Below are 144,179 nucleotides of genomic sequence, written 5' to 3'. Positions count from 1 at the left end.
GCAAGTCCCATTACTGATCAACAGCACACACATGTTTTTCATTAAGCATAATTGATTTCTTACACCTGGTTGAAATCTTCGGTGGAAGACAGAAACCGCACACAATGGTAGTTTACTCCAAAAGAAGAGGAGCGAAATGGAGATAAGTAAGTAGGCTACATTTTTATGGTGAATGGGCTTTTTGTGTGTGTATTTTAGAACTATGTTGTAGTACAGAGCACAGTGTAGGCTTTCTCTAACTAATGTAGAGTTGCTGGCAAAGTGATTTTCTGGGAAAGCTGCAGATTAGTTTAGTGGTGGCTCACCTGGAAGAAAAGCACAGAAACTTCTTAAAAAGAGTATTTAAAATGAAATCTCTGGTATAATAATCATTGTACTTTGTTAGAGAGTGAGAAATCGTGCCTTGTAATAGAAAGGTTTTGTTAGTTGAGGTTCTACTTCACTGAGGTTGTAGCAGCTTTCTGAGACTGATTATTTATTTTTTCTTTTTGGTTATAGTAAGGCAGAAATCTGAAGTGTTCTTCTAAATGTTGGCCTACAGCAACAACAAGTTTCCAAAGTAAAGCATAGATTTAATAGCTCAAATTTGTAAATCTGACTCCTTCCCCCTCCCTCCCTGGTTGGGGTTTCTTTGTAACACAGTAGATTTTCTTAACTTCTGCTTAGTGTTTGTGTAATAAGACTTGTAATTATTCTCTATGATTTTATACATTAAAAATGGTCTCTAGATAGTGCCTATGTTATATTATTGAAGGACAATATGCCAATTAATCTTAAACTAAGATGAAACTGCAGGGAAAACAAAACATGCCCAGGCTCTGCTTGGTAAGAGATCAGCTGCAGGTGGGTAGGCATGGGGCTGCTTTTCTCTGTGGGCTGTAAGGGGCAGGAAAGAGGTGCTGGCTGAGTGCTCTACACTGTGGAGAGAGAGTTTGCCTCTTTTGTTCCTACGGCGTAGGTGGTATAAAAGAATCAAAGAAAGATGAGTCCAGGCTGTCCTTTGCAAGTAGCATCTAGTGTGCTTTATGTACAGCTGTTGAAGTCATGCCCCTGTCTAGGAAAGAATTCAATATTTAAGGTGCCAAAAATATAAGAGCAAGATTAGGAATAAATCTGCAGCCACCAAGTCAAATTGGTGTATGACTCAACAGACTTGATCTTTGTGTGTGTGTTGTAAAACTTCTCATTTTTGAAACTTTGTTATTCTTTCTCATGACTTTTACTCCTTTTTTTTTTTTTTTACATGACTCTTTGTACATGTGATGCTTCATTTTCTTAAAGCTTAAAAGGCTAAGATTAGTTGTTCGATATCGGTTGATACCCTTTCTTTTTTAAAAAGAAATATCTCCTTTTTGCATTGGAAGTTTAGAATTCCAAAGTGAATGCCTCTGAAATTGATACATTTTTGCAAATAGAAGATGAAAATTTAAAAATTATCTTCCTTTGGTTTTGAATTTTAAATAAATGAAGAAACATAGTTTGTTTGTTTGTTTGTTTTTTTAAACCAACTTTAATCATATCAGTAGTAGTAAATAATATTTAAGTTTACAGAAACTCCTAAACTATAAGAAGCACTACTTGAAATATTGTATACAGTAGCTGCTTGCCAACTCCATGACCAGAACAGTTATCCCTTAAGGTACTAGCGGTAATTATAATAGAATGTACAATATGCTCTTTAGGGTCACCACAAAACTGAAAATATTTTATGTGTAACCCTTCATTTCACTAGAAATTTAATTGGTATATTTTTTGTTCAAGCTCCCTTTCATTGGCTGGAGCTTTAACCTATAGCTTCAGGCCTGACGTTTAGTTAAGTACATTCTGACAGAAAAATAGACTGTTAATTAGATGTGAAGATATAAAGAAGTCTTTGGTTGTCCAAAGTCAGTACTAGGGTAGGCTGGAAACACTACATAAGTGCACAGTTTATCCTCTAACCAGGAGTTCTCAATACTTTATCATTCAAAACATCTGAAAAATAGGAAGGTCAACATGGAGTATTTCTGGTTTTATGCATCAAATGTGGCCATAGGTGGGTGCTGGATTCAAATATTAAGATTTAAAATGGGGTTGAGTAACCTTTAGCTGTGGAGAAAAGCATTAATTATGGCAGCAATGAAAATTTAACAATTAATGGAGAGAGAAGGATCTCATGTACCCAGCACAGGGTTCTTACTTTCTTCTAGAACTTGCAACTAGTCATGTAAGAGGACAAGGATCAAATGGTAGGAATGATAGAGAATCATTGTTTCTTTATAAATTCTTGGTCATTCCATCGGTAAAGTTCTAATGGATTCTGTACATCTTCATATTTCAGTATATAAAAAGCCTTCTTCAAAATATACTAGTTTGGATGAAAGAAAATAAAAAGTGTTCAATATTTATGTATTACAAAAACATGGGAGTGTTCAGTGGACTAACTCCTAGGTAATGAAAATCATTATAGTCTAAATACTAAATAAAAGTATACGATTGCCTACACGATCATGAGGGAGAAAATACCATGTGCTATTGGAGCTTTTTTAGTCCTTTGTAAAGAGAGAGTTGCTTGCCAGTAATTTTTTAGAAAATTGTAAGTTTTAATTCCCAGTTTAAGATTTTTCCACTTTAATTATGTTTCAAAAACATCCCCATCTCAGAATATTAATTCCTTCTGAGCACTGGAAAGCTTTTGGAGTAAATTCTCTTGCTCAGTGTGTTATGAAGCTTGTCATAGCCAAGTGTTCTTTGTTGTCCCAAGCCTAAACACTTCAAGAGTTTTTGTCTCTTTTTCACAGCAGTACATTCAATTCTTATGGTTAGCATAACACAAGGAGATGTGAACTATGACGCTGAGTAAAGTTCCTCAAAAAATATAAGCGAGTGGCTAAATAATTTAATTTATAAATAAGAAAAAAACTCTTAGCCTGTTAGCAATGAGTAAGCAGCATGCCTGTAGTTGAATAGCTAAGAGTAGGGATTGGATTTTGGTTTTATTCTGTTTATCAATCAAGTTGCTGCTTTTCTTTGTAGTTCAGCTTCTTGGGGCACTGTTTAAAAGCAGGAAACTTAACTACCCTGGTCGCTGAAAGCTTGCATCATTTTTAATAGTGTCCCCTTGCCTTTCATGATGATATTAATGATGAATTTAGTGAGAAGGCTATTCTTTGTAGTCTGGCAGTAGATGTAGTTAAAAGCAAAATAGCTGCTGTCCTGAAAGAGCTAAATACGCTATCTGACTGAGCAGAAACAATTGAATAAGTGTAGAGAGGCAATAGAGAAGCTGCAGATAGTTTAATAGATGTCATCAATCAGAGAAGCAAGCACGGTACACCAGAGGTGGCATGGTGTTTGTCATCTGCCCGCACCGAAAGAGGGATTAAGAGCTGGATCCAGTACACCAGCTTATTTGCAGCTTCAGGCAAAGACATAATCACCCTGGCTTTTTCCAAGTGTCTTCTTAAGAGGAAAGTCTGGCATCCAGTTTTTTTTAGCAAATTAATGTTGTTTTAAGATAAACTTGCTTGTTTAAAAATAGATTATAAGGGGATGAAATGGTGTTCACTCCTAGAGATTCATAAATGTGTGCTTTCAAATTCAATTCTGCCTGCTTCATGCATGTTTCTAATGGTACCGGCATGTTTGTAGCTTCATCCTCAGAATTTCCTCAGTGTGAGTAAATTCTGACAGTGTGATGGAAAATCAGCTTTTCAAAGCTTTATATTTTCAAGCATCAAGGTATCAAAGTGTTCTGTAAGAATTTTCATATATCCCATTAGTTATAATATAAAAGGAAATAAAAGTGAAATAAACTGGTGGGGTTGGTGATGGAAGACAAAAATGAAACAAATTTAAGTACTTGAGTGTTGCTAAAGGTTATTGGGAACACCATACTTTCATTTTATGACAAAACAGATGTTGCAGTGTGCTGTAATTTTAGCAAAAGTGCACAATAATTGTGAAATAGTGTTAAACTGGAAATTATGAAAAAAAAAGTTGAATTAAGTCTATTGCTTTATTAATTATGACAATCTCATCAAAGTGGCATTGTGAATTTTGGATTGTGTAAATTTCTAAATGGAATCTACCTGGTAAGGAGTAATTCTAACGTTTTGCATGTTGCCTAAACCAGGCATAGTTATGGATAAATTGGGATTTTTGTTCTTGTTGGGAGGAGTGTAGTAGGTCTTCAGGTTGGAAACATGTTTAATTCTGTTTTCATACCATACAGTGATGCTCTGGTGGACAGTTGGGATGAGCTACCATAGAGCCACCAGGAGCTTTCCAATTTGTTTTGATTTGGAACAGGCCACATAAACATACATTCTCATTACAAATGCAAACATCTGCAGTTTGAAACTGCAAGTTTCATTTACTTCATCAAACTCTTAATTCACTCTTTCTTTTCCATTTTAGATGTTTTATTTGTTGCATGAACTTTGTAGCTTTATCCATCATTGTGTAAAAATAGCAGTATCACTTTGTGTTTTCATCGTTAGCTTATAAATTAATTAGTTTATTTTATAATTGTTATGAAAATCTTGCTAAAGTGGTGTGACTGACCAATAAACCTCTAAAATGGAAGAAGGCTCAGAGATGGGCAAAGGTGATGTGCCCAGGAAACTCGAGGAATAATGAGCACGGTTGTTGCAAAGAAGCTGACTTTATGGCACCACAAAGGGGACTGGAGAGTGGTCTTTGGTTTGGGCAAACAGCTATCAACATTTGAATAGATCAAATGGTGTTGTAAATGACTCTCCCATTAAAAGTTCATTAAGAGAGTGTAAACCTCTCCCTAAATTACCCAGACCAACATAGGAGGAGGGAATACGTGTCTCAACCCAACATTAGGGTACAAAAACTTATACCCTTCATGCATGGAGTATCTAAAAGAATTGGTCAGAAAGTATTTGACTCTGACAAATGGGCAATTTGTGTAATCTTTAAAAACTTCCGTCTAACTTGTGATATGTATGATGCAAATAATGAAACTCATGGGTGGTCGGTGTAGCAGTTGCACATCCCCCAGATGAGATCCGGAGCCTTCAATAGGACTCTTGATGGCTCTTTAGTACCTCTTATGCACCTAGGATGGTGCTGACAGTCACGTCCTCCCCACACCTGGGGGCAGGGTGACTTCACGTCCACCCACCTTGGGGGCAGGAGGGGTGGGACCCAGTCGATTGACAGGGTCCTCAACAAAGGAGGTGCCCAGAGAAGCCGAGAAGCTTCTGGACCATATTGTAATTACCACAGCCAGATCTGACCAGGCTATAAACAGGGTCCCTGCCAAAGACCCCCTCTGAGTGGTCTTCTTGGAACAGTGGCTCTGTGAACTGGAGCCCTCCCCTTAGACTGGGATGCCATTTAAGGAGAATTCCCAGGATTTAGTGTGCCTCTCCTCCTCATCTGGTGAGTGGTTATTTTTCTCTACTGGATATATCCTTGAATGAGACCTTACCTAACCCAGGCAAGTGTGAGTCCTTGCCTAATCCAGGAAAGTGATTATTTCTTCTGGGTACCTTTGAGTGAGACGCCTCTGGTTTTGTTTCTTGTGAGTGAATGCATGCATACTGTGGATCCTCATTATTCTTATGTTGTTGTACCCCAATAATCTCCTCAACTGATATCCAAACATGTATTTTATGTTGTTGGAGTGCTAAATAATTGCATAAAACCTCCTTCTAGTCAGTTTGCTACACTTTTCCAGCTAGAATAAAGCCCATTTTGGAACTTGTTGTCTGGCTAAAATTGACTTTTGAGGAGCCTCTGTTACAGTTGGTATCATGAATAATCATTCAGGATATTACCAAGATAGGTATGTGATAACCAGAGTGTTCTTTTCAATGAATTTCTGGAAAAATCAGGATTTTTGAAAAACAGTATGTTTTCAACCTTAGGCTTCCTATTGAAGTCCAATAGAACGTAAGACTTCAGGATTCAGAAGTTACTAACTTAGAAAGTTGAGAGTTTCTGATGACTTTGTGACTTGATATAGCTAAAATTTACTTTGAACATAACATTTGATAGGTTAAACAGCAGCTGAATAGTAGGTGTTTAAAATGTTCTGTGACCTGTGAGTTTATTCCAGTTGGAAAGAGAGACTTGATTCATCGAGTTGGAGATTTCTACAGTGTTTTGCACTCCCTTTATATGTAGTGTTGCCACACAGGTGTAATTCCAAACTGATGTGTGAAAAGTGGCCTGGTTTACTTTTCTACAGAAAAGTTTATAAAGAATGAAGTTGGCTTCTGGCTAGATAGGAATACAGTTATCTTACAAAAGAAAAAGAACAGCACTGCTGCAGAGTTTAATTCTGCTTTATTTAAGAGCTTTGGGAATGGGAATTCAATATTAGGTGGTTTAGGCCCATGTTCAGTTATTCTGTACTTGAACAGTTCAGCCAGGGGAGGAGTTACTCCAAGATTCAGTAAGTGCTATTTGTTCATGATCCTAACAGTGTGGGAAAGGTTATCATCCTGCAGATTTCATTAATCTGCAGTGGATTTCATCTGATAGATAACCCAGTGACTGGTGGGTAGAATTATTTAAAACCTCTCAGTTATTTCTCAAGTGAAATATTTATTATAAACTATTTTTGCTTGCACATGTATAGCAATTCTGTCTTGTGTGTGTTGGAGATAATAGTTAATGCAATTTTTTTGCTATTAGCAAAGTTCACTTTGTTCTTTACTTCGATAGAAACTATTGGTAGTCGATGTAATGAAATACTGGTATTCATGAGTTTGATGAGTTAAAGACAGTTAAAGGGTTAAAAATACAGTGCCTCATGCTTGTATGTATTCTTACATTGAGCACTATGGCTTGCACTGAAAAGGCTAAAAGGACCAATTAAGATTCTTATCTGTCCTCTGGTTTAAAAGAAATTGTCTGCATCATCTTTTTTCCAAAGGGAATCTGAATTCAAAGGAAAAGTGAGAAATGCTTAGTTTTAAAGGGCCATTTTCTTCCCTGAAATGCAAATAAAAGTGCAACTGCAGCACCACAGTGTCCGACTCTAGGGCCGGCAAAGCTGTCCCTTTTCAGCCCTGAGAAGAGCTCTTCCTCTGTGCGTGATGGCAGAATATTTCCAAGCTGCCTCCTCATCTCAGCAGCCTGGTAACAGACTGGAAAATATCTGCCTCTGAGTCTGCGTGGCAGGACTTCAGTTTGGGTACACTCTGCACTCATATGGGAGCTGGAGCATGAGGACCACTCGTCATAAGAAGGACATGGAAATAGTAGAGAGAGAGCAGAGGAGTTGATGAAGGTGACGAGGGACCTGGAGCACAAGTCTGATGAGGAGCGTTTGAGGGAACTGGGACTGTTCAGCCTGGAGGAGAGGAGGCTGAGGGGAGACCTTATCACTGTCTACAACTACCTGAAAGGAGGTTGGAGCATGAAGGGGGTTGGTCTCTTCTCCCAAGTAGCAAGTGACAGGACAAGGGGAAATGGCCTCAAGTTGTGCCAGAGGAGGTTTAGATTGGATATTCGGAAAAAAATCTTCACTGAAAAGGTTGTCAGACACTGGAACAGGCTGCCCAGAGAAGTGGTGGAGTCACCATCCCTGAAGGGGTTTAAAAGGCATCTAGATGAGGTTCTTAGGGACATGGTTTAGTGCCAGAGTTAGGTTATGGTTGGACTTGATGATCCTGAGGGTCTTTTCCAACTGAAATGATTCTATAACTCATTGTAGGACCATGTAAAAACTGGTTGACACTGTCAGTCAGATCTATACATTTTGCAAGCAGGTGGAGGCCTTTTGGGGTACTGATAGTTTGCAGTAATCTCTAGCCCGAAAGGTAAGAATAGTCTAAGTAGAAAATATAGTGGCTAAGACGAAGTTGAATGTATATTGCTGTCCTCATTCTGTCTAAGGCTTTGTTGTCCAAACCTATTTCTATTTGATTAGCAGAAATATTTTTTGCAGGTAGAAGACTTACAAAGTGAGTGCATATATACATTCACCACTGGAAGAATTAGGGTCTCTAGTGGACAAATGGAGTGTAGTTGTGAATGGGACCTCTGGGAAGCTCTGCCTGGTACATGCGCTGATCTGGGAAGTAGGAGGCTTCCTACAGCCACTGGAAACAGAAGGGACAAGGGGTAATTGCTAGTAATATTTCTGTATTAATGAATTAGGAATCTAGGAAGATTTTATTGCTTTACAGCAGGTAGCCTACTTCTGTTTCTTTTTTTTTGCATAAAAGCTGGCCTTTCTATTGGGTAGTACTGTTTAGGTTTTTGTAATAACTGTAAGTCTGGGCATGAGTTTGTGCTAGTATTTTATTTTGACTTAATTAAAGACTTGCTAGCTTTTGTGCTATATTGGACTATAATTTCAAATGTCTACTCCAGTTAAAAAAAAAAAAACACACCTTAAAACTAGCTGGTTGAGGCTCATGAAATTAGATAACGCCTAGTTTGGCTGTCAGGGCAGTTGTCTGTTCTGCTCTGTGTAGAGGCAATAAACCTCTTATGCTTTGGTGATTTTATTTTTAATTGGTTCATATAACAATATCAAAGCCAGAAATGTAATTAATAACTTGTCCTATTGCAACGCGACACCCCAGATCTGAATATAATCCATATTTAATGTAGAGGATTCATTACTACAAAAAGCTAAGGCACTAAGGAGACACTTAAATTTAACAGGCAGAACTCACTAGGACACTGATATTGTTAGATGAGAGAAGTGAAGCAAAAATAGGACTGGAAGAGCTGACGCACACAAATGCTGAGGTCAGAATGAAAACTGGTTTGTCTGAAGATGGCATAAAGCTGAAGGAACTGAGACTTTACCTCCGGCAGTTTTTTTGAAGCTGTGGTTTCCTTCTGTGTGTTGCAGTGGCTGTGTTAGTTTTTTAATTTTCAGTTCGCTGTTTGTGGTGTTCTATTGAGAAGGAGAAAGAAAAGAGCACAGCCTCTAGATACGCACATAATCCAGAGGAATTGTTCTAATGTACTTTCTTACAGAACAGCTCTGTATTTATTCTCCCTGAATAATGAATTGTTCAACCTAGGGTCACAGATATATTCTTCTAGGGTTTTCTAGGTAAATGCATTTTCTTGGAGAGTCTATTTTAAATTTTATCTGCTTTCATCATGGCAACTTTGTTAATAGGAGATTTTTCTGGAAACTAGTAACATTTCAGGGATTGAGGTGAACCTTAGCCAGAATGATACAGTGCCTTTGAGATCCTCTTAAGCAAACACTCTTTTAATTGCAATGCTGGGATGAGAATTTCCTTTCGAAGACTTTCTGCACTTCTGAAGAGTAGTAATTTTAAGCTATGTTTTGAGCTACTGTGAATGTATGCCAGTGGGATAGATGAGGATGCGATTCCTGCTCGCCTAGGCATAGTAAAATACACAACTCATAATTCGCTCAGACAGATGGCACTTCTATTTAGCATCTAGTATCTATTGGTATAAATTATCTACAGATTGTCTAGTAGTTTTTGCAGACTTTTAAAGAGGCAAGTGGTTTTTTGTGTGGTTGCTGTTGGTTTTTGTTGGTTTTTGTTTCATTTTCAGTGCTTTCATATTTGAGGGGGTGGGATCAGGAGTATGACAGTGTTCTCACTAAAAATACAAACCCTCAGTAATGACATAGATTAAGATTGGCAGGTAGTATAATTCTTTACTTAAGGTAAAAAAAACAATAAATTTATGTAGCTGGACTCTGTACTTGACCTTGGCAATATTTAATATTAATAGCCTAGAGGAAACAAGAGAACAGATCAGCAGTGAGCAACAGGTTGCTTTTTTGACATCATTTGTTCAGATCTCCTAGGCTTTTTCAAATGTAAATAAAGAGAATGTAATCTCCCTTAATAAGTATATAAAACAAAACAAAAAATAACCTACCGTAAATAACCTACTGTAAATCTGGCTTTGTTTTATTGGTATTACCATGAATAAGCACCCAGGATGCTATTAAATTCACAGGTATTCACAGTTCTGTCTTTTTCATTCACTAAGTAATGGATTACTTTCATTCAAGCTCCGAAGTCTTTCTACGAAGTGAAAATCTGCTTTGATACCAACTTGAAGAGGCACTTCCATACCCAAAGATGAGTTGTCTATAAATAGATAGCAGTGACGCTATTGCAGTTGAGGAACCTTCATTCCATTAAAAACATCCGTGAAGAACTACAGTAATGCTTAATAATTAATGAATATGATTTAAGTACATTTTAAAGCGATGATACTTTTTAATGGTCCTGTAATATTTATAACAAACTCTTACCTCCTGTAATTCTAGTGAATGAATTTTCCTGACCATTACTGAAAGTTACACCTGTAAAACAGTTTTTTCCAACCTTGCCTTTCATGTTAACAGATTGATTGTGTGTATGCCAGATTTCCCAGTTAAGGGCATGTGGTATTTCCAGATTTAATGAAGAAAAATCTGGGTTTTGCAATTTCATACTGATTAAGGATTTCTGTGTGACTGATAGGGAGTGTCCTGAATATCCAGTGCTCTCTGGACTATAGAGATACTTAAATCATGGCTATTTACTAGCCTCTTGCAGCCACTAGGGATTCAGAGAGAATGCTTCTGAATGTGACTAAGTATTTAAAAAGAGTGGTTATATTTTTATACTCATATTAATTTAGGAGTAGACCTGGGTTCTTGGCCACCATCATACTGAGCCCATTCATGGCCAGAGGTCTTGCAACACAAGAATATTCCAATGTATTCCAGTGATCAGACCATAATTAGGTTGGTGTGGACCCAGACTTGGTGGCTTTAGTTGTATTGAGATTAACCACAAAAAATTGTGGTATGTGTGAAGGCCAAAGATGTGTGATGGAGTTCTGCACCATAATTTGTGCTTCCAGTGCTGTTAACTGGCAACCACTTGGCATAAATGCAGTTACTGTTCCTCTTTTGATGATAAGAATAAAAGGTCACTCATTTTGGGGGGATTGAAAGCATATAATTTTGTTCAATTTGCCTTTAGAGAATATCTGGAGTCAAGTTTTACTGTCTTAGAAAAAGCTTCTGTTACACCAATGGAGAGAATGGATTTTAAGGTTCAGTCTATGAAATGTGTTTCTGCTGAATTCCAGCCCATGAACCACTCATGCCCTCATAGCTGGACATTTAGCACCTTCATGAGTTTTTTAGGAAAAGGTAAGCTCAGGCATTTTGAAGCCTAGTATTCATCTGATGAGGTTTCTTACTGAAATATTTCTAAAATATTTGACTAAGTTATAAAACTAGCTTTTATGTCTTCCACTTAAACATTACCATCTGGGATGGGGTAGTTGCTTCTGGATGGTTAATTGTTCTCAATCTTGAACTGAATTGAAAATTGGTGTTACAGGAGATATGAGCAAGGAAGTGGAAAACACTGGTCAGGAAGAGAGGATTCAAAATTTGCCTGTGAAAAATATTCACAAAATAGGAAGCAGCGTAATGCTCTGGTAGGGTATGGTTGCAGTCTTGAGCCATGGCCTAAGTTGGGTTTCGAGCAATAACTGGACAAATTCCACACACCTTTTAAATAAAAGAAAACTGGTCAACATTTGCAACAGTGCTAGTCACTGTGGGTTTGAGTGTTAGACACTCTCTAAAGTTTTGTAAAGAAAAAAACAGGAAACAAACAACTGAAGGATAAAGTTCAAGGAGTCTAAACCATGGCAGATCAAAAGAGAAGCAAATGTCTGCATAAACCCCCACAGTATGACACTGCTTTGTTTTTAATGTTTTCATTCTTAACAGGTGTTTGAGATGAGCTGACCTTTTGCCAGGAATGTCATTATCACCTATTGCATTATCCAACTAATACCAGGCATTTGTTGTAAATTTCTTTTGCATACTTTTGCATAATCTTCAAACTATATTTTAGATGCTGCAATACCCAGCCTCTTTGGTCTGTTTCCATTTTTCCATTGTGAGTGATTACATGGAAATACTAGCCACAAGTAATTTGTGATTTTCAGATGGAGGTTTCATATGGTCTTTTTGGATGATATCAAATTCAGTGGTAGTCTAAAGTGTCCCACATTAAACATTTCAAAAAGCAAAACTTAACTGTAGAAAAGGATGGGGTTTTGTAATTTTTTTCTTTAGGACAGTAAAAAGGAATGACATGGGTCTTACTTTGGTATATTTTCAAGTTCTTCAAGTGTAGAAAACCTATCAGAGATGAGACCAACAAAATTAGTGCCTTTTACTAATGTTTTTAGCTGTTATTGGATTAAAATCTAAGGCTTGAATTTCACTATGATGTAAGTTTTTATTAAGATTTCTTATAAAACTAAGGCTTATGATAGGAATTGATTTAGAGAAGCACCTGAATGGTTGGCATCTGCTTTTTCTGACTGTTTTAAAAGTGTTTTGCTTATATATAAAGTAGCCTAAGTCTTGCAAAAACACCCCATTATCCCCTCCCAAAACAAAAACAAACAATAACAACAAAAAAAACCCCAAATAAAACAAAACCCCAAAAAAACGCAGAAGAAACCAAGTTTACTTTCAGGTTTCAAGAAAATATTTCTTAAACTCTAGAATGAATGTTTTATGTTTTTTTCAAAATGAGATACTGTTTGCACAATGTCAGGAAAAGTTATTCTATAGATAGTAGACACAAAGTCTGAATTCTTTCTTATCTCTTCTTTGGCATTGATGTCTATTTAATTTTGAATAAAATGAGCAAATGGGTATAACACGGTTATGCTGTGTGCTCTAGAAATTTCTGGAGATATTAAAAAACCAAGTGGACACAGGGCTGGACAACCTGCTGTAGCTGATTCTGCTTGAGCAGGGAGGTTGGGGGTCTCAAGAAATGCCTTCCAACCTAAATGGTTCTGTGATTCTTTATTTGCTTGATGATGGACTCTTAAATTTGCTTTTATATTTTCCATATTCTTTTGATTTGTCAGCACAAGTTAAAAACCAGCATGAAATCATGAAAAGGAAGCATTAGCAACATGTTCAGAAACAAAAGCCAACAAGTTCTCAAATTAATGTGTTATGTTAGAAACAGAGGAGCATAAAAGATGACTCAGCTCCTTTATCTTGATGTCAATGTATAATACAACCCAACCAGGGGTGGGAATGGAGTATTAAAAGTGCTATACCAGTAAATTCTTCTGGCTCTTGTATTATAAACCTTCTGTTATAGATCTTACGGTGCTTGTACCAATAGTTCTTTCGAAGGCATGCAATATATGCTGAAAACATTAGTCATCATAACAGAACACATTAATATTTATACTAAGTAACTCACCCTTAACACTAAGAGAATGTATGAGAGAATTTTTGATTATTTTGTTACAGATCTTTAGAACTGAATTTGAATTTTTACTTCTGCATTGAAAACCTGAAGTACTAAGCTAGCTGAACACATTTCAGTCAGATAAAAGTTTCTTGCACTTTTCTTATTCCAGCTGGAAGCAGTATAAGCAAAAGATAGAATAATAGAATTGTTTTGGTTGGAAAAGACCCTCAAAATCATCAAGTCCAACCATTAACCTGGCATTGCCAAGTCCACTTCTGAACCATGTCCCTAGGAACCTCATCCATGTGCCTTTTAAACTATCTTCAGGGATGGTGACTTGGCCACTTCCCTGGGCAGCCTGTTCCAATGCCTGACAACTCTTTCTGTGAAGTTTTTCCTAATATCCAATCTAAACCTCCCCTCGTGTAACTTAAGGCCATTTCTTCTCATCCTATCACTTACTATTTGAGAAAAAAAGCCTGACACTCTCCTTATTACAGCCTCCTTTCAGGTGGTTGTAGAGAGCAATGAGGTCTCCACTCAGCCTCCTTTTCTCCAGGCTAAACAGCCTTAGTTCCCTCAGCTACTTCTCCTAGACTCGTACTCTAGACCCTTCTGGATTCTGTTAGTGAAGATCTGGATCTTCAGTTCCTGGGGGTGGTTAGGCCACCCAAAATGTGATTATCTTACAGCAAAATGTCTGTCATTCTTGATCTTGCTCACCTGGTGAACTTCTGAATTATGCAACTCGTATGGCACATTCTATTTTATTCTTAGTTCAGTGTGGACCTGAAAACACAAGCATTTTCTATAAAGTTAGTAGGTACATGGATCCCAAGTTCTTTGAGATGTATTTGAGGGTAGTTGTACAGCTGAATATGAAGAGGAACTGTAGAAAGTAACCAGAGTCAACTATAAAGAAAGAACAAAAAGCTTGAATAGTTGGGAGAACACAAAAGGGAAGAAAGCTGAGCTAGAAATTACCCCAAATATTTCATCTGTGAAACTAAAATTTGATCCCACCTTTTTTATTAGGCATTTAAATTTGTGCTAATTGTTAAAAGCTGCAGATTCGAGCTCAAAGCATCTGGTAAGCTAGAAGGACACGTGATATTATTTCCCAAATCTGTGGATTTCAGCACCCTGGACAGGGCTTCGAGTCCAACCCGTGGCTGTTCACTGGGAGGACACTGAAGCAGCAGATTCAGGCTCTCTGGCACATAAGAATAACTGTATTTATCATGTGACACTACTGGGGGAGACAAGATTCCAGTCATTGTTTCCTCAACATAAAAGAGAAAAATTTTGGAAGTCTTAGTAAATTATTTCAGCTTCTTCTCAGGGCTGCCCACATCTTTGTGTACTTGCTGGTTTAGGCTGTGCTATCTGATAGAATTAAGGTGGCTAGGACTAAATAAATGAGTATGGAAAGACCGTTGCTATAAATTACCCCAGAGTCTGGGTCAAGTGCTTGGTGGTGCAGAAGAACGCATAGCCTAGCTCTGAACTATTTAATAGATTTACATTCTAAACTTTGAGGAATATTGCCTCCCTTGGCCTCTTTCTTAATTCTCTATCATAGAGATTCTCCTCTTATTCCTGACAAAACCTGTCTTAATCTAGTTGAGGAAATAAAAGAATTTTCAGTGGAAAATCCCATTACATGGAAGAGTCTCGTATAAAGGTGAACCGTCTAAACTTAATCAACCATGCAGAAAATCTCTTTCCATTCTGAAAATTGATGTTATATCAAATGAGGGAAGGAATAGTATAAGATTCATTGTAACAGACGACAAAATACTTTCAGTCTGAAAATGAAAGGATCTAAAATATTTTCTCCACTTCTTCTTGAAATGAAATCTCCTTTGCTAGAATTATAGCTCTCTCTACTTCCTTAGTGTGTTCTGTCCTTAGTAGACACCTTTCATTTCTCCGCTATAGAACTGGAATCTGATGTCATCAACTTCAGCTGGGTATTCATCATACAGCTCATATGGCAATAGAATTCATCATACAGCTAGCTAGTTCTGCATCAGGCAGGGCTTTGGACCAGATGACCTCCTGATGTCCCTTCCAATTGAGTTTATTCTATCACTCTGTTTTCACCATCTGTTTATCCAACTGTCTAGACAGATACTGGGCCCTCTTGAAGATGCTAACCTTCAGCCTTCTTTCATGGCCTTTCTAAGAGCCAGAAGGATAATGTGTCTAGTCACACTGTTATCCAAGCAAATAATTAAAAATGTTTTATGTTTCTTCCTGTATCCTGGTATATTTGACTGGTGCACATGCCTGCCTTGAATTAAGAATCTGCCTTAAACATTAAGTTTCTTTGAGCAGGAATGGACTTTTCTGTTTCTAAACTCATTGCTGCTGTTTCCAGATGCATATCAGCCCTCTTCTGGTGGGCTGAGAGAAAGGAAGTCTAGTTTCCATATAAAGGAGATCTGATAAGAAAATAATTAGTGTTTGGGAGAAAGACTGTGCAAAAGATGTGGGTTTCACATCAAAAAGAAATTTATTATCAAACTCAATATTTGAAAATGTTTAATGGCATAAGTGTTTCTTCAGCATGCTGATGATGGAAGGGAAGAGGAGGTGGAAGGGACGAAGGTGCGAATGATACGGAGTATGAAGTTTGAAGACTGATTGAGGAAGGCTTTGTCTGCTCTTTGATAGATTTTTGGCTGTAACCAACAGCCGAAAGTTAAACAAAACAAACCCAAACAACAACAGAAAACAAACGAAACCCACAAAACAAACAAATAAATACAAACAAACCAAACCAATCAAAACCCACAAAAAAAACCCACAAAACAAATGAACAAATAAAACCAAAACCAACCAACCCACCAAAACCTCCCAAAGGCCAAAAAGGGAAATTTCAAGGGAGTTATTTTGGTTGGTTTCTTCCGGTCACAGGGCTGAAATGACTAGGAGTTTTTCTATTAATTTCTGTGAGAGGAGGACTACGTTCTAAAGGACTCCTACAAGCATGTTTTAAAAGATTTGTGTTGAATGGTAAAATCAAGACATGAAACTCTACAAATAGTAACTGTTGACTCAGAAGACGGGATATATCCTCGCAAGACATCTCGTACCATGTGTGAAGCTGCCTATTTCTGGCAATTTTGTCATCACACCCAGACAAATGGTGGTAATAGCCAAATGTAAGAATAATGACTGATACAAAATCTGAAGTGAGCATCCTCTAGTTTTTCCATATGGCTATGAACAGGAATAGATTTCTTCCAGAAATCTCCAAGCTATATTAAATTTTCCTTGAACTATATCGGTGTACAAAGTGTTGTGTTGTACTGTACGATAAAAACTGCGGAAATATTATGTAAGGAATATTTTGGTTCCCTAATCATATATGATGCACAATTTTAAAAAATTGTGTTCCTGAAGGAACACATAATACAGTAACAAAAAAGTTACATCTTAATTCAAACTTCATTTCTTTTGTACTCCTAGAAAGAACATGTGATCTGGGAAGCCCCATGAATGTGTCTGGTGGTCAGGAGGATAGTAGAAAGAATAGCCCCACTTCTTGCTCTGTGCATATACACATTTCATTATGAATTACTATGATCAGAGTCACCATGCAAATCCTTTTTCAGACTCACTGCATTCATGTTTGTATTCTACACCAGGCTTGTCAAGGCTCGTCAGGTTTGAAGAACATGGCTAAGGAAGAAGGAACTTATGCAGTTATGTCCATTTTCTTATCTTTGACTAAATGAAGGGTTTTAAAGTATTAGTCTGTTGATTCAAAAACACCGTGCAGCACTAAATAGTTTTACCAGTGTTGTAATTTCATTTTACGAAACCTTTTTCATGGCTGTAGAGTTATGCAAAGAGTAGTTGCTTAATGTTCATTCTTTTTAACTCTTAGGTTACATGTGGATACTTTTGAAAGCTGAAATGTTTAAGAAACATGCTATCAAATATCTATAGTAAATCATAAGGTTTGGTAGCGGAAAACGTTAAATTGGCATTTATTTTTGAATGGCTCAGGTGTTTTATTCTAAGAGAATGTCAGGCAAATAAAAGGAAAGGTCAAAGGGAGATCTTTCCTTTTAATGGCTAAAGAAGAGTAAATATCTTAGTAAATCTTAATAGACTTATGGAACTCTTTGATGCTTCTTAAGCTAAGCCATTCGATGAAAGCCCCAAGGATATAACGTTTTCACTGCTTCCAACAGCTTTCCTCACAGCTCCTAGTCACATAGGTTGCATGTTGTTTGAATCATGTCGAATTATTCCAATAGTGCTTATTACAGACTTAGGTATGGGAGAGAGAAGAATCACTCTGCCACTTCTCATATCCTGGCCATTGTACGTAAACTAGGACCTTATTGTCTCGGCCACAACACTAGTGTGCCAGCTTTGCTACTATTGTACTCATAGAGTCCAAGATTAGCAGAAATAGGTACAGTAAGCAGTTACCATGTAAATCTGTCCCACTTGCACATCAGTCAAAAGAACAAAGTGGTCAATCAGGAAATAAGAGCTCTGTGTCCTGGCTGTTCTCACTTACTGAGAAACAATGTCCCCTGGGGCCAGTATGCCCAAGACATTAGTTCTTATGACTTCAGTTCTGAACTTTAACCTGAAGACAATTGAGCTTGCAGCTACATGTTCCTTTGTGACTTTGCTTGCTTCTGATTTACACTGAAGTGAAGTAACCCCTTCATCATCAGTGAAATTGTTATAACATGCAACACCACTTGCTACAGAAAGAAACACATATTTTTACTCTCATTATGTTGCTCAATAGTCTAATTCTAAGTCAAAACTGAGCAGTTATTTTATTCAGGTTAATATGGTTACATATCTGTCATTCTACTTGGGAAATTCACTTTGGCTTAAATAATGCAGACTTCCTCCCTCCTCTCCCAGCCCCAGTGGAGGGAGCACTGTGCTTTTAGGTGTTGTTGGGGTACCTCTCAGGTTGGCCCATAAAAACATCTTAAAGATATTATATAATTAGAAAGGGTATACAGATATCTAGGAAGAATGTAACCTGCTCAATACCAGCTGCTGTTTTCTTTATTCAGTTACCTCACACAAAGCAGTTTGAAATGTAAGTATTTTCATTTTTGTGTCCTATGGAAATGTTCTGAGATAAAGAACTAAAAGTAGTGGGAAATCACTGATCTAAGTGCAGTAACAAAACTTGCCTGTACCAACTGGTTGCTCCCATTTACTTATATCAAAGTGCTTTTATGAACCTGGGATTACAAATGGGATGCTCAAATTAGTCTGCTTTGAAAGACACAAAGGAGCAGCAGTGGTCACTGTTTGAACTTCTCCGAGAGGTGAAGGACACCTCTAACTGAGGAAAAAAAGTCAAGTTAGTAGTTACAAAAGGGTGTGAAAATAGCTGGATAAATACATTTCTCTTTGCTTTAGCCAGTAAGATACATTATCCGTGTCTATTCACAGCCTTTTCTAAATGAAGACCTTTTTGCAAAGTTTCAAAGACAATTTAAATTTTGACTTGCGTGATTAAAAGGGTGAAATGAAAGCTTTCTATTTGGTAATTTCTTCCACAAACCATTCATAGGTAGAAAAGGGAAAAATAAAACCAAGCATCTCTATATAATGCTTTAGCTATCTTTGTTTTCTTTAAAACTTTATATGCTCAATGTGTCTCTATTTTAAACTAAGAATGAATAATCCCAGCACTGTTAATATCTGTCCATTTCAGAGAGTTTTCTCTAGGTTGACAGCACATGATTGTCTATAAATTACATTTATAGGTAATTTACTTTATAGCTTTATAGAATATGTTTTGCTTCAGTTTCCCTCTCTATAAAATACAAACAAAAGTAGATCAGTGTAAATCTCCAATGAGGATTATTTTATAAAATGTATTAGGGATTTAAGAAAGTAATTGAAAACTGGTCTTGAAGATGTTTTCCAATTTATTCAAGATATGTAAAAGTATCTAGAGACAAAAGGACACACAAGGGAGTATAGAGATTAAGGCGCTCTGTGTAGTGGGAGGCCACAAGGGCTGGCTAAAGGAAGCTCAATGTCTCAGCTTCATCAATGAGGTGGGGAAATATTCATTCTTATTTTGCTGATAAAAATGAAGAAATAGAGATGACCTACTCTCCTGGGTACGTGGAAATTGTGAAAAACGTAGTAAAAACAGTAGTAAAGCTAGCATGATACAGAGTTTAGCTAGAAGATGAACAGCTTTGGTCCTGGTGCTGTAGAGTCCCATTAGTCCTTCATCTGTTGTACTGGGTTTGCTATGTTTTGGCATAGGTCTCATGATATGGCGACATGTCTTCTCGAGTTAACCCAGTACTGTGCTGCTCTGTTTGAATGTACGAGACTGGATCTCTGTAAGTCTTTGGAACGATCTCTAGTTCACAGTTCGTAAATTACCTGCTTGCAAAACAGTTAATTTTGTCAAGCTGAGAAATGAGCCACTCCCCTGCTCTTTATTACTCCTGTTAGATTAAATACAGTATAGAGGAATTTGGTAGATTCCATAGCAACAAAGCAAACGGTTGTACAGTAAACTGTCCATTAGACAGTGAGAGAACTAAAAGAAGAAAATCACATTCTTCAAATGTTTGGCTGCATGAATGACTGAGTTGCGCTTGTCCAAAGGAATACCTAAATGGGTTGTTTTGAAGTCATGACTTGTAAGCCGATAGAATGCAGGATGAGTTATAAGGATAAAGCATTTTAGTATGTGCAAGTAAATGTCTAAAATCTAAAACCTTTCAGACAGAGGGAAATGAATAAAAGTAGCTTATTAATAGGTTATTACATACTATCACCCTCTTTCTGCAATCATGTCTCTCTTCTGTTTAATTCTCCCTTTATAGCATTTTGGAAGCAGTTTATTTGGTGCATAAATGCTTTCAACGTTTACAGCTATTCAAGTTCAGTCTTAACACTCTGAGCAAGCCAAACAAAATTCAGACAAAGGTGTTATTGCCCATAATGAGCTAAATAAAACCTGTACAACTAGGTAAATAGAGAAAATTGGAAACTATTTTTTCTTCCTTCTTATTTTAGTATCTACCTACATCAGGAGTTCAGAAATTCTGCTATACTATGTTAGTATTATTCCAGCAGAAAGTTTTAGCATTCTAGTATATTGAAAACAAAATTTAGACTGCAATTTGGTTTTAGGTAAGAAGATCAATTTATATGCTGATTAATTTTCTGAGCTGGTTGTCTTCCTCTGCCTTTGTCATATGTATCACTTGTTAGTAATTGATCGTCTTTCACCTCTGTACACCAATTCTGATGGTACATGAATTCATTTGTTTGCTTTATGCCCTTCATTTGTAACACTAACTGATATCTATATTCTGTGACGGAACTTGATCCTAAAAGGTGCCTGAGTGCCCTTGGTTTTTGCTGTGTTATGAGTGCTCAGCACTTAGCACAACAAGGCAATTAGGAAATAAACATTCCTGTTTGAACTATTTCACTAAGTTAAATGTCATTAAACAAGAGCTTACTTTTTAAACAAAAGCCTACATATTCGTGCTGTTATCAGTCTACCTACTTTACTTGGAGGAGAAATGTATTTAGTAGCCTTGAAGTATGGATCTTTCCATGTGGATTTTTTTTCATTTTGCAAACAGTGTACTGTGTCTCATATACCTGGAAGATGAAAATACCACTACGACTATCATGATTCCCCTCCTTTCCATTAGTTTCCTGCAGTGAATCTAATTTAAAATAGCTAACAAGGATGTTAGACTTGGTTCTGTTCCCAGTCTAGCAAGTAGAATGAAGGAAAGACCTATGTGAACGGACATTGTTTGTCAAACTAAAAGAACCCCAAACTTTTAGGTCCTGCTGAGGCATGTACTTATCAAATAAGTTGTGTCATGCTACTATATGTGGGATTCTGTGAAAAGAGGTGGATATCAGCTGATTATCCTTTCTGAGGGACAGAAGGAAAAGAGAAGGGAAGGCTAATGGGTTACATTGCATTCCAGAAATTAATGTCTGGCTTAGTTTTCTTCTTTCTGCATGCCAGGAAATTCTCAAAGTACTTTTCTGAAGATAAACTAACATACTCATCATATCTTACTTATGCCTGTTAAGTCTTCGTGTGAAATGTTTAATGAGGAAGGGTGTAAATATTTTGACTAGTCGTGCTTTTATTTTTGGAGTGCATTGCAGATGACACATGAATGTATCAGGATGAAGCTGTGGCAGCAGAGGCATGGAAGAGCTTGTCAATGTTTTAAAAAATACTTTTTATTAATGGAGCCAGCAATAGTAAGAAATGCCGTTACACAAATGAGTTAAAGTGGAGTAACACATACCTACTATAGGCTGGCAGGACTGTGGTAGAGATATTTTTGAGATGTAATTCATAACATGAAGAGAGATATAAATGGTAACAACTTGTTCTCAAAACCGAAGGGACATTTTGTACTTTTATTTCTCCTTCTGGGCAGCAGATGTGGTGTTGGTTGGTTTGTTTGCTTGTTTTTAAATAACCACAAGGGCTAACAAACATGAGATACTTACCAAATGAGAATGGTTTGTATGGGATTGCATAGTTTTTAATCTAAGGTACTTTGAAAAACACAACGAAAAATGTGATTTAATCAAATTAGTGTGTGTGTTTGTAAATTGAAGGTATTACACAAAGAAATGCAAGTGGTAAAGTAGCAGATAATAAGTGTATGTAAGTGTGTTTAAAGATTTTAAATGTCCACAAGTCAGGTCTCATCCAGAAACAACAAAGAAACTGAAAGCCTTCTAACTGCTTTGTAAACATAAATGTTAGCCTTCAGTTTTTTGAACATAAAGTTGAAGTTCAATATATTGCGATGCAGTGTTTGCTCAAAGTTGCAGACCAAATGACTAGGGAAATAATTCCTGAAGAGGTGGTTAGGTCCTTTCTCATAGTCAATTGTAGATTTAGATTTAGTGTGATATATTTTGTTATACAAGCTATGAAGATTTAAGCAAGAGAAGCATCATGAAATCCTTAATTTTGTTTAATGTATGCTTCTTTTAGCATCACTATTAGAACTTTCAGCTGTAGAAAATGTCTCAGTTGTGTTTAGCCGGCCTGCTCTTTAGAATTATGCAGCTTATTTTTAATCTAAATATATCTACAATTGTCTTAGTATCTTTGGTTTATACCAATGGGGAGGGGGGAGAACAAAATTATAATGGTATCAAATCTCTCTGTATATATAGTTTGATGTGATACTATAACCATTCCATTACTTTTTTGGGTCTGAAATAAATGGACTTAACTTTTAATTTTATGTGGCACCACATTTTCTAGACTTAAGACTATTTTTATACCTTCTGAAACTTTCCAGTTTGTCAGAAACCTTTCTGAATCATGGAGAAATGAATCAGTAGAAGCCTTACTAATGCCAGATGTTGCCATTAAATCATTTCCCTACTCCTACTTGATGTTTGCTAGATTTTGCATCTGTTTATTTCCGTTGCATTCCTTGCGTTATTTTTGAAATTCTTGTTAGTGTTTTTCCCTTTTGTCTTTTAGATGTAGAATAGGAATAGTCCACTCAAAATGTTAGGCTGACTAATATAGAGCACTTAAGCATATGCTTAGTTTTCTGTTGACACAAGAGAGATTTGTGTGTACTGCATGCTCGCACATCGTTCTGAATACATAATAACTGCTGGGCTGAATTTTGAGGTCAACTGATTAGTATTATTATCATAACATTTGCATTGTGATATGGCAATGAGTTATTAATATAAGAAAGTTAAATATAATTTATAGTGTTTTTTTTTTCCCACCAACCACCAAATATTCTGGTGAATCTCGAAATACCCTTTTGAATTGCTTGCCTTTAAAACCTTATCCTTATTTAACTTCCTTACGTGTTAAAAGTATTAGTTATTTGGCAAAATTTTAACAAAGCAGCAGCAAAGAGCATTTGTCTCTGCAGCAGACAGCATGTGACATTTCTTCATTTAAAATTCTCCTCATGTGCTATCAGACAAATTCACACATCATATTATTAAGCATGACCTTAGTGAAAGTTCTTTACTTCTCAAAATTTTTTGCCTTTTTTTTTTGGTGTTTCCATATGCATCTGTAAAATAGCATGTGTTCATAAATATATTTTTCTCTATTTTGAGAAATACTATAGGAGTGCTTTAGTTTGCTGAGGCCACACTTGTTCAAGACTACTTGAATAGTCAATGATGTTCAGAACTGGTTTTAGTCCATACAGAAGGAAAGGAAAAGCCTTTTTACTGATGTCTCCTCTCTGTATGGAACCACATTGGCTGTTTTGAAAATCAATGTTTTATTATTGTTAGCTTAAACTAATATGTTAACTTCTTTTTTACTGAATAAAGGAGGAGAATTATAAGGAGGAGGTTATAAGAATAATTGAATGCTGTGGGAGAGGTTGGTGTGCAGCTTTGCCAGTGAGCAGGGCCAGGATTTGCTTAGAAATAAAATTTTAAAAAACCCCCTCGACCTTAATCTTGAAATGTAAGAAAGTGATACTGAGGTATGTCACAAGTCCTCATTGTGAATATCTACGTGTCTTTTGCAAAATGTCAAAGGTTGATGAGTCTACATTAGAAACATATAATTCAGATATTAGTGGGGTTTTTTTGCTCCTATTGAATCCCCTTGTTTACCTTTTCCTTGTTCTGCAGCCTGATCTGTTGCTCTTATCAGTTACATCTGTAGTGCACACAGGCACTTGACCTATTGTGTAGTTTTTCGTAGTGCTTAATAACCTCTAACAAACATTTTTCTTGCATGTTCTGTCTAAATTTCTCAACTAAGACATTTTTTCTTCAGTTTTATCTATTTAAGAGGAGAATATATAATAAAGGCCCTGAGCTTCTTTTACTCGTTCACTGGGATACTTTCCACAGAAAAAAAGTTACTTTTCTCCTTTGAGGAAATTTATTGTTTTTATCAGAAAACGTAATTTTGCCATGTTAGAGGCATCTTTTTAATTGTGAGTTTGTTCTTTATAGACTACCTTTTTCTTTAACAAGAGCACCAAATTGTGTTCTGGAATTAACTGCAAAGGAAGAAAAACAATAGCTTACTTTCTAAGTATAATTTAGCATGATTAATTCAGGAACTGCATGAGTTGTTGTACTATGTGCTTGTAATTTCTCAAGTGTGTGTTTTGCTACTCCCTACTCAAAATTGGTTTAGCAATGCATAGATTTAGGTGGAGAAAATCTGTCCTATATTTTTCTGAGTCTGCTGATGTGTACAGGTTTAGATGACTTTCCATTGAATAAGGGTTCTTGGTGGCTTAATCTTGACAAAACCAAGAGTTTTCTGTTCATTGTTGTCTGTAACTCAGTTCCCTGTCTGTAAATGTGATAACAATGCCGTTTTTTTGCTGACTCAGTGTTGCAATGGTGGTTTACAGCTTAGTTAACTATCTGTGCAATGACACTTAAAACTGAACTCGGGTCTGTTCTAGAGTTCTGTAATATCTGTCATACAAGGTTATTAAAACAGGATCTAGTAATGGATTATTAACAATCCTTTTAAAACGGGATTTCAGACTAAGTAAAGTGAATTTTTTGGTAGTTTACTGCATTCTCAACGTGAATGGTGTCCCAAAGTACTGTAAACAATACAATGAAACTCTTACATATGCTTGCGAGGCCTCGGTTATTTATATGAGGTTCTACAAGACTGAGCTGTGCTGTAGAAACTATACATGAAATGGAGATAATCCATCTTCATCCTTGTTATTATTCTTTATTTATTGATATTAAAAAAAGTATATAGAAAGACTATTTAATTCCCAAACAACTGATTTGTAGGCTGAAGGAGAAACCTTCACGCACTCCTGCTTGTACTGGGAGTAGAAAGATTGTTCTTGTGTTGTACAAGGAGAAAGTCTGGACAAGGGAGGCGCATCTGGTTTAGTGAATCCTGCCTTTGTGTGAGTTTCTCATATCACAGAAGATGCGCTATCTTAGCAAGATGAACGGGGATGAGAATAAGCTACCTTTTTGTGGTGAGCATGCTTTTCAACTCTTTATGGTTTAAGAGAAAGGGTTTATTTTCTTTATTTTCTTTTATTCCCTTTCTTTTGAAGATGCCAAGCAAGCACCCTGAAGTTTGTGTATACTCAAGTTAGATGCAGTTATTGTTTTCTTTTTGTTGACTATAGAAGTGTACTTTGGGTTTTACTATTTTTAATCACCATTGTTGAATTTGTTGCAGCTTTCATAACTAAATCTTGCAATGAGTGATCTGAGAGACATAGTGAAAATATTTTGTTGAGTCAGTCTTTTTTCTAAATGTAAGCTTAAGTTTTCTTTGTGGAAACAGAAGCTTTTTGGTTTTCTTTGATCCTTGCTGCAAAACGTGTGGTGTGTGTATATATAGGTGTAGATGCATCATATGGAATTTCTGAGATAGACAGAATAACACTGAAATGCTGTTGGAGGGCAAATATTATTAATAGGAACATGCTGTAGTGACTGCAGTGGGTGAAAATGTAAAAGTCTTAAGGAACAATCAGCAATTGCCTCTGAGATGCTTGCATTGGCAGCAATAAAGCCAAGTGGCAGACTCTATTGTCTCAAACCTGTTTTATTCCATTCTGGGATAAGCTAGAGGTAATATATACTAATTAATCTTTCTGTTGAAATATGGCCAGTAATTAGAGGACTGACCCTAGTCTTTGGAGTTTTCCACATAGTTAGCTGTACTAATGGTTAAAAATGTCAATTCTATATTTGTCTAGATCCATGTTCCCATTACTGGTCCTTGTTAAAAGAGATTGAAGAACTCCTTTTTATTACATTACTAATCCCCATGTAGCTACTTAACACGTTAGATCAAATCACCTCTTAACCTTTTCTTTGCTAAGATAAATAGATTTAAATCCTGGAACCTCTCTCTAAGGCATGTTTACCAATCTCCCAGTCAGTCTTGTGGCTCTTTTCCAAACCTCTACTCATTCCTCAGCAGCTTTCTTTTATTGGACTACTGAGGCAGGACATGATCTGTTTGATTGTACTCCTGTAGCTGTCATCAGATATTAGCTTTCCCCTCTTATTCAGAGTTCCAGTTTAGGCTCTTTGTTGGTCTTTTTTATTAACTGCTTCCTAAACCATTTTTTCGCCTCTGAGCTTTATCAGTCCTGTTCCTCCTCCCCTGCCCCCATCATCAATAAAAATACTAAAGACCACATGGACTTTTGCAGATATGTACCCATTTAACGGTAATTGTGCTTTAAAATTTGAGACTTCTCCACTTAAACACATTGTTAAAAAAAATCTTCTTATTTGTTATTCTAGTAGATAATAATGAAATTATAGAAGAAAAATATCTAACAAACACTAGTTAATATGCATTTCCATAAACTCTCACAGAAGTAGTCATACTAGGCTTTATTTGTTCTCTTTTTTTGTCCATGATCAGTGTCATGCTAACAGTCTAATAGATATATTATTCAACACTTCTTTTAATACCTATTAAAACTTAATGATTGATTTTTTTCCCCACTTCTAACTATCTTAATGCTTTGTCCAATTTAGTGTGTGAGGTAGCACATTGGTGGTTAAGAGAACATTTTTTGGTAAGTATTCTGTAGTAATGTTAGTACAGGAAAGAGTAATAATTCAAAATGATGTATCTTTTTTTTTTTTTTTAACAATACACAAATTTATATTAACCTTCTAAAATTTCTGGAAATAACGTCCAGTTAGAGAATTCCTGAGCTTTCAGCAGTCCCTTTCCTTTCTGTATTTAGTGTTCATTTGAGAGCAGTACAATGCAAATTAAATCCATCTTTCTCTTGACTATGCCTTCCATCTCTCCACTTCAGCGACTTCAAAAGTTTGCCACTTTCTTTCTAAGTGTTTGCACTGTTTAATAGCAGCCCTGACTAACAGACAGATCAATACAGTTGTAGTCAGAGTGCTACATCTTTCGTGTTTCTGTGTATAATAAAGCCAGATATGTTTCCATGTATATATCAATCCTTCTTTTCATTTTTTTTTTGTATGACAATTTCAACTTTAGTTAAGGCCCTGGAAGTATATTTGCAAGTCCCTTATGATCTTCTGGAAGTATATACCGCATGCTTCAGGAATAAATGTACAATTGAAAGCATATATCACAGGACTCTGACAATTACTGTATTTTCACAGAAATGTTACCCTGGTGACTTCAGCAGAATCAGTGGATTTCTTGCCATTAGGGAAATTTGGGGACTACGTTACTAAAAAGAAAGTAACAGAAGTAATAGGTGCTCCCAAAAAGTGTTTTATAATGGCACACTACTGTGTACTATTTGTTTTTAGAGGTCTATTCCAAATCCAGATTAAGCATAAAATATGGAGGGAAAAGAATCTGATAGTGCCAGTTCCCCTAACTAGGATTATTATCTTTTTACACACTTGTTTTAGTGCCCCCCTGCATCTCGGGCTTGTGGTTCTTTCTCGCTCTAATGCTGGATCTCACAAGTGTCTTTTTTTACAGACTCACATATCTGATGTCCATTTAGTTTTAAAATACAGAAGTCCCCAAGCTTTCAAAAGCAGCAGTCTTTAAGAGAGGTTTTACAAAATGCTCAGCCATCCCTTCTCATAAAAAATGAAATCTCACAGAAAATTTAATCATAGCAAAGGCTACAATACTCTGTGTGCATCCTTTAGCACAGGCTAATAACCTGCCAGTTAATTGTTTACTGCTGATTTATGTTGTTCCTCTCAAGAAGAGTTACAGCTGTACTCAAAATTAACATTCTTGTCAAATCTGCTCATTTGTGAAAATTATTTTGCCGTGAGGGAGTGTCCATCTGCACCTTTTATTCTTCTTTGCTCTCATTCTCCCTTCATTTAAAGCAAAAACTACTTTCCGCAGTGACAGTTGAGGAAAATAGCTAGTAACTTACATGTTACAATCTTGGAAAAGATCCAAGCACATGGTATTCGTGTGTTAAAAACCAATAAAAAAGCAATATGTATTTTGAAGATTATTCTGTAACTGTTAACAAAATAGTACATGCAAAATTTTGTTATGTAAGATGAGATAAACACGGTGCTTCTTGAATTAATGCTTTGCCTGCACACTAATATACCCACAGCATCACTTGAACAGACTTTTCTGTAATAATGGATTCCCTCCCCTCATATGCTTTAGACAGATAGAAACAATCATTCTGTTCTTTACCACAAAAGCAAATGAAACACCAGTTAAAATTCTACGTCTTGTTTATCTGTCAGGCTGTTGATCTTAGAATTTTCAAGGTTCCTTTTATTTTCAACCTGTCAACAAGTGAGAAACATACATAGAACCCACATTGCTTTTCATTTGTTGTTAAAAAAGAGTGTAAATATTAATTCTATTTGAATCCGAAAAGTCTTTCTCATGAGGCTTCAATTTAAAAAAGAAGCAATTATTTTGTAAAACGTGCATGCAAATGTAAATGATGTATCCCATATTTCTTCCTTGGTTATGTATAACATAACCACCAAGTTATAGTTCCAAATATATTTCTATATTTTGAATGTCTGCACCTTACCCTCAACATTGTTGCTTTTAAAGTCTTCCTGAATAGTCCAGCCAGCTGGTCTTTAGTATATATTTCTTCTATTTTTTTTTTTTTACAGGTACTAATAAATGGTAAATAGTCTGGTTTTATCTTGATTCAAGAATTTGTAAGTCTGTCTTGTTACACTTCACAGTCCTGAGAGTATGTAGGTTGACACAGAATATCCTTGTGAAGTTGCTCATAGTTTGAGTGCCACTGACCAGATATATTGCCTAGTTTCCCCAAATTGACTTATTATACAGAAGACAGATGTATAGGCAATACGTTGAAATAGACACAGAGACATCATTGTGACTTTGTATATAAGAAATTCTGTGACAGGTTGTATGCTATGGCATCAAGTACTCTGTACCAGATTCTTCATAAGTAAAGCAGAGACCATTTTAGAGAGTTTTTTGGTTGGTCTGGAAATGAAGGGGATAAGAACCTAAAATTGCTTTTAAGCTACAGAGATTTAACTATAGATATCCAAAATATGAAATATTGACAAATATACAGGGAAAATTCTGTAATGCAAGTAAGACTTTTGGTTATAGTTTTGTGAATCATTAATTGTGACTGCAAAACAAGATCCCTAACTTGTAATCCAGGCTGAAATCCATTTAAGCTGTCTGTCAGTAAGGAAAATATACGTCTTACATCTCATAGTCACGAATAATCCCATGGAATGTATTAATATCAAATTAATCAATGAAAGATTGATTTCTTTCTCAAAGTCATATTCTGAAGTTGAAAATATATATGCTTATTTCAAAATGTTGTAAGGTTTTGTTTGTTTGTTTTTAATTTCTGAATATTATCTACATAAAAAATATATGTGAAACTTGTATAATGGAAAGAGCAATATATCCTGAAAGAAAAATAAACCCCACGATATTTTAAGCTAATTGCAAAATAAATGTTGAGTGCTTTTCTTATTTTTCTTCTCTCACCTACTGGAGCTTAAGCTTTTGAATCCGGTTCAAGAGTGAGGCTGCTAGTCCATAATTTTACACAGAATACTAACAGAGGTGTAAAGTGAGAGAGGCTTAATGCTTTTATGTTTCCTCATGTATGATAACTGTCTGTCTTCATCTGAATTTATAAAAATTGCACTGTTTATGAAATAGGTGAGACTGCGTCTGTATATAAATATATATATATATGTATAATTGCAGTGTTACTTGAACAAGGCAAAAAGAGGGAATGTTTAGTTTGTGCTATTGTAGGTAGGGAATTGCATATTTAAACTTGCAGCTACCGGGAGTCTTAATGTGAACTCCAGAGGTAATTTCTAGGAATGCTATGTAATGTGCTCCAGACTAACTAAATGAAAAAAAAATGAATTGGTATATGTTGACTTGGCATGATTGAAGAGAGGTTTAATAATTTAGGATGTGTGTTTGTGATTTTCTAGGACTATTATGTAACGTTTCCCTAGCACCTGGAGAGCCTGGAGATGGGTGAAACCTCCAGCGTGTCAAATGAGGTAATGAAACACAAGGCCTCTTCTAGCAATACCGGGGGCTTTTTTACATTCCAACAAAGTGCACATTCAACAAACAACAGATGTAGGTTATATCCTCAAAAAGATGCTGATTGAGACTGAATGTTCATATAGCAGCTTATTGTTTTGGGGGCATTTTTCCTGGTCTGTTATGCATCTCCTTTTTTTAACTGATAATCAATGCCTGGAATTTTGTACCTTTTTGCAACATAATATTGCAATTAGATTTATGGCAACTTAAAATATTCTTTATTGTCTCCTGAAAGTTCACTTTTTCCCCCTGATAATTTCCTAAACCTCCTGATGTTAAAGAGCTTATGGAATGTGTAGGTGCTTTTCATTTGAGAAGCTGTCTTAAATTCCATGGTCAGAAAGTCTGCATGACATAATAGAATGTATTTAGAGAGGGTAAAAATTGGCATAGACACTTTAATTGTGTGGTAGCTGAAGTCCCGGTTCAAGTGTCTAAATAGAGAGAATTGTTTGAAAACACTGAAGAAAAGGTTTCATAGCTTTTTATTTCCATGGAAACTTTATCTGATGTTATCTTTCCTTTGCCTTTAATTACACGGTGTTTCTTTCTTCTTTCTTCCTGGTTTACATTATGATCCTGTGTAAGTCTGTAGCAACTTCTTATGCAATTAATAGTATAATAAACATCAGCAAATAAGTACAAATGCTCTTTTTGCCTTAAAGGTTAGTGTGACAAGCTATAGGTGGCAGTTGTCTAGCTGCACCAATACAGAATGTGTCAGCATTATTTTTATTTCTGTCTCAACAAAACCTCTCTTTGGAAGTAGAAGAGGTGGTACTTGACCACTGCTTCAACGTAACAACAAAAAAGGGCTGAGGGCACAAAAAGGACACCATTATAGTTAGACTCACAGAATTGAGGAAGAAATGTATTCTGGGGAGGGCATTCCCAAGAAAATTAAAAGCTTTTGCTGTAAAACAAAAACAAAGAACCTTTGAGTGGGTTTGATGTGAAGCTGCAAAAGAGCAATGTGGGATAAAAAGAGGAAACTGGGTGGTAGCTCTGATTGTACTGTAATAGAGGGGTCCAAGTAGCTGGTGGAGCATATGAAAGAGTAGCTCAGGCAATGAATTACTACCCAGGGCTGTATCTAGAAGTAGGATTGGTAGAAATGCTCCCTGGAGTAGCCAGAAAACTATCGATAAGACTGAAAACTCACCTAGTTGTGATATGTTGTAATTATGAACCAAAAAAGTGTTTCTAAGATGAGACCGAATGAGATCTCAAGTTAACTGTCAGCGTAGTGACATTGCAAAGCTTGGGCTAAAACACCTTCCTTGCTGTTAAAAGCAAAAATATCTAAAGGGTTTCCTTAAGAAAATAGTAATTAAAAAGAAGAGTGAGAAAGAGAAAGGGAGGAACAGGTTACTCACAGGTAAGGATTAGATGCTCCAAGGAGTTGTGTGTTTGTTAGAATGGTCTGACCTCTTGCCCCTCCAAAAGAATTAATTTATCATGGAGGTTAGTAATTGCTGAGTAAGTTGGAGATACACTTCAGAATTAGAAACTTTCTGGATAATGAATCTGATGGTGTGTGTTTCATTAAGAATCAAGCCATGTCTAGCTCAGACATTTGAGCCAAGAACACAAACACAAACACCCTGCGTTCCCAGGGCGCAGTGACTAATACTTCCAGTGAGATCTCAGCATTCCCTTTATAGATCAGGTGTTAATGTGCACTGACATTCCAACTTGCAGCACTGAAAGTTAATATCAATATGATAGGCTAACTAAAGAATAACTCTGGAGCTGCAAATACTTTTGGGATGAAGGGCAAGTGTTTCAAAGCTTTTCTACTGATGTTGAGACAAAGTCTTTGGTGCAAAAAATAATAGATTAAAAACCTTCATGAGATTGCAGATTGTTTATCCCTGTATAGATATGCTCATTGAACAGATCACTATAATAGAGCAGCTGAGTTACAAAAATGAACACATAAAACTAGATGGTGGTTAACAAGTTCTATTCCAATTTTTCTCATTTCTAAGACTTCCTCTGTAGTGTGTTGTAGCGTGTCTCTTAAACATTAATTATATTCTACATCTCCAAGTATCTTTCTAAAATGCAGTTGATGGCAGTATCTCTAAGTAGGCTGAATTTCATACCAGCTTCCATCTTTTCCTTTGGAAACTATTCCAAAATTTTCGTTTATTGTAGTAATGTAGAGACTTCCCCTCTTTTTTGTCTTCTACCTGTTTCACCCTCACTGCGTCCCTTGACACCTTCATATGTATGTGAATTACACGCTCAGGCTAGAATTTAATAGCTCACCTGAAGTTGTAGGGGAACTCTATAGTGAGATATTTGGTTTTCATTCATGGGGAATCACTCCTTTACAAATTCCCAAATCAAATTCTTTTTGAAATCAGCTTCTCTCCCTCTGCCTGGAATATCACGATGTCCAGCCACTTGTTTGCTCTTGCTTCCACGTTTCCTCATCTGTTGAAGATATGTACATCTTCTCCAGCTGTTGGCTTCCATTTTCATATGTTTGATAAATGTTAATATGTTTCAACAATTTTCTATTCATGTGTTACTATGATAACTTCTTTATGTCCCCTTTGTTTCTTTTATTCTCCTATTTATCTGAAGTTGGTGGGATTCTCCTTCTTACTGATACTTTCAAGGCAAGTGCAGTACTACCATGACAAGTCAGGAACCACTCTTACTTTACAGTTGCTTGTTTTGTTGCTTGTTATTTTCTTTCATTTTCTCTTAAGCTAGTCACAGAAAAGCTTAGCTACAAGTGCATCAGTGACCCATTTATTATTCACATATTTTCTTTTAATTCTTTTACCCTGATGTTCCTAAATATAGTCTTCATACATCCACATGTGTTAGTGTTCCTAACTCTGATATCTCTTAGACAGTTAATGTTTTGTTTCATATCTACTGTAAGATTATGTAAGTCATGTTTCCCATGATCAGACTGCTAGGAAACTGAGGTTTATGACTGTGGTAAATATACGAGAATTAAAAAATTGTGGAGCATGTTTGTTGTTTGTATATAAAAGTAGTTCAGTTCTAAGTAGTTGTTTTGGATATTTTACTTGGATTACAGCCTGTGTCTGGGTATCTTTACAGCAGATATATTTTTTTTACAATGCTATTTGACTATAGAACCCTAAACATTTTAGAAAAAATGTACAGAGAGGTGTTAAGAAATTTCACATGTAAACTAGCGTATATTTGTTTTGTACACTATATACTATAAACTCCTCCTGCTTTGTCAGATTTCATAGTTTCCATAAAAAATGAAAAGTGGCTGAATTTTGGCAGGTGTAAATGTGATGATTCACTGATTTCTTAAGCCAAATTATAGTAGCTGAAAACTTGGGCATTAGAACACCAAAAATAATGAAAAATATTTTCATAAATATTTCCTGTTTTTAATGTATTAAAGTTAATTACAGCCAATAGGGTTTTACTCTGGCAAATGAATGCAGAAATTGAAATACAAAATCTGACTGTGTTTGGCACAAATATTTTTAGCTTCTTTAAGCCTGGTTCCTAAACTGCAAGTGTTCTCATGTTCATGCTCATTGTCTTTCATATGGTTCACCAAACAGGTAGAAATACAAGTATCAAAGATTTTTATTGCTGTAGGATAGGTTGCCTGTAAATGCATCATGAGCTCTCGTGTATTTGTACACATGCCATTTGTGGCAGTGAAGCTGCTGAAAAACTATTAAACTTCAAGTATTATTGGCTTAATGTGATTTGGAAAGTCCATACTGATGGAGCTGGTATCTCAGTCTCTTTTTGATCCGTTTGCAATCTATTAAAATTTGCCATTTGTACATTTTTCCTCTGCCAGTTGAGAGTAAGGTGTTTCATTATCGTTGCTGTGATTCTCTCATTATAAAGGTCAAAGGGAGGAGGGATATAAAGCCAGCTCTGTTCATGTGTGAAGCCAACAGTACCCTTTTTATTTGCTAGTTACGTGTGAGATATGTGGTAGTGATGGACTCCACTTGCCTACTGACCTTACTTTTGTATGCAGATAGCTTATTCACAAAAATGTGAATGACAGTATTGGCTTTATACCCCATACTGGTGATACCAATGGATATGGTAATTAACTAACAGATTTATCTTCATTTTTGCTCTTCTTAATCTCAGAGTTTTTCCTCATATCTCTCTTTTTTATTTTCTTCTTAAATTCCTAAAGCTTTCTGTTTCTTCCTTTTTTTTTTTTTTTTTTTTTTTTGATGTGACAAGAGCTTCAGAATGAATATGTGTGGGAATTTATGTAATTATTTAATTTGGTGCACATTCTCCTTTAGATGCACCAACAGAAAGAAAAAAGCCTTCTTGCTAGTTCCTCTCCCTACACTCTGATATATGCCCTCTCAACAAGGAATTCCAACAAATATATCTTTTTTGGCATATACTCTATTTACTGCAACAAACCAGGAGACAAACAAAGAATGAATCATCAAGCAATTAGTGGCTGAAATGCCCCAAGGGTATGAAGTGGGCCAGAGTTCTCAGCCCAGCAAGATGCATAGGTAGCCTTTTAAACAATTGCTTGGTGGTGCAGACACAAGCCTCCATTTATGATGGAAGATCTCGATTTATTTTCTTACCGAAGTATTAACTTCCTTTACCTGAGCCTAGTTAGAACAATGTTTTGAGGACTGTTTGTTTGTTTGTTTTAATCCCAACAGGCTTAAAAATAAATCTGGTAAACCTGGCTCTGATTTCACTGACATGAATCAGTTTGTGCCAGTTAAAGGTGACAGACATTCTTCTCTCACTTCTGTTGATTTTAGGCAAGGGATGCCTGTTTGTCCAATTTCCCTCTCTTATAAATTTTAAAGAATTATACTGAGGGAAAAGAGGTCATTCAAGTTAGCAAAGCTTGAGAAAACCAAAAGGCTTCCTTGCACACATGCACAGACACTGTAATATTGCCGCTTTGTTTATAAATAGGTAATTGAAGAAAAGGCTACTGTGATATTTGAACAAATGTGGTATGTTCTGGCTGATCAAAACCACTATCTGTACTGGCAAATTTTCTTTACTTTTAAGAAAGGTAGAAAAAAACCACATTCTCTCTCTTATTAAGCATGGAATTACTTTTAGTCAACAGAATTTGATAATTTTCTAGACTTATTATGTACCTAATTCTAACAAATGAAGATCTAGCAACTTTCCTTGTGGGTTTGTCCTCCTATGTGTTTGTTTCTTACAAAATTTTCTAATAAAGAGACAGTCTGGAGCAAAAATGTAAAATAGTTTCACAAATGCCCTACTCAGCTCAACTTTATGTGTTTTTTCTTTCCTCCTAACTTGTTTCAAGGTGCCGACTTGCCTTTTTGCATTTGGAGCCAAGCTATTTGTGAGCACCTGGAACTTTCTAAATAAGTTTGTATGTCTATATTTGTTTGTACATTTACATTTTGCAAAGTTGCGTTAGATCCTGATGTTGCAAAAGAAAATATCTCTTTTATACCTGGCATCCTAACCTGAATGTCCTCTAACGATCTTAACATTCTCTCGCATGTCCTGTGGAAAAGACAAAACATTAACTAAAGTGCTCATCTGTAGAGCCTAGATACTCTTATTTTTATTCTTGAAGGAATTCGCATAATAGCAATTCCATGTACCTGTCAAAGTTCACAAGCATGTATAAAGTAATATTTGTGCTGCTGGCTGGCATTGTTACAGCCTGTGCAGTGGGTTACATGGGGACTTGCATTACGTTGTCTTCCCATGGCCATTATCTTTCTTTCTCCCAACAAATATCAGCTGATCCAGTGTTGTGTTCTGTGGGATGATGTCGAGGGGGGAGGAGCAGCAGAGTTCAGCAATTTGGTTTACACCTCTGTGCCTTTTTTGAGTAGCAGTCATCCACAAAGAGGGAGCAATAGCTGTGGAGGAGGATTCCAGATCTGGTTATGGAGGAAAGCAAGGTCCAGTATGAGAACAGAATGACTGGCTGGTGAATGCGGTTGAATCAGGAGTTTGGGGGGTATCTGTGTGAAGAATGGGGCCATCTGAAGGAAAAGCAAAAAAATAAAAGATTTGGAGCATGAGGATATGGTTTAAAAAAAACCAAAACAAAACGGTGTTTATTTAGCCAGAATAACATTTTAGAATAGTAGTGGCTAAACTGCAATGTCAAAATGATGTTTGTTTCCTTTGCATGTCTTGAAATTTCTTCTGCTTTCTTATACTGGAGGTGTTGTTGAGCACTTCTGCCAAAACATCAGTTTTAATGGAGTTCAAAGTTTCTGGTTTTTTTTCTGGGTGAAACTTGATCTACAAAGTCAGCAAGTCCACTAGGAGTTGAAATTAAGAAACAAATGCTGCTAATGAATTCAGGAATTTCTCAGTCAGGTTGGAAGTGTGAATATAATCCTCAAATTTTCTTTTGCTTTTCTCTTTCTTTCAGATCATTTACCTAAGCTTTGAAACCCTTTTTTTATTTGCAAGTAGTCAAATAAAGTTTGCTGTCTTCTTTCTTTACTACTTGTGAGAGAATGCATTCCATTTCCATAATAATCCAGGGAAAGCATTACTGTTGTTAACAGCTAACAACAATGGAAGAGATAGTAAGAAGGAAGATTTTTCTTGGCAAGTGGCCAAGCTGTTCTCTGTGCCAAAATGTGTGATCTCGTGAAGTACAGAGGCGGTACAAGGCTGATACCAAGCGTGTCAGCCTCACGCTCAAAGCGTGAGCCCTGACAAGTCTGGTGAATACATAAAAGGTCTACGTATTTAGCTCTATATAAATGATTATTTTGGTGGGTCTTACCTATGCAAACAGAATTCAGAATTAGGCAGTGCACAGCCTATTCAAACGAGAGACAAGGTTCTCCTGCATCAATGTGTGTCAGTCCCCCAGGGTTTAATGTAATTGTGGAAACAAGACTCTCTAGTAAGAAAGGGTCTCTGCTGTTTGAGTCGCTTACGCTTTATAATAACAGAACTGATACTGACAGATCAATCTATTTAAACAAAGTAAAACGGAGTATATTCAAAGCCTATTCCCTCTTTCCCAGACTGTTTAGTTGCATATAAATGACTTAAGCAGCTTATTCATTATTTCTAGATTTGTTATTTTTGGCAATGGTCTGTACTTTGTAGAGGTAATACATGTGCTTTAAATTGCATTGTTGTTTTTTCTTATAGTAGCTCTTGCTACCAGAACACTTCTCCCCCGGCTTTGCAAACACCAATTTGGTGCTCTGTAATGTAGACAAGTTTGTGTTATGACACTTTATCCAGCTTCCATTCATTTTCAGCAACGCTGCCATAATTTTTGTCTGCTTTCATAATAATATGGCTCTGCTCCTTTAAAACCTGCTTGCATGTTTTAGGCATGCATGCTTGCATGCCTAAAGCAGTATCCCAAGGAATTGTAAATAAGGTGTGCTCCATTTTCTGCCTACTATACTGTCTCATGGGAGAGAAGGCTGACTGCCTGGGACACCTCGGTGTACTGAACAAAAGTCTGGCCCCACAGCTTTGCAATGTGAAAACCTTGGGGATGAACATGCTGTTGAGCTGTCCTGAAGACATTGTTATCATACCTGCTTAGCCTGAATTCCTAATTTCTTGGCACTGCCTTTAATTACTCAAGCCACTAAGTTAGTGTCTCAAAAATCATCTGTGGATATTAACATAGCTGAAATGGAATGTAAGCGAAACTTTTGCAAAGTAATAGTGTCTACAGTAACAGATAACAGAACCTTAAACGTGAATGAAAAATAACGGTTGATATATTCTATATGAAACTTGTCCTGTTTACAACATTCTGACAATGACTGTACTCAGATAGTTTACCTAATCTATATTGTACTTTCCCAGAGAATATCTCTGCCTTAACTCCTTCAAGCATTTACAAGTCAGAGAGCATCCCAGAAAGACAAATGCCAACAGGCAACTGCAAAGAGGCATCTTTTCTTTCCCCTCAAACTACAACCTCACTTGTACCCCAAGGGAAATAGAACCTCCACCAGTCTGTGTGTGTGTAACGATGCCATCTAGCGAGTCCTGTCCTGACACTGAACAAAAATTCAGCAGATTTGGTTGAATTGCTATTCAACCCATTCACTATTCAGCTCTTCAGCTATTTGGAAACATCACTATGCTGTGTTTTTTGTATTCTCCAGGTACTACCTTTCTCCCAAATGTTTGTCTATGAGTATTATATGCGCTTTTTAGGGCTTGAATATGAGGTTGGGTTTTGTACTTTTTTAAGGCTGGTTTTGGCTCTTTGTCTTTGGAACAGTGTATGTTAGTTTTGCCTTACATTCACCAAATTTGCTCTTTTATTTGTTTTTGAAGTGCAGAGAGATGTAGTTTTGTCAATAGGTGCTGTTTTTCCAAAAGTTAAGCAAGTGCAGGTTTTAAGCAAGCATCTTTTTTGAAGTATATTTCTTATCTCATTCAAACAGAAAAAAGCAAATTACTTGAGTAAGGTGACTAACAGGTAGAAATGTGATTATCTACACAGCACATAATAAGAAAATTGTGAAGAAGTACATACGATCAATGCATATAAACATAACACCACCAGGAGGTTTGTCACAGGGCAGAACAGCCATCATAAATAAGGTGTTCTACATATGTATTTCATTCTCCTCAAAGATGTGGCTACTATTACATAAATAGGTAGAACAAGCACTACAGAGTCCAGTACTTCATGATACTCAAAAGAAAAAACAACAGAAACCTACAAACCGACAACAAACCAAAACCAAACAAACTAATCCTCAAATGAAAACAAATATATTTTAACTGTCACGAAACAACTTAATGTTAATTTTGATTGATACTTTCAGTTTACCTCAGCATATATTAGGTATTTTGTGAAATCACAGGGTTGCAGTTAAGATCAGTATTGATCTTATCAGGTGCTAAGTAATCTAGCGAGATAAATGGAAAACAAATTGGGAAACCCAGGAGTCTTGTTAGCCTGTGATTAATTCCATGTTCTCTCATAGTCTGTTATGTTATCAGTACTGAGATCATGCCAACAGACTCACACTGGTGGAAAGCTAAGTTTAGCTATTGTAGCAATATGTATTTTCTCAAAAGTCTGTATTTCAGAAGTATTTTGGATTCTCAATGTGTATTTGTAGCATAGAAAATATTATATTAGTTAATGGATCAGTTACTTCTGTACTGAACTTAACTTGTAAAAAAGTGTTTGGCGCCCACATTCCTGACAGTTTGTGAGAATTACAGCTACGAAAAATATGATGTATTTTATGATTCTGCATGGCAAATGCTAAAGTAAAAGCAGATAACGTGAAATTGGTGGAAAATGAGAGTATTCTTCAGATTGCCACTTAAATCTAAACAAGCTTAGAACAGTAATCAAAAGATGGTACCATGCAATGACTGTTTGCTAATGAGTGACGTAATTTGAGAGTTTTAGTTATCAGTTGGCTGTATAAACATCCTATTCACATAGCTCTACTGCAATCAGCTAACTGGAAGCTTTTTACAGTATTTAAATCTACTAATAACTGATGATGTTCAACAGTTGCACAATGAAGAAACTTTTGTCTAACAATTAAACCCCTTCAAGTGGTATATAAGAGCCATTTAAGAACTGGAGGTGCCTCCCTGCCAGGTTACAGAAACAAAACTGTAGCCCTCTGAAGTTTTCAAATGTTGTCTGTCTGTCTTAACTCTTCAGTGGTGAAAGTTCATTAGTAGGTGTGGTGTCTGTGTTTTTATTTCCCCTGCTTCAAAGACTACATAGTTGTGATTAAACTATACATAAATGTTTACTACAGTGCAGGCTCAACTAGTTTTGGTGGCTGCATGTCCAATATTATTGACACGGAGTGTCTCTATTTAAAAGCTGTAACATTGGACAAAATCCTTAATAAAATACCATAGATATACTGTTAGTCTAATTTTCAGCTTGTCTTAGAGTTAAGTTAAACTGACTTGCTTCAGAAAGTACAGGATAAATGACTGAACTAGCTCACTTTTTCCTAACAAGCTGTATCTTGCTATGACTCATTTACGCCATATTAAAAAGCTACTTTTGTTCTTAGCTCCAGGTTTTCCTTTCCTGTGTTTGAAGTACAGGAGAGTCACATCTTAAATTGCCTTTTATTTTGCATCGCTTCTGTCCACAGAGCCTGTGAAAGGGACTAGAGTAGAAAGGACGTTTGACAAGTCCCAGAACTATCCACACAGCTTTATCCACTTCATGCTTGTCAACTGCTCTATTCTACCAGCTCTACCTACTCCTTTTAAGTGTGAATTTCAGATTAACTATAGTATTTGATTGAACATAATTATATTTTCTTGGTGGGTGCTCTATAATGTAGTAGTATAATAGCTGGCTGGTTCATAGGCAGCGAGCTGATTGATTGTTTGAGTGAACCTGTCAAAGAAAATTAATGAGTTCTACCCTAGGGAACAAGTGAGTTTTTTCCAGTGCCTACTGTAGTCTACCAGAGTATATATTTAAGGACTGAAAACCCCCTTAATTTTACAAGAATAACCTGCCCTTTCCCCAGGGCTATTTGGGTATAACTACAGTGCTATGAACATTGTCTCTAGCTGTGTCACCTGTGCCTTACCGGATAGACTACACTTAGGTTAACCTACAGTCTTCTCACTTGAGACATTAGTTTTTTTACGCAAGGTATTTTTGATAATGAAGGCACTTGTCCCATTGTGATGGAAACACCATATGTGTTGTTACTACTTTGCTAAAGAAAAGGAAAATCTATTTCTGTAGCATCATATATGTATTAGAAAATGTACCTTCTGGTGATATGGCATCAAGACAATAGTACCATCTGAGATAGAAAACAAGTAGGGGAATTTAGTGTTCAGAATTATTGTCATGTTTTTATTTGCTCCCTCACCCCCCCTTTTTTTCTTTCTTTTACTTTTCTTAATTTTTGTTGCACTATTGGCAAAAATCGAGTGGGAAACCTGCAATGTCAATTATGTCAGGATTACCCTGCCATTGGCAGAAGTCAGAAAGTACACATCAGCCCATAGGAACTGTGCTTTGGAAAATAGTAACACCAGCAGCACGTTCTTTACATTCTCTGCTTATTCTGGGAAGCCTGAGGTCTGTTGATGACTGGTGTGAAATTTAAGAGCCTTCAGATTGCTCTAGCAAGTTGAAGTTCATTGCATAAGTAAACATAATGAGGGGAGTAAAATTGTGTTGGGCTTGGTTTCCTGTCAATGAGTTGTATGGTCTAGTCTTCAATCACATCCAAAAATCTGGGACTTGAATCCCATACAACTATAGGAATATTTCTCCCTTGATTCAAGGTGTTGGATTGTTTGATGAAAACACATTAAACTATGCCACAGATACATCTGAAAGACACTCCAGGTGACCTGTTCTTTTCTGCAAATTTTGTAAGACAGAACAAAAAAATGAAGATAGTTATATGTATTTTCTAACTTTGGGTGCTGCATATGTCCTATATTGCTGAATTGAAATTAATTTAATTACCATACTTAGTCACTTTTTTTGCTGAACTCTGCTCCTTCTGTGTCTGAGTGATGGAAGATAATGTAATTATTACTCCAATTTTCTTTCAGAAATTCTTAAGTGTTTAGATTTAAAAATCAAAAGTCGCCTTCCAACTGATAGACATGCAACTAAAAATAATGAACATTGATTAGTCAGTCACTAATAATCTTGAACTTGTCAGCCTGTGAAATCAAGGGAATCAAAAAATATTTATTATATTTTAAAGGCAAATAAGAAGAATGTCGAGCTCTTTGGAAATTGTAAGTTATTTGGGGTATTTTCATTGATAGTTTAAAAAAAAGGAAAAATAGAAACAATATTAGGTGAATGTACAGGTTCAAAGACGAAGCTGAAAAACAAAAATTTTAATTAAAAAAAACCCCAACCATCTTATTTTAGAGTGATCTTATGTCCATGCATTTTTTTTTTCCTGTTATGTAATAGGCCAGATTTTTGCTTTCCATGATCAGCCTTTTATTCATTTCAATGGAGTTTAATTTGATTTGATTTAAATTGAAATAAGTAAGAGGAAATTTAGGCTGTGAATCATTCATTTGCTGTATTTGATAATACGTTAATTCTATATGCTTACAGCTACTGTTCGTGCTGAAGTTCTTGAAGGAGTAAACACCATTTATAAGCATGAGGTGCATTTTATGTAACTTCAATTTTTATTTCCATTATTTCTATATTTTTTAAATTTCTTTCTATTATTTGAATAGAACAGTTAACTGCTTACTTTCCAGTCCTGCATTCAATTTTACAAAGGGAAAACTATCCCAGGTTTTGAGGACTAATTTGTACAGTTCTTGCAGCACGTCATTGCGAACAAAAGTTACCTTTGTAACTTCAATGTTTGAGTTTAAAATTGCACAGACTATGACTAAAATGCTTTAAACATCTAAAAATAATGTTCTGATTTTGAAAGGTCACACTTTTTGCCCTCGCTAGCCTTTCAAAAATTAATTTTCCCTGTGTGATGTTGCTTTGAGGCTCCACACGTGACAGTGAAAGAAAGAGAATCAGGATGTTAGTGTTTTCCTAACACAAGGTACTTGAAGTTACTTTTACAAGGCTTTATTTAAATGGTTTATTTAAAGGGTTTTTTGTTTCTTTCGAATGCTTTTGGAAAACCATGTTTAAATATTGACAAGAGAAACACACAACTCAATGATCGGGGAAAATTTGTGAGCATGAATGATCAGAATTGCTTTTAGTCAGAAAAATGTCTGTATTTGGCAGCTGAGAGTGGTCGAGAACCAAAGACTTCCTCAAAATAGATTTGAGTTTAACAGTCAACATGACATTTACAGTAAATTATATATTATGGAAATATAGAAGCATATATAGGAGATGTGCATATACATATAATTCAAAATAATTTTAATATATTCAAATAGCTAACAAACAAACTGTTGGAATACTTCACAGGTTGACCCTTCTCCTTTCTTGACCTCAGTTTACATCTTATTGAACTTATAATTCAAGTTAATATTATAACATCAATATTATTCTAGTTATAGATGAGACAAAATAAGAAACTATTGTAGAAAAGGGCAAGGATTGTTGGTGAACTATGTATGAGGATTCTCAGTGTACTGTCAGAAGTTCCCACAAAAATGCAACCACGCCAAAAGCAATGGTGTAACATTTGCATCATTTGATTGTTGTATCTCTTCTATCTGCTGTGATCTTCAGTTCCTCAGGAAAGTACATTGGACTAGGCAGGCTTAGAGTTAGTAAATTTGTTCATACATTCTGACAAGTTGATGATACAATATTCCAAATATTTTGGATTTCTAGTATCTGGCAAATGTTAATGTATTTCAGAGACTTCTACACCTGGTTTGAAAAGACTACAAATGGATACAGAAAAAAGATATTGTGGGATATATCTGTTTTAGTATTATTTTAAAACACAGATAGTGTTTCTTTACAATATTTTTCCTTTCTATTTTTGAAGAACCTAAACAAAAAAAAAAAAAAAAAGGGAAAATGAAAATAATGTGTTACTTTGTATTTCTGAATGTTTGCAATTATTTAGGTAAAATGCTACATCAGTGCAAAGTGAATAAACAGCGTCGGCCTTTCTATTTCCATTCACACTCTTCAGGTTTATTTTATTAGAGACATCTATGATTTGTTGATACCACTTGAATGTTTCATTTCTTAAAGGAAACATAGTTTTAGAGCAAAAAGCCTCTAGAGCCTGCAAGCAGGAGGTGGAAGTGAGTGGGCTGATATTGAGAAAAGCACTGTTGATTGGCATGATGTATTGGTTTGGAGTATATTAACTTAGCTCACACTTTAAAGAGTCAAAATTAACTCAGGAACGTGTTTAGAATCCAAACACCTCAACAGATGGAAAGCTCCCTTCCTTCCTCCTCTCCCAAAATCACCTGGCAAAGAGTGAGCCAAGGCTAAAAAGGTGTTTTAGAGAATTTTCTTTCATTCTGCAAATTACTTTTTTTTACACTTCTCAGAATAGTTTGAAGCTTTCCACAAACCAGAAAGTGCATCTTCATAGCTTTTCTTGTTTCCTCATGAAAAACAAAATTCTGGAGTAGAGTCTATTTTAATTACACTGCGTACAGTATGTCATGGACTAGTGCGTCAAGCATTGCTATTTTGTGTCTGTGCTTAATTCCAACTTTAGACGGACATACATCATAACTGTAAACACCTGCCTGGCTTCATTAAGGATAGTAAAAATATCCCATTGTGGGAGGATCATACGCTGTGTTTTAGGCAGTTTGTGTGTGATCTCTGACAAGAACATACCGTGCTACGTCTTTCTCACTGTCTGTATTCTCCTTTGGATGAGAAATATGCAATTCTCTCCCTGTCCTTGGCCCCAATGTGCGCACACAAATGCGTACACGCGGAGTATTGCAGCGGTATACGTAGTGTTCGAAAATAATTTTGCAACAGACTTATTATGGGAAAATGAAACTAAATTTAAAACACTATGAGATTAACTTAAGGCCCTAATATATACAGATAGCTTAAAGGTCAGTTATAATCTTTGTATCGCTGCCATATGTTTAAGGGAGATTAATTAAAAAGAAAAAAAAAAAAAAAAGAGGAAAAAAAGATGAGGTCAGTGCTTAAAAAAAAGATAGAAGTTTCTGCATAGGGATCCAAACATGAGTAACTTGCAAACAGTCCTATCATCTGTCAAACCAACTACTACATCAAATTCATAAATAGCAGTGCATAAAAAAGAAACTAGGAAAACCAAATTTCACTTCGGAGCATCGTAGAAATAGGAGCCGTTTAATTAAAGCTGAGCACTGCTAGTGACATTGTTAAAACTCTTTACATGATTTTTTTTTTGTATTATTTTCCAGAATGCTTCCTAACTATTGCAACGATTTGCAAACAGGTAAACTGAAGCAAAAATAGATCAGGGCTCCTGACTTCTTTTGTTTCCAAGAGAACATGAGCACACTTCATATACTGTAATGTAGGGACTAATGTACTAGTCTGGCTTTCTTCTGACACACACTTTTCTCCCCTTAAAGCTGAATTAAATGTGCACTACTTGATTTTGTTATCATTAGAGTTAGTCTAACAGGAAACAACTATCTACAGTAGAAAAAGCCCAGCGTTCCCAGATCTTTAATTACCAAACTATTGAGCTGCTGAAGCGTTAAGTTTAAAAATAAATAAAAAAATTGATCAAACACAAAATCCATCATTTGGATTTTGATCCGTTTTTCAGTCACGTGCAGTACCAAAGGGCACAAATCCAACTTGTTGTAAAGCTCCTATTGAAACTTGCTTTTCAGCTTTCTTGTGATCTTGGTCACGTAGGTCTTTGCTTCTAGCACACATCTCCTCCTACTCAGGACACTGTTCCCACTGCTAGAAATGTCATAACCCCTACTGATTTCTATAGAACGACACTGAACATTTGAAATAGAATGACGTGGATGCTTGTAAGAGGTGTATTGGCATAGCAGATGTGATAATTGGGATACGCAGACTCTCAGCATCTCTGTCTTCCACTTGTTCCTTTCTAGATGGGCATTAGTGTCTTTCGGAAGTCTTGTCCGTAAAGCAATCGTTTCCCCACAAAGCAGGAAGTACAGCAGCGGATATTTTCATTTCCTAAATTACACGGCAGTTATAATCTAAATGCTAAATCACTTTGAAATTTGCTCAACATCTTGCATTTACTGTGAATAACATGGAAAATAATTTCAATGACAGTAATATTTTTTTTTTAATTATTATTACTTTTTTCAATCTGCAGCATTACTGGGCTAGTATGCAGCTCTTGGAATTTTGCAGTTGGTTATATTAACTTCAGCATCACATATAATGTTTCTTGGCAAACGTCTCCTTGGTAAATGACCAATTAAAAGATAGATTTGAGTAGGGTGTGGGTTTTTTTGTTTTTGTTGTTATATTGCTTCTAAGTCTTTCTGTGTGTGTGTATAAGCTTTATATAAAAGTACATATATATATAAACCTAGATAATGAAAACAAATTAAAAATCTTTCACCCATGAGATGCCCTGTTCCAGCAATGCACACATTGAACCACCTCTTCTGCTCTTATAATGCATACAATATTTCTTATCCAGAAAGCTGACACCTGTCCTACTGACCTACACATTATTGATGCATTCAAATACTGTAGGGGAGGCGGATTGCTTGCAGATTTTTCAGGTATTTCTGGAGTGTACAGAATTTAGAAAATTCACTGGTAACTGAATCTGCTGGTAATGACTGCTCTACTATGGCTATGATGAGGTTATACATTTGTATCTTTAGAGATATGATACTTGGATATTAGTTACATAAATCAAATACGAGACTTGATTGTTTTAAAATAATGGTGATTTCTCAGGAGTGTGAAATGTGGTAGGTCTGAGTGGAAGACTTTTCAAATGGCCCATTTAACGTAGACAGCAGATTTTACTAGATGATTTGACTTTGCTGTTTTTCCAGTGAATTATAGATAGGTATAGTTCAATAGGGAATTATGTCAAGCGTATTTACACCAAGTAAATTCCTTGTACTTTGAAAAAGAACCTGAAGACCTTCTGAGAACTTTTCAGGTCTATCTGTAAATAACCAAAGGCTTTTTTTTTTTTTTCCCCACTATAATTTCACTGTTTCATCAAAAGATGCACAGGGGCTGCTATATAGTAGTGATTTTCAGTATATGCTTAATATTAAATTATTATGATCTGCGTGGCATGATTGTTTTGTCTTTTTGTTTCATTTTAATAATACAAGACAGCTTTTATGAAGAAGGGATTATTTTTTTTTTTACTGTTTTACATTTTTTCTAGTACTGCTTTGTTCTCTAGGTCCTAAAGACAGTTGACAGTCGTTTAGGGCTTAAGCCCCCTCAGTTCTTGTTGAAGTGAACCAGAGGTGAGAGCACTCACTTTTTTATAGGTCTTGGACTTTGCTCATTTTAATATTCTCTGCTCAGCCCCCATTCACTTAATAATGTGAGTTATACTCTTTAAAGTATTCTTATAACACCTTAGATTCTCAACCCAACCCACCCTTCTGGGCTGTCAGCTAAAAACTGGAAGGTAAATCAACTTTGTCTTTGGTGACCAGTCAGTAAATCTATAAAGTCAAAGAAATACAGAGGCAGCTCTAGGGAGATATTCTGTTTTCTAGGTATCTAATCCTAATTTTTCCTTGAGGGCTAAAAACACTGAAGTCCTATCAAAATGTGTTTATTTTCTGGCCTTTGTATATGGTTAAATGCCTTCTGGGGGCAGAGGGAATCATGAAGGCCTAAGAAATGGAGGTGGCTGTCATGTTTGATTCAGTTTGTGATTAGTGGTTTAGTGGACATGGGGAGTTGCAGCATTAAGGAACCACCATTTCAGACCACATCCTAACCAGCTCTTAAAAGCAAGATTTATTTTGTTTTTAAAGACAGATAGCTCTAAAAGTCAAAAGAAAGGAGAGGTCGTAATATGCTAAACATGCTTCAAACCTCCCTTATTCTTTCTGCCCCCTATTTGTTGGACTTTGTTTTTACTTCAAAGTATAGTTTCAGAGTAAGAACAGTATACGCAAAATAGGTATTTTTATTTCACCTGAATCTGTATAACTCTGGAATGTTATTCACTGTGTTCTTAATTTTTGCAGTCTTTCAGGAAAGAAAAAAAAAATTAAAAGGTTTTGTTGTCCTAATCTCTTTTTTCTTTCTATCTAATCCCATGCAGTCTCCTTGTAAAATTAGCATCGTGTTTTGTTTAACTTTTCATTTCATTAATTATAAGTCTAATTAAACTTGCCAAATGAAACCCACAGTATTATGGAGGTTTTTCTTGGAGTGATACTTTGAGACAAATTAAACTAGGCATGGATCTACTTCCTTTTGTCTATGGACAAAAGAAGTGCCCTGAGCCAAATGCTGCCTTGCAGCTGGTTGGGAGAGATGTTGGGGAGCGGAGGTTCTCCCTTCACTCTGGTGGGCGTTGTTGTCGGCATTTAGAAAAAGAAAGGTTTGCTAACAGATGATAGTTCTTGGTCTCTTACTGCTGAATGAGATATTCTTTAAGCAGCACGTTACACTTTAGGCTGCCTGCTGACAGCCCCTTTTCCTAAAAATCCTGTTTCGTGGGATGGGATGGTTTTTTAAAACGTTGCAGTATCAAATTTGTTTTGCACCAATTGTAATGAAACTGAAGGTCTTTCTGGATTTTGTGGTGCCCCATCTACAAATGAAGTGATGATACTGTAAAGGCACAAGCTAGAATCAAACCCTTGTTCATGGAAAACAAAACTCATGTCAGTGTCCTGGTTTTGTTAAAAACAAGACCGGTTCTCTTCTAGTGATTTTTCTTTCAGCCAACTTCTTCTAGGTGGCTGTACTTCTCTGAGTTTTAGCCTGCACATTTTTCCTAGGATGCTGTACTTGGAATGCTGAAGAAGCTCGTGTTTAGATTTATTACTACGGTAGCTAAGAAAGACTGATAAGTTTTCCCACGTTCCATTGTGAGAGGGGCGTGTTTGAGGAGCGGTGGATGGAACAGGTGACTAGAACTGACCAAAGGAAGTATTCCATCCCATAATCGTCATCCCCCCTGTATAAGAGGGTGATCATGAGGGTCACGCTCTTCTTCAACCATGGCCGGCATCTAGAGAGGCCCCTGTCTGTCTGTCTGCCTGTGATCTATGGGCCTCAGGCCTGGCATCCCTGCAACCAGTTTCTGGTTTGCTGGGGGGCCTGAGCTGCAGCTGCTGGAGCCGCCAGCTCCACACACCCAGCTCTGCTGCTGAGTGACGCCAACTCCACATCCAACCCTTGAGACTGGTTTGGTATATTTTGTATATATTCTCTATTTATTAGTAGTATTAGTAAAACACTTTAAAACTCCCCAACTTGAAGTCTAAGTCTCTCTTCCTTTCCCCTTATCTTTCTTATCATCTTTCCCATCTAAAGGAAGGGGTGGCGGGAAATAAGGGGATAAGAGGGAGCGTCTGCCGCGGTTTATTGCCGCCTTGCCTTAAACCTTGACAGTCAGTCACAGAGCTGAGAAAAATGGGCACCAAACTTGTAAACTGGTGGTCATGACTTGTGGCATCAATAGATTGTGTTCTGCAAACGCATAGTCCAGAGATCAAGTACTGCCTGCAATGAAAGCTGGTGGAAGTAGGAATGCTAATAGACTCTTATATTTTATATTAGGTCTTATTGAAATACAAGTTTTATACTGTATAAGTTATGTTTCATGATGCTTTAGCCTAGTTTAGGACAAATTAAATCTATCAAACACTGAAGAATAAAAAGAAGCAATCATAGAAAAGAACTTGGAGAAGCAGTTAACTTTTCAACTCTGAGGGAGAATTTACAAGAGGTTATAGACACTTTTAGTAACCTTTAAGGTAACAAAATCAGGGGAAAAGCTGTGCGCCGTATTTTTATTAATAGAGATTTATATGAGTAATTAGATGATGAAAGATAGGCTCTTCCCAAAGATAACATGCAACTGCTGTTAACCTCATGCTTGTATGAGGTTCATGCTCACTGATGCAAGATGATTTTTGTTTCTTTCTGATTTAATATCTAGGCCTTGAATAAGATTTATTCCTTGTAAGGTAGCTACCTGCGAATCTTGAGATGTTAAGCAGAACTAATAAAATGTCAGTATTAAGATTCCTTTCTTAAGGCTATTAAAGTTGTCCAGCAAGTAATTTCTTTTTAATATTGAATTATTTCAATGCTTGTATTACACCGTTTAGTATTTCAACACCAGTCCTTTGAGACTATTGATTTCTGTAAAGCAAATTCCTTTAATTGTTGTTTTCCAGTTCATATACAGAAGCCAGCAATACAGAAATTCACTGCAAGAATGTCATATAGCTTTTATTTTCTCTTTAAAGATTATGCTAAATTTTGCTAATTAGATAGTAGACACATTTTTTATTGTTTTGTTAAAGTGTTCTCTCTGTCTTATTTATAGAGCCTGAAAACAAGCTTTTGAGGTACGAGGGCACCTTGAACAAAAAGGTAAGAACAAGTTTATTCATATTTAATAATACTTCTTGCTGATATTGTTCTACATTTAAAAAATGCATTACAAATACTTTATGTGTATGAAATAATCTTGCCAAAGTCACAGAATCACAGAATGTTAGGGATTGGAAGGGACCTCGAAAGATCATCTAGTCCAATCCCCCTGCCGGAGCAGGAACACCTAGATGAGCTTACAAATGGAACACTATGATTGTTAGTGGATTTTTCAGTGCCAAGACTGCACCTGAAGTAGAGGGGAAAAATTTCATTAGAGATTATTCTGAGGCTGAAGGAAAAGAATCTCAAACTATTCTTGCACTTGAAATGAAAGGATGATTCTGTTGTCCTGTCCAGTCTCAGGTAGCCTGCTGTCTTTGGCAAAGGAAAACAATGAATTCACTCTTCACTTAAGCTCACATAACTGCGAAATTTTCTATGAAGTGTTCCTTGCTTTGAGAAATAATTTACATTTGTTGTAAGACTTAGAAATGTTTTGCCAGTCATTTAATGTTGAAAGTGATTTATCTTGGATTTTGGTTAAACGCATTTAACCCCCAAGGGTTAAACTGCATCTTTTAAGAGAAATTACATTAAGACAAAATAGGAAATGGAGATTGTCTCTGAATTATGTCCTGTGGCTTGGGAACTGAAGTCGTACCGTTTTCCATGTGAACTGGCTGGCTGCACTGCAGTGAAAGCAGGACAGCTATGAAGCTTTGGCTGATCTTTGACTGGCTTGTTCAGCTTGACTATGGGGGTCTCAGGTGCCATCCAGGCTCCTGGCATCAGGAATCGCTGCTGATCTGTGCTGTGCACCCCGTGTTCCTCCCCAGGGGATACAGTGGGTACCCAGCTAACACTTTTGATGGGATTGAGAATTTTTGGTGTACACAACATATACAGCCAGCAGCAGGTCATTCAGCCAGTCGAAACTGATGCACAGGATAAAAGGTCAGCAAACTCTGACTTTTTTTAATCAGGGTAGCCCCTTGTAGACAGCGAAGATAAAGACCATATGCTAAGAACAATTAATGGTTGCTTAGTTCTCTATCTCCAGTAGGGTTGGATTAGACTTGGGGAATGTTCTGATGTGTGCAGGCAGGCAAATCTGTTCTACAGCGATTACTCTGAAGTAATCAAACTCCAATGTGTGATAGCCACCCTCTCCAAAGGTAGTCAGATGAAGCTCAATTTAAAAAAAAACCTTTTAAAATATTTTTATTTTTAAACCCTGGCTATAAGCTAACTTGTGCGTAGTGAATAGTGTGGTTTAAAATAATTGCTTTGGCAGAAGTGAGGAGGCAGAGATGTTTGCAGGGATAAAAATGAGATTGTGAGGATAGGACAGCTGAAAATTTATAAACCAGTTTAACTTTTGAAGCCATATTTTGTGGAATTGTCTTCCATGTGCAAGTCATCACATACAGCCTAAGAGTCCTGTTCTCTTGGTATAACTCTGTCTTGCGTATGACTTCTGGTTTGTGTGTTGGACCTTAAATTTCTCAAAGCTTCAGTTATCTGGTCAGTGAAGGGGTTTAGAGATGGCTGTGAAAGGGGGTTAGGTACTTAAATTGTCTAAGTGGAACAGGTAGATTTTTGAAAACTCTGTGCGGTTGCTGTTAACCTACTGGGCAAATACCTTCTAGAGAGGCGTGAGTGCTTTGCCCTCAACCCCAAACCCTGTTAGTGCCGTGTCTGTGTGTGCACGTGTCCTGCTGTGCAGCTCAACGTCTGTGCCTGGCTGTGATTTCCAGACTAATAATTCTTCTACCTATGCCCTTGTGCCTGCCTGGCAGTCTACAGTCACCTGGCATATGAGGATCAAAGTTTTGGTGTGTTCATTTTTATTTATTTGTTTTAATATGAAAGTAAGTTTTTCCATATTACCAGAAAAGTGTAATTCACTGTAATTCCTTGAAAAATCCATATACCACTTCAAAGCTTGATTTCATAGTGCTTTGTAATACTAAGCAGAGGGCATTATAAGCACTACCTTTTTTTGCTCTTACATGTGCTTTGATTACTATTTACAACAGATAAGAAGTTTGGTTTTTAATGAAGCGAATGACATTTATTAACTACCCTGTGACTAGTTCAAAATAAATCAGCAAAGTCTGAACAAAATAAAAATAATTAATCTATAGAGATAGTTGTCTTCTGTGAATCACCTAATGCCACCTACCTCAGATTGGCGTTCCAGGAGCCATTAGTGAGGATTTTTCACTTTGTGACATGGCACAGTGATGGCAGATATATCCAATTAGTGCTTTTCCCAGTAGACAAGGTATTCTAATTATTGTTAAGGAATAGAAAAGGAGTGCCTGGTAAAGAATCATGTGAAAGAACTCCTGACTTTCTCTCTTTCTTATATATGCCGTACTGTGCATACAGATATATAGTTCACAACCATGATCTTTAAGAAAACACTGAAGAAAAATGTACATCTATAATAGCCTGATTAAATTTTATTGGGAAATATGAAAAAAGCTTCTATTTACAAATAGAAAAAAAAAAATCTATATTAAATGAAAAACATCAGCTTCATCTTGAAAAGCAATTTCTTTTTACAGGTATAAAGAATACATAATCCAGAGATTGGTAAAGTTCTTAATTTGGATGGATACTTTTTATGATGCTTCACTTCAGCATGCATGAAAATCAGTATTTATTGGATATCAATATTTATTTGGTGTAACATAGTTTGCTGTTTAAATATATAAAAAAATAACTTTATTAATGATTATTTAATTCAGTTGCTTTTCTGTGAAGACAAGATTTTATCTAAAAAGGCTGAGTTCTGAAGCGTAATGTCACAGAGCAAGGAGTTTGACGGAAATTTGGTTTTCAAGAGGCCATATGCTCTATCCATTAGCTCCTTGTACTTGATTTCACCTGAAAATTTTCAACTTCCCCTCAGTTCAAGCAAGACAACAGTTTAGAAAGCCATTCAGGGACCAGGATCAATGATCAAATGACTTGGTTTAACGGGTCTTTTAAGAGGTTATTTTGACAAGGTCATTTTTAACCAAAATGTATTTAGTCCAGTGACTTGCAAACCTGCTCCATTAGCAGTTGTGTCAGCTGAGGAGAAGTGATAAAAGGAGCAGTTAACTACAAAGGCGAGGACTCCTTAAGATGGCTTTGTTGCCAGAGTCAAAGCGTATGTAACTTTGGACATAAAAAGATATGCAAAATTTTGTAGAGGCTGTGAAACTCCTGCTAGGCTGCACATGCAGCTGTATGTAAAACTAGAAACAGAATCAACTTCTAAGTCATGAACTTACACCTCATGTTATTTTTATTGTTTTTTAACATGATTACTTTCTGTGCTTTCATGCGTTTGTCTCACTAGCAAGGAGCCTGAATTGCTTCCTTGTCCTTTTCAAATAATATATTAAAAGCTATGTGTTCCTCCTACCTCCTTTGCCAATCTCCTTTTTGCATCTGAGCTTCCCTTTCTCCACCCCTTTTTCTTTTGTGTTTGTTTGCATTTTTGTGTCATTTTTGACTTTTTTAGACTAGATGTCTATCAGCAATTGATAAAATAGCCATTTTTCATGACGTTGCTGTGGTTTGCAGGTACTCTATCCATTGCCAGACTTAACTGAACTTTATTGGTCTTCAACAAAAAGATTATATTGTGGGCCATTGTTTTATTTTCTCAGTAACTATTCACAGATTAGTTTGAATGTTCATCCACCACACTTAGCTGAGGGCTGCAAAGATCCTGTGAGATGAGACTCTGAACTGATGCTTTGAATTGCACTTGGGTTCTTATCCTCTGCCATGAGAATCTGAGAAAGAAATAGTGGTTATGGGCACAAGAGAGAGAAAATGAGAGATGAGGTAGGAGGAAGAATAGGAAAGAGCCAAAATATAAGAAAATAGAGACATTGAGACAAGTGTGATGAAACCAAGGCAGAGGATAGAGACTTTTCACCGTTGATTTCTGTGTGTCAATTCAGGCTGAGATTTGGAAAGACTGTTGCCTTCCTTTTAGGAATAAAGCACTATTTGTTTTCATTTAAAAAGGTGTCTGGCACAGCACTCTAACTATTGCTAATTATCCATTTCCACTCTAGTCCATATGTAAAGTACCAGCTTGCTTGCAGTTTGGATATAACTAAATTTTGAGACCCCTGTTGAATCAAGAAGTTCTAACTTTGGGTTTTGCTTACTAAGAATGAGAAAAAAATAATCAAAATTGTTCAGTTTTGTCCTTGTATATGGTAGTTTCTTCATATAAAAGTTTAAATATAATTATTTAGTAAAGCTTCTTCCCCAAGCCCAAGATTAATCTGAATAGGGATATTGCGATTGGGTAATACAAATATATTGCTTTTCCCATCTGAAATACTTTGAAGTAAACCCCTACCCCCAACTTTCTTTTGAGGGATCAGAGAATCCCTTAAAATGTCTTAATTGCTTAAGCAATTATATAAAGAGCAAAATTCACCCCAAATTATGCCATTGGAGTAAATGTCACCCAAAAAGAATAGATGTTTGGTGTTTAGTGTCATTCCAGCAGCATCCTTGATTCTTCCTTAGCTCCATTTTAGGTGGGCAATGTCCTATAACTTCCTTACTGTCTTCAAACTTGACTTGTTGTTGCAGTGTACATCAATTTTTCAATAGATCCTTAGGTGTTTCAGACAATATATTCCATGCTTATAAGCAGCTTTTAAAACTTTGATATAGTCCAGTCTTGGCGGTAGCTGGAAGAGTTGGTTGGTTTGGTTTTTCCCTATAATGCTTTAGGAAAGAAAGCTAGAAGAACAGTCTTAAAATCAATAGATTTAATATAACTTTCTACTGATACAGTATCAATGTTTGGTGGTGATAGACTGGTGATTTTTTTTATCTGCATCTTTCCTAGTTTGGTTCCAAATTACAAAGTAATGAAATCTCTAGTATTTTCTTTGCAAATGCAGATTTTACAGGCAATCCCTCTGCTGTCTGGAGTCCCACAGATTGAACAGCCAGCCTACTTTTGAGCAGGGGAATGAAGCGTGTAGACAAACTTACCACACTGTGAATGCTAATGAATGATACAGGGAAATGAAGGTTCAAATGAGAAATGTTTGGCTTAAGCCAAGTAGGATTTTACCAGAACTTGCAATAAAGTCCTGGCTCCACTGAGGTAAATAAAAGCTTTTGTACTGACTTGAATGAGATTTCACTTGCGAATGAAATCTTTCTGAATACATGGTGAAGATATAACATGGTTCTATAATAGCATGAACCGTACTGGAGTGCCTCAGAGTTGAAACTGCAGAGTGGACATGGTGAACAGCCTTCACCAAGACCCACCGCACAAGCCTGGCCCTACCACCCCCATGACACGAGGGATTGTTAAGATTGTTTCAGCCCTATTCTTCAAAGAGCAGTACTGGAATTGTTTGCACTTATCCTTAGATGAGCAGTAGTTTGTAATAGTGGACATACAATTTTCCAAGAGAAATATTTTTGTCAACAGATAAAACCTAGCTCTTCAGGAGTACATTTGTCCACACAAATCCTATAAATATGTAGAGGGGTCCTTGTAGTTTGTTGTTAGATAACTGCACTAAAATTTCAGGAAAACGCTACCAGAAGTAGAGAAGTCACTCTAAAGTGTTTGCTGTGCCTAAACCTCTATGACACTGTTTTAGATTAGTGACAAAACCGGTGTTGATAACACGCCAGTGTGTTAGCTATTGCTGAACGGTGCTTGCATAGCACCAAGGCTGCCTCTGTTTCTCACTCTACCCTGCAGTGGGTAGCCTGGGAGTGGGTGAGAGGATGGGAGACAGCTGACCCCAAGTCACTAGAGGGATGGTCTATGCCACATAGCATCGTGCTTGGCAATAAAACTAGAGGGCAGTTTTTCCAAGGTAGATGTTGCTCAGGGACCGCCTGGGCATCAGTCTGATGGTGGGAGGTGGTGAGTGATTTCCTTTGCATCAGTTGGGGTGGGTCTGTTTGTTTGTTTGTTCTTTTTCTTCTTCACTTTATAAAGTGTCTTTACTGACCTATGAGAGTTTTTTTTTTCTCACTTTTGCTCTTCCAATTGCTTTCCCTTTTCTGCTGGGAGGAAGTAAGTGAGCAGCTGGTGTGTGCCTACTTGCTGGTTGGAGCCAACTTACTACAAGCATGAAGCTTGAAACTTGCTCTTAACTTTCATCTTACAGACTGGCAATTAAAAGTAGACCATTTAGAAGAAGTTTTCTTGAAAGTATTGAAAGCTAGGACAGGAAGAATTTTCCTATACTTGTACTTTGTATCAAAATCTGGTTTATTTCAACGTAAGGAGTGAATGATTAATTCTTAAAAGAAACCTACATCTTTTATAAAACTTTACTGAAACTTCATGGGTTTTGCTCTATTTAACACATACCAAATCTCTGGAAGAGAGAATGCTGGCAGCTGTAACCAGAAAAAAAATCATGACGCAGTCACTATGTCATTCTATCATCATATTTTGGCTTTGAGACATTTTCCATGGTTTGTTCATTTGCAGATCTTAAAATTCCTCCCACACCTCAGAAATGTATTTTAAGGTGATGCTGTATCCTCAGGATTCATTTCCAGCTTAAGAGAAAGGTGCAAGCAAATTCTGAAGTTTTGGCAACTGATACGAAAAGACTTACTATGGTAGAAACTACAGGCTGAAATCTAATCGGATTCGTAGAAATAGGATCAATTCAGTATGTTTCAGTCTCGTACTTTTTCCAATAAGAAGGAAAGGGACACTCTAACTGTTACTGTAAAACCTGGTAGTATGATTCAGAACTAGAAAATGTGGCTCCACCTCTATGTGATAAACTTATCACCAGCTCCATCACAAGGTATGAGAAAGAACTCTGGGAGTTTTATTTTGCATATGTGTTTGTAAGAAGGATAGAAAAGGGAAAGAGGAAACTAGGTTCAAATAAAAAACAGTCTAATTTTGAGATTTCTGAAATAGTTTGATAGAATTGACCAAGCCTATAAAAAGATACCAATGAACAAGATTTATGTTAAAGTAGACTTTAAAAATAATTTTTATTAGATTCCCTAGCTTGATTGGCTTATGAGCATGGAATACTCAGCAATGAAATCAGCAGAGGAATATTTGAAGCAATATAAGATCTGGAGAACATTGCTATGAGTTGCATACTGATTCATACCATCTCAGGATCTGACTCTCACTTCATTATGATCACTTGTTCCCCTAGTACAATACACAGAAACAACACTGAAGGGAAAAATGGTCTCCCTGAGTTCATAGGACACCATAAACCACTATATGCATTGGAGAGTACGTGGGATAGTGTTTTTCCTCCTGTACCTGCTCTGCTGCCCAAACCTGTTAAATCTATGCTGGAAATGGGAGACAGGGATCAGGCTGGGATGATATCCAGGAGAAAGAGAAGAGGGAGTGGTGGTTCTGTGATTCTTCTCAACTGGCAGAACCTTTCTTACACTGCAATAAAACAAATCCTTTGCTTCTTACAATGAGATTGGGAGCTGTGAACTGTTTTGCTACCTTCTCTCTTTGCTCTGCATAGCCTGGTAGCAGAAAGTTCAGTCTTTAATGCCAAGTCTGCCACTGAAAGTTGAAAAGGTCTGAGTATTTGGGGTTCAAATCTATCGGTTTTGATAAATTTCTGTATTCCACTTTGCCTTCTCTATACATGAAGATTTTAATGAAGATTCCATGAAGTTAGAGGTCACTGTAGGCATTTCCCAGGAGGAAGAGAAAAAGGAAAAAGTTTCTATACCGTACTGAAATTGCAACTTACATTTCATGAGGTTTGTTTTCAGCAGGTTCAACAGGCAGTAGTTGTGTATAACCTAAGCAGAGGGCTTTTACAATAAGAAAGTTTGCTGTGTTTTCCATTACCTGCTGTTTTAGGCTCATTGCAAACAAAGGCAGCTGCCCCACATTGTATTCTCTTGTTTTAAAAGTACTCTTCGCACAGTAGGGACCTGAAACTTTTAGAAATCTCTTTCAATATAAGTAACAATTTGAAGCTATGAAGAACTTAAAAATGAAACCTGGAACACTGTTCTCTAGTAAATCGTGAATACTTCACAATCTATTTGCAATGAGATTTGGTGGCACATTGGCCTAGTTTTTATTAGGGATCAAGATAAATACATATTTTTAATGAGAAATTTAGAAATTGCATGAAGTTTAAGAAAATGGTCAAGTACAAGAGGCTACTCAGAAAAGAAAAAACAAAACAAAACACAAAAAACTAGCACATGAATGTTTCTCTCTTGATTTTTTCCCTTGGCAGAATAGAGAATTCTGCACTTTCCTTTTACGTACTCGTGAGATTCAGACAGACTGATTCTCAAGTTTACTAACATAGATTTTTCCAAAGAAACTGCATCCTGGGAGGCAATTTCCTTTGCTATATATGGAAGAAGCCATGCTGAAAAAAATGTAGCATTATATGTCCTGCCAGAGAAGACAGAGCAATTTCAGTCCAATCCAGCTTGGGGATATTGTTTCAGTGATGGTCAAGTGAGTTGAACTCATTGGGTTTGATCTACCCTTCAGAAATCTGATGTTCCTTCCTTCTCGACTGTTCGGTATGCCTGCTGCCACTTGGCTTGATCCTCAGAACGCTTCCTCGTATATGTTTTCTAGGTGTCATTAGAACAATTTTTCACAAAGGTAAAAGTGGTCCTATTCACTTTGTAAAATCACGCTAATAAGAGCAATGTTTGAATTGTTATTCTAGGGGCCTAAATCAATGATTTTGAAGAATAACCAACCATTGGTTAATAACATGAAAAGAATACCCCAAACTATACTAATAGGGTGTTCCCTTACGAATCAGTAGGAACAGAGTAACAAACTCGTGCATATTATGCTGTCAGTTCTGCACAAAATGCACAGGAGGAGGTAGCACAGTCCTGTGGTACTACTGTGTTGGTGGATGGTTGGTTGGTTTCTTTTACTGTAGTAAAAAACAAGATTTATTCCCTTATTGAGAGCATGTACAAGAAAACAAATCTCTTCTACATGTAGATAGAAACTGAGGATTTCAGGTAGGTCACAGTCCTGTGCAGCTGGAAAGGAAGAGAACATCGTCTTTTCAGACTATCAGGCAGAGAGTTGAGCCAAAGAGATTTCAATCTCAGCACTTCATTTTGTGAAAATAAAAGGGGTGAAGAGGTGTGTATGAAAAGGTCTTCAGACTTTCTTTTGCTTTGTCTCTCAGTTTCTGTGATAATAAGAAGCTCTGTGAAACTGTTTTAATTTTGGTAGACCATGAGCCCTATTCCTTATTCCTCCTCCAGTCCTTCTACTTAGCACAAGAGGTTCTATTGCTCCTGTATGTGAAGAGGACGGGTCATGTTTAGTCCTTAAAGTCATTGGCAAAGAATAACAGAATAGATTGGAGAAGCTAGAGAGAGTGGAAGAAGAATGGAATGTACCAGAACCATGTTATTTTTGTTTTTTAAATGAGAAGTAAATGAATCAGATGTCATAGAATCATAGAATCATTTTGGTTGGAAGAGACCCTCAGGATGTCCTGCCAGTGTACACTCATAACATCAGTTCCTAGGGGAAAAACGTGGAAAGACATAGTCCCGTGAAAAGTGAGGACCAGAAGCTATTCAAAGAAGTTCACGTAGTCAAAAACTCTCTAAACTTTATCTTTAGCTTTTATTTGACATTAGGGACAGTGCTGCATGTTCCTTTCACTATCTTGTTATTCAGCCAGTCCAGCTGACTCATACATTCATTAATCTCTCTGAAGGATGAGATGCTGTAGACATGGCCACCTCCAATCTACGGGGTGAGAGAAGGAGAGACTCCTCGTCATAATATCAGGGCTGAAATCAAATGACAAAGAATCAGCTTCAGCATCTCAAATGGGGACACGCTTTGGGTAATTCAGGAAGATCTCTCTGCTATGTTAAAAGTTTGGATCCTACCCTGTTGTGAAATCTCAGCTCAACTGGAGCAGACAGATTTCTTGAAATAAGAAGTGGTTAACATATTCAACTGAATTTACTTGGGAAATTGTAGAAGCTTGTCAAATTCTGGCTTTGCTTCACAAGTTCAATTTTAAAGAAATACATGTTGTTTATGATCATTTGTATCACTAAAATTACTATATTCCCATAGTAATTTTTTTACTCAAAACTTGTGAATTTTTAAGAATCAAACTGGATACCTGAAACTGTTGTATTAAAAAAAAAAAAAAACAACAACAAACAACAAACCCAAGTCCTCCTTTTGAAGAATAATAACATTCTGCCTAAAATTTAATTTTATTTACTAATGCTTTAGTTTTTTGAAACTGATAAAATCTTTTTGCTTTTTAGAAAATTTCTGGAGAAAAGGGAAAGAATAAATTAGACTAAACAGAAGTTGAGGAAAGAGAATATATTTGATGTTGTGTATTGGTTAAAATAACAGGAAAAAATAATAACTAATAATGTCCTGAATTGGAAACTAGCTGTGAGTCTCATTAAAACCTTAACTGCTTTAGGCTTTCCCTTCTCTCACCTGCCACCCACTGATGGCCTATGAGTCACCAACCATTCCAGCTTCATCTGAAATCTTTATTAAATTATTTTAAACCCTAAAGCCCTGTGTGATAAGAAAAACAACAGATCAGCTTTTATACTTTTAAATTATAAAATTATCTGTAGATAACAGAAATCATACTCTTCCATGTATGTATCTACAGGTATAGATGTATTAACAGCTACAATATGTGTAATTGTAGAGTTTTAAAGCTCACAAATAGAGTAAATTATGAAAAATTATGACATTTTAGCTCATTACAGTTCACTGTTCATAAACCAACTAGAAGACTTTCAGATTTACTCAGAGTATCAGCCTCTGGGCAGCAAACAAAATGTTAATCGGGATATACGTTTCTTCCCAGCTTTTTTTTTTTTCCTGGTTAGTACAACACAAAATGGCTATTGATTTAAAATTATTTTTATTCAATAACATAGAAAAATACTAAAGGCACTGGTTTGTCCATGTTTTTCTCTGTTAAGAAGAGCTTGGCCTTAGTCATTGCCTAGATGCTTCTCAACAATTATATGTGCAAGTAACTACCTGCTGTTTGTCTCACCAAGGCACAGATAACATCAGGTCATTGAAACCAAAAGCCTCTTATTGACCTGGTGCAGCTGCTCTCTGAAGGCAACTGGACCTGGGTGTGTCAAATGGTGGGTGACGTTCCTAACCATTGTACTACCAGAAAAATCAGAGATGCGTTGTGATGCTGCTTGGGGTTTTTTGTGTGTCCTGAAGAGTAGTCATTGCGAGTAACTACATCCAGGAGAGGTTTCACAGATGTACATTCTGTAGTAGAAAGAAATTGCTGTTAGTTACACCACAGCTCAAGGGGGACACTCTAAGGCTACACCCCCTTCACAAGAACTCTGTGCAATAGGATTTTCTATTGGATGACTTAGGTACCTCCTCATTCAGCATTTCAGATTTCTTAAATTTTGCTAGCATTGTTACTTCTTCCTGTGTATCATATAGAAAGTTAAGTAACTCAGCTATTAATTAGGTATAATTTTGGCATTCTACCATGTACCAAGGTACCTAAAAGGTGTAGGCTGCAGTAAGTAACTCCTTGAAGTCACACTGTGAGTTTGTGATAGAACACAAAACATGTTCAGGCCTCCAGAGTACTGTTCAGCCATTCAACTATTCAGCCAATCCTTCTTTGCCATGTTCCTCTAGAATATGAGCTACTATAAGTGCAAATCAAAACTCTTTACCTAAATTCACAGGATGGAGGAGTAATACTTGAGATGAACAGAGGATCTGATGAGTTGTAGCAAATAGTCAAAATAACGACATCAAAGTGGCTGATGGTTTGCAGTGTGCAGAAATGGGGTCATGTGAGGCAGAGAATTACATAGGGGTTTAGGCTTCTCTATGATCAAGCACTTGCTTCAGTTCAAGCATATGAATAATCTTATATTAGTTATTTCAGATTTGTTAAGTTTCATTTAAGTATGTGACTAATAACTCTCCTAGGTTGGGATATTAATCATGTCTGAATGTCTTCACCAATAAGTAAGATGATCAGAGATGGGCATTTTGTGAATATGTTTTCATAACTCCTTAAAAATCCAGATCTATATCACTGATGACTCATATGACAGAAAGAGCAGTTGAGAAGATCAAATATAACCTTTTTGCTGCATGAACTAGACACACTAACGTACCACTAGAGCTTCTTCCTCTTGCTTAGTCTGAAATGGAAATCTGTTATGCTATGGACTTTTTATTTCCTTACCTTTCCATTCTCTCTATCTCTCTCTCTCTTTCTCTCTCCCTCTCTCTCTCTTTCTCTCTCTATATATATATATTTAATAATTAAATTGAACCAAAAGTGATTCAGCTTTTCTTTTTAACATAACCTTTACTTACAACGAATCTCCGCTCTGGTCAGCTGTTAAGGCTGCATTCAGTATGTTGATTCAAGTGAACTTTTTTCTCTGTTGTGTTTCTTTTCCTACCTCTTTTCCTTTCTTCTCATCATACAGGGAAGTACCTCCTCTTTATTTCTTATTTACTTTTGTGTTAACTTCCATTTAGTACTCTATCCTGATTTTGTTTCCTATTAATGTATGGAAACATTTTGCTATTTCTCTCCCTTTTTTTTTTCTCCCCACCTGACCAATCCTCTCCTTGCCTCTTGCAGAAGTGAAAATATATCATGTCCATATCTAAGAATCCTCAGAGACTTCATGCTTATTTCTGTGTCCATTACACAGTCTCTATTCAAAACCTATTTTGCATTTGATCATGTTTGCTTGTAATACTAAAAGCTAAAAATCCCCTCTTGTTATAACATTTTAATGGAATCTCCAATCTTAGAACTAGTTGGTTTGATAAAACTTGGTTAAAAAACAAAACCAAACCCAACCACAGAACTGCCTCATCTGTAAAGCTACAGACATTTATATAAAAAGAAGTCACTTAGGTTTTATATATCTATACCAGAGAAATATCTTTAAAGAGAATGGTTATATATCTGCTTTAACAATCCATGTGGAAAAAAACAAGTAGATTTCACTGTGGATATATGATTATAAATAATTAGAACACAGTGAATAATATCTGCAGCCTGGTGCTGAATCATGGACCTCACTTTCCTTGAGGTAGATCACCAAAACATGCAGTTTTTAAAAATTAATTATTTGCAAAGGTCAACAAAATATTTTATGGGACATTTTATGCAGATCAAAGAACTTTTGGTCCTTTTCTAAAGTTGTAATAATGTAGATCATCTCAACTGCTGACCTTCAAAAGACCATATTTGACGTCACCAAGTTCTACTGAAATGACTGCCTGCTCATTATGTTCATAGCACAATGAATTTTCTAATCCTCACACCTAAGCAGATTACCTTGTTGTATAGAAGATGCTGCCCTTTCCTTTTCATAAGCACCTTGTCAGATGCTAAGTATTATTGGGCTAGAAACATCTTTTAATGTTCTTCTGAAAACCTACTATAATTTTTCTTTATGAAGTCATAGAGGGGATCAAAAGAGAAAAAAAAAAAATCTACAGCATTTCTTGAGTAGGAAATGAAGAAAGAGAGTGCTGTTCTTCCCACAGGAGGATGAGCATGCAAAAGAATGACCAAAAATGAAGAGCTGTAGTTTCCTGCCTTTCTTTGTACCTGGAAGAAAATAACCTGAAACTGGGGTCTTTTTTTTTTTTTTTTTTTTTTTTTTTTTTAACAACCTCTATTTTCTGTTTCTGTGGCTGAGACTAGATTTGAAAAATTAGTGCTCTTTAATCCTGTCTCTCCTGTTCTTATACTTTAGTGCTCCATGATACTACTTAGGCAACTGAGCTAGACTTTGAACTAAGAAACACAGGGGTTTCTTTGACTGGAGGGTTGTGTTGGCTTTTACTACGTTCCCAGGACCCTTTAGCAAATTTAAATTGTATTCTGCAAAGATATTTCATTTAGGCTGGGTTTATTCCAATTTAAGTAACTCATAGATGCACAGGTCCTAATAAACATGACTGGAGATGAGGGAAGTTCTGGATTCATTTTGGCCTCGTGTAACATGCTTTGTAAGACAGCACATTATCCATTTTGAAATTATCTGTACAGTTATTTAGATATAAAAATAACAAACCAAATGGGTCTACAGTGATAAATCTGTTTTGTGCTTGTCAGTCAGACGCTTTACTTGTCTGTCCTCCAAGAAAAAAAAAAAAACACAAAGCTTTAAAAGTAACACATCTTTAAAAACAACAAGGAGAATCAATACAGTACTTAAATATGTGCAATCTGTCTGAACGACAAGTAATGCAACATTTCCTTAGCTATAGTAAAGCTAAACTAAAGACAACCCACAGATATGGGCAGTTGGTGAGTGGGTAGTACTCCAGTACAGTCATGCCTGAGGAGTAATTGCGTTGTAATTGGTGTTTTTTGCTTTCGCTCTCACTCTGCCAGCTTCCAGCAAGTGGATACTCTTCTCCCCCCACACACTCTTACCTGACATGGACTGGGGGAGTGCAGACAACTGAGGGAGATTCTAAAAAGCTCTAAAGAAAATTAAACTTTACTTTCAATATTTTTAACAAGAAGATACATCTGTTTTGTTGTTGTAAAGATGAGCTGTCCCAGCGTGAAACCTTTATGAATTGTCCAAACTGCACAATGCTGCACCAAGTTCTCTACAGTCTCCTTCAGGTTACTTTTATCCCACAGTAATTGCCTCCTTACTTCTCAGTAACTTTGTACCAAAGGACAGTGAAAATAGATGGTCCTGCACTATCAGTTAGCAAACAAGGTCCTTCTCATATGTATATTGGGGGATTTTGTTTCCAAAACAGATTACAACTTTTTTCTGAAAACATCCTACTCACCAACCCCTAGGGTCATGTTCACAGTCTTACTCAACTGTTACACAGTAGGTAGGAAGAATCATGTGGAACACATTTGACTTTTATGTGGAAAGGCTTTGCATAGCGGCCAGGGAACACCATAAAACTTCTGGGTTTGAATCTCTTTTGAAGCCTTCAACATTTTGCCTTGAACTCCCCATAAAAGTAATTCTTTCACCCACAGATCTCTTCATTCTGCTTCAACATCAATGAATCTGTCTGGCTGATATTTTGCAGGGGAAGAGTCTGGGGGAAAGTGTGTGTTCTTCTGGCTTTATTATGGTCTGCTCCTCAAGGATTTGAAAATGAAAATTCTATCCCATCTTAGTTAGCTTAAAGTTGTGGAAACTGAACTTCAGACCAGTTTCAGTTTTGTTTACTTCTCCAAATTTAAGACTGAATCTATGTACAAGACTGGTTCCCTTTGCTACTAAGTTGGATTTGACTTCCTTGTGTTTCAAACCCAGCCAACTTTGTCCACTTTTAGGTGCAGAACAGGAATTGCCCGACATTTAAATATGCAGCTATCCTTTCTGTAACAGAGGTGCTTTCATCAGCACCCTTGCAGAAAATGGGAGTGGGAGTCAAGGCCATCTGTTAAGCACTGCTGCTCTATGTCTGTGCCAATATTTTTATGGTATCAGAATTTGCAATGTACAGATTAATTAAAGCACTACAAAAAAGTCAATAGTATAGATTGACGCTAACCAGGGAAAATGTCAGCTCCTTATCGAATGAACAATGCAGTTAGGCCAGCAATCACAGAGACTGTATGACTAGAGTAAAATAAATAGCATGCTGAAGAAAATACAGCCAGGCTTACTTTAATGCACTAGTAAGCATTAGAGGTGTTAAGAGTAGTGTTGCCCCCAAGGCATAGACTTGCAGTACTGTGTCTTTTGGTAAAAATTTGCAACACTGTGAAGAGTATTATAGAAAGCAGACAGGACTGTTATTCTTGGTTTTGCCCATGAAAAATGGAATCCTAGTGAAATCTACTTAGTGACATCTAGAAATTTAGAAAAATGCATATATTATATAAATATAGATATATAAAGCCAATGAAGCTGGCCAGACAAACGTAAAACTGTATCAAAGGTGACAGAAAATTGCATCCTGACTCTTTCTCTGACTAAGCCCGTAAGACGTTGGTTGAAGAAACAGAAAAGCAGACAAATCCACAGGAGAAAGGCCTTACCAGGAAGTGTTATATTTTCATAACTGCCAGTCAAGTTTTCTAGGAAACACCATGATACCAAATATGTCCAGAATCAGTGGGATATGAACGTAGCTCTTCCTAGCAACCAAGCTGTTATTGCTGTAGCGGTTCGAAATTCAGTATGTGTACATATTTTTGAAGAAAGCAAAAAAGCAAATATGTTTTCCCCTTCCAACTCTTCAAAAGACAAATACAGAACTACTGTAAAACTTAAGACACAAAGATACGAAATAAATCAGTTTATTATATGGTTTATTTGACAGCAGATATTGCCTGCTGCTGGGAATATTCTTTGACAAAGGATTGATTACAGGAGAAATGAAAGATATCTCTTGAAAACTAATGAGATGTTTAAAAGTCATCCTTCCTTTAATTAAGAAATAGAAGAGTGAAGATTATTTCAGTATCCCTGAAGTAGAGAAGTAAAAATACAAATAGTGTGAATAAAAAAAATACGTCTGTAATGGTCCTGATATGATCACAAGATTATTAGCTTTCCATTACATTATTTCTATCAGATTTATCTAAGTATTCAGTACTGGAAAACTCTGGTCCTGTTGGTATCAGGCATGCCATAAGGCAATGCTCTGTTCTTTAGAAATGTATGCCTACCAATTTTATCCATGCAAGTTTGTCCCATTGTTAGGGAAGCTCATACTTTATCTCAAGATCTCAAGTGATAGCAGGAGAGTTCATGAATCTACCCAGTTTGTAAATATTTTGCAGTAAAACCACTGCTGTCACCAACAAAAATCCTCCACTTCTGCTATCGTGACTTGTTGCATTTATTACCATCCAAATCTGAAATAGTTGTCGAGAAAGCAGCTACATAACCTGTATTTTAAGAGTGTTATTGAAGTTCTGTGTTCACTTTTTAAAAAATTTCAAAATAACAGCAATCATTTGCAAATTCCTAAATGTTATGGTTTTAAAGTGCATGTCAACATATCACTCTCTTGTGTACAGAAAACATGTTAAGTGTCACAGTTGTAGATGGTAATTTTCAAAAACAATTACTGTCTCCTATTATCATGTGTCACAGCAAATAAGTGTGTATATATAAAGTATGCCAGTTCATCCTTATATATGAAAATGGCAAAGTTCTGTCATGCTGCAGCATGCTCTCAAAGTTGCAGTAAATGCAGCAGTAGCAAGCTCTAATACATGAAAACCATAGAATAAATATATTTTTGAAGTTTTAGTTTAACAATAATTTTTAGTCTTCAAGAAGCAGCAACGGGAAAAACAAAATTTAAATATATATATTAAAATTAATTATTAAGTCTCAGTACTTGCACCAGTATAAAGCAAAATGGTTGCAGACATGCACCTATTACTAGGAGCAAACTAACAAGTTGAAAACTTTAACTTCTAAATTACAGTTCACTATGTTCTTCATTGTAAGTAATGGTGCTAAACTTGTCAAGATCTAATGAACAGAGCAAGATGAATTTAAACAATATACACGAGGATTTAATTATAAAGTTGGTTAATGAACAGAACAAGCTATCAAGCTATCAGTTCTCCTTATTTTTTATAAGACTAGGTGATTTTCTGTGCCTGTATTTGTGTGTCAGCCTAGTGGACTATTAGTGAAAAGGTCATAATGCTTTATAGTCAGGTAATGCTGCCATATTAAGAGTCTCTGATGTTGACTTCTGCATTACTTGTTGAAGTTGATTTATGCATTATTGTATATTTATGCTCAGAGAGTAAACTCTTAGACTCCACACAGACCTGTATTTGACAGCAGAGGCTTCAGGAGAGGGATTGTTTCACCTGCTAGATTCGTGGAACTGCAAGTTGCAATGTTATTCTTCAGATTTCTGTGGCTTTTCAATAATAAGGGATTCCTGCGATAGCCTATGACCGACAGCAATTGAATGTCTTTGAGAATTGTAGGTAGGGTAGCTTATTCTTCCTTTGAGCAGAGACTATTGCAACAAACAAGAGCAATAATGTGTGATTATTCATGAAATATGTTGCTTCTGAGCCTCACTGTGTCTGTTTCACACATGATTCTTTTGATATGTTAGAGCTCAGGAGATGCTTGGGGAGCTGGTCAGCTTTGGGTGGATGGTTTTGACATGCTGGGCTGCTTTCACTTTTTACCTCAGAAAACCCATCTAAATGAGTGTTGTTTTTTTAAATGTCATAAAGTGTAGAGGGTATTGACTCCAACATGTTAGCTCCAACACAGGTACGGAATGAATCCATATTTTTCTGCATTTTATTGATCTCTTGGTATCATACCATTTGGCTTTCAGTCTTTCTACCACAGAAGGAACTCTTCCTTCTATACTACCTATCTAAATTTTCTACAAAGTGTACAGAGAAAGATGATATTGAAGAATGGGATTCACAGAAGTTCATAAACTTGATAGACAACTTCGCAAACTCATCTGTGGGAAAATGAAAAAGGGGGTGGTCTAGATCTCTGGCTCTCGATGACGAGGAAACAACCATTTCTCCTTGAATCCTCATGTAGGTTAGGCAACCAAACCATGTGACTTTCTTCTCAAATGTAAATATTAATAGATTCTCTTATTCCTACCTCACTGAAACTAATAGTTCAGTGAGACAGGAGACAGAATAATTTCCATTTACTTGAAATCTGTCAAGTGCTCTGCTTCAGTTGGAGAAAGTTTTGAGTCCCGATTCCTATACTATTTTATTTCCAAGGCATAGCCCTAGGGATGTAGGATTTTCTCTTCTAGCCACCTTTGAAGCTTTTCTGCTTTGAATATATAGCTATCAGTACACTGGAGAAAGGCCCAGCACCTCACTGTCATCTTATTCTAGGCGAGTGCTTTATCGCAGGGCTTGTAGAGTCAACCTCTCATTCATTCTTCTGATAAGACTAAAGCAAAAGGACAGGAATACGTGAGCAGCATAAGGTCAATGTACACGGAAACAAAATTTTAATGCAGATATACTCAAATTAAGTGTAAGGATGCTAGCTAGCTCGGGTGTAGGTTACAACTAGATGCAGTGGGCAAGGGTTCTGCTCAGGCTAATATCTTCAGTTAATTAACAGGGCGAGCATCTTCCACAAAACGCTCTCTAAAACCAACTCCCTTCATTGGAGAGGTGATGATCACTTGCTTCAAAAGCCAACTCTTTCGTAATCAGTCTAAGAAGCCAAATTGCAGACAACCCAATGCTCCTTTGAGGCGCTGGCTGGGTAGCCTGGAAGATCCCAGAGCTGGTGAGCTGTGGACATTTTGGTATCATATTAAACTAATAAGCTGATGTCTAAATTGACCCAGAAGTTAATTATGAAGTGAAAAGCGCACCTGTTGTTTCACTTGTCACCAAACTAAAAGCAATTATGTTAATCAAATTTAATAAAAACTTGTAATTAGTGAGCAGCAATCAATTGACACCAGAAATTGAGACTTGGTGTTTGCATGACTCATACAGTAACTTTAGCATCTTGATCTGTGCGTTAGGAACTAATGACATAATCATATATAATTATTTAAAATGTTTTTATAAACTGCAGTGAATTTCCTAATGCTGTTTGCTAATTATGCAATATAATTTTAGGAAAATTTCATGCATGTTGTAGTATAGATAGGATGAGTCACTTGTCAGCACAAGATTGTAGAGAAATCCTCACTCCTATAAATAGAGCCATAGGCATTATGTATATATACACAGTGCCTTTTTGTTTAGTTTTGGTTTTTAATTCCTGAATCTCTAGTTACTATTGCTATTGTGATATATAATAGTATAAATGTTACTTTATCTGAATACTAAAGAGTACTGGCAGCAGTTAGAAACATCGTGCTTGAGGTACAGCAGAACAATGAGGCTTCTAAAACATTGTGGGTAGATTATTTTAGGGAAAAAGCTCAAGCACCAACTCCTAGGTATTATAGAAGTGTAGAATGAAAGAGTTTGCCAACTAAATAGACTAGATCAAAGAATACAGAATGAAAAATGTGTGAAGAAATTGGTATTTTTTATGCAGAAAGTCAATAGTAGTACTGAGAATAGAATTCTTAGAAGTCTTATACTACTATGAAATACTACTAATAATAATTATAGTACTGACTGAGAGCTTTGGCTAGGATTAAATTATCATTGAACACAAGATCATCAAAGAGAAAAGACTTTCTGAAGTGATTCTGAATATTTTCTAATACAAGAAAAGACACAGATTATTTTGAAAAGTTACTGATGAGACAACATGGGAAAAGCTGTGAAAACAGGAGCTAGACTAGGCTACTTGGTATCATCTTGGCTATATCTTCTTAATATACTTCATTCCATACAAGTTTTAAAATAAAGTCCCCATTCAGAATGTTTTCATTCTATGCTATTAGGAAATACATGTCAAACACCTACCTAAATCTGTTTACCTTAGAGTCACCTTTAGACACCTGAATAACAACTTTGTTCTTGAAAGTGCTGAGCTTTTAATTGCAGCCAGTGATACCTGTGATCCAAAACTAAAGTAATTTGCTGGTCTATTTTTTTTCATAGAAAGATAGCCAGAAGCTTCAATTAAAAGAGGGGAGGGCTATGATATTGCCTTTAAACAACCTTGAGCTGTGCTTGGATTTGGAAAGTATAAAACAAAAAACACCATATATCTGTAAGTGCCTGAACACATACATTAGTCACAAGTGTTTACAGAATCCTTGATCTGACCAAGACATGGTAGTGTGTGGGATAACATGCACAGATATCCCGCTGAAGGCAGCAATGCTCCTTATGAAGTTAGTTTGGAAAACTTTAGATGACAAGTTCAAAATGTCATTCCCATAACTGGCATAGCAGAGGACAGATTTGCTGCTTCTCCCCAGCAGTGTTCCCAAAACTTGCTCCCATGATGGCAATCCAGCGAGGAACATCCTCAGATAATTAACTGACTTGCTCCCCAGTTGTCTCCATAGCATCTTAGCTTTACCACCCTGCCTGCCAACAGAGTCAGCTTCAGTGGATGCCATAACTTTTTGACTTGCCAGTGTCAGTCTGATAATCAGGCCAGTCACTCTGGGTACTTGTACAATGTTTTAGGACTTCTAATCACACCAAACAAACTGGCAGTTTCTGTCCATCTGCTAACATGAATAGAAGTGTCGGTGTCTCCGGCCACACTGCATTTAGTAACTGGGATTACTTTGAGCGTGGTCTCAGCAATCACATTTCCCATGAGTGAAGAGTTACAACATCATGTGGAAATATCCTGCTCAACAAGGGAGAAAGTGCCTCTTCACAGGGTAGTATCTTCCCCCACAGACTATTTGTCTCTCTTAGTCCAGACAGAAATTATGTTCCCTAGAGCATCTCGTGAAAAGGAGGTGACATTTTTTAATACATAAGTGTCTATGGAAAAGCTGGCCATTTTCTTCACAGGTAACTTGCCTTTCTGTGGTGTGGCCAAACCAGTATATAAGAGAGGTCTCAGAGAGTTCTGAAGAACTTACAAGATGATAGATGTTGCTGACATCTGGATATGGCATGAGGGAACCACTGCACAGACCTTAGAAAGAGGTATGGTGAAAGCTCTGTTCCAGACCTGCTCCTGTATGGGTGGCAGCAGTCCCCTAGACTGGTCATTCCATTTCATGTACAATTTCCTGAGGGAGTGCTCTGATACTTGGCCATGGAAAAGGACTTTTAAGCAGATCTTCCTGCTGAGGTTTTCAACCATGTCCTCACGTGCTGCTGCAACAAGACAGCACGCACAGGCCATGAATTTGACTTGTAAGCTATTATTGCAGGTACTCTGCTAAGATTTTATAGACACAATAGATAAGTTGAAAAGGTTCTTCAGGGGTATCAAAGGAGTAAAGTTGCAAAGAGTTACAGTGCCTCCATCTAGAACTTGAGCTAAATATCACAGCTCTTTCAGGCAGGTAATTGAAGTATAGGGAAGAACTTTGACTCATCGTGCAGGTAGAGTAGTTTGAGTTACTTCACAAGAAAAGAAAGATCAACGTGATTCTTCCTGACAGTTTAACAAATGAGTCATGCCATCTGTTTTTAATAGCAGTTCAGATCTCTCCAAACTTTCTGTAGATTAACTTCAGCAAAATGTTTCCCAAGAAATTACAAATTATTATTCCATGTTCTCATGTGTCTCCTAATTCTTTAGTTAACCTCCACTGAATAAATTCTCATATGCTAATTGTTTGTTCTTTAATTAGTTACCACCGTCATAGTTACTAGTTGGCACAGGACAACAAGCAAAGGAATTCCTTCTATAGTATTAATTATGCAGACAGGAATCTGAAGGAATATTCACAGAGCTACAGGTATTCTGTTTTGTATTAAAAATTAAAGGCATCATAATTAAGCATTTCCTAAGTACTACTGATTAAAATAAAGAAGATGTCTGGTACGAATGAAGTAAGGCCTGTATAGATGTTCTTATTTTCTTTCTAATGTAACATTTTATTCCTGTTCTACTTAGTGGCTGAGAAACTAACACTTGAAAGTCTACTGTTATATGCTGGTAGTGTGCTCTGAAATGTGGATTTCTCATTTCCATTTTTAGATGATTGCTCAAGAAATGTATGAAATGAACAATTATGGTAAATAGTTGGAATAGAGTGAGGCCACATAGATTAGTGCACTAAAAGATGTCATGTACTAATCACTAAAATGGACCACTGAGACAGTAACAGGAAAAAAAAACCTGGCAATACCTTTGAAAATTACTTAGTTTACAGGAAACAATTGCAAAGAAAAGGGGGAAGAAAGTAGAGAATTTTATTCATGTGACTTAGAAAATGCCCAAAGCTGACAGGGTATAGTGGATAAGGCTTGAATTCAAGCAAGACTTAAAAGAAAATGCAGTAACCTCACATATAAAGGCTCTTCAAAATAGTTGTCACTAAGATCACTAAATAAACCAATTATCTGCTACTTCTCAGATCAGCACACATGTTCAAAAAAATTAGCAAATAACCTTTGACAAATTTGCAGATATTTCTAGCAAAAATGACAACCACAAAGAAGCAGCAAAGATGAAAAACAACAACTAAAAGTATATGAAAACATTCAGGATTCTAACACACTTTATTGAGAGCCAAAATTCTGAACAGAACTTTGACGTTATTGAGAGCCGATACTTTGATGTGTTTGACAGAGTTGGTCCTATGCAACGTCCAATATTTCAAATAAAAGATGGTCACATCATAGTCACTACCTGCTAAACTGAGCATATCAGTTTTCCTGCAGAACGCTTTCCTCACCTTCACTATAGACACTGTAACCAGGAGAAAATAAGTTTTATAAGAAGCTGCACTGGGAGGGGAAGGGAGCAATAGCCACTGCTTCCCATCCCGTGAATGTCCTGGACATGGGCGCCATGGTGTTCCACAGCCAGATGCTGCAATACTGCAGGATATCCTTGTAGAACCTGATGTTGCTTAATAAAGCATTGGGGTTTATCCTGTTCTCTTTTCTGCCTTCCCTTCTCTAGAGGTAGGAAAATTACATTTCTGGGCAGCAGGGAGATCAGAAACAGAGCATATGTGGCAGTTCAGGTCAGGTAATGAGTTCAAGGATTAACTGCAGAAGCTCGGGAGGCCAAGCACAGTGCACCAGCTGCCCTGTGGTACATCTACAACAACGTGCTGTTGAGATACAGGGCTACAGAAAGGGAGCCTTGACTGTGTTCGAAAGAGGTTCTGCTCTTCAAAGGTAATTAGTGTGTACCTGTCTGAGAGTAAATGAAAGCTTTTTGTTCTATCTTAGTCTAAACTAATCTCCATAGCCAACACCATAAAGAGTCTGTTACAGAGCGATGCCCAAAGCTCTGCAGTAACGTAAGCACGTTGCCCCAGTTTCCTTGGGGGAAGGAAACATACCCCAAACTAGTGAAATGAAGTGTGTACTACGTATACTATGGGTAATAACCATCTTGTTAATGAGTATATGGGATGATACTGCTTCAGCTGTCTCCATTAATTATTCATTTATTAGTGCTCATCAGGATGAGCACTTCATCTCTGAGGCTGGATACCTGGGATAATCTCACTGTCTGTCTTCGGCCAGGAAACACAACTGGACAGTAATTTACAGTGAAATAATGTAACCTCCAGCTCCTCAGAACTGACACAACTGTGTCACATCTCATCATTATTCAAGTGTGAAACAGCTGCCCCTCTCCATCCACCCCGAACTTTCAGCCAGAAGAATTGCTGAAACATTTCTTCCTGTACGTTTACAAGACTTTTTAAAATATGCATAAGGTTTGAACACAGAATGTTGCACAGTGATTTTATGGGTACCTTCATAGCCAATTTCAAACTGCTCTGATGAGACCTATCAAACAGCTGTTTTTAGAAAGCAGCTAAGGTCCTTGCATAACCTTAAAAAGAGGAGTTCATTCAATCTTGTTTGGTAGTATGCATGCTTTGCCACTGAACTCTAACAGTTTTCATTACTCTTACCTGTAAATAAACTTAAACTTACCTTAAAATAAACTTACCTTAAAATAAACTTACCTTAAAATAAACTTACCTTAAAATAAACTTAACAAACAAATGTTTTACATTGAACTATATGGAACAAACAGTTTATCAGGAAGGTAAATTATTAGTCTAAGCTCAAAACAGTGAAAAGGAGATGAAATTAATTTGTTCCAAAATAGATGGTAAAAATTTAGGCTAGATTCAGTAGGACTTATTACTTCATAAAATGAGTTTGATGAGTAACACAGTTGGTGCTGAGGGTCCAGAGTTCACACTGTACCCTTTTGGGGTTGGGGTGGGTTGCTACAGATGAGCTCTATCCTGTTTCTGCAGACAGAACACCACTAGACACTGGAATGCGTCTTCTGGTTTAAGTTTAGTTTTACTTTGTGCACCCTAACATTGCTCTCCTATGTGAACCACATTGGTTACGTGAGGACAGTTAAAAGGATTCACTCCACAGAAAATAAAAAGGCTTCCAGGTTGCATCTACATTAGCATTTTAGTTTGATGTGTGATCCTGGATCTGACAGAGACATGCCCACTAATCCCCAATATTCTGGTGTATTCTAACCATTGGATGAGTGGGAAGATAATGCTAAGGTAGCTTTTCCATTGACTGTACTACCTGCACATATCTCGGGCTGCTATCTAAGGTCAGACCACCAAGAAAAATGATCTAAATATGTGAAATAAGTTCCTGTAGGTGTACTAGACCATCTGTTGGGGGACAACTTTCTTAAAGTCCCCCAGGTGCTAGAGTTCTGAAGGTAGAGGAGAAGTCCTAACTTTGAAAGTGTCTCCACTAGGAAACAGAACAACATCTTTTGTTTTAACTTGTAGGTTTTGTTTTTGTGGTACAGAAATATACCCCCATCAACTGTGTATTTGTTTGGTTTTGTTTCCATGTTTGTTGTATCAATAAAATCTGCACCTGTTTGTTTTGGCACCAGGAACAGTTAGTTGTCTAGCCTGTACAAACATTTCCCACCTGCTTTGCTTATCTCTTTTCCAGTGATAAATACCCACTACATTTTTTGTGGGTAATTAGCAGGCCAGTTAATCCAGGAGAGGCAAATACTTCCTTGTGGACACTTGCAAGCACATTTTTATTTTCTGCAAGTACTTTTCTATTAGAAATTATGAGAGACTTTGTTCTTTTGTTAAGATATACAGGGAGAAAGCAGAAAGCGTTTTTAGATGATGTGTTGTTATGATGAACAGGCATTAATAATTGACATTTGTGGTGAGAGAGAAGGCAGTACGCACTCTGAGGAATTGTGATGATATCATGGTAACCATGAGAGCAAAGCCCGAGTGGTCTGTGATGACGGCAGATGTGTGCATACCTTTATACAAGCTGTTCCTCTGCTGGATGGTTTACATTTGATGGAAATCCATTTACTAGATTCATACGTAAAGTATTCACACATACTCCTGAAAGTTTGCTGGGGACAAGAGTAGGTCAGCTCAGTTGCACAAACGTGGGGAGAACAAACTGCTACAAACTTCAGGCGTCACCCCAGTGAAATGAAGCAGAATTTCCATCGGGGTGTTAGAAGGGGAATAGCTGTGCTGCGAGGGAGGGACCTGCAGGTGCACAAGCTTCCCGGGAGCGATCGGTGAGATTTTCCTCCCACGTGCCTAGGGCACAGCCTGGTTTGTGAGGGACAGTTAGCTCCTGTGGATTGGTGTAGTTGCAGTTTCCTTTGGTAATCTCTGTAGCCCTGTCTCAAGCCCTCCAAATATAGTTCAAAGATGTCTATTCTGTGATTACAGACATGCACCCTATTGCCTTTGTGTAACTTGAAAATTATAGGATCATATAAACAGCTGCTATAGATTGGCAACTTCATACCCTCGCAAACCAGTTTACAGCAACTCCTGAGAAAAAGATGCTTTTTTTTTCAGACCTTCTTTTTCCTGAGAATTAATACACTTATCAAAATCCAAACAGTTATTCTTTTCACTCTTACCATTGAGCAACTCAGTGAATTAACCTGGTGACAACCACTTCAAAGGGCAACTTTTCTGGTTGCCAAAAGCATAATGCGTGAAGATAGCCCCAGGTCCCACCATCTCCAAAAGGTGAAAACAAGCGGTTTCTAAGCTAAGTCTGGTAGAGGACAGTGAGCGTCCAACCCGAGCTCTTACTGCCTCAGTTTTCTTCTGCCTTTCCTTTTCTGCAAGGGGAAGCTGCATGCCAGCGGTGATCCAGAGCACGACACAGAGCTGCTGCTTGTTTCAACGTGCTTGACTAAGACCTTTTTGTACATTATTAGTTTTTCCTTGTGTTCTTCTATTCTGTTTAACTGCATGAGCTGGCAAAGCAACTGGGTTCTGACATTAGAGAATCCCTCTGGTATGAGAATTTCTTTGCTGGCAGACAGCTCCCTGCCTTCACAACACCAGTGGTGACAGGGGACCCGCCATCATTAGGTATTGTTATGCTGAAGTTACTAAATACGCATTTCCCAGTGTCCTGGGAAAATAATCCTGCAGCACATAGTTGCAGAGCGCTTGACACATAATGAGTTCTTGTTCTCCTTCCTGGTATACAGCTCTGCTGCATAATTCTGTGTTTTGGGTAGTGCTTGTTTGGCAGTAGTGTTGCTTCAGGCTGAGTATGAAGAGGTATGTCTTTGTGCTTTTGTCCTTTACGTGAAGGATGACAAAATCCTAAAAACCATACAGCATAAGGTTCATAGCCTCATCCGCAGCCTTCCAAGATAGGAACTGGTTCCTTACAAGCTGCTGTTAATGGAAATATTTTGTTTGTTTGTTGTTTCCTATTCTGCGTGAATATGCTGCTTGGGCACATTTATGAGTCCTTTTCTTTGCTCAGTTTTATGAAAATATGCTCATATAACCTAGGACTGCATACAGGGATTGTAAGAAGAATTTGTCTTAAACATGTACTAACACTTAAGAGACAAAGAAATGATGGCTGGAAAAAAGAAAATTTCTTCAGTGTGGGAGTTTTAGTTACCATTGGGATGTAAGATACCCAGTAATGGCACATCTGGGTAGTACCTTGCATTAATACATGATCAGTTTAGTATAGCTTGTGGCATATCAGCCATCACTTGCCTTCAAAATGGTTTTCAGGACTGCAAGAACGCCCATGAAATGCTGTCTTGGGAGACAAGTAGGTTCCTTGACATTTAGTTATAGCTTTATTGCCATGATTTCAGGTGGGAAGAGCAGGGCATTCTCCTGAGCAAATGAAGTGTCCCAGTCCCAAATGAAGGACAAGACGTAAATACTAGGCCTTTTAACAATGTCCTAAGAATTTTCCCCTTTTTCTTAGTTCTTATGTAATGTGCTTCTTAAAAACACATTGGTACTTAACAAATGTATTTCAAATATAATAAAATCTGTGGCAGAATGAGAGGTGAATTGATAAATTTATCATTTTTCACTGTCCAGAAGGATGCTTAAGGATCACTGACTGAGCTACTCTCTTTTTCCCATGCAATTTCTGTAGCCTGGCTATCTGAATTATCTCTGACACTTTTCCTGTTTTCATTTATATTAGTATTATTTCCACATAACGTAAAAATTTGTCATTTCTCCTACCTACTAAAATATCAGGAATGTTTTTATTAACCTGGGTGACAGCATTTTTTATTATGATAAGCATTTTGTTGGCAAATCCCCAAGCATTTCACAGCATAAAGTGTTGCAGTTGTTGATGTCTGCTTAAAGGAGGCCCCACAGTTTTCTGTGTATACTGTGCAGGCATATAAAATTTTAGAAGAAGGTCTTTAGAAATGGATAAGGAAAAAAATATAATGAAAATGTACCAGATTTGTTTTTCTACCCTTTCCCCTAAAAATTAGAAAACAAGAGGAATACTCAAACATTCTGTGTAAATGCAAAATACTTGAGCATCCTGGGGGAAGAGAGGGAAGGAAGGTTTGGTGATAGGTAATTTTGTGCTGTCTTTATGGATCACAAACCTGGCTGGGGTAAGAACAAACTTTCCTGGTGTCTGTCTGGAGGACCTATGTTGTCTATTGATTGTCCTTCTTCACTTGTCCTTACTCTTCAGACTTTTATTGCCACAAGGTAGGTTTAAAGACTTGTTTCTATAGGTTCTGAGCATTAGCCATCAAGGTTGAATAATTTTCATTGTATTTTCACCCTATTTTCCCCTTAGGGTTGAAAAACTAGTAGGTGTATGGTTCAGCAACCAAAACAAACCTGTTTTGTCCATATTAACATTCAGTTTTAGCTCAGGAGAAACTACTCATCCATTTCAGATATCTGCTTTGTGCCAGACCAGCTTATTAAAGACCTGGAAGGCCAATGTAAAAATTAGCATTAGTTTCCCCATTGAAAAAGGTAGGAAACAAATTGTCACAAAGCCAATATTTCCTCTTTGAGAACAAGAGGTGTATACACCACGTTTGTAAAGTGATAAATGAGATCTCTTCCAAGGAAGCTGAACTAAATGGCTTTTTCTGTTTGCTGTGTATAGGAACTGTTCATTGATGACTGAGCACTTACATTTGAATAGCACATTAAACAATTATTTGCTCATTTAGGCCACATTTGTTCATCTGTGTCTCTCAATAAGAGTGCTGGGTCAGGCTGTTCCTGCCACATTGCCAATACTGAACTAAGTGGAATGTCTGTGGAATCATGACTTCAAAACTGACCTTGATAGGATAGAGTGTGCCGAAGTAAAAAGCTTTATCTTAGGATTCAGGTCAGCTTTTTTGCTACGCATCAGTTCTATGTTCTCTCTTTGATGGTCTATGTTCAATATTGATTTCTCATCTCACTTGGTTTCTCAAGATTTCTTAGTACTTCCTTTTCAGATTTTAGGTGGTTGCACTGATTTGTTTTGCTTCATATGAAACAGTGTAGACTATTCTTTAATCTGCTTCTCTGTATTGATTTTCTTTTCTGATGTTTCAGCTGTAACAAAGTTATTTTAGTTTCAAAAAGAATATCGCTCAAATATTTTCCTATTTGTTTCAATACTACGTTTAGCTACTTACATATTTTTCCAGGTTGTTTGAAATATATAATTATATACTTTTATATACAGATACTGTGGGTAATCAAACAGATTTCACCCTCCAAAACCAGATACGAATGCATTTCATGTCTTTGTTTTACCTAGGAGATTATATTATTTTATTAACATTTTAGAATTTTTTATGGGTAGCAGATTTATAGATTTAATTTTAAAAAATAATTTTTTAATGGGAATTATTAATTGAGGCTATGAACCCCTCTACCAAGCAAGCAATACAACAGAATTCTTAATGTGAGATAGTTTCACAGATTATATTGTATTAGCAGAGGATGGACTAGAAATTGGACTCAAGTTCCACTGAAGTTGATCAAAGCTCTGCATTGCCACTTAGGGGGAATACACACTGGCTAATTATAGTTCAGGCTGAATCTCCCTAACTTGTCACTGTTGTCAGTGAAGAGAGATGAGCTTCTCCAAGGGATAATTTAGAGCAGAAGTCTCATATAGCTGTTCTTACTCATGCCGTGGAGGATCATACGGTAGAGTCCTCTTCAGCCAGTGCCATAGCAGCTAGTCCTTTCACGTGTTAATTAGATCAGTATTGTGGTATAAACCAACAATATTAACTTTCAACAGAGCAGAAAGTTGTCATGTTGCTAGGTTTTATATAAATGTTTGTCATAAAATTACAAAAAGCACATTATTATTGTCTATAAACATACAGACAATAAAATTAGCAGCAGAATTTTTAAGTTTCATTTTAGGCAGATTTCTTAAGGATAAATAAGTGCTCAATGAAAGGAGAATGTGTCCCATTATTTAGTAGTTAATAGGTATCATTACTTGCTAACCCTGATTAGTAACACTACTCTTCTTGGTTCAGGCATCTACAGTACACATACGTACCACTTTGTGGAGAAAAAGTCTGCAAGGTTTCTCGCATCTTGCCTTTGAGCTTTAAAAGGAAAAGATTTTTAAAAAGCGATAACTCTGGGTAAAGACATTTAATGTCATAAAATACATGAGGTCTCATGCAAGTATCACAAGTCCCAGAGTCAACAAGGAAAACAGTTCAAATGGTTTTAACTGAAGTCCCTGAAAATGTAAGCTTTAGTTACCTTTAGTCAAACCAGGACATTCTATATTCTTGTTAGGCCAATTGGCTCAGCTGGTCTGTATAAGCATCTTCCTGCATCCTGAGGCATTTCAGCTTTGCCCTCAGTACAGTTATCAGTGCCACATGGCATCAAAAGAATACGCAGGTTTTGGGTGACTGTTGAACGTTCTCCTTTTAGTTTATCTTTCTCAATTTGCTGAGCAACTGCACAGAAAACAAAATAAACCAACCCAGTTGTGTTTAAGCCATGCAGACTTTTAAATACTCTTTGTTAAAATATTAATATCTAAACTATTAACTAAGGCCTATATAATCCTATGGCAATTACCATAACGTTGCAAAAATTACAAGGTTCACCACTGTCCGCAACCTAGAAAGTATTGAAAGATGTAAATTGGAATCAAACTACCTACTGAAAACAAACAAACCAACCAACCCAAAAAATCACAAACGGCATACACACCAAAAGAGAACAACCAAACCACCCCCCTAAAAAAACAAAAGGCAAACAAATACACACATACACACAAACAACACCCACCACCAAAACCAACCAAAACCCAAACCAACAAACAAAATCAAACAAATTAAGCTACATCACTCTGGTATCAATGAATATTAAACAAGCATTCAAGACAACTGAGGCTGCTCATGTTCATGAAGGAGTGGACTAATCAAATCAGACATAGAAAGTAACAAATCACCCTTTCTGAAGAGCTGAGTTGGTTTTGTCAGTGTAGCTTCAGTTCACACATTGCTTTATCTTCCATACATATACATCTAGAGGATTTTTCTTTCAATAGTGTATTATTTTTGCTATAAATATAACTTTGCAGATATCCTTTCACACAAATAAAAGGCAAGAGGAGAAAAAAAAAAAATCTGTTTTCTGCTCTGAGTGACGTCCAAGGGAAATAAATTCTAAGAATCGAAGGTCATTCTTTCTTCCGTTAGTTCGCTTCTATGCATAAGAAAAGAATTTTAAGAGCCATACTGGATGTTTACTGGTGACATTATAAAATATTTTCTTTCTTCCCCCCCAACCCCAGGGTTTCTATGACATCCCAGAGATTCTTATTTCAGTTGACTGAGTTACGTGGGCATTTAAGGCCCACTCACAGATTGTATTAGAGGATGAGCATCATAGTGCTTTTTCAACATCCCTGTTTAACACAGGATTCCTACCTGCAGCCTCAGATACGACCCTTTATTCTTTGAAGCCAGCCAGCCAATTTTAGATGGTTCTGTTCCTAGGCACTTGTTTCTGACCCTGTGCCGCAGTTTGGGTTCTGCCAACAGTCCTGCACATGGAGTTACCTCCAGGGTTTTCTGGTTCGTTATTTAACCAGAAAAACTTAATTTAATGAATCTACAGCTTCTTTCCATAAGTGCTTTGGATTGCCACAACTCAGGTGACAATACATTTTGTCACAAGGGCAGGAAACATTGGTGAAGGGTGATATATGAAATGCAGGAGTGTATTTTGTCAGATAGTTTATGATTAATATTATATTATTAATAAAGTTGTGTTTCTTCTTGCGCTTAAGATTTAAAAACTATGTTGCAAAAGTCAGGAAAAAACATGTTTTGTAGTCATCGGTCCTCTTTTTCAGCACTACGCATTTTTAGACATATACTGAATAATTTTATTTCTGTTATTTCTGTTGCATGCAGAAGTGAAACACCTGCTCAGGTTTGCTTCTTCTGCCTTTCCAATTTCTTTAGCTTTTGAGAGTGCTTATCTGGAAAAGTCTGTTTCTCTGTTGTCAATGGCCTGGGTCACAATTTCCATTGCATTCCACTGGGGAATGGGGGCTTATGAGACGCCATATATTTTTCTTGTGGACATGCTGCTTTTTGAATAGTTCTTTAGAAATGATCCACATAGTATAGTATAAAGTAACAGTGTTTGCCTGGGCTGGTAGAGCTCAGTATCTGACAGCTGTCACAGAACTGTTAATACATTTCCACTTTCCTGTCTGCTGCTCAGTGTGAGGGAGAAGGGACCTACTAGAATCAGCGACTTTTTCTGTACAAATTCCCTTTCTCCCCCCAAAAAAGTTTACATTTTTCATGATTCATTTTGCAATGTGTGGGATTACCAGTTGTATATCCTTGAGGCAACTGCTCTCTTTACACTGCAAAATCAAGACAAGCAGTATTTTTTTACATAGTCACAAAATAACTTGCTTTAATACTTTCAGAAATGTTCCCCCGAAATTTATTTTCGCATCAGTGAAGTCTCTTCACACCCTCAGTAACTCCGGCACCTTTTCTCTGATGCTTAAAATAACAAGTTATTTCTTCAGCTTCTACCTGTAGCTTTCAGAAGTTTAGCAGGTTTATCTCTCATATTACTTTCTATTATTTAATTTCAGCTATTTTTCTCTAGTTATTTGTAATTTCATTTCATTTTTTGGTGGTGTTGTTTTTGTTGTTGTTGTGGTTGGTTGCTTGGTTGTTTGGCTGGTTTTGCTTGTTTCTTTGTTTTATTGTGGTTTTTTGTAATTATTTGGTTTTCCAGTAACCTTCCGTCATATTTTTCTATATAATGAACTTAATTACATAATTATCATGCAATAAATTTATGGTTTAGGTATTCATTCCTCAATTATGGACTATAGAGACTGTGAGGAGATGAATAGGAGGCTCTTTTGTTAGATTTAAAATAAACAGGAATTTTAAAATTGATCAGAATTTAAATGAAGTGGAAACCTAAACCCACATGCAAAGCAAAGAACCTCATTTGTTTTACCATATATAAAATAGATTTTTCTTTAAATAGCCAGTCACCAAGATAAATAAATTCTTACGCCACTTTATTATTCTTAGCTCTCACAGGGACCTTGCAGAAATGGCTTACACTTAAGACTATATTATGGTCTCTCCTTGTGTAGAGATATAATAGTATCTCACAGGACTGGTGCAAGGCATAAATGGCTGATGTCTCATCACCAACTTACAGGTCATAAGAAAGATCGTTCAGTGTTTTTAATAAGTTCATTTGTTGTCACTGAAAATTTTAAAACTTAATTGGGAAACATTTATATAATGGTACATTAACCAAAAGTTTTACTCCGATTTGAATCCTTTGTTCTGCAAAACCATTCTACTACTTGGTAAGGTTTGCGAATTGTATGGACTGTGGTGATTGTATTGATACCATACTGCGAGTCTTGAGGAGCTTATGTAGTAACCCACAGTACTATCTGTCTGTCCTTTGAACTGACTGAAGGATCTCAAAATATTCCCTACCCATCCCAACCCCTATGTTAAAAGTTTTTGGCACTGGCTTTCACTTACTTTTGTCATTTCACATGCCACAGTCTGGATGTATGCAGTGACTGCTCAGACTTTTTAATAGCATGAATGTGATACAAGTGCGATATAAATATTTCACATACTGTAGAATTTTCTGTATTTCAATAACTGTTTCTTTCCTACTTGATTATATTACATCAGTAACTGCCAACTGTGGTTTGTATCTCCCTGCACAAACGAGCAGTCAGATGTTTTGCTTCAGATATGAGAATATCATTCCAATAGGCTTATTAACGTAGAGATAATTTACAGTAAAAGATTTTTCAAATAGGGTCTGATTTATGGCAATTAAATTATTGTAAATTTGACAAATCTCTCGGATAGCCAATGTTCTTAAGGGAAACAACTTTAATTTCTTCTTTATACTGATTTCACAGCAAATGTTCAATAGTACACATTTAATTTTACTGGTAAATGTAAGCATGAAATTCATGTCAACTCATTATAACCTTATGTTTTCTTTCCTTTAAAAACCTGTTTTCCTCCTATTAATATTTCTGCCCCTTTCCACAAATAAAAACCAAACTTTGCTAGAAACAGGGCAAAATCAGGCTCCTGAGATTACCTTTTCCTCTTCTAATTTCAAGAGAAATGCAAAGGTTTAAAAATAACTGACAAAAACATGAAGCCCTATACTATTTACATGAGTAAGGGTTCTACAGATGGAGCCTGACATAAGGGTGATTCAGTGGCGTGGGTAAAAGAGAAACTTCTCCAAACCTTTTGTACAACTGGGAGTATCTCTCATCTAGTGTTTTTTCTGATGCCTGGAAAGAAAAACAACCTTTTCCTCCCTCTATATAGTTTGTATTTTGTGTCATTATGTATTCTGAGTATTTTCTTCTGGTCACCTCTCTGACTTTAGTGGGCATTACAGCAGGCCTTACTAGCAAAAATCCTTAGGACAGATCTGTAGCAAGTATAAATACATATAGCTTTGTCAACTTGAGTGGAATTGTGCAGCTGAGGTGGTTTGATTGTGTTTTGATGAGACTGGAAGCCGCTATACATGCATGAACATGAACAGATTGATACAAATGCCTACAAAGTACCCGTAGAGCAAGTTCTTGTCAATTGTGGTAGTCAAGCGCTATTGTGTTCTATATTACAGAGGACTGTTTCATCTGAACCAGAAATACATATATTTCTGTTAGGTTGGAAAGCTGTCATTGCATATTATTTCTTTTTAGCAAAATCAAAATTCAGGATTCAGTAGGTTGATGAATACTGAGATCACTGAGTATTTTGCAGTATGATGAGAGCATGAGTTAGCCCTAGAATTCTGTAGCTGTGTGTTTTGGGTTTTTTTTTTTAGAGTCCAGTTTCAAATGATGTGATGTATCTTCATGTTTAATTCGATGAGGTATGAGGGTACCTACTCAGCTTCTTGTTGATCTGAAAAAGGTACAAAAGAAATGCAGAAACCTGAGTCTTTCATTGAAACCATGGGAAGTCAAGGACCCTCAGCATCTTTGCAAATTATGTGTTAGTGCCTCAAGCTGATAACAAAAATTGAAATTCCCTGAATGGAACTCCAGAGTGCATTTCACATAGTGTGAAACCTCTATGAAAATACTCTGGTCTATGGTATTAAAATCAATGCAAATGAAAAAATAAATTTTAAAAAGTAGTATCACAATGGATAATCCCAAATCTTCTGATTCATCACCTCCTTCAACCTAAACCGTGTATATCATGCAGCTGATACTAAAATACTTGACATTAATCTATTGTTATGAATGTCACTGTTCTCTACAATTTGCTCAAGATTATGTTTTTTGGGGCATTATAATTGGCAATTTGGCAGAGCATAAAGTATGAGCTAATGAGTTGGAAGAACACTCTGTACTTGCAAATTCAAAACATTCACATATGAACTATCTGCAGTTTCTTCTGAAAATTTGTATTCTGAGTAACAGGTTCTGACCTCACTTGCAACTCCACTACCCCATTTTCAGCACGGAGAGTAACATTTTATGGTGTAGCAGTTTCCCCTGTGTAAAGTATCTCATACTTTGAGTATGTAACTCAAACACAACTTTGAAGTAACTGATGCTCCCCAACTTTCTCAGCACTGATGCAGGGTAGAAAGTAAAGACAAACTGGCCCCCTTGCTTCCTCCTCTGATCTTTGTACATATAACACTACTTAAAATACTTTCCAAAAAGTTCAAGACCATTGTTTTGGCCCCACCTTCCTGTGGAGGACTGCTGGAGCACACGGTACCTGGCCTGCGCTTCATTCATTCCTTGGGAAGTCCTCTCTTATCCAACCATTCCAATCCTGTGACGATAGATGGCAATATAAAAGCCTAAAAGAGGTCAAGTCAAACGAGCAATGAAGCTGGTGAGCGGTCTGGAGCACAAATCTGATGAGGAGCAGCTGAGGGAATTGGGGTTGTTTAGCCTGGAGATAAAGAGGCTGAGGGGAGACATTATTGCTCCCTACAACTAACTGAGAGGAGGTTGTAGTGAGGTGCATGTTGGTCTCTTTTCTCAAGTAGCAAGTGATAAGATGAGAGGAAATGACCTCAGGTTGCGCCAGGGGAGGTTTAGCTTGGATGTTAGGAAAAAATTATTCCCAGAAAGAGCTGTGAAGCACTGGAACAGGCTGCCCGGGGAAGTGGCTGAGTCACCATCCCTGGAGCAGTTTAAAAGACATGTAGATGTGGCACTTAGGGACATGGTTTATAGGTGGACTTTGTGGTGTTGGCTTTGTGGTTAGACTCAATGACCTTAAAGGTCTTTTCCAACCAAAATGACTCTGATTCTATTAATATGCTCCTTATACCAAGAAACAGAGCTTTCCCTTCTATAAACTGTAATCAGGAAAATTTTGGCTGTACCTTGTATTGCACCTTCTGATTTTTAATATGCTTTTTATACATTTTTCTATAGATGCTTCAAAATATGGAAGTCAAGCCTGTAAGAACTATAAGCAGACTTTATACTTGAATTCATTAAATACTTCTGAACTGTCCTTAGTTCTCTTTCTAAGCGACTAAGCAGTCTTAGTTTCAAGTTTGTCTCCATAGCAGCAAATGAAGGAATTTCTGTGAGATCACTGTGTCCAATCGCCTAGTGCAGGTGGCAGCTACACTGTATGGTCTGTTATATACCCTGCTCAGGGACCAACATCATCAGACACCGTCTGGCCCCAGGGCTTTAACTGAAAACTGTTCCAGAAACCCTGATGATTATAAACCTCTTCTGAATTTCCAGTCCAGATATCATAACTCTGCTTTAATAACCATGGCATCTCTTTCCTTTACAGAAAGAGTGACATCTCTGTTAAAACATTTTCACTTGTACACTTCAAATTCATCAAAGAGATGAAAAATGAAGCCCTTTCAGACACTTTAAATGGTGGTCAATGTTAACAAGAAGAACATTTAATTAGCCTTGGAAAGTGAAATTCATGTTCTATAGGCCACTTGTATGACCAAGAAAATTGACACATCTCTGTAGGCTGACGGGTAGCAAGCTAGTAGATAAGTTATCTGCTTTAAAACTCCATAGAAAAGTTCAAAAAGAATATTACAGTACACACCACATCTCATTAGCTATGCATTTTTGCAAAAATGTTATCAAGTGTTTAGAATCCATTTTCTGAAGCAAAAATCCAAAGTGAAATTTCCTTCACAAAAGCTGAATTTCACATAACTTAAGTTTAATTGTCTGAGAATCAGGGATCAGATATTAAAGGCCAAAGCCAAGACTGTGCCTCAATATATTTCAGAACTGGTAATCAGGTGCTTCAAATATTTTGCCTGGTAATGCCATGCCAGGTAATAGCACCGTGTGACTGGTGTCATGATGTTTAAGAAGCTTATAAATTGTCTTCTAGTATTCGCACACAAACGTGCACACAGTTTGAATTGTGTATTTCAAAGCATTTGGTGTTAAATATGGGCCAAGGCTATTTGTAAAAGATCATAATCTGACTTTCACTTCTCCAGGCTCTGACTCTCAGGGAAAATTTAGATTCTTTGGAACCTCCTTAAAAAGTATTATACAAATGTAAATGCATAAAGCTCTCATTAGGCATTTACAAAAATCTGTCACCATGAGAAAGTTTTCATTTGGTTTATAATGTGTTTAACAGCGTCAAGTATTGTTGTAGTAACAGTAAATTATTTTACTTCACTGCTGGAAAGTGACCATATAGATACTAAAATTAAATATCAAACTGTTTTGATTAGTAGTTTTCATACTATTAAATATGCAAACAATTTAAACTGTTGGTTTTCAGGCATTTTACTATTTGTAGAAAATCCTTACATGCACTCAGTTCAATTTTAACCTGAGATTTGAAATCCCATGGTTGGACTAGTCAGGTATTTAGCTGAGTTGATTAACTTGCTAATTCAAGATTATATTTTAACTACAGACAAATCCATAGGAAGACAATTTTTAGCTACTATTTGCAAAGGCACCTTCAAATATGAATCAATAATGGCACTGAGGTACAAGAAGAGCAGAAATGGGGGATGTTCAGATCTTAACAGTAAAAATAAGTGCAAACATAAAATATTCCATATGCAGAGAAACAGAAAATGATGCGTGCCTAAGAAGGGGCACAGTAATGGTTGCAAAACAGTAAAGGACACAAAGATTTGCAGCTTTTATCCAAGCCATTTTGAAACTCAAGCAGTACTCATTATATTACTGGAGTTTTAAGTTAATAAAAATATTTGTTTATCAGATAAGTAATAAACCTCTCCAGCGGCCTGTATAGAAGTTAAACAGTGTCTACACTGGGAGTTAACACAGATGAAGAACTTCATGTCAACTAAAAATCATTAGGTGCTGAACAGATGAGGACACCACCTATGTTTTATTCTTAATCATAGGATAGGCTTTGGACTACCCTGCAAAGGCAAACTGATTCACACAAGAATAAGAACAGAATTTATATGCTAACTCCCTGGATAAAGTAAGACATTGCTTAATCTTTTTGTATCATGATATAATCTAAGAGTGATACATTAAATAAACAGCCTGCTTAACTGTTCTACTGTAGCTTACTCCACATTAATTTCCCTGTGTAAACAAGCCACGGAACTCATAGGGAGAGAAAAATTATAAAGATAATATAAATCTCCTATAGTGCGGGATATACATTTATCAGATATTGATGATGATGAAAGTTATGAAACGAGTTGGCAAATGATAAATTCGGCAGAGTTGGTGGTCTTTATGTTTCTCAAGCTAGCTGTGTCCTAGAAGCATAGACATCAATAGGCCACTGCGCGTTCCCTGATTCTGCTGGCATTTATACAAATGCTCCATTTTCTCCAGTCCTTCTCAAGATATGGCATTACTTCCTGTTTCTTCCTTGTAAATGTTCTACAGTCTTTAACCTGTAACTTAGCCTGGATTCTACCAGGTCTACATTTCATTTTTTTCCAGGAACTAATATGAGTTCCTATAAAATAATATGAACCTGTTATGCACAATTGTGTTATCGTTCTAATTGTAAGATGGGCTGAATGTCACAAAACTAATGGAATGCAGCCAAATTCCCTGTATTGCTAACAAGTGTAAAGAATAACAATGCCTTTAGCAACCTCTGTTTACTAAAGGTGTGAGGATGGTCCCTTTAAATTTATGTTAACATTGCCTTCTAATTTACTAGAAAGAGGAAAGTTATGCTGACAAAGAGACAGTGTTATGGGGGTGGAAAATATCCACGATCCAATCAATGAAGCCGGCGGTGGGAGGAACAGCTGCTCCTTAAGTAATGGCATATAAGTAATATTAGTCCCATTGGTTTAATTACATTGTAACCTTAAACAACAAACATCTGTTTTCCATGTTTTCTTCCCCAAGGCCCTGACATTTCCAGCATAACCAAACCTTCTTGTATTTTTCATGATAAAACAGTATGAAGCGGTCAATAGTAGGAGTGTTATTAGGATTAAACAAACTAACTAACTAACCCAAACAAGCAAACAACAACAAAAAACAAAACCACAAAGAAACAAAAAAACCCAAACAAATAAATGAACCCTCCCAAACCAACCAAACAAACAAAAAACCACAAACAAACACAAAACTCCCACCCCTCAAACCAAAAAGAGGATCCAAAGGAAAAACATAACACAGCTGTTCTCATAGTTTGTCTCCTATATTCTACTAGATTGTATGCTACAAAATGCAGAGATGAAGGATGGGGGAAACAGTCAATTAAGATGTTAGTATTTTTTCTTCTTTTCTCCTGTCCTCATGAATGTTTGCAAAGACCACGTACCTGTGATCTATGCGACATACGGAACTTTCAGATCAACTCTGTTTCCAATATAAAAATAAGTGGTGAATCATCATGCAGATCACAAGCATGTTTTAAATTCCATTGTGTTTTCCTTTCGCTCTTTGGTGCATCTACCAAAACAATCCGGTTTTAGGTCTCGTATGCTTGGGGTATCATGTACTGCTGTGATAAAGGGTGAGGGGCCTGCATAAGTCTATGTGCCGTATAGGAGGTCTGAGTGATCACAGAAATAAAGGAAACAATTCTATAGGGCAAAGGCTTGTTTTATAGTAAAATTCAATGTCTTGAAAAATTGTGTTTGCAAGTAGATGCTTCTAGATAGCAAATGAAGGGTTCCTAGAAATACCTAAAATGAGACAGTTAGTTAGGAAGGTAAAAGGGAAAGAGAAGCAGACTGGATAGTCTTGCAAATATGGCTATGGGCTTGTTTTTCAGAGAAACTTACCTGAAATCAGGAACTCGAAAATGTTCAGTGGAATTTATCTATGGTGTGGGAAATACTTTTTGAAGGAGGATAACAAATGAAGACATGTATACAAAAATAACTATTTCAGGATGTTGTAAATTGCATTATATTCCTGTCTTTCAAGAAAGATACAGTAGGTATTAAAGATGGAATTCAGGTTTAGAATGCATTTAATAATTAATGAAAAATTGTTAGAGTAATCTTGTAAAATTTATAGATTATATGTATGGTTCACACAAGATTAGCTGTGTCTATAAAATGTTATAAATCTGTAGGGTGTGGCAATTCACAATTAGAGATATGATCAGTCCCTCCTGTTTTGTTTTCTTGTAGTTTCTATTTCTGTACTTTCTTTGAGTCTGATTCAAAGGTCTTGCTCTTAATCCTGCAAATTTTCCTAGAGCTAGGAATTGTTTCACAGTGTACGCTGAAGATACAAATAGGAAATGAAAATTGCTGAACTGAGGTATGTGTTATTTGTGTTTTAGAGCCCGTTACACAAGGGGTATCTAAAGTGCTACCAATGGCCAGGAAGCAGGCTCAGGCACTGGATCCCTGGTGATCCACTCAGCTCCTTGGCTTACTTTTTAACATTCCAAAGCTGGAACTGGAGTTCTCCCAAAATGCAGGATGAATAAAATCAGTGCATCAAATTTAGCTTCCTCTACCTACGCAGTCTTTAAAAAAATATAGATCTCAGAATGTTTAGCACCCTCAAATGCACCCTCATGCCTCTACCTCAGTCTTTTCTGTTACCTCAGTTTTCTGATATAAAATCAACATCTCTGGTTGGCTGCAATGAAGCTGTTGCGTTATTATAGACACTTTTAAATTTTAAAAGTGGATGATAATGTGTTAGGGCAACAGAGGACCACATGGGGACCAGAATGCAGTGAGATCAAAAGGCTGGCTACCCTGGATGTGGGCAATCTACCCCAAAAGAGGCTACATTTAGTAGTGTGGACACCAATCTGTCCATTTCACTTGGTGCTGGAGTTGCTGAGGTACTTGAAATTTGTAGTGCTGAGAATGTGAAAAAAACATTCAACGTTGGTTTTCTCCTTTACCTAAAAGATGGGACAAAGTGGTTTAAATTTGAAATTTTTGATTGGTCATATTCCACTACCTCTAGGGAAGAAAAATATGTTTTTGTCTGTAATGAAAGTTGTGAAAAGACACGTGTGTCATCTCTGTACCAGGCCAGTCAAATGACAGTTAGTGTTGCATTAAGATAACATTAAGATTTTCCTTTTCAGGATTTAAAAGGTGTATGTCACTGTCATTTCTGGTGACACTAACTTTAAGAAAAACATGTAATTGGAGATTTCAAGGAGGAAGAGTATTTGTTGGCTTGTCTAGATTTTCTTGCTTCACTTCAACACGAGAAGTCAGATGTGAAAAGTTAAATCAGTCCTTCTTACACTGAGTTGGCAATATCACCTGAGTTGTAGAAGGTGACATTTCCTATTTGTTAAATTTTCACAGGATCTTGTTCTCTAAAATTTTTACCTCTGATAGGTCTTGGTTTTGAGCTGTAATAGAAGAAAATTAACGACTCAGAAATAAAGTAACTACCAAATCATAGGAAAACCATATCCATGCCCAATATATGGGCATTTTCCATGGGGAAAGTGTAGAGGATTCCTGTAAAATCTAAAATCTCTTGACATACAGTGCTCCCGAGAAGTGGTTTTCTTCTATCATTTCCAGTAACTTGAATGTATGGAAAGGAATAGTTCTAGTATGTCATCTGTATTACTGATGCTGTATATTGGAACCTCACTATCTTCATTTCTGTACCCGACTTCAACCATCACTGCCATCCATACAAACTCTTGCAAATAGTGAATCTTCCCATCAAACCCAAAAAGAGTGGAAGGGACTTCATCATCTTACATAGCTGCTACACTCTGGGTCCTGAAATGCAAAGGTTATTTATGGAGGATACCTGCCAATCAATCTGCAGAGACTGGGAGAAGATAACTAAAAGGATGGAACTAAACAGTAAGGTGTCATCATTAGTGACTTGATCCACCATGTGTGAATAACCTTTGAGGAGCAGGGCTGAGAAGGAGCCAAGTTGGGGGACTCACTGGCACATCTGTAAAACTCCATTTCCTTGGATGCTGACCTCTCTTTGGTCTTCAGGTTTTAAAAACCTTTCCATTTGTGAGTTCTACAGTAAAAACCAACAACATTTAAAATATCCAGAATAATATAACCTTTCAGAAGAGGACATAGAACATTTTAGTTTGGCAAATAACGCAGTGGAACCTAGATTTTTTCTGATTTACACTCAAATAAAACCTATTTCATTTCAAAATAAACTCACAATGCTGGAATCCTTACTCTAAATCAAATTATAGAAAAACAGGAGCAGAGTGGGCTGTGAGAGGTCATGAGCTTCACCCCTTTGTGCTGAGGTATGATCCATCCATTTGGTTCTCAACCTCTATTTGTAGAGTTGATCTTTAAATGTACTTAAAAGCTGCTATTTTTCTCACTGAGAATTTTCTGTAGGGCCTCACGACTGGACCACAGAATTTGTTCATTGTTTTGTCTTAGGATAACATACGCATTTCCAAGCAGAGGACTTAACCATCTTCATTATATAATGCCAGATATTCAGACAATAGAAGCTAAGCCTGTTGTCAAATTGCATTTCCAATTGACATTCTGTGAGACATTAGAAGTCACTACATATATCTTCAGTGCATGTGGGAGTCATGACATTAAAAATGACATAAAACTTATTATGCAGACAGAAAATAAACATTTGCTTCCCTTAAAGAATTTAAGATTGATGGATAATTACTTTGCTTGCCAAGGAGAGATTTCCATAATCAGTGTAAATCATAAGGTCATTAAATTGGTAGGGCAATGAGAAATAAATCAGTGCCCTGAAGATGACTTGTAGTTTCTTGTTGCAGGATACACGGCTGAATGGTATTTTGTAAAGACCATCCTGTGCATCTATCTAATTGGGCTGGATGTGTTAGGGAGTCTATAAGAGCGAGCTGAATAAGTCAAAGACCACCCACATATGAACCAAATGACTTATGTGTCTGTGGGACACTGAGGAAAATCTGTACTTATTGCTCCATCTCAACTCGGTCAGGAAATGCTAAGGCCACTTTAAAAAAGGAAAGAAAAAGAAACAAAAGGTTGATGCAATTCATTTTGTGTAATGTTTCTAAAACCAATGATATGGAGACAAAAGTGACATGCAGTCATAGCGACAGAGATGCTATTTTGGAATGTTCTGCGTGTATGTCTTTCATAATTCAATTCAAATGACCAGAAAGTGACACTTCTCCCACAAGCAGCCAGCTCTTTCTTGTAGCCAAATCTGATAAATAGTTCAGAATGAAAGTCTCAATAAATTGAGACACTGCAGTTCGTGACCTTTTAGTACTGTGGGTTTATAAATAATATATTCATCAAAATCAACTTAATTAAAATGTGCATCTGCAAAAAGGCAGTAAATAACTACTCTAACATTGAATTAAATTGTGGAACAGGATTATCAGTGGGATTCACATTCTAGAGAATTGCCTTGAGTCTGTTTCACAACCTGGGCAAAATAAATGTGTATATTTAAAACTCACTTATTCTGTTGTTTTCCCTGTGGATTTTGGGCTTTTTTTATTCTCAGTTAATGTCTATATTAGTCTGGAATAATTCCACTAAAAATAATAGGATCGTTCCAGATTTACACAAGTGTCATTTTGCTTTAACATGCCTGTTACTAGTGAATTAAAAGGCAGGGATTCATTAAATGTTGCTCATTGAACATGCTTTGTTTCAAGCAAATGTATTTGTTTAGTATGGGTGACAATAATAAAATAGTTATATGACATTAGGGCTTAATCAATGTCTAATTCCTGTTGTGCTGGGAGTGGTACAATTATAGAAAAAGACATGTTCCTTACCTCCAGATGTCTTAAGATTTCAAATGTAAAAAATAAGCTTGGCAAGCTGATGCATCATGCCAACAAATGAAAAAAAAAAAGGACAATTAACATAGTTTTGTTAGTTATGTATTGTAGCTGAGATTTAGGTTTTGTTGTTTTTCAGCTGGGAGAAGACACAATGGAAAGAGAAGACAACAGGAACAGCCCGATTAGTTACCGCAGAAGAGCTGGAAAGGCATAAAAGGTGAAGGCTACATATTTGCCCAGTAAGTTACTAAGAAGAGTAAAGCAAATCTGAAATGATTATTTAATCTGTGTCCCTCAGTTTTATTGTTTGTTAACTGAGAATAGACACACACATGCGTTAGAGACTTTTCAAACTACTTAGTAAAGCAGTTAACTATCTGCAGATTGCCATGGCTGCTATCCAAGCAGGTAATTCAAAGAGCAGTGAATATGGCATCATTCAAAATTCCAAACATTATTTTAGAATAAAATTTTGTATATTGCCCAAATCTTCATAAGGGGCCAAAGCAAAAACTGCATAAAAACTCCAAAGCATACAGGCTGTTCAAAATTGAGATTCATCCTTCTGAATGAAGCTAGTCAATATCTTTTTATAAAAAAAAACCCTAGATGTGTAAAGCAAAAACTTCATTTTACACATTTTTGTAATGGTTAAATCAGGTTTTAAATTTCATTTATGTTTACAGTTAATGCTAAATCTTTGATGGCAAATGAGTAAGAAACAGCAAAATATTTTCCAGTCTGTCAAATTACAGATAAATCTGTTTAGGTGGTTTAGAATGAACTCTGCTATCTTGAGGATTTCATTCTTCTCTCTACTTGTTTGAATTATCTTGAGTTCGCCTTCAGAAGAAAATCTGAATGTTTTTAATTATGTCATAACATGAGCAATTAGAAAATCCACTGCAGTGTCATCCATGATCAGTTTTAACGTGGATACTTCACTCTAGTGGTCAGAGTCTTCTAGTACAATTAGTTTGCCAAATAAAATGGAATGATGATATTCCTTTTATTGGTTGATTGTATTCAAGTTCCACTTTTATCCAGTTTTAAACCTTTTCCAAATCATGACAATTGCCTTTTATTCTGATGAGATTTAAACAATTGTCCTTTTCTTTTACCCATGAGTATCAATGAGAGAAAGAGTTCATAGTTTTCTGAAAAGATGAAGTTGTTGTTTTTCTGCAGTGGTTTCTTAGAGAAGACGTTGGACCAGATTTCAGGTGCAAGAGTTCAGTGATGTTCCATCAAACCCAGTTCTTTTAATATAAGCAAACAAAATATGCAGTCAGGAGAGGTGAATGAAGTTCGAACTCTGTTGAATACCAAGAAATAAATCCATGAAATAGTAGAAAAAAGAGATTTAAAGATTTCAAGGCTTCAGTCAGATAAACTAGAGTCATAGCATCTGCTGCTGTTTGTTGCTCTGTTAGCATATCTCTGTATAGAGGAGAGAAAAAGTCTTTGAAGCTTTTTCCAAATAGTGATCTTGAGTAGCTTTCTTGGACTTCAACCCTTTCAAAGAAGTTTATATCTTACCAGAACTGGGGAGCAGATTCTTTTTTCAGCACTACCGGTGGGTGTTTGCATTTCCACCACCATCTGAACACAGAAGGTGAAGACCATAGGGCACTGAATTGCCACAGACTGGCAGTTGTACTTATTCTTCATTATGGTGAGATCTGTGCTTCACATGTTGGATAAAGAGGAGCTGGTCCTCCTCTTAAGCATCTGAACTTGGCTGTTTATATGTAAAGGGTACAGAAGATTATGTAACAGTTTTGAGTCCCAAGGACTAAATGCCTTTGAGAACAAATCAGACGATTAGGTGGGGAAGTAGACTGGAAGATCTTTTCTACCTGTTTTCTACAGCTCTGTGATAGCTCCATGCCATTCCTTTTCACTTTCCATACACTTTCACAATGACCCGGTAAAAGGATTGCAAACACGGCAGATGTAATTTCATTATTACCTGGAGAAGCAGATGGAGAGAGGGAAGCCAAAACTATTTCTTATTTTATTTTGGGAATTGAAGTTGAGGAGAAGAGGTGTTTTCCCTTGGCCAGGGAGGCGGAGGAAAGGAGGGATAATGCCAGCTGCTCTGTTACTCATGAAAGCAAGATCTCACTAATTCGATGTTCTTCTCCACCTACATACAGAGAATAATCATCTCCTAAAAATATTTATACATCTAAACTGATTTCAAATAGAACACATGCTTCCAAAAATGTAATAAAGAGATGTATATTCCAATAATGAAGGTTATAAAATATTTAAATACTTCCTCCGCTTCTCTCGGGAGGAAATGCCAAATAGCAAAGAGGAAGGAGATTCCAACTTCTCTTGTTTTTAGTGTGAGGTTCTTATTCCCCTTTGCTTTATCACTCTCTCCTCCCAGAATAAAAACCTATTACTATTTTGTGATGCATATCCTGATCCAAACTTCATACATATGCATTGCCATATGTTTCACACATCATATGCTTTCCTTAGTTTCATTTCAGGTTCAACATCAACACTCTTTACCCATCATGCTTATATACACATACTTTGTTCATTTCACACATCTTCCGATGTTTGCAGAGTTGAACAGAGAAAGAAGTTGAATTGACTATATGTCCTATGGGGAACAAGAGACTCGAGCCCATATCTGGGCCTTTCTATGCCATCCTTACTCAAAAAGAATAACATCAGATATTCACTGACTATATGAATCCAATCTAAACTCCCTTGCTTGTGCAGCAGTAGAATGTCAGTGAAATTAAGAAAGAAAACAATTATTTTATGTAAAGCACCAAGAGGAGAAAATACAAGTGGATTTGGGTATCTGTAGGCAGCATTACAAAATTGAATTTTAGATTCCTGGTTGCCTAGTAGAATCCCTTGTGTAGTTATCAGGTAGTTGCCTAAGTAGGGATCCTCAGGGGCCAACCTCCCAGCACCACCTTGAGCAAAGATGTAGCTCAGTGCCTGCAAGGTGCAGGGACAGCCCTGCTGTGGTGCAGGATGCTCAAGACAAGAGACCTTGACGTACATTTTAGACTCCAAAGAGGGCATCACAGTTTTCCAGACAATTAAGTCCTAGCAATATAAAAGGAATCTTCCTTCTAATGAGTGAATGGCAAAGAGAATAGGACAGAAAGGACAGGCTTGAGGTGGTTGTTCCCAGCTCTACATCTCCTAAGAAACTGCCTATGGAGGATTCTTCACATTTTAAGCATTCTTCTAGGATATTGCAATGGGAAGGTGAAATGATTGCTACATAGGGCACACAACAGATGTTACTCTGGAATTTCAAGGTGGTTTTTGTTTTGTTTTGTGTGCTTTTTGTTCTCCATATTGGGATTTTTTTCATTTTTTTCCTTTTTTTTTGCGGAGCTTGGGAGGATGAGACATGCCGTGATTTACCTGCCAGGTCGGTCAGGATGGATTGTTTTTTCCCCCAGTGGAAATGTGATGATATAGCAGCCATTTTCCTGAATTCTACTTTCTTTTAAGACCATAATTATGTTATTACAGTATGCTAATGTACTTGAAACAGGTGGTGTAAAATAGCATTTCTTATTATGTTTAGATTTTACAGTCTGCACTTAGAGTGTATAAGCGTATCAGCACTTGGAATTGTGAATCTCAACATTTCCACATATATAATAGTGTGTGCATTCCACCAACATATTTAGGATCTTACATGAGAATACTATATGCATTTTTAGGCAATTATGGATTTGATTTGTTTTCTACTTAGCATTTTAGTTATGGCTTTGGATAGGAAGTATTTATGTTATGGATGCTTATAAACAGATAACAAAATTAAACGTTCCTTCACGTTTTAGAGGAAGAATTTGTTTGCTTGGTTTATTGAACTGCATGGTAACCTTTTGGTTCCCAAGCTGAGTGACCTAGTGCTCTTTCATGTTATTCATGTACAAACTGACTTTTGGACCTATTTAGATATTGAAGGACAAATTTTCAAAATTTTTTTAGATCCCTACGGTCATTAATGTAATAATTTTAGAGGACTCATAATGCAGTCAATGTTCTTACATATGGGGTGGCTACTCAAAAATTTACTTGGGTAGTAATTCTGTTCTGCTGATACCTGATGAAAAGCAGATGGATTTCACAAAGTACAAATGTTATGGATCTCAGTATGAAGGACATACAGAATCTGGATGCTTTCATTTATATCTCTACTGTCGCCATTTGAATATACTTCATTTTTAACTGTTTTACAGTTCTATTTCAGCAAGTGTGAAAATGAGACACCCTGTAAAATAACTAATAATTTAGTGATTTGAGTGTTCACCTGGAAAGTGGAATACCTGAGTTCACCTCTCTCTCCAAATCATGTCATGTAAAAGAGGCATTAGGGGAAGGAGACAGGAACTAGGTGTTGTGTTGGCTAACGACAGAGCTGCCTTAGGAGGATCCTGTTCCTAAGTCACTAACTTGAACTGCTCAGGGTCAGCAAACCCCAGGGTAGTGATGTGAGCTATTGCTTTAGAATTCTGTAATATGCCAGCTCATCACTTACGTTAACCTTTGTCCGGGGAGGCACCTCACTTGACCTATACCCTTTCAGAACCCTAAATATCAGAGGAAACAACCATTCATTTGATATTTATACAGATAAGAATACAGCTTTATTCTCATTTGACATTTATATACAGTTACATTATGGTTTTTCAGATAAATGTCAAATGAAAGGTTTCTAAATCTGACATTTTTTAATAGTATGCCTAAAAATGTTGCGGTCGAATGAAAGACTGTGATTCATGTGGCACTTAGAATGTTCTACCTGTCTTCTGCATACGACTTGAAGGCTAATTCCAGCTAAACAGAGATCAGCATGGTAGCACCTAACCAAAAAGGAGAACAGGAGAGTTCTCTGTGGCATTAATCAAGTTGAAGCAAAAGGCTCATTTTCAAGTAACAGATACTGAGTCTTACTACCAAAGAGGTGAATAACCATTTCAACTCCATCAGACTCCAATACTCTCTGACCAGGTTCTTCTAGATGTTTCACACAGAGGGTTTTAAAGTTTAAACCAGCTTTACTTATTAGATACTGGATGTTGTATAGGATTTTGATTTAGCAACCACAAGGTCCTGAAATCACAATACACATGCAAATTACACTTCACAGAAAACAGGAATTGCACTATACAGCTGAACCACAATACAAATGCGATTCTCATTACTCGTCTATATAATATGCTTACTGTCAAAACACGGGGCATCCCCAGCTGCCAAGAAGGTTTGAAACCAGCTCAAGCCTATTGGTCTCTTCAAAGTTAATTTTATTTTTTCAGCTTTTATACAGTTGGATTGAGCAACACATACACTCCCACCATGTTAGCCTGGCTGACTCAGGAAGACGCTCATACTCTTGATTAACTTGGGCAAAAATATTTAGACAACCAGTTCACCCATTCAGTTGATCTAAGGCCACCCTTCAGTCCCCTTTGTGTTGAGCTAAGTTCAGTTTCCTTTTTAACAGCTCTGCTCAGTCACTCCCTCGATTCTTCCCTGAGCTTCATGAGCAAATCACCTTCACCCATATCCTGTGAGTCTTCTCCTCTCTTGTGGAGGTTTATAGACCGGTCACAAACTCAGAGACTAGTCCAGGTCTTTCCAAGAACTGATAGGATGGGCATTACATCAGAAAAAAAAGGATAATGGCAAATCAAAACCAGAGTGACTTAACATAAGCACGTCAACCACCATTTTTCAGAGATTTTTAACTTTACTGATCATCTTTAGATCAAACGCATCTTTGAAGCTATATAGAATATCCTCAAGTAAAATTTGTCATGGACAGTAGTTTAACACAGGGAATAATAGCAGACAATAACAGAAGTTCTCTACTTCAGCTGCATTTCTTTGTTCCACTTCTTTCCTTATGAGTAGCCATGTTGTTTGCAATCATACAAAGAAATTTTGCTTAATTGAGACAAGGGAGCTTCTTTTCTGCAAATTTGTTTATAAAGTTTATTTTGAAGGTGCAATTAATATTGCGAGTTCTAGACCTATCTTTTCAACAACAATATGTGTATTCTTGTAAGCTATTATTATATTGAATCTCCGTTTTTTTTTTTTTTCCCTGTATTTCTATCAAATTGAGGATATAGATTTATTTCAGCTTTTCTTAGGGTGTTTCATTCAATTACAACTCCCACCCTTATCCTGGCAGCACACTCAGGAGTATCTCACTGTGGTTCGGTCAATGATCACTAAATGTCATTAATCACTTTGATGGAACAAGAGGGAAGAAAGACGAGAGTGAGCCGGTTTCTCTTCTCACCTAGTTCTATGTGATTTTGTCTTTGATCCTTAGGGTTATGTGCCCACCCACCCCCCCAGGAAAGAGTATTAGACTGTTAGCTTTTGAAATAAGAATATACTTTGAAAATCAATTTTTATGAATTACAAAAAGCTACTTATTTTGCTTTAAATCAGAAGTTCAAGGATGAATCATATAACATCTTGAGATAGGCAAAACTCCTATTACTGACATTTGTATTTTGTTCATGAAAAGGAGTTTCACCCATCAAGAATTCTTAATTATATTGGTTGATCATTACAGCATTGCAGATGCGAGCAAGCATAAAGTTTGAAGTCAGGAAAAAAATCTGTATAGTGAGGACTCTTTTCATCATTTTGATGTATGTGCAGATGAATAATTGCAAAGAAGAAGGGAGAGAACTAAAAAAAATACTGGAATGTAGAATTATGAAACCAAGTAACTCCATATTTACCAACTGGTATCTCCTGGGTAATTTTTCTTGAAGTTGGGGCTGGTGAGTGAGGCAAAGAAACCCTACACCGATTATTTCATGTTATTTATCCCATAATATATAAAAATGTGTCTTGCCATCATAGACTGATCACCAGGAGAGAAATCATCCATCATAATTCCAATGCAAACCATTCACAGCAGGGCCCCTGATCAGTATGGCACTTCAAAGAACACAACAAAACCAGCTATGTCAAAATATAATTTTTGTCATTTTTAGACAGAGAATTCTGGACTAGATAGAAGGGTTTGTCCGACATGGGAAGTCTATGGAAAAGACACAAACTGAACTTGGATCCAGATCAGAGTTAACCATTAGACCATTCTTTTAAATCACTGAGAATTTATATGACATCCCAAATGAGATGATTATAAAATTGAAACCTCACTGAAAATATTAGGCCTGACTTTTCTTAACAAATGTGACTTTAATTGTGCTAGAGGAAAGGTATGTGTTATTGGACAAGAAATTTAATTATTTTTTCTTAAATGCATGGACTTTTTATACCTCTTATTTTGTTTCATTCCATTATCACAGAAAAAAAAAAATCACCCAAGTTTCCTTCCGCTTCTGGATTTTTGGTATAATTTTAACACTGTTGGCTAAAAGAGCTATCATAAGGAAACAGACGTATTAAACTTTATGAAAACCATTTGAATTTTACTAAGAGTGATAAATATAACCATTCATTTTTTGACTTGATTAAAGAAACACCACAATTGGAAATACTTATTTGATGCTAATCAACATGACACCTAGTTTGCTTTTCTTCCTTTAAGATGGTGAATATTCCCATGGCAGATGCTGCACATTGATAACTTTCCATTGCACTGATTGGATGTTCAGTTGGACAACTCTCGTCAACTCTTCAGGAACTGGTTGCGGCATTTTTTGAGCTCTGAATACCATACAGGTAATTAAGCTTTTTTCTCCTCCACAAACTAATTGTAATAAAAATTCACTAAAATGTCTAAGTTAGATGCCAGATATGAAATCGACGACTTTCATATATATATTTTGATTCAGATTGAACATATCCTTGCATAACTGAGTAGTTTAACATTAGTGCAATTAAGATGATTAATTATATCTGTCTTTACTGTATTTTTTTTATCCTTATCTTCTGTTTAAAATGTATTTCTAAACTAACATTGCGGAAGAACATATAAAATAACCCAGAAAAAAAAGAAAAAAAATTGCTTCTTTATCATCAGAAAAAAAGGCAAAAGAGAAAGAAAATAATACAAGATACCAAATAATTAATTTTTCTTAACTGAACTGTACAAAGATACTCCACAGAACATTAAACCCCCATTTTATGTCATATGACATAAACTAAGTTATATTTTTTAATTGTATTCATTACATATCCCTATAAAAGGAAACATCTTAGCATGGATTGGAACAAATTAGTCTATGCTTCTTGAAAAATGTACCCTTTGAATGAGGTTAAAAGCGAACCTAAAAAAAGCTTAAGCCAAAACAAAAACAAGTAAAAAAACCAAACCAAACAACCAAACATACAAAAAACCAAACCAAGACATCCCCTATGAACAGCAGATGGACCAGTTATAAAAGAATGGCCATTGACACGCTGGGAATTTTGTTATGCCACGTCTGGGCCGGGTTTGCCGTCTCACCATGAGAACAAAATTCACATCTGCTTCAGTTTTTTTTGTAATTTATAATCCTGACCACTGAAATTACAAACAGGTGCCAGTTAAATGAAAATGCAATGTAAAAAAAACCTACACAATATGTTTTCTATAAGATGGGGAAGTATAAGAAGAAGGAAAAAAAGATTGTTTCAAGTCATACAGTCAGAGAATCAAGGAACCTGAATTTTAAAAAAATTATCATCAAGATGGGATCTTCAACATTATTTCATCCATACATGTTAAGATCTGAAAGAAGTTGCACAGCTAACAACATCACAACTTCTCCAGGATTTATATCTGTATCAGAAAATCTGAGGTGACAAGAGTCCATTATGGTTTTCTAGTCAGGTCTCTATTCTGGGTGCATTAGATTTTTGTTTCTGCTCCCCCGCCCCTTTCTCTGTGAGAAAAATGTTGTTTCCATGAGAGAACAACAAATCATACATTACTACTTAGTACATAAAATAATAAAGTCAGCAGACAAGCAAACTACCAATGCTAAAGAAGTAAAGAGATTGAAAGAGGGAGCTGGACTGACTAGGTCTGGAGAAGGGAGGACCAGGTTAGCAATGTTAAACTGTGGCCATTTTCACACAAGTTACGGAATATCTTGTTGGCAGGAAGTTATTAAAAATAATACCTATAAAAGTAAACATATGTGATTACTTCATTAAAAACAGGTTGTAATAGAGATACAATTTGTTCAGATACAAGGGACCATCCAGTTCCTTAAAATAACTGGGCTCCTAAAAGACAGGTTGGGTAGAAGACAATCTACTTACCATGTCATTCATTTTAAGTCTATGCTGGAATTATAAAAACTCTTTTTTTTTTTCCTTGCTAGGAAAGAACAAGATTTATAGGCAGAATGTTAGGGGAAATGATACTGTCAAAGCAGAGAAAACAACTAATTGAGCATTTCGTAGCTGTTTTACTTTCTAATGGATCCTTTACATTCATAGAGCTTTAAAGTCACAGTCTGTCAAATAGCTTCAAAACTACAGGAATAACTTTTTGAAACCCCGAAGTATGAAGTAAATGTTTCATCTTTCCTTTCTTACAAGGTCTTATATTGAGATGATAGAACTCAAGACACTAAATTTAAGGATATAAGAGAAGTCATAACATAAAGCTCAAGAAAGGAAGACAGACTCTGAAATATTTTGATATTATAAGGTTAGGAAATACTATTACTTTTTAACTACACTGATGCAAATCTTGAGGAAATGTTAGAATTGAAGTAATAGTTCTCCTTGACTTCAGAGCAACCAGAATCAAGTAATTTGTTGGGACTCATGAGCTCTTAAAGCTGCTTTATTTTAAAAGGAAAAACTTATGAATATACCACATGGAAATTGCATTTAAGGGAAATGGAGATTGACTCCTAATTACCACTGTTGCAAGTGAACACCAGTAGTTAACACTTTTTCTTTTTTACATACTGTAATCTAAATACTGTACTTCTGTATTACTTTTATTGCCTTTTATAAAACAAACAGAAGGGAAAACACTGTATTTATTTTTCATACAATTTTTAAAGAGTATTACACTATTAATACAAGTGTGCATTTCTGATTTGTGTCCAAGAATGTTAAAACATTTGTTGTTTGAAATAAATGCTGAAACATTTAAAATTGTGTTACCAAAGAAAATTTAGCTCCAGTAAATTAACCTAAACTTGAAAGAATAGTCTATTCTCCTCTATTTATGAAGAGCTTTGGGTGCTCAGGAACTTTATAGTGAAGCAAAGTTTTAATACGATACTAATATGTTTGCAATTAAACAGTGTTTACTTTATTTTTTAGAAACCCAAGGCAAACTTTGGTTTCATTAGGCAGTTTGAAGGAAAAAGGAACATGTTTTGCTTTGGAAATTTTCTAACATTTCTTTTTACTAACAGAAATAAAAACTTGTCAAATTTTCTTAGAGAAAATTGTCAGAATGTCTGATTTTTCTAACAAACAAAATTGATTTTTTTTTTCTTGAACTTAAACCCCTTTTTATTTACATTCTCTTACTAGATTCTTGACTTTTTCACAACAGAGTTCAAAATCTACATGTTCAGGTAGAGTTAGATGCCTACAGCTTCCCTTTGCCAGGCACAGGGCTGGAGTTACTCATTAACTAACAATTAGCTAGTGGTCAGAATCTTCTGACACTGGGAGTCTTGGATTTTTATCCTTCATTTAATATTTTCTCCCGTGACTCTCTAATGCAAAAGGTAGCTAAAAACTTAGGAATACATAGTAGAGTCAAAGTTTATTTCCTTTCAGATTTGCTGTGAGCCACAACACAAGGAGCATCTTGTGATCTTGGAGCCTGATGAGTTTTATGCACTTCCAGGAGCTGATGTCAACAAACAAGCCATAGTTTTAGACCTGGGCACCTAAATTCTCACTTACGCCCTACACAGGTAAGACTTTTACCCAGTTTTGCTCTAAGTACCTGGGTCATGTGTGTAAAGGCTGAATTTACCAGGGAGATGGTGAAGAGTAAAACAAATAGAAATGGATTCCAGTGTTTGGGTCAGGAGGCATCGGGGTGTGGCAAGATGGTACCAACACTTTCCCGGTGAAACAAAAATCTGTTGTATTCAAGCCAAAACACATGCTGTGAGGAAGAGGAGGAGCTGCTTGCCAAGCCAAGTATAAAGAGACACTGCTCCTGAATTTAAGGAGCAGCAGTAGATGGGAGAAGAGCTAAAATGAGGTTTTCTCTGATGATCTAAGAAATATTTATGACAGCTCTTTCTCAGAGAGAAGGGGTTTATTGGAAGATCACTACTGCTCAGTGTTTGTTAAGAATAATTTTACCTTCTCTGCCCACATGTTTGATATGATGTCAGCTTAAAAGAAGGCAGAGCTCATGTTTCAAATAAGTAATTTTTCATTAACAGAGTCATGAATCTTGCGACTTGCAGCAGTGGTCTTCAAACTGCCCAAACCAGAGTTTGTACATCCCACTTATTCAAGATACTTAATTATTCAGTAGGTTCTGAATTTTAAGATAAGAGATCATAGTTTTATTTCAAGGAATTTGGCCGTACAACAGTGATACTATACTCTGAAATCTGCTCTCTATTATATTGTGCTTGGCCTTTTAACATATGGATTTTGGTGAGATCTTAAGGACCACATTTTTAGCCATGCAGTGAGGTAACTTCCTTGATAATTAGATATTCTGAAATTAAATTATTCTCAAAGATTTTAACAAAATCTAATATATGGTATTTTGCAAAAAGTTTAAAACCAGAACATTCTTTACCTGAAATACATTAATGATCTCTGTAGTTTGTTAAATATGAAAATTTAACAGTAGTTCTTAATTTTCAGCACATCTAAGTTAGCATGTTAAGAAAGATGACCCATGGGAAATTTTGACTGTTTTTTAATTCTGCATATCATTGTCTGTTGTGATAGCAATTGTGAAAGAATGTCAGCTTTTGAGAAGACACCTGCAACCCATGGATGGCAGAAAATTGACCTGCTGTTCGTTGTCCTTGCTGATGCAGCATCAAGAGACAGTAGCACACCATGAAAATCACATTCCTCCGGTAAAGAACCACATGCACTTTAAAGTCATTATGGGGAAGTTTGCATTTCTGTTTACTACCATTTGCTGTCTAAATTGGATTTACTTTTTGTTAAACTTTTGCATTAGTCTTAAGCATCAGATTCAATCTCTCTCTCCAATGCTCTGGTTTATTACTCTATATTACTTTGGCTTTTCTTCCAAAAGAACTTTGGCAGTGAAATGAAGGTTTTTAGCACCTGAAATATAATGCAATTAGAGGCATTTCCTGGGTTGAGCCCTTTTTGGTACCTCTGGGAAGGATCTGCCTCTCAGGGCTGTGACAGAAGTCAGCAGAGTTCTCCATGGCCAAGAAAGTTGTTCTCTTTGGGAAGACTCCTGTTTCTGCGGTGTCCCTTCCGTACTCACCTGCTTTTCAATTCCAGATCTACTGAATGCAGCCACAATGGGAAAGTTTAGAGGGAGACGACCCTCCCGTGATACAAGGAGAACACAGTGAGGACAAACAGCTCTGAGACAGCAAGGGTGGGTAAAGCAGTTGTGTAATTCACTGTGGAGCCTCAGACAAGGGGCGGGGGGGAAAATCAAGGTAAAAATAGAAAATTTAACTAAGTGTATAAATTTGGAGGAACTCCCAACTCCAAGACTGGCACATTATAACAGAACAAGGTCTACGTGCACAATGGGGAATAAAAGACACACAATAGCGATTTTAAAACCTTAATTTTTATTGTATTATTATGTGGTTTTTCTCTTTGGTTTTAGCCTTTTTTTTTTTTTTTAATTTACTGCATTGGATTTATGACTGAAATATGTGTATACTATCTAATATGCTGCTTCTCTTAACACAGTAATTTAAGATGAATCTCATTAAAAACCCTCGTTTGGAACACATAAACAAAGCACTAATGTATTTTTAATGAGGTAAGGTGATTTCTTGCTGTGCAAATGTGCCCAGACCTATAAAAACACCGTTTTCTTTTTACCTAGTGAGGATAATGATGCGTGTTTATCAATGTATCATTGTCCTATTTGCTGGTAGGACTGACCTAGTGAGCTACATCTAAGAACCAGGGACGACTCTGCCAAAAAAAAAAAAGGTCAGTAGCGCTGTTCTGAAATTGCATTGTTTCAATAATGTTTGAATTGTTATAATCACCATCTTTTTTGTTTGAATTACAGCTTTCGGTTGAATATGCCTTGTTGTTGTTTGGTTTGGGTTTGTTGTTGTTGCTTTTGTTTTGTTTTGAGTTAGGATTCCCTGTTACTGCTGCTGCTCATATTCAAAGTGGCACCATCAGAACTGTGGGGGGTGTTCTTGGGTTTCACCGTGCTCTGAATGGTTTGTCATGGTCAGAACAAGATCATACTCTTCCTTTCCAAAAAACATTGTGCTCATGTTGAAGAAGCTTCTTAGAAAATGTAGAAATGTTTGCTTAGCAGTTTTTCTTTTCATATAAAATCTTTATTTGTGGAGGGAGTTATGGAAAGGATTGAAAAAGCGCAGGGACAGTACTGTTAGGAAACAAACCCAGAAAGAAGGCTGAAAAAATACCTGAAATATGGTTTCTGAGATAGAGAAATTTCCCCACTGCTGATTCACAAAAAAATGACAGGAAACAAATCCCCCCAAAATGAAGTAAATCGTACTCTTGATCCAAACCATCTGAACCTCTTTGGTTCCATTTAGCATAAAGCCCTCTGGATGCCGTGGGAAATTTCAGTTGTCATTATGTATTTGACACTTCACTTTACATCCTATTAGAATAAGATGATGACAAAAAAAGTATGGTTTTGTGTATTTTTACATTATGCCTTTAGTGTTATCTAAATTGGTTTCTGACACATTATTATTACTATGATTATTACCATTATGGGCTTGGCTTCTGTTTTCTTTTTACGTTTCAGTCTTGGCAACAGGTAGAAGTTTTAATTTATTTTGTAGTTTTTCGGGGGGGAGGGGCGGTATATTGTATCACACACTAAATAACTTCTATTAATTTCTTATTGTCTTCCTAATTTTTAATATTTGCTAGCCATGGGATTATTACTCATAGCTAAATCTAGAAAAACCCCTAAGGTACAGAGTTATCTAATCTGATATAAGGCAATGGAAAAGTTCAAATTTATGTAGAATTTCTGCTTTTGGGTACAGGTATAATATAAGCAGAAACTTTCAAGGAAAACGCATACTTTGATCAATAGGCACTTTAATTAATAACTAAATGGTTAATGTATATTGCATAGAAAAAGACAGATCTGAGAGAATCTTGGAAATAATTTTACTTCCATTTCCTATTTGTTGAAAAACTGGTCCGATGAAATAGTGATGAACTCTAAATTGGACTCCAAGAGGTTTTCAATGCTGCTAAATTTGCAAGAGTATTTTGTGAATTAATTGCATTAGTTTTTTCCAGTTGGGACTTCTTGTGGAAACATATCTAGTTTTTTTAATATCTAAGGCCAACTTGTTAGCTAATCAGTAATAACGAATACTGATCTCAGTGTGCAGATTGTAGACAAAGACAAGGGAACTATTTTAGAAGCATTTAATTTCAATGAATGGACATTAGAGTTTGGAGGAAAACTGAGCACTGCCATCTTTTGTTGGAAGAGACAAACTGCAACTTTCAAATGTCAATATTTGGATCAGTTCTGATTTGTACGCACTACCTTCTATCACAAGGTTTGTTTACCACTAATTAGACAGATGGTTTCTCTTACTAAACACAAGAAAGAACATTTTCTGTATTTGGTGAATATTTGTCGAGGAAGAAAACTTCAAGTATGAACACATTTAGGAACAAGACCCACCATTTTACTAAACTACTACACTTTTATAAATGAAAGCAGGCCAAATCCATGAGAATACATGTGGTCTTTTTTTATGACAAAGACAATGCATTCAAGTTTGATTTGTTAATGTAGCTGATGTAACCTACGCTGCTGCTGAGAGATCAAGTCTTAGAGTGGTCAGGAGGTCTTTACTTTCTGTTTTGTAGCTCAGGGATAAAAGGGGGAAATGAAAAAGGGCAGGTAATGTACGTAAAAATGGAGAAATCTTTATTACTCCAATTTAATCATTATATATGATCAAAGGAGTTCATTAGAAAGAGCTTAGTGAAATTTCATAGTGCCTTTCAAAACTGGGAATTCTGTGCTTTTAAAGTTCTTCTTTGTAAAGTTCTTAATTTTCCCAGGTAAAAAGATGAATCAGATCTACATTTACCATTTTTGTATGCATAATTTGCTCATTTATACCTATTACTTCCTATTTGAACTCTTTCTGACACTTTAGTAACCGGGCCAATCGGGACTCTTAAAACCGATTTGACTGTCAGTCTTTTGCTGAAGATGCACAGTAGGTAACCTATGGGCAACTGTTGGTTAATGCCAGTACCTCAGTAGGAGCTGAAAAAGAACAAAAATTCATATATTTACATAATGTAATAAATGGACTTACAATACATTCACTGTATTCCTCCTGTTCTACCTTCTCGTTGTACAGTAGATTCCCACCTGGAGGTTCAAGATGGTAGAGTTGCTTATGGCAGAGGGAAAGGTGTGAAGAGGCCAGATGATGGAAGAATCCATATCAATGTCAGTGCTGGGCTTAAACCATCCTTTCACCTAAATATCCCTAATGACCAAAATTTGCCCTGAGCACGTAGAACTACTACCAACCAAGCTAAACTGCAGAACAGAGCATGAAACCCGGATTCTCCTCCACAATTGTGGCTGTAAAGAGTTCTTTGTATTCCTCGTTAAGATGCCACCGTAGTTTGAACACTGGGGATATCTGAAAGGGCAACTGTTATATTCTTGCTCTATCCAAGCCCCAGATGATCTAAGCTCAATAGGCAGTGTTAATTTTTTCTTTCTGTTTGATACTATAAATGTCACTTTGCTTTACAACCAAAATTGTTTTCTAAACCACTATCAGTACTTTAATACAAAAAGTCTTTTCCTTTGGCAGATCTACATTCAGTTTTTAGCTTGACCAAACATTGGGAAATGTATTTAGTTCTTGAGTTTTCAGATGGTCTATTTCCTTTAAGAATATTTGAATCAAAACATTATTTTGCTTCATTTAAAATTAACCATCTTGTATAAGACAAGTAACAAACACTATCAGACCTTAGTCTTCTTATCTGTCAAGAGCCCAAATTCAGTAATATTCCAGTAGTCTTCCACAACTCTGAAGTTAAACAGATCAACGTCACGGATGCCTTTGGCAAGTCAATGAGTAATTAGACTAATTACATGACCTCATGTATAGATTTGGATGTGTGGAGCATGACTGGTATGAGCCTGGACTTAGGAAAGAAGAGACCTGCAGCTTCTTGCTGTTCATCTATGGAATGGCCCACAGGCCTCTGTCTTGCCCTGAAGACTATCCTAAAATATGAGATAACATATTTAGATAAAGATTCTCATAACCCTTAGAATTTTATAATTCTCCCTTCTTTCAAAATCCAATTTGTGGGGGAAAAAAAAAAATCTCTCTATAATCCATTTTGATAAGAAATAATTAGACTAAATGTATTAATATATATTTAATACATTAATCTTTTCAATCAATGGGCTTATAATGCAATTTTTTTTCCTTAGTTTTCCCAACAGGCTATGGTAATCACCATCTCACAGTCTTGAAGAATGAACTGCAAAAATCTCATTTGGAAAAATTATTTGCTCAAACAGCAAAATATTAATGAAGACACCCCCTATTAATCTCTGTGTCTTTTCTTGACACAACTTGTTAACAAGGTTTCACATGAAAATTACTGAGCAATTTCATTCTATGTCCTTAGCTTTCTTGGATATGTAAGCACTGAATTTTGAAAGACATAAATTCCCTTTTTTAAGGTCTTTTTCATGTAACTTCTCATAGAGGTTTGGCCATGCCAATGTTTTTATGAATATTAGCACAATTACACATTAACAAATGCCCAAACACCCTCATTATTTGTTTACTATAGGTATAGTTCAATACATTAACTGGAGTTATAGTTTAACACACTCATTCTATCTAAGCAATTTTTGCATAAAATCCGGGGGGTGAAGGGTGGTGTTTTTTAACCTAATAATTTAAACATATTTGAGTGACTTCCACAGGAAAGGAATAGTGTTTCTGTCCCAGTCAAGGCTACAGTCAGTTGCCAATTGGTTAAATACAAACCAAAACACCACCATCAAAAGTTTCTGCACTGAATTCACTCTTAGCTGCCTTTACAGATCAGGAAGAGTTAATTTTCTGTAAAAGAATAAAAGTTCTGGAAAAAAAATATGCATGGCAAGAGCAAGGGCTCCTCAAAAGTAAGGCAGACAGCTGGGGTAGAAATGAGAGCAGCGGTGCCCTTCCCAGATAACAAGGCAGCTCTGACTTTTGCTAGTGGAGCTTTTTTAGATTTTTTTAAAAAAATAATAAAAAAGCATGATTTTTGAAAACTGAATGTAATGAGCTGCTTATGGGCAATGCAAAAAACTCGTAATAACAAATCTATAAGCAATACAAATCACTTGTTCAATAATCATAATGCATTTCTTTCAAAGACTCGGATTTTCAACCTATTCCCCCATAGACTGCGGAATGGCCGTGAGGCAGCCGCCTGCTGCTGGAAGCGAAATGGCTGGAGTTGAGGAGTCAGGCACATCCTGGAGCGCTTCTAGTTCATTCATGATCTTGCACTTTCCTTACTAAGTTCTGCTTCCCAAGTAATTAGGTGGTATCTACTTACATGCAGTAGAATAACCTCTGTCTCACGCATTCATGCCTCATTTCCTCATTTAATGCTCTTTTCAGTCTTGTTATTTATTTTCTTCAATATTACACTTCCAGCTCCATAGACAGATGAGTCACACTCATTGCCATCCACAACAGCACTCTCCAAGGCCTGAGAAACAATAAAGTAATTTAGAAAAGGTTTTCCACTGAAGTTATATACAGTCAGAAAAGCTAACCTTTATTTTAGTGGCACTCAAATTAGGATGAAGTTCCATTCAGAGAAGATTATTCACAATAAAATACAGAGGAACATCATATATTTTATATTACAAAAAAAAAAAAGAAAATAAGAAAATAACCCACAATACCACAGCTATAACTTATCAGGATAGTGGTGTGAGACACACTGGCTTACACTCTCAGATTTTTCATTCAGAAACTTTAAAACAAACCAACAAAAAAAAGGACTGAACGTTTCAGAGAACTTTTCTTCTTTGCCATAGAAAAGGTCTCAGAAACACCTACATTAAATACAGAATGATTGATTTATTTTCTTCACAACAGAAGAGTAATTTCTCATTTCAAAATATTGTTTCCTTTGAGTTTTATACTGTTCCCTGTTCAGCTATCATTATCTGCCTACAATCATTACATTTCCCAATTAGAATTTAGGATAAGAAAGTAATGGTTACTTTTCTGAAGGTGATGTTGACAGAGAGATAATAAAATGCCTATGAGCTTTTTTAATCCCTTTTAACTTACAGAAAAAATCTTGCTACCCGAGAATAATGATATCCAGAACCCAAACACAGAAGAATCTATTTACCTGTAACAGAGGGGGAGCTTCTATACATTTTCCATGAAGGGAAACCACCATTGTTTCAATCTTGTCACTAGAAACTTGACCTACCAAAAGTACAATACCTTCCTTTTTCTGTCATTTTAACCACAATTTTCAGCTTGTTCATTATGATTGGAATATTCTGGATGAGGAGATGGAAAAATTGTTATTATTACTCTCCATAAAGTGGCTTGTACCATTTACTTTCACTGGGATTAACATCGGTACCTCAAACACATATACTACTTACCTACGTTGCCCAAACTGTCCTGTAAAATTTAAGCAAGCTTGAAGATGCTGGCCTTCTCTCACAGCCTATAAAAAATCACCATCTGAAGACATTCCCTTGAATCTTCAGTGAAGCAGAAGTCAGCACTGCCGAATTCAGTGTGACAGGGCTGCTTCTACAGCCATCACAGTCTGCCATACGTGTTTCTCCAAGTCTGTAATGCAAAAGATGAGTTGTTCTATTAACAGTTGTCGACATGAGTAGGGCCCAAACACTTAACAGGATTCCCATATTAACTTGCTAGGAAAAGAATGCAAATTTAACAATATATGTGGAGTCTGATATTTTGTAGCTCATGAATTCTGTTAACTTGGGTTCAAGATGACAAATCCAACCTCCAACAGACAAACATTGCTGAAATGGAGAAAAAAAAAATCACTTTTTTTTTTTTTTAATAGATAAATAAATATATAAATAAATTTACTTTTATATGGTAGAGGAGCTGGAAATGAAATTAAGGATTTTAACTCCCACACTTCTAATCTGAAGTTCAGAACATACATAAAATGAAAGCAAAAAGATGAGTAGTCAACCAAGACAAAACCACCACTGTAATTACCAACTGGCATTTGTGTCACTGCGAAGAGTCTGCCATTCCCGCTTAAAGAATATTTATTTTCTGCAAAATTAAAGAAGTATTACTTACCACATTCAAATATCATAAGTTTTAACTAAATAATAATAATAATAAAAAAATATTAATAAATACCATTGCTATGCTGTTAAAAATCAGAGCATAAAATTTCATGCTTGCAGAAGATGAAAATGAACACACATTTTACACCACCTTAAAAATCTGCTTTGTCTCTTTTATATAAATTGTGACGTGATTTGTATAATAAAGTTTAATTAAAATATATTTTTTTCATACCTGCATATTTCTGAAGGCCGTGGCATGGTACAGGTCTATGTAAATGTCACATACAGAATTTTCAGACTTCCTGTATAGAAAACATTATGTTTCTGTAATATTTGTAAGCAGCATAATTGTCTTTGGCTGCACACCGCCACTGTTAGCAGAGTCCTTTACAACAACAGAGTACATGCTGTAATTTTCCCTAGAGCTGAAAAACTCTTTCAACTGAACATGAGTCAGGCAGCACTTTAGGGAATAACGTTGCAAAGTTGTAAATGCTGCTCACCGTTCCCGTGAATCCTGCCTTCTGGAGGAAATACAGCAATTGTCAGAAACACTGTGCACTCTGGTTTGATGCAGTACCTGTTAGCAGAGGGATATTTTCCAAGACATTACTGTATGCGGTCCTGCTAACTTTGAAGACACATTTTTATTTAGGTTGAGAAAGAGTTGCAAGAACTGGATACATGAAATGGATTAGGGCTTGCTGGATGATTTAAGTGTGGGCCCACATTCAAAGCTCCTTGGTGCTTTTTGATCCAAGATAATTATATGTTAAATATTGGTTATGCAAAATCTAACACCAGCTTGTTTACTGGAGAAGCGCTAACGCTCATATGATAGCTCTGAGGCCTCTTTTAAACCTAAAGACACACGCTCAGCTCTTCCGCCTTCTTCTAGGAGCCTGCCCTATTGCAACTGTGCCCTCTCTTTGGAACTCTAGTCATATGGTAGGAGTCTACATGATTATTTTAGTGATCAAACTCTCATCAGAAGCAGGAAAGAGCACAAGGTGGCACAAAAATAATTAAATAAATTTGAATTAAACGTGAATTATTTACTTCTTTCTGCAAATATTACCTTCCAGGAGAAGCTTTTTGTGATTTGATGATAATGTCACTATTGTTTACTTCTGTTCAGGCTTCATGGCTTCACAAACGTGTGTTTTCTTGGGGTAGGTACTGTCTCACATTTCTGATGGTTTTGGTATTTTTTGTCAATATTGAACATACTTTTTAAAAAAGTCAAACAATAATATTTTCAAAATTGTCATGTTTCAAACAAGCATTTAGCATATTTCACTGTGTGGCCTAAATTTTCATTAAATGGTTGAATGTATATAGAGTTGATTCATTATACAAGTGTTCTAAGTCACTTTTATTAAAGGGCTTGATACAAAGCAGGGATTGCCAACTTGTCTATGGTTAAAGTTTTCAAAATCTCTTGTCCTATATGTCCTTACGCCTTACATAGTATCGCTGGTCTGTGTTTAATGAATGATACATGAAGGGCTGTTCAGAAGATGTGCTATAGGGAAAAAATATTCTGAGTCATGAACAGTGCTGAACTGTAGACTCATTAATCTGATTAAAAGCATAACTCATTATAGCCTACCTGGTTATGCAATTTTTAAATAATACATAGTTTGAGATCTCATTACTTGAAGTTATTATGTATTTTATTTATTTTTATGCGTTTTTGATTTAAAGTGTTGTGTTATGCTGTTTACATCATCAAATTTACCACTGGCCATGCATGTGCAACATGTGCATGTTGGCAACACAATACTTCTCTTGCTTCCTAGATACTTAGTTGAGTTTTCAGCTTTTTGGTATGGTTTGGAATTACGCATAACTAAAACCTGACTCTATTTCACATCATTGGTGCTTGGACCTTCTCTGTATCTGTTTTGAAAAATAATTGTATAACCCCAAAATACTACTACTAAAGAAGCTTATAGCAGAACCTAAGCAATGCTTTGAAAGAAACTTCCTTGCTCTTTTTTAAATAGTTAAATTCAAATAGGATATACTTAAGAAAACAATCTACTGAAAAATCAGTTCTGTAACTGCCTTCATGCATGTATTCAGTTCCCTGGTGGACAAAGTCATTAAGGTCACACTGATACGATTATTCTTTCTATGATTACTCTTTCCATGAAATGCTCAGTATTACATACCATGAGGCAATCAGCAATAACTATTATTCTGGATCACCTCAAAAGTCAGTAGACAGCAAATGGGCAGCAACAGTTGAAAAAAAAAAGACTGAAAAAACAATGTTGAAAGAAAATCTCCATCCAACAGGAAAACGTTAACACTGCAAAGCCAACTCAGTTAAGAGCTTTGGTTCATATTATCCTTAGATGAACTATCAATACCATTTTTAGTAGGAATAGATAGTGATTCAAGTCATATCCAATCTACTGTCTCTACTGAATGCAGTAAGTTGATTTGTGTCATAAAAGATGCAGGAAACATCCTGGAACCTGACTCCATGTGGAGAGAACAGTAAGGAAAACTTTCCTTCCAGACCTAAGATTTTGCTTTGCGGAGCCCTTGCTGACAGGCTCATGTTTGACGTGACATGTCTGGAGAGCTTGTAATGTGCTCTGATTCTGCAGAGAACTGCTTCATAACTCAATTATAGTTCACTGGAAAGAAAACATTTACTAATAAGAAACTGTGAATGACAGACAAATTCTTAGAACTGGCATGGGTTCTAGACCTTTTTATCAGAATTGCAGGTACTTTTCTCTTATAGATAAACTCACCTTTTTAGGAGATGGCAAATGCTGTTTCAAAGCTTCCCACTTTTTCCAGGCACTGCAATGATGCATTCTGAAGGGCAAATAGAAAAAATAAATTCTTGAGATTTTCACTTTATATATGTAACAACTTCTGAAAATTTACGCTGACAAAACTTATACTAATGTTGAATAAGAACATATAAAGATTTAAGCAAACCATGTTAACAAAGTGCAGAGGAGCTTAAGTAGAATGTAACTATTGCTGGTAAGGGATTTTTTTGAACTTACTTCAGTAGATTAGTCTAAAATACATAAGATGAGACTTAACCAAAGGAAACTCAGTTTCCCGGGAAGGGACTCTTATGCTGGCTGAGAAGCTATCAGAACCATAATCACAACTGTTTACCCAGGGCTTCCTTGTGAAACACAATACACTCATTTTTAAAACCTGGGCTATGTATCCCCTGTGTAGGTACTCAGCTCCCAAGAAATAGCACCACGTGGAAGAGAGCGGTAGCGCATCTTTCTGGGATGGTGGCATTTCAGGCTTTCTAGTACACACAAACATTCTTCTACCTGATCAGTGCTCAACTCACGCAGAAAACAAGAGAAAGTTCTATCAAAGAATGTATGAGAAATTTAGCGCATGCCATATTAAGGTAAGATTCTTACAGAAATGCATCTGAAAAGGGAAATATATTCATGTAGCAATAGAACCATCTAAATCATAGTGCTGGAAATCCTTTTGAATGGAAAATGGCATATAAATTAACCAGGATAATTCAACACAGTGCTATTGCTCCTCCATCCTGTCTCTCAATGTGCTGTTGAATCTTCATCCAAATTAATTAACTTGCATCTTTCTTTGACATCGTCATGGTCCTTTCATCTACAGTTTCTCTGTATTTTAACAAGATACAATCTATTCTTTAAATGAGGGTGAGGGAAGCAGGCAAGATCTGAAGGATTCATGCTCATGGATCTTTGAGCTGAGAAGAACACAATGTCATGCACAAGATGGACCAAGTAATTAGTATTTGAAAATGTTAGTGGTTTAGATGTGCTACTGTTTAGAAGGCTCAACTGGGCGTTTCAATACACAACTCTAAAATAGTTGACTCACCATTTAAAAAAAAAAAAAAACAAACAAAACACCAAAAAATAAAAAAGCCTACTAATGAAAAAAACTATTTTGCTTTTGTTTTCTTTTAATACACTTGGCCATCTCTCTTTAATACACATGGTAATGAAGTGGATAATCTCTCCCTTATTTAGTGCTTTTATGATATTTTTAAAAAGACCTTTTTTATGGAATAATGAATTATAATCCCAGGGGTTACGGAATGGTTCCAGTAATAGGTTCCTCACTTGTATGGTCACTGTGATTTTACATCTGTAAAGTATTGTGAGTTATATTAATATACTTCTTCTAATTGGGAAAGAAGTTCTAGATTTGCTCCAAAGGGCTCAGCTGGTATATGTACTGGATTGTTTGAGATTAGGTATTATGTTTTGAATCTGTTTTTCCACTAGGCAGATTTTATTTTATTTTATTTTATTTTATTTTATTTTATTTTATTTTATTTTATTTTATTTTATTTTATTTTATTTTATTTTATTATTTTATTTTATTTTTTATTTTCCTACTGCTACTACACTCCCAGGGAATCACCACCACTTGCAGTTGAACTAGATGATTGTTGAAGGTCCCTTTCAACTTAGAACTATTCTATTTAAATAACTTATGAAGTTGTAGGAAATAACTGACATGTCCTTATGTAGAAAGATGGCTGTTTTGGCCACTTTCACTGACACTACAATGGCAGTGCTGAAAAAAAGTTGTTTTCCTTATATCAAGTCTTACCTTGTGGTAGTTTAAGAAGTTCCCAGTGCCAAGTACAACACCCACTCTTCGCATTCATCTTAATCCCAAGCAGTAAAATGTAAATCACCTGTGTGAACGAATTCTTTTTTCTGGAAAAAAACCAAAGTCAATGAAGAGGCTATGTTTATTTTACAGGACATCTAATAGCATAATATTCCTTTAAAATCCCAGGCCACTTATAATAATTGTGCATTTTACCCATCACTCACATAGACACAGGACTTAAAGCAGGAAAAAAAAAAAAAATCATAGCTCTATAGGAAATAACAACAAAATGAACAGTATATTGACTGATAAAGAACCAGTCCTTTTGAAACAAATGTCCAGAAGACAGCAATTCTGTAGCCAAAAGCTGGTGTTATGAGTTAGTGAACCACAAATAATCACTTTCCACTTTCTCTGTGGCTGTGCTGACTTTCTCAACAGAAGCTTGAATGCCTTTTCATTTTTTCTGAAAACAATGAAAACGTAAAGTTGCAATCAAAACATTAAAGTGTCTTGGTGTGTGTGTGTTTGTATATTTTGTTTTAACCAAAACTTCAAAGCATTTTATTTAGGAAAAAATCATCTTGAATTGAACCTTTTAGCAAAGTTAGCATATCAAGAGGAAAAAACTGCCCTTGGTTGCTGCATGAAAAACAGACCATCCAAGCAAAAAAAAACCCAAGAGAAAAATCTCACCAATTAATAGAACTGTAGAAGAAACTTTGCTACTTCTGAGGTGAAATATTTTGTTGAGCTGCAGATGACTGAACTTACTTGGGTGGAAAGAACCATGGCTCAGTATTGTTTGTGGGTTTTCTTCTTTGGGGTGAGCTGGTTGTGCTTAGCACAGTTACATCCTTCTGGGCAAATTGCTGGACAAAACACATCTTAGAACAGACACGGAATTTTTTGGAAAGAGACAGATGATGTATAGCAGGCACAAGTCTCTGTCTTCACTGGGAGTCTTATCTTCCCAGATGATGTCAGGATCTGCCTCATCGTCTCTGAGCATAATCCTACCAAAACTGATGATTTTTTTTTTTTTATAGAAGACATTTATTCATGAACATTCAGAACTACCAAAATAATTATGTTTTTTAAAGAAAGTAGCTAATATTCGTGTGTAGTAGATGGGGAATACAAACTTTTGGGAGCACTATATGCTTTGGACAGCTTATTTATATAAAGCATAAGATAAATTGTAAGGTCACAAAGAGATATAAATAATACATATATTTGTTATCTGTATAGCATTTTTCTTCCAGAGTATCTCTGATCTTTTCAATACTATCAGACTTGACATTTGGTCAAAAGAAGAACCTTGTAACCAAAGACACCAGAGAATTCTTACTTTCTGGGTACATGTAAAGCCTCTATTTAAAGTCTCATACAAAAGGTTTCTATAGAAACCTGAAGGGCTCAGCCAACCGGCGCTCAAAAGCTGAACCCCGAGGCCTATATAAAACCCACAAAACCATTTATTCATCCTTATGGCTCCTGAAGCCACTGATCTCTGTCATGCTTCAGCATGATACCTTCTTAATATATGTTATACCTTACATTAGCATACTCTGTCTCTGAAAATAAAACATTCCCCTAAGTGTGAAAAACATGGCTATAGCTCAGGTCCTTGACTGATCCCAAAGCTAGTGAATTGAAAATTAACTCTGATCTCCTTTTTGGCATATACTATCTCCTAGGACATGTAATATGAGTTTTGCTTTTTTTTAAGGAACTGTTTGTCCTATATATAGTTATGTTTCAAATTGTTACTCACTAAAAGAGCAAGTATTTTTGGTTCCTTCTGAAAGTCATATTTCCATAGTGATGCCGAGCTGACAAAAATATGAAATACATCACGATAACTGAAAATTAACTCACTATCACAGATCCTGCTCCCAGATACCATTTTAAACTCAGTCTGGAATATTATGCCGGTGCACACTAAGATTTTCCTGAACCTTATTTTAATATATATTCAGTATAAAGCATTCAACTCTTCTAAATTTTCAGCTCGTTCCCTGTTTCTCTTTTGGTTTGTTTCAATGAGTTAGCTGAGCCTAAAATAAAGGTAATGACTCATTTTAGTGTCCACTCCTAAACAGCAGCTTGGATGAGGCTGCACTAGGTTTGGCTTCCACTTCCCTGTGCAGAGAGACCCTCTCCTGACACTGCAGCAGCGCCTGGTCCTCCAGCAGTCCTTGCAGAAGACTTCCACCCCTCATCTCTGCAGCAGGTCTTGCCATCATGCTCATTTTCATAGTATAGAACCACTGGGGTCATCATCCCTGTGACAGTATTTCTCCATGTTCGTCTCTCAAAATGCTCATAGACATGGGCTATTCGGAAATCCAGAGAGACATACGCATCCATTGGGTCACACAAGATTAAAACGTTCACTAAGCAGAAGGTGTATAGCACAAGAAAAATGGAAGGCAAATCAACCCTATCACTTGCTTTGGGCAGTGCTTTCAGAAAGGACAGCTCATGTATTTCTCATACCTGTCTAGTGTGAGGTTTTCCTTGTACAGAATCTTTTTGTTTGCTTGACAATAGTCTTGGAAATGCAGACTCCTCCATTTTACTACTTCTGATATTTCATTGTGGCTCAATATCTGTTAAAATAGCATTTAAATTAGAGTTTTGGTTGATAAATATAGTAGTATTTCCTTTCTGCTACACCAAGAAGGTCTTGCAAAAATGACAGAACTCCATAGCTCCATAACTCAACAGCATGCCAATGCTTAACAAAGAGATGGCTCTCCAAGAGAAATGAAACATTCATTTCTCTCTGAGTTCACAGAGCTACAATAATAGGACATACCACAGATACAAATTCCAAATATAATTATTCATACCATATATGAACAACTTTCACAAATGTTATGGAGTTTGGGGCAAGTTTATCTTTATAAAGAATTCATGACATACCTCCTTTCAATCATCTCACATCCACCCACACTGACATTTCACAAACCAAACTTATCCGTAATACCTCTCAGCGCAAGGCATTTTCTACACATTTGTTCAGGTCAGCATGCAAATGTTCTCACTTTCAAGTATTTCAAAAAAAAGAAAAGTACTCCCACATCCTTGTGCAAAACACTACTCAAGGTCAAGATCAAGAATAAAGGCCTTTGTCTTCCTCTTCTGTCCTTCCCCTTACTTTGTGCGATACCTTCTTTCACACAGTGTGTAATATGTTTTCAACAAGAACTTTGCAGCTTTTGCAACTTCTTTCTCCCCGGGATAACAAGATCAGACAGAAACAAAACAACAAATATTAAACATCTTCCCATTTCAAAAATAATAAAATTAACTCTTCTGAAAAATTAAGTTACAGAAAACAAAACACAGGATTTTCTCAGCAAAATCCTTACTTATGCCAGGAACTTTTTAATGATTTCTTCTACTATTGGAAGTAGTTATTGGAAATACTTGACATACTCTATAGCAGATTTTCCTCATGTATGTTTATCACCCACTGAGCTGTCTAGACCAGGTTGTGTTTCTTTCAAAGATGTAAAAACTGCTGAACAGTCCTTTTTCTAACTCTGAGACAACAGTTGTGTTTTTCTCTTGGGTGGATCTCAATGACACACTTCACTTACAAAAAAATGACAAGAAAAACAACCAGAGAGTCCTTTCCATGGTGAGGCAATACACACCTCAGCTGAAGACAAACGTCTGTGTATGATAGTTGTATTTGATGAACCACAATAAAAGTTGGGAAACTAATCATAGAAAGTAGTGTAGTATTTATGCAAATGAATGGTAAAAAAATAATTAAACATACAAAAATATAGCTATACTTTATAGGAATTAACATGATGTAAAGGCAGAAAATGCTAACTAGCATATGCGGCTTCACCAAGACAATTATTCTACAAAATTCTTTAAGTACTAAATGTTATTATTCTCCGATTTACAGATTTTTGTTGTGGAAGGAAAGTCACTTGCTCACAGCTCGCTAGTGTGTCATGGCACCTGCTGTACAAAAATGAATCTATTTCTGACCCCAAAGAGAATAAATGAACTATTACACCTGAATGAAGTGCGGATCATGACTGCAGTTTCAGAGAAAAGTCCTCATCAGCTTCTGAATTTTATCACTGTACCACTTCAGTGCCCTGCAGACTCATTCACGAAAACAGTTTTCAAATCCCCATGTCAAAGGATGCTGAACAGAGTTTTCAAAGGCTTTTAACTCATTTTTAATCCTTGTTCCCAAGTATAGAGCTGATGCCAATAAAACGGCCAGAAGTACTTTATTTTATTTTAAGAAAAAATAGTTGGTTTTATGCCGGTATTGCTCCCCAGTATGGCTGAAATGTTTTATCTTAAACTCCCCAAAAATGGCAGCTTCAGGCAACTCATCTCAAGTTAAAAATATCAGCTTTAGGGCTGAACTAGAATAAAGCAAATGAAAAGGGCCTGGCAACTGCAAGTGTCTATAGACGACACTGTCAGATCCCTGCGCAGTCCAGGGTGTTATAACACGTGTTTGGTAAATGGTGGCTTTTGTCATCTGGATGTACTTAATGATTTCCGCCACTTTGTAAATGTCAGACATGTGACATGAATAGAACTCACATTACCACTCTAGTGTATAATCCTGAATAATCACTGATTTTAGCAACTGCGGTCATGATAGGGGTGTACATCTACTTCCTGAACTTCCACATCAGAAATCACTCCCAGTTCTTGCAGTAAACTTCAGGAGACAAGAAAATGAGACTGAAACAAACAAAAAACCTCTATTCAAGATTCTACAATGTCATTATAATTTCTGACCTTGAACACGTGTATAATTAAGAAATTAATTAATTCCACTAAAGAAAACAAAGCCACTGTTTTGAAGGATACCGTATGGTTCTTACAGCAGTAAAATTTAATGGAATGCTGTTGAAAATAATTAATTATTATTTTTTAATTAGAAAAATAGGAACTACCCCCACACAAATGAACAAAACCCCTGAAATTAAACCTAGCCAAACAGACATGAATAAAACATATTATTTTGCAACTTAAACTATATTTAAGATGTAAATAAATGGACCCCAATTAGGTCTCCATAAGAGAAACTACCTAGTTAGATCTTGTATTAGTCTATACTCTGAGGAAAGGCACTTTGATGCATTCAGGGGAGATTCTGCTCACATTTCTTTGCTAAATATCAGCACAAGTACTACAGACTGCAGAATGACTGCTGCTGCTCAAAAACCATCTAAAAAAGGGATCACAGAGGGAACAGGCACCAGATTTGAGTTGAGGACGAAATGTCGTAAAAATAACATGCCTACATACAATATAGCTGAACGCAGAAGCAGCAGATAGTATAATCAATGCAAATTGAGGTCCCTATAAAGGAATCCTAGTAAGCATAAATTTGATACACTAGAAATAAAAGAAAAATCAAAAGTAACACATACCACTGATATTTTAGATTTTTTTTTCTGAATATTCTACCAGGGATAGTAGTTTTGATTACTTTGCTTTACAAAAAAATGAATTAATTGATTACTGACATTATTTTCCATAATTTATAAATTTAAACATTTTAATTTTAATTAAATTTAATTAAATTTAAATTTAAACTTAATTAATTTTAATTCATTTATTTGCTGAGCACAGGTTAGACTAAAGTTACAAGCCTCTTAATTGTTCATAAAAATCAAAATAATTGAATTAAATTGAAACTGGATCCATTTAATATAAATCTTGATATTCTGTGCTTGAAATAATCTATCAGAAAAACTGATATGCTCTTTAAAATACCCTGAGAATGTTTCGATCTTTCTAATATTCAAAAGAAGGCTTCTCCTGAAGCCTGAAGTAGACTAGAACCAGTATTTCCATCTTGACTGCCTTGGTGAAGGGGCTTAGCAGAACAGGCTGCACAAGGAGGAATAACAAACCAGCAAAGTGGGAATTCTACAGAACATTACTGGGAAAATTGTCAGTGTTTCTGAGAGAGAAGCAGCAGATAAAAGGCTGTGACTAAGGACAACAACATTTTAGATATGAAAAATTGATCTTGTAATTTTTTAATAGTCTTCTAGCAAGAGATCAAATAATGTGAAAGCATCACTAATAAGACTGTTAAGAGAGATGTTTAAGGAGGCAGGACCACAGATGAGAATTAGTGAAGGTATAGGCTACAGAAGAAAATTAACTAAAACACTTCATAGCACATCAGACTTTTGATACAAGAATATAGGTGACATTGAAAAACACTCATTTACAGATTAATGTATTCCAGTTGGAAAATACTCATTTATATATCAATGTATTCTAATGAGCAAAGACAAATCATAAAAGGAAGGAGGAACCTGAGCTTTTTTGTACTAAGTTGATAAAGAAAACATCATACAAACACTCAAAAAAGGAAGGAAACGGTGTTTGTTTTCATTTCTAGGACCTGGTACGCTATAAAAGCCAAGAATCCTCTGTCATCATGGGCTATGTCCAAAAAAAAGTCCTCACCTGAAGGTACCAGTATGGTTCCAGCAGTAATAAAATTACTTTTTCCAGGTGATCGGATCCAGCCCAATAAACTGTTTTCCCACATCTTGCTGCACTGAGTAACAACCAAATACTGTTTTATGGGTTACAGACAGGACAGTGAGCAGACTGCTGCCCTGAACATCGCTCACACAGAAGCCTTTCCTAAACTTTTTGCTGAACCCTTCCATTTATTAGAATTCAAACTAACCATTTACTCAGTAGACATCTTGCAAAGAATCTATATTTTCAGAAAATTACTTTTTTTTGCAAAATTAACATCTGCAAAACAATGTCATTTTACACGTACAGCAGACTAATCATTTCCAAACAGAATATCAACATTCTAGATGTGGACTTCTGGATGTTCGAGAAATATTAGTGTTCAAACAAATGAAATAAGCAAGGTCTGGGTTACTTTGTTCTTCTGTTCCCCAAGAAATGAACCTCATGTTTTTCTATCACAGCGTTTTTCCTTCTCTTTGTTTGAAGAATCAAAGTGTCAGGCTGTGCTCCTTTAGGCTAATATGTCATTACAGGGGCAAGAAACTGCAAGTGATGACTAACAGATACAATTCATATTCTAATAAAAAGATTTTGACTTTTAGGATGGAACAGCACGGAAGCCACTGTTATAAAAAGTCTGAAGGTAAACAGGATGGTATGTTAAGCCACCAAACTGGAAATTTACAACAGAAAAAACATAGTCCCCAGCTACTCCATCCAAGTATCAATGGCACCATCTTCTAAAACCAGTTGAGTTTTGCAAATTAATCAGAAGAAAATTATTAATGTATTAAACTTACATTGCAAGAAAGACTAAATAGTTTGTCAGTGAATACTACATCCTGCACACAGACCTACACAAACGAAATAAAAGTGTATCAAATTAATAACTGCTGATTTTGAAGCTATACCAGCTATTAATTTTCTGTCGAATCCTTCACAATTTACTTACATAAATAAGCCATTCTCTTGACATTTGCTAAACAGAACTGCTCCCAAGTGAAAACTGTTGTCCTTATGCTCCTCTGAGAAGCTGCATTCACTATATGTCTATCCCAGCCTGTTCCTCATGATTTTCTGCAGTCGACAGACCATATTCTCCAACAGCATCAAAGTTGATCCAGCAGAGGCTTGCTAACTATACAAGATGAGGTTCTAATTGTTCCCTTTACTAGAAAACATTATAACTAGGTAGATATGAAAATATTACTTCTTTGGGATATGACTTCAACTTCTATCTGTGGAAAGTGAGTTACTACACTCGGCTGTATTTGACTAGGTTTTAAGGAAGCTGTTGAAAGAACTGTTGATCCCCAAAACATCAAAGGCTCAACAATGCCCTCCTAAGTCAGCAATGCTCTTCAAGGAAATGATAAATACGGCATTAAGAGGCCTTAAATTTCACTCCAGATAAAATTATGTGCTATTTTCTCCCTCAGCTAGCAAGTCTCTGTCGATGACATAAGGGCATGAACTTCAGTCAGACTTCTTTCTATTTTTGATGAGCATCAGCTTATAATGCAACTCCCACCCTTGGTTCACAGAGGTGTGTAAGTATTACTGACTGACTGCACTACAACACCAGCCGTCAAAAACACCTCAGATAAAGGGAAACAATCAGCATGTCTAGACAAAGTAGGTAAAATTCACAGAGAAAATATGATTGTTTTCCAATGAACTCTTGTATAAGATACTGTGTACTGCCATGTCCACATTAGGCAAAGAGGTAGCATTTGAGTTTCCAAAGCCATGATTTGACTGCTAAATCATTTCCAGCAGTCTCAACAGTAACATTAGTTTCCAAACTGTTCCATATCAGATTTGTCTCAGGAAAGATAAAAGGCTAGCTTAAATCCTCATGTGGGACTGGCACTGCTCCCTTCCCATTTTTTAACTTATCTACATTTGATAAAGCTACTCTCTATATGTCAAACACCTCCTTTTACCATTCCACTTTAAAGTCTAACTCCTCCTCTAAACTTTTTGTAGATCAGAATCACCATCCTCTCTCAGGCCATTCTGCTTTAACAATTACATAGGGCTCTTGTTACAGAACTTTACATATATACAGACATTATATTGAGAAACTCCATCACCCATCTTACTAGTATAATATTCTCTCTTCCTTTAAAAAATCCTTCTTGAGATGAACACTAGCAAACAGACAACACCTGTGAGGCAAGGAAAACAACTCACAGATGACCTATGAAGATATTTTGAAGCTATACTGTTACATCCGTAAAATAATTAGGGGAAAAATACAACTCACTATTCAAATTACAACGTACACACCATTCAAATTCTGGTATCAGCTAACATAATTTGACTGACTCTTTTAATGAACTACTTCGAAACACAGCTGGAAGCATTTTATGCATGGTTTTGAACTTGATTTGGAGGGAGAATCAGGTCCATAACTCTGGACTAGAAAGCATTATGTGTTTATACACAGCTTGTTGAAGATGGCCAGGTACCAGGATCAAGATATTCTTCCCCAAGCAAAGACTTTAAAATATGCTTTGTTTTAGGGAGTGGAAATAATTTTGACTGACAGCAAGGATAGCATTAGTATGCCAACTTAAGTGTCAGTGTTTGAAAAAGCAGACCTTTTATTTGCTAAATATCCACTTAAGTTTGGTTTAGTCTCTCTGAAAATAAGAAGGAAATCAATTCCATATAATATCAGCACTGGCTGAATTTTGAGCATGAGATTCTCAAAAGATAAAAGCTTGAAAATCCATGGATTTATCCATTATTAATAAGAACAAATTTACCAGAGCAAGGAAACAGAAGAATTGATAAAATAATTAAGAGAATGATGAGCCCTTCATGTCTGCTTCCTTCTAGCTATACTTTCACCTCCTGTCACAAAAGAACAAAAGAGTGAAGATCCTTGGGCATCGGTTCCCTGAGTTATGGAATCTGAATTCTATTTCTTCTGGGATCCTCTGCATCCAAGGATATGATGGAGATTACTTCTACCTCTGGAAATGTCAACTATGAGACCACAATACCAAAAATTTCTTACATGAGGTACACCATGCTGCTATTTGCACAGGATGAATTAAAGTTATTTATTCTCTACAATTTAATCTAAGTTTATTTTGAAAACATTAACATGATAGGGAAGCAAAACCATGTGAAACACATCCAAACCTACCAAAATGAAATGCTTTCAGAGACAGCCAAAAAAGAATCTTTTGATATACGATAGAAAGAGAAGGCCAAAAAAGAAACCTTTATGATTTTTTTTGCATCAAACAATGAATTGTTTTGGCTGTACTTTCCCAACATTTCCTCTTCAGTTCCATTCAGCTTACTGCCTCATCAACAAGCACAACTCTTCTGGCCATAATGAAATCCATCATGGCAAAAGATGGAAGCTTGAAGGATAAGGGAAAACTATTGCCTATCTGTAAAATCAAGTTAGTGCCCTTACAGTAGAATTACTGGGATGAAAGATCTAAAATTAGAGCAAAATTGAGTAAAACATCTATAATTCTAAGTCATAAACATAATGGGACTTAAGAGATAGATGTAACTGGAAGAAGGAGAAAACAAACAAACACAACAACACACAAACAAAAAACCCTCCAACAAACAACAGAGAAAGGGTTTCTTTTAGAATTGATAAAATATTCAAAACCCAAATAAACAGTTCAATATATCTGAACAGAATGTTTAATACTTAACACTTCCTGTCCTCCCTGGGTAAATATTTTGCTCCACATCAGAGTTTGGGAAATTGCTATGGACTTCAAATGGAAGGAAGCCTTTCTGCATTATTTGTAGGCCTTACTTCAGATTCAGAGAGTTTTAATAACTTGGCTAAATCTTATTCTTTTAATACAAGACAACAATTCTCCCATCTATCACCAAATGGAAAGGATATTTCCCAGAAGATATAGTTCCACAAAAGATACTAATCAAATCTGCATTTCCATAACAAATACCTACATAATTAAATTCTTTATATTTTTTAAGTTGCGTAGTGCGATACAAACATGTACAAGTGTAGGTGGCTTACTTTGGTTTTGGGATACAGAACTGAACTTCGCAATATGAAAAATATGTAATGAGTTCAATTTTCACCTTTATTATGAGCGTTTCTATACACAACCAGCCCAGGTGGTTAACCATTTAATATTATTTTTCATACATTTATATTTGAAATGCACTGGTTTATGCTTTTATATTTTCTTTTATTACAATGAAAGTGACTTAAAATTAAGAGTGTGGGAGGCATAAAAAAAATCTACCCTACCCAACGTCAAAGAGAATATCAAATTATCGATCTGTAGACAGGAGGAAATTAAATACGGGATCCCCCTCTCATTTGAAAGAAAATAACTGCAACAACTCTGCAAAAGTTCACAGAAGAAATAGATTAAAAATGTAGGCATAAAATTGACTGCTGTCTTGAATGTATCTTCCACAGGAGTTTTATTTACAGAACACCACAAATATGAGGATTTATCAGAAGAGTATAGACTTAACTTTCTTTGCTGACCTTAACTCCTCTGCGTACACAGTCACAGAGACATTTCATAGTTGTGACAGCCAAAATTATTACTTTTACTCTGAAAACAGAATTGTTTTCAGTGACATATCTTAACATATTTTGCTTCTGGAAGTTTTTCTTCTTGGATTTCTTGAAAACATCTCTGTATTTTATCAGAAGGCAGTCTAATAGATGGACAAAAATCGATGAATACTTTTTACACGGAGAGTTACAAAAGCAGTTTTGCAACTCTGAGGCCTGAGCTGTTTTAATCTGGCACATTTTATATCCATTAAATATTAATTAAAGATCAATCAAAAATTGTCACTCGACTGTAAACTATTTATATCTGTGTAATTGTATCTTTACCTGCTTTTAGTGTCATTTTCATGTACAGTCTATAAAGAAAACAAAGAATGAGATAAAAGACAAGTGCCTTACAGGTGTCCAAGTATCAAGAAATTCAGAGATAGAGACATGAGATGTAATCAAAAAGATGAGCTTTAGCTTAACACATCCAACTTCTGCGGTCTCCATGTACCAGTCTCTGCCAGAGAGCAGGACTCTCTCCTTTCATTGACAGCAGATGGAACCAGAGATGACCACCCTTCAGCTAAAGTTTTCCTTTCTAAATATTTACTGTCCCTGTATGATTAAGGCAAGCAGTGGCAGAGCCATGGACATGGACCACCATGCTCCTAGAACATCGGTTCCATTATTCAGTTCATTACTAAAACACACTACAGTCTGTGTTCTAAGACCTATATAAAATTATCTTTTCTTAGATAGCAGTAATTTCCATTCAGTTCTCAATTCCCGTGCACACACATTGTCAAACCAAACACCGTGACATATTTCTTGATAATTTGAGAGGAAAAAAAAAGAGAGTTCTAAAAGGATCGTGGCTTTTCAGACAAGGATCTTACAGACAAGGAATATCCCTGTTAGAAAGGGACACTGGCAGTTCATCCAGTCCAAACTTCTTCTCAGAGCAGGGTCAGCCATGTGATTAGACACAGGTGCTCCAGAATCAAACCAATTGGATCTTCAAAAATCTCTAAATATGTAGAATACACAATTTCTCTGGACAACCTGTTCCACTCTTCCAGTGCCCTAAGTCGAAAAAGCCTTTCCTTAAATCAAAGTTGCAACCTCTCACATTTCAATTTACATCTGTTGTCTCTTGCCTTCCCAAGACATGCATGGCTTCCTTCACACTCAACTATATAAAAATATGAGTAGGATACTGTTTTCCAGCACTGACACAATAATGGTGCTGAAATGAAATACTTCAAGTTAAATTACAGGAAACATGGTTTCATTTTGAGCTGAAGATTCTTACGAGTAGTCTTATTAGCAGTTGATTTAATAAAAATAATAGAAGAATTAAACAACCCATTGTTCTCTGTTTCCATACCACCTCTCACATACGCTTTTCTAGCCTTGCAACCCTCTCACTGAAAGAAAAAAAGGGAATAAAAATTAGAAACAAAAATAAATCAAAATATCTCAAAAGTTTGGAATTTCCATTTTAAAAAACAAAATACAACTTTAGAACAATTTTTGCACCTTTAATATTTTTCGATCCCAATATAGGTCAAACTTTTCATTACTATTCAATTTATTGGGAAGAAACAGTTAGAAGTTCCACTCTAATGCATTTTAAAAGCTTCTGTCTTGCCCAACAGAATGTCTTAGAACTCTTAGAACCCTTGATTCCTTTGGCCAGCAGTATTGGGAAAAAAGCTCTTGTACAGTTCTCCTACCCACCTTGATTACTGGCAAAGAAAACTAAAACACAAAGAAATCCACTAAATACAAGAAATAATTTGAATGTAAGACACTGCATCAACACTGGTTCTGTTAACTATGACAGCTATTTGGACAGAATATGTTGTTAGATGAACAGATTTATCATGGAATAATTTCTAGGCAAAGGCTAACATTTTCAAATGTCAGTACCCAAAAATCCATCTCCAGGCACACAATTAAAGGCATCATTTTCAACTGTACATCTGTGCAATTTTAACTTTCCACTGAAAATCTCATGAGACCCAAACAAGATGATCTTTGTATTGCATGTATACGTAGTGCCACGGTCAGAGAGGCTTCAGATTTTGAGAGGAATGATTCCAAGAGAACCCTCCTCCAGATAAATTCCCTCCTTGACCATAGACATGAAATAACTCTCAACTGGCTTTGTACCAGTTCACATCTTTCTCTGCTTCACAAGGAAGGAGACCACAAATGGTTGAGAATTGCTGAGCAATAAAGATATTAGAGACGATTAAAAAAATCAGTTTTTATGGATAGTATTTAACTTATAAGGGAAAGTAGGCTTAGCATACATAAAAAAATTAATTTCTTTCAAAACCACCTTTTCTTATACAAAGTTCTAAGGGTATAAGAAAGATTGCTCTTCCTTACTTCTACAAAAGTAAATATTTTTGTTCTTCTATTTTGTTTCCATCCATGTGGATCCAGGCTGTACTACAAATATCACCCAACCAGCTGGAAGTAATTGTCTTGATTTTTATATTAAACTGTTTTACTTATATACAAGGACATTTTGGACAACAACATTAGAAGGCATTTTAGCAGCTATGCACAAGTCCCTACTTTTACAGAAAGGAAAGAGAGAGATTAAATGTATATCACAAATCTAGAAGTAAGCAGCTGGCTGACAAATCTTTCCTCTGCTGATTCTTGTCTAGTTAGCTTTTTTTTGTAAGTGTCCCAAGAGTTTCTTTAGTTGCACCATGTGATATTTCACTACTGCTATTTTCTGCTCTTGCAGCAAAACCTACTATTTCATCGTAAACAAATAGTGTTAACGCTTGTGATGCTTAATGTTTTGTCAGTTTGCTCAGCAAGTGTGAAGAAAATGCAAACACTTCCAAGCCTTTTTTCATGCTGTCAGACTTCACTAAGCCGAGGAGATCTCCCAAATGGATGGTCTTGTATGCTGCATTTAGATCATTTGCTGAAAAATTAAGAGTTGGAACTCATGCGATTCTTACAACAGGCAATACCTGGTGAGCGAAACGTTGTTCTGGGTGTTTTCTTCCCTCCACCTGGAACAAGCAAACATTTTTCTTCACAAGAAGCTTAAGGATGTATTTCTTAGCTATGACAGGCTTGCTTCCAGAATGGCTTGCCTTCTTTGTATTTCTGTCAACAGCTTCCTAGATATTGCTGTGCATAATTTCCTATACCAATGCATTATTTTATATTTTGATATAAAAATCTGCAAATTACCCATCCAAGTAGGTAGGCTTTTCAAAACTGATTTTTTTCATCAATACTTATATCTTTACCCATTTCATATAATTAGTCCTTTTATTTTTTTGGTGGGGGGGGGAGGAAGGATGAAAAACTATCTCGGTTTTTCTTTCTTCCATTGGTTCCTTTCATACACTACTCTTAAAATAGTAGTTAGCTGTGTCAGACAAATCACTAATAACAGATACATTATCCAATTACAATAACTTATATTAACTTTAATAAATGTGGGTAACCTTAGGAAAAGTTGATATGAACCATTCCTGCTATGCAGGCTGACACAATTTTAGGGGTTTATATAAAGTACTCAAAGAAGTAATCCTGAGTTTACCATCCCTTTAATTTCAAAAGGTATTTGAGATGCATTAAAACCTTGAAAATGTAAAGTTCAATGTATTTCACAGGTATCTAGCGCTTTTTGACAGGACCTATGATATTCACGCTGGCCTCCAGCTCTAATCCAGAAGGTTATGGGTTTCCATAGATCACAATCTGCAAACCCTGTGACCTGTCTCAGACACGTCATTGTATCCCAAATGGCAAGAGACTGTTATTTTAAAGCAACTGAATCAAGCCAGTAATAATGATCCTATACATCTCCTAACTGATTTAAAGCTGTAAACAAGATGTCAGACACCACGTTGCCCTGTTTAGTATGACAGACAAAAGAAATGCTCATTCTGGGACTGGGTGAGAATGGGGTTTGAGCCTTGGTGGCAGAGAAAGAGTGTTGGTGGTGGTTGTTCCTTTTATAAAGTCTGATTCTTTGAGGGTTTTTTAACATTTCTTCACATATTACACTGGTGTAGTCCAGTTAAAAGTATTGCAGCTGCGGTCAGAATTGTAATTAAAAAAAGCGCATGCCAATCCTCTTCCCTGAACCGATCTGAAAACTTTCACCAAAAGTCTACAACGTCCTTTATAACACTATGCTAATATTCAAGGCAGCATAATGAGGATAATGAGCCAACCGTTCCAGCATGTTTATACCAGAAGCAGGAGATGGAAGTTAAAATCCTATACAATTAATTCTTTTTAAACTAGTTATTGATTTTCTTACAAATACCTGAAATTAAAACATTTAAGCTGTCTTCTATTTTAGCTATAGATTAACACGGATTGCATTTCACAACACATCACAAATGTTCTAGTATTTTATGCTGTAACAGGTAAAAGTGGGCTGGGAGGCGATGAGCAGCAGAGTGCTGGAGTACTCACTGCTCCTTTAGTGACCTGCCAGTGGGAGACAGGATTCATTACCTACTTTACTACATTACATGTATGATACAGATTATTTTAACCAAAAAAATCCAGTATCTCCTTTGCTGTTTTGAACCATGGAGTGACACAGATTTTCTCATATGTGGTCATTAATCTAAAAACGAGAATTGAAGAGCACCCGGAATTTTAACTCATTTTGAGTGCATCACCCAGGAATCCCTTCCTGACAAACAAGAACAGCTCTAGATGATACACCCTGTTTACCTCAGATTCGGTACTTTTTGAATATATCAAAACCCACAAAAAGACTGACCTGTGAGGTTTAATGAAAATCTCTCATCCCAGATACTTTCCTTTTAAACATTTCTACCATCACCATGAATGTTTTATATGTGCCTATGTTTTATATATCGGTTTATTTCTAGTTAAATTTTTATATTATTTGCACTTCAAGAAATTAGTTTCACTAAAGACATGGTGCCGGCAGGTCAGGGAGAGAAACAGAAAAAACTTAACGGAGAGAAGTAACAAATCAGTGTTAGCTAAAACATTGGGCAAAACCAGGCAATTGCAGCATGTCCTAGAAAAAAATTGTCATTAACTCTGATTAAAAAGTGTCAATTACTTAGGAATACAGAGAATTTTATTACTTAAACTGCATAATAAACTGCTCCTAGTAACCTCCTTGATTTTAACAGACAAACCCAACAGTATAAATATACAGAAAATAAGGAAGGGTATCAAAATCAAGTCTGCAAATTGCAACATATCTGAGGTAAGCGCTAATTCAATCTAGGCTGAGGTCTCAGAACGCTACTGTGACATACTGATAAGTTTCTTTTCCTAAAGGAACTAATTCCAAAGCCAAGAACCCACTGCCATTCCTAGAACTCATATGAAGCCCTTCAAGCACATACTAGAATAACCTGGTGGGGAGAAGGAAATATAAAATATCTGTAGCAATCTACTCCCAGACCATTTACCCAGGTTGATGGCAACTAAACTGAAAGGGGACTGGGAACTCCTGCAGGATTTAGAAGAGAGAGAGCATTTAGCTTTGATGCCACTGAAATTTTCCAAACATCTAACTTGTTAATGAATAGAAAACACTGTAGGAAAAACCACCACACAATTATACTTGATTTCTTGTAATTAAACCACTTCTCTTCGTATTTAGAATAATTTGCTACACCAGGAGCTGCCCAGTTGTGTCAGGCATCTTTATGTAGAATATTTTCAAAATAATGACTAAAAGTTTTTACAAGAGAAACAACCAAAAAAAATTAATGCGCAGGCAAGTTTAATTTCTTGCTTCCTGATGGATTTTTGGTTTGTATGTTTTTGTTCTGCTTCAAAATGATTTTTAAACAGACTTGGACATCCCTTTACATAACGTTGTCAGTTTGAACCAGATTTATTTGTCCAATGAAGTATGTTTCATCAGAACATTCATTACCCTTTTTGAACATAGTGGAGTCAAGGATCAGAAAGCAATTTTCCTTCTTTCCTGTTCTCAAAAGTATGATTTTTTTTTAGTGAGGTTAAGTAGTGCTTTTTCAAATTCCCTGTGCTTGATGTGTCATCTGTCGATGAGTCAAGCCTGTTATGCTGGAACTCTGAATACCGGAATGGTCCCTCACTTTGAAAACTTTTAGAAGGAATGCTTTATCGTTTCTATAGGGGAATTTGAAATATGCTGTCCTTTTATTTGTAGATGTCATGGCCATACAAGATGTTGACTTCATACACAGACTCTTCAAATATTCATACTTCCACCCATGACTGCATTGTTTAACCAGTTCTGTTCCGAAGGACTAAAGCTACGACATCAACATGAACAGACTGGAATTTCTTTGCATTTTTAGAAGCATCTGCTCTACGTGTCACTTTGGAATACATCTATATATTTACTGTAAAAGAAAATTCGGTGTTACTTTGCTGCCAAAACTTAAGCATGTCCAGGACGTTACTATTTTTGACACACTGCAGACTGAGTGCTTTCAAAAGGAGAGTTCAGCCTTTGCAGCCACGTGTAAGGGATGCACACCCACCCTCCAGATAAAAACAACCCGATGAAGTAAATGTTTAGTCTGCCCTTCTGCTTTTCACTGAATTGTACTTCTAAAAGCTGTTTTCTACTTCACATAACAACACTATTGATAATTGAAGGAAGAGTTTTGCATCTAAAATTTGACTCATGTTTTTCTTACTAATCATCTTATCCTCTTCCTTAACTTAAGGGAGTTCAAATTCACAGGTCCAAAATCCAGGATCAGACACTGTTAGGCTGGATAAGGGTACCCTTTATGACTCTTACTATGAATCTGTGTTGATATGTAAAGAAGCATATAATATGCACAGGGAGAGAAGGAAAAAAACAAACCAAACGAAACAAAACCAGGAGTAAGACCCTTCATAGTGGTTACAACTTTTAGCTACAGCATTTTTTTATTTATAAAAGCTCTTTTTTAAAAGCTCTTTTTCTAAAAGTCCTTTACTACCGCAATTAAAACATAAAAGAACAGTGAAGAAAACTGGAAAGGCTATGGAAAATGCTCAAGCATTGGCATGCATTAGGAGACTTTGGTGCAGTAGGGGGGCAGGAGGGGAAGATATATCAGTCTCTCAAAATACTAATTTCATTACTACAGGCAAGGCAGTAGTGAGAATGAAGTATTTTTATTTTGTATCTTTTTATTTCTCAAACTCTGCCTCTTCTCAGTGGGCAGTCTGTTGAACTCCTTTGTTCTCGGGATACTACAATTGCACAAGGCAATGCTGGTTCCATTTAAACTTTGTTATTGCTTGTAATTACCTGGTTAAACTACATTGTCAATTAAAAAAACACATCTACTTTGAATCATCTGAAAAGTTGAATTGATTCAGGACAGAGTCCGCAATATACCAAAAAAAAGTTAATCTTAGAGTTTAAGAATAGAGATGTAGCCAACACTGTAAAGTATTTTACAATAAGCACATACTTTCATGATTGCTATGTGGAGGGGAGTTTGTAAAATGAAAGGGTGATATCTCAGCATGGAGAATCTTCTGTGCTTTTTTACTCTCATAGCTACGTGTAAGAGCCAAAGAATAATCCCGTTTTAGACATTCTTTTCCTAAAAGCTTTTTCTGCAGTGTTCAGGTTCTCATATTGTGTCCGACACTCAAAAAGTGAGTGAAGGTCTGTTAGCGCTACAGCACAGGTCAGAAAAATCCTCCTGAGGTGGGTTTCTGACCATTCCCCTTCCCTTTCCGCACCATGGAGAAGTGTCACAGAGCACCAGGAGGGTTCCAGCAGGGCACTGGTTCCAGGAGCTCACCTCCCACCCCAGCTGCAGCTCATGGCACCAGGAAGAGCTGGGCTGAAGAAAAACCTCTCCATCCAGCACAGGCATGATGGGGATGTCAGGTGCTCAGCACCAGCTGTTTTACTCCGCAGATCCATTCCTTTTTCTCCACCTGCTAACACAGAAGTAGCTCCGCAGCCTGCCAACGGTGTGATAAGCACCATGACTGGCATTTCTCGCATACACTCATTCTTTCTTTTTGTCTCTCCCTCACAAAATCAGGCAGAGAGGTTGCAGCTCAACCACAAAGCATTTTCTCTCTTCAGTCCCTGAGCAATCCGTCTCTTCTTTCCAGCCTTTACGAACCCGAGGATTTGGAAAATAAAACTATCAACTAAACCCAACTAAATCCGATTGCACAGAATAAAGCAGAGACAGAACTCTGGCTGGCCCTCACTGTTCAGGAACACCACACTGTGCTTCTGCCACTGGTGTGTAGAAAAACAAATGCTTCTCTCAAATGACAATCCTTTACTTTCATTTTTCTTTCAATAAATAATACTGAGTGTAGATGCTCTTTAAGATAGAAGAGAATGAACCAAAATTAAGGGGTATTGAACATCAAAACATCACTTTAGCTAAGCAGCAGGATCCTTGCTGAAAGCTTAGCTGAACTACTGGAAGCTCCTTGACTCTGCAAAATCATGCAATACATTTTAAAGCAGGTCAAATATTAGGCACTTCAGCTGCCAGGAATATCCCATCAGCAAAAGGAGAGGACGAGGAGGAAAGCAGCTCTTCCGTCATTTTGCAACCCAGGAAAAGCTGGTGCTGAAGTCAGGTGACAGTTATTGGTATTGGATTTTGTTTTATGTAAATTTTCCTTCTATCAAGTTTGATTATATATCATTAATATTTTTAATACAACTCGTTTCCCCTCCCAGCCCAGCAAGACCTGTGTCTACATTAAAACATATTCTGAAAAGGCAATTTTATGTATGCTTACAAAAATCATTACGCACAACTATGTGTATAGAATATTTAGTTGCATGTATGCACATGGATAATTTCCACCATCTGCATGTTCACATCCTTAAGTGTTTGCAAGAACAAGCATAATATTTGGACATAATTAATTAGGTGGACAATTACACAAATTATATATTTGTATTTTAAATGAATCCTTTATTTTTTCTACATTCTGTGTAATATTTGATCAACTCATTAAGAAATATGAAGATTAAAATTCAGGAGTGTCTGGATGCATGCCTGTTACACTTAATTAGTGACTGCTGGAAAAATGATCTGAGAATTATCATACTGCAGAATGGCAAAGATCTACACAGCAATAAAAATATTCTGCTCAGTGTTTTAATTCGATTCACTGTCTTCAGTAAACTTAAAGAGGTGAAGTAAAATACAGTATTTTCCATTATGTCAGGGTTTAATTTTAGAGTTTTATTTACAAATGCTACAAGTCATTTACAGAAAGGAGTAAGTGTCATAGTGAAAAGGTGTATTACGGATTCTTTTCACAGCCATGCTGTAATGGCTTCAGTGTATATTAAATATTTAAACATGTATACCATACATTAAAAAACTGACAGAGCAGCAGAGGGTAAAAATGCAGCACTTTTGGTATAAAGATTTCAGCCACAATACAGGGCATGAAAGCAAAGTAACTGAGTAAGTGTGAATCATCCTGCTAAGATGCTGAAAATGTTCAAAGGGTTAAGGATGGCAAATCACATTTTGTTGCTATGTGCAGCAAGGATAAAAATCTACTGGAACCCCCTTTAATAGGTGAAAGGTGGACTGAGCCAAAACGCACATACTGACGTCCAACCCTTCCCCAGAGAATCACTGATGGTTTTTTGTGTGTGATCAATGTAATATTCCACAGCTAAATTTAGGGACTCTGCATCCTATGAAAATGGCACCTCTCTATGACTAATTAACAATAAAAAATTGTGGTTACCTACAGGTTTAATTATTTAATCTCCAAGGTTTTGATTAATTTAAATCTTTTTAGTAAGGACAAGAGAGTGTATGAAAAAAATGCATTTCTAATGTTGTTTATTCAGAAGGGATTCTGTAATTTTCCCTCGTCAGCTTGTAAGATTACACCATCTTTGCTGTTAAATCCCCTAACCCAAGCAACATACAGTGTGAGACAGACTGCTAATAAACCTGTTTCAATGTGTCTGTGTATTATTTGGCTAAATCAAACTATGCCTACGTAGCTTCTTTTTCTTTTGAAATGTTAAAGACTTTTAGTAATACACAGAACATAAGATTCAGCACTTCATTTCCATGTGTTAGGAGGAAGCTGAAAAGTTAAAACCAGATGTCTTTAGCCACAGTGATGGTAACTGGTTTCAGGCATATTTTATAAAGCAAACAGATCCTTACACCCAGGTCCACTCTCTTTTCAGTACCAACACTGCATCTGCGTGTTTACAAGTCACAGGGTGACACATGTTGATCCACCAAGGTCAGGGGGAGTTTTGTCTGATATCAGTGGGGTCAGATTTTACTTTTAATAATTCATTTGTCACATGGGCTGAAGTATTTGCAGGGACACAGTGGGTGGGTATTGTGCAAAGGATGAAAAAGGAAAGAGACACACTCACCATAGAAACTCTTCCAGAAGCCAAGACCACTGCAAGCCCTGTTTTCTCCAAGCACTCTGAAAATTCCTGCTTATATGCTATTGCTCTGCCCAAAAGTGCCTCTACAAAAAAATAATTTAATGGAGATTTAAAGGAAGAATCAGACCTGAAATTCCAGGAATAAGAGTTCAGTTCTCAGGTATGACACCAGCTTGCTCTAAAACCATAAGAAAACCATGGCTCAATTTTGAAATATTACTAAGAGAAGTCAGCACATGAGGAGATTTTTGAGAGTCTTGCAATTCATATATACCCTGCACTCTTTTTATTTTCCCTCTCTTAACCTTATCTCCCATTTGTAAAATGGAAAAATGAAGGTACATTATGAAAATGAATATTTTAATATCTGGTATTATTCTTAGTACTGTGAATATTTAACCTGTTTCTGTAGGGCCATCAAGCAAAGTCCATTAGTGATAAGCTTCATATGATGTAGGCATTACTTTGAAATGGTTTTTGTATTAAGCTTACATTCAAATACATCTTTGCAGGTTACACTAGGAAACAGAACAAATTTTCTAGAACCAGTTGACCTCTGCGAAGGAACGGTGGGGAGGGGGAAGGGGCACTTTGTCCAAATACCTGAAGAAAAGTTCTGTTAGCATGATTTCACGGTGCCCTTGTGACTCAGGCAGACATGATCTCCCCAGACAGAGAAGTTGTGCAGCATTATCATTAAACCAACAAGAAAGAAAAATATACTGGTGTAACAAAAGTCAGGTTTAGAGTTTTCAGTGTTGGTGAGTTAGAAACACATGGGCAACTCAGCTAGAAAGTTTCATACTTTAAATCAGTTGTTCCGAATAAATGGAAAGTTTTGACCAACGAGTAGAACAGACCCCGTAGGGATTCCCAGACACACAGTGAGTATCACAGCTCTCTGGTGATATTTTTATAGTTCTGATACTAACAATAATTTCTGGTTCATCTACAATGATAGGCTAAGTCCTGATGCCATCATCCTACTGCGTAATAGACACATACAGACCTCTCCAGCTGAACTCTTTTACTCCCCTTGTTTTGTATTAAACATAGAAGCTTTGTAAGTTTTTATATTGTCACAAAAATACAGATCTTGTGATCTTATCAGGTAAGTGTAAAGACAAAACATTAAAAACATTTTTGCAATTGCAGTGGACACATAAATCTCTTTGACCACTCAGCTCTGCTTTGCCTAGAGAAGGCACAAGACACAGCAGTCAGGATCATTGCAATCCTGTCTAATCTCTGCTGAAAAGTGTGAGGAATTGTTTTCTGGGTTTCTCCACAGTCTCCCTTCACAGGCAGGCTCCAGATGCCACCATTTCTCTAGAACTAAAGTTTCCGGGTCATTTTACAACCACATGGCCTTCTGGTGGAAAACAGACATCATTCGCATATTCTCCCTCATACAGAGAAATAAAACAAGAATTCTGGTTTGTTCCAAGGAGAAAGAACATTCACAGAACTCTGTTTAGTCTTCCTCTCCAATAAGTGTTTTCCACTACACATTAAAATAAACCCCAGTAACTGAAAGGCCCAGAAGCCTCCATCCAGGAAGCCATCTCTATTTCACTTGTCATGTAAATCATCTATGCCTGGACTAGGATACAGCTGAATTTTAGCAATGCTTAGGTATGTCTGATTGGGAATGCTAGCAACTGCAATTTTACCTGTTAAAGAGATATATGCTATCAATGTGCCTCTCAAAAAAACAACAACCAAAACCAAACAAAACCTCAAACCAACCAACCAACCCCCAAACAAAACAGAAAAGAAACCAAACCAACCCCCAAGCCTTTAAAAATGTACTGAAAAATCTTGCCAGGCCCATCATCCCAGGTCACGAACCAGGGCAGCTAGACATTTCTCTATCTCTAACAGAGTTAATATGATGGAAACAATGAAGATGAGAAGGATGGATGGAAAACTCATTTGGGAGATATTCAAACACTTAAGAAACTAAGTAACAGATTCAGCTCCATTCGGATAAAACAAGAAGGATGTGTGTGGTCGACCTGCCAGAACATCTACTGTTGAAACACTGGAAGACATTGATTTGATAGTTTGCTGAAAGTTTCTATCTGGCTGGATTTTTGTAGCTGTAGTTAGTTTGCTCTCAACCATAGTTCTTGCTATACACAATGATAAAGGCTAACATAATGAAAGCAAAATTAAGTAAACTGTAAATATCCTGTGCAGTTTCTTTCAGGTGTTTATGCATTTAATGCCCCTGCAGGCCCAAATTCTAACTGATTATTCCCAAGAGTGCTCCATTTCAAACTGATGACAGAGACAGTTTACTTGAACTATCCAGAACATGGTTTTGGAGCAAATTATTCTTCCGTATGTTCAATGTTTTGTGGAGAAAATAGTCCAGGCAGCCCTATCTATTTATGTTTAACATTTCTGAAACAACTTTTAATCCAACTGAAGTAACAGGTGACTGCACTAAAAGAGGAAGAGGAAAAAACCACCTAAGCATGACCATAAGCTATTTCTCAGATGACTCTGTCATGTTCCTGACAAAGAATAGGCAGCATTCAGGGTAAGTATTATGCCTGTACAGTGAATGAGGCTGATGTCCATTGGAATCCTGAAGGACAGCAGGATTAGGTAACTTCCACGGTCACATACAACAAGCTTCTGGCACAGGCAGAAGATGCTCTTTTTGGTCTCCTCTTTCAGTTACTGAACAACAGGCAGCATGGAAAAAATCTGGCCATGTAGTAAGTGGAAATATATGTTTTGCCCTTCCAGCTCAGCTTTTTGTCTGTGCACTGCTGAGTGCTCACTGCTCTGCCCCAGGCTTCCACTCTGCTAACAGGAGAAATCAGTCACGAAAACAGACCCGCTGTTGGAACAAAACCAATTACACTTCCACACTTTTCACAGGTGATACAATCCACTCTTCCTTTTCTCAGATTAGTTTCTCCAAATGGATTCCATTTCCATTTAATAGATTCAATGGAAAACTACATAAGTCTTGCATAAACAATAACTTTAAACAGTCACAGACATGTCACATTTACTTTTCCCTCAAGACAAATTATTTCCTTATTGTGCGAAAAGCTTCTAGAAGATGGACTTCAGACTTGCTTTTAGAATCTCTGAAAAAAATGAAAAGGCACTCTTGAATGTCAGGGGTGCTTAGTCACGTGAATAGAAATATAGCCAGGGAAATTTCATAATATGAACTCTTTCCTGACCCAGAGCTGAAATTAATGTGTCCACAGGTGAGAGTACAGCAACACATACAGACATTAATACTAGCTCTGCAATTCTCAGGAATATCCTTACCCAACATGATTTAGAGCAGTCACCAGACAGCTGAGATTTGGGACACCTTACAGCAACTACACAGCACCTATATGAATGCATGATGCATCTTTGATATGCTGAGAATCCCTTTTTCTCCCAACCTCAACATTTCCTTCCCTGAAAGACCGAGAAGCAGAGGAATTCTGCCAAACATTTTTGGCCGTGGGGTCACAATTAATTTGGTCCTGTATGTGTGTCATTCTACTAACACAAAAAAACACCATTACTGACCAAACGTCATTTGTGGCTCATAGTGTGCAAGTGCAATTCCACATTAACAATATCTGATTACTTGTTCCTGCCTTCATTATCTGTTTATGCCAACAATATAGACTGACCAGTGTATCGCAGTTCTGCCCTTGAAAGGTATCTCTGGCGGTCCTGTAAGTAAATTGAAATG

The sequence above is a fragment of the Streptopelia decaocto genome (assembly GCF_964273445.1).
Source record: "Streptopelia decaocto genome assembly, chromosome: 7".
NCBI lineage: Eukaryota > Metazoa > Chordata > Aves > Columbiformes > Columbidae > Streptopelia > Streptopelia decaocto.
Note: the sequence above shows the minus strand (reverse complement) of the source record.